The 101537-nt window shown below is 41.8% G+C and overlaps 3 protein-coding genes across 3 annotated transcripts; 2 read left to right on the top strand and 1 right to left on the bottom strand.

Annotated features, from left to right (window-relative positions):
* Window positions 1–27890: 27890 nt before the first annotated feature.
* LOC104353928 (fructose-1,6-bisphosphatase 1) lies at window positions 27891–37568 on the top strand. Its single transcript, XM_009960679.2, has 7 exons — window positions 27891–28060; window positions 30574–30736; window positions 32426–32518; window positions 33561–33704; window positions 34904–35041; window positions 36261–36380; window positions 37377–37568. Exons 1-7 carry the CDS (start codon window positions 27891–27893, stop codon window positions 37566–37568), a joined length of 1020 nt encoding a protein of 339 aa, XP_009958981.2.
* Window positions 37569–43627: 6059 nt separating this feature from the next.
* Window positions 43628–64459, top strand: LOC104353911 (fructose-1,6-bisphosphatase isozyme 2). The gene is made up of 7 exons (XM_009960656.2): window positions 43628–43800; window positions 46426–46588; window positions 47501–47593; window positions 53504–53644; window positions 54675–54812; window positions 60945–61064; window positions 64265–64459. Exons 1-7 carry the CDS (start codon window positions 43628–43630, stop codon window positions 64457–64459), a joined length of 1023 nt encoding a protein of 340 aa, XP_009958958.1.
* A 16423-nt stretch (window positions 64460–80882) lies between these two features.
* CTSL (cathepsin L) lies at window positions 80883–86404 on the bottom strand. The gene is made up of 8 exons (XM_086479312.1): window positions 86366–86404; window positions 85748–85883; window positions 85274–85396; window positions 85037–85192; window positions 84461–84685; window positions 82422–82590; window positions 81959–82076; window positions 80883–81189 (listed from the first exon to the last, which is right to left on the bottom strand). The coding sequence occupies exons 2-8, from the start codon at window positions 85871–85873 to the stop codon at window positions 81090–81092; spliced, it is 1017 nt and encodes a 338-aa protein (XP_086335438.1). The 5' UTR covers window positions 85874–85883; window positions 86366–86404; the 3' UTR covers window positions 80883–81089.
* Window positions 86405–101537: the final 15133 nt, after the last annotated feature.

The raw sequence follows: 101537 nt of genomic DNA, 5'->3' as shown, positions 1-101537 counted from the left end.
CTTGCTGTGTTTTTCCCCAGTGCCACACATCATTTAGGAAAAAGCGTTAACAGAAGTACCACCTGGTATGCTGCTTGGCACTAAAACTGGAGCTTTTTCCCAGACTGTTCAGAGTGATGGAGTGGCCTTGCTGCAGCTAAGCTTTATCTTCTTCCAAGGAAGTCCATTCTGCTTTGGTTTCTTCTGCAGCTACTGGCTGGAGCCACTGACCTACTTTGTCAGTATTTTGATTAAAATAAAGAGAGACTCATCTGCAACTGGTTTCTGAAATCTTAAAAATCAGTGTGTTAAGTATACCATGTGTGGCAGCCTGTAAAGGAAATCGGCTGTGGAGACGACCCTGAAGCTCCAGGAGAAGTAGGAGAAAAATTATACCTTGCCTGGTAATCTTTCCTTGGTTGCACATTTTAAAATAGTACAAAGGAATATTAAAATACACCAACTAAGATAAAAATTATCCTCAGATGCTGTGTTTTATCTTATCTAGACACATACAGCATTTCCACTTCTGAGTTTCTGAAGATCTTTCTCAGATAAAGTTACCTTTTGGAAGCAAATATAAAGATAAAAATGGACACTCGATCTTATAGTCAAATTTTATGTGGATTCAGAGGCTATTACTACTACCTTATCACTTTAAGAATTAGTTATGGATGTAATTGCTAAATATGAATGTTCTTCTATGGCTTTACTTTCACGTCAAAAATGTTGTGATCTAATTTAACCTGTATTTTCCTAAAAGGTTTATTTATTTTTTTGCAGTCTGTTGTTCCAGCTGCAGTGAACCTTACCATCCAGTACAGAAAAATACCCCAATCCACATGAACACCAATGGCTGTCTTAATTTGGCATCATGCTTTGATATCAATTTGGCCTGGTAAAATCCTAATACAGTCATTCAAATATGGGATAAAGAGATTTGAAAGTCATGCTTTCAGGAAACCTTTCTCAACCAACACAAGGAAATTATTTGTTCCTTCTGAAAGGGGTTTCATTATGCTCAGTGGAGAGACCAGCTCATTGTGAACTCTTCCAGCTAGTACACTAAAGGGAGGTTGAATGGAGTGAATCATCGTAAAAAACTCCTATTCATTCTCTGATCTCCAAATGTAATGTAAACAAAGCAGGTAAGTAAACATATGCATAATTTAATATTTTCCTGCAGGCCTGTGCCTGTTAATAATATGAAGTGTCTTGCCTCTAGCAAACTGAAAGAAAAGGTTCAGGAACACAAGAAATGCTGCAGGATAGGGCTAAATATAAGCAAATAAGGATCTAGAGAATATTTTATAATCTGACAGGCTGAAAAGCTTCTGACGCATAACTGGAGGAGAATGGCTGCAGGGAATGGCCTGTGATGCTGTGACTTCCCCAGCTCCGTGTCTGTCAGGAAGAAATACAATTGCAATCCTGAAGTATATGGGTTGCTCAGTGCCAAAATGAGTTTCATTCATTACCTGGAGATCTCTCAAGCACCCAGTATGTATCCTCCATTTTCTAAGCAAGAAGGTGGAGAAAGCTGGCAAAGTCCAGTTTTCGGAGCCAGCTGCCAGCTGTCAGCCTCTGGGGCCACCAGGGCACAGAGGGTGTCTGAGATGCTGCTGCTGGCCCTTCGTCTCTGCTGACAGCCTTCACCCTACTGCCAGCTGTGCCCCTGTGTGTCACCAGCTGCGTCTGTCACATCCACAAGAAGCCACAGAAGTACACTGAAATCTTTTTCTGCAGTGTGTGCGATTTTTCCAGACAACGCCAAAAATAATGATGAAAAGCTCACATCTGCAGAGATTCAGCTCCCTACATCGTTTGATTCAAAGTCCACAACAAACCTTATGTAGGGATGGGGAGGACACAAGTGGGAGACCCGGACAGAAAGATTTATATAAAACTGTCACTTTTATGCCAGTAAGCTCTATCTCCGTATTTAGGTGACAAATATGCCTGTCTAATAAGGCAGTAATTGAAACTGAATGTAAAGTAACTTAGCATGAAGGTGTGACAAAGTCATCTCCTCCATCCTCCAGTTACTGAATCTGGAAACCAAGAACTCAGAAATGGACTGAGAATATAATAAAAGGTCATTAATCTCAAAATCAAGGTGATTGCATTCAGAATTAATTAAAAAAAAAACCCACGCAATTCTTTGTCTTGGCTTTCTTCAGCACATTCACCAAATTTCGCACGGTTAGGAACTGACCTATGAACTAGTCAAGCTCTTTACTTTCACTAGTCAAGCTACTTACTCCGTGTTAATTAACATTTAATCTGAATTTTCTGCATGATACAAGCCAAAGAATTTCGAAACAAAAAATTATGCTGTGTGGAAGTATATAATGTGAAAAACAATTTCTTGAACAGGTGTTCAGATTATGTACTAATTGCGGTATTCACAAGAGCAATAAAATTATACTTTTGCCAAAAAATGTACATTGCAGCTTCCAGAAGAGGATGTACTGCTCAACACATAATTCCATAATATACGCATTACATGCCTTCAGTGACCTCACTGATTCTAAGTCTTACTACTAACAGCTATAAGTGTTGAAAGAAAAATTTCCTCGACTTATCAATGAATTATACGTTTTATTCTGATGAGGTACTCTTATGTATTCATCGTTTACAAAGAAGTAATACACACAAAACAAATATAGATGTTTATAATGTTATAGCACACATATATATAAATGTACAGCATTTAATTTTTGTATGTTGCAAGTTTGGAGACATTGTCTGGAATTACACTAAAATTATAAGCAGAACATCAATTAAGAGGAACTATTTGAGTTCTAAACCTCATTCACCATCTGCATTGACAATATGAAGTGTCTGAATATTTGAAAGAAAGAAAATTACAATATCCTTAGTGAACATGCTTTGGGAACAGTATTGACTAAAGTAATTCAGCCCTCACTAATAAAATTTAATTCATTCTGGTATAGTTTATCAGATTCTTTACGAATATTTATTTTATCTTTGAGGACAGTAAGTGTAATTGGAATTATCACTCCCTGGCTCATGTTTTGCTTAGTTTACAAGCCTTGTGCTTCTTTGATACTAAGTTTTTGTGGCTAAGTTTGATGAGGCAAACAAAAGGCCTGGATCTCCGTCACAAAACTAATTTACAATTCACAGCCTCTCTGGTGTTAATAGTTGAGAAGAGACTGTCAATCATATGTGTCTATAGGATGGTGATAACTTGGAAACAGAAAATTTTGGCAAGGAAAATGTGGCCATAATGACTCTCTGAAACAATACATTAACAATAAAAGAATTATGTGTGTCGTCTCATTTACTTTGCAGGTGAAATATATGTTTGCCACCAATACCATATGATAATGCTTGCGAAGATATCTAGAAGTATCACTGAAGAGGCCTGTTTACTTCTGACAATCAGAAGAAAACAGTTCTTTAGTCACGGGACTCCTGGTAGCATTCCTGAGGCTGTTTTGGTGTATGCATGGCTGAAAAGCATGACTGGAGGATATGTATGATTATGGTGATATTGCAAGAGTTTGAGCTTTCAACAGCCTTACCAAAAGGAACGAAACTGGAAAGTGGGTGTCATTTGGTAAGTCTGCTTGACACACAGGCTTTTATTAGTTTATTAGTCTATTTTATTCTTTCAACAATATTTGTCAATTTGCCTTTTTGAGAGGGGACCTGGTTAACTCACTTCTCAAGGACAGCAGATATTTCCTGTTGGACTTCACTGCTTGTGTAGGGTGGTGACCAGCTTTATAGATGGTAGGTAAGACCCAGTGCCCCCAGGCTTTTGAATAGGTGAGCAGTCCCAGTGATATAATTTTACCTTGGGGAAAGTTTTCTGTTATTCCACAAGCTCCATTTTAAGGATTCAGTCAATGAAGTAGGCTACACAAGCAAATTTTATAGGGAACCTAGGATGCTTTGAGAAATCCCTGGAATGCCTCCGCTTAAGCAAATTGATGCTGTCATATTTGAATGGAATGCAGTAGATGCAGCTGTATTTAAGAGGGGTTTTTTAGCTTTTTCGTGATCTGAATGCATGTGAAAATGACCCTTGAGAATTTCATATTTGTCATAGACACCTTACTTAACAGACATGTCATTTGTCAGAGCTCATAGGAGAGCTTGCTGCTTGTGGGGATGATGTGATTGAGGAGGTGTTGGGAAGACAGACTCATCTTCACTGTGCGGTGGTTTGTTGCTGCCAGTTTGTGCTGTTGGATCCTGCTGGAATCAGGGTTTTCAAGGGAAGAGGTGACTTAGCTCACTATGTGGCAGTGATGGGTTGATTTTGAAGTTTGGCACTAGGAAATGTCATCACAGACTATATTTCTAGATAGCAGCCACATATGCAGTTGAATGTGTTCAGATTTGCAGCCATATCAGTAGCAACTGGTGAAAAACCTTCAGTGGGAAAGAAGGCGACTATTTTTGCATATGTATTATTTGTGGGGATGTTAAGTCTCTTGAGACAATGAATCTTGGTTAAGTCCTTGAGTTTTTGCTGTTCAGGAAATGCAAGCAAAATTCAATAAAGATTTCGGGCTATGTGTTTACAACACTAATACACTGCACAGGGTTAGAGATGCTGAGGTTGCCATATACTCGAGATTGTATAGAAAGATAGAGGCATTAGGTCATGTGTCACTAGCTTGAGGACCTTTGCACAGTATTGTGCGGAGTCAACATACTGAAAGGGAAGTCAGGTAGAGTTCCAGTACGCGAATTCACACAGTGAACCTGAAGACTCTTGCTCAGGTGCTGCTTAAATCCCAAAGGCCCCTTGCAGTCATTTGAAAGCTCCCAAGCTGCATGCCTGCTTACAGACAGGATATTTGCTTTGTAAGAGGGAGTCCTTGCTTCGCTCTCCCTCACCATTCAAGGCTGTTTCTGTGTTTTGCATTAAAAGAGTCACTGGATAAAATACTGGGCTAAAGACAAATGTGCACAACCTTTTAAGTAAAAGTTTACATTGGTATAATGGTTTATGCAGCTGCATGACCTCAAAGTTTATAGCACTTGTTCTTTCTGTAGTTAACCATGACAAACATTAACATGATGCAAATCTACCCTGATGTAAAAGGGTAGCATTTTGACTTGAAGCTGGCAGAGTAATCAAGTCGTTTTGATTTTATTAAACTGAGCTGCCCCAGGATCTAGACAAAAAATCTAATAAAAAGGCCAAAGGCACAGAAGGTAAGATTTTATTTGATGTAAATAAAATACACAATGAAGCAAAGCAATGCTGATAATTTAATTTACTGAGGACCACTGTGTAGGTCAGTCATGGTTTAATTGTCACGTACTAGTCATAAATTCACTGACATTGCTTCTGTGTCTCTCATTGTTATATTATAACATCTGCTAATTTCCCATCTTCCTCTATTTTGAAGCTAATCCCCTATCTGTAGAAACCATGTTTATATTACACACACACACACACAGTTCATAGCTCTTCTAAATATATAGCATGTATAGTTATAGTATGTACAATCAAGTAAAACTTAAGACTCGCAAATATTAAAATAACTCAAGCTGGTTTACAACTCAAGCTTTGCCTTAAGCTATCAGAACCGTACAGCAGAGGTTGTGCTAACTAATCGTGAGCTAACTAACATGCTCTAAAAGACTACCATTGAGAGAGCAAATTACCTTAATCTGTAATGCTTTAGTTCAGTGGTAATTTGAATAACAATCTGCACAAAGCTACAGGCAGTACTGTGTCCTGGGTACATGTTAATAGCGACAGATCCCATGTTTGCTGCTGGAAATGGGCAGCAGCTGTCATGGCAACTCTGTGACTTCTAATTTATTATTAAATGTTTATGCTGCAGTGGCATATGGAGACTCAGACAGAGGAAAGCCACTGCCTTTCCAGATGTCACTAGAAGTTTACCTTCCAAGGGGACAAAAGGCGCAAAAATGCTGTGTGAATATAATGCCAGTATTACACAAATTTTTAATTGCTATAAGAATAAAGATATAAGCAAATAGATTAAAATAAAATATATTTTGCATTAAAGCAGTATTATTGTACCAAAGGTATTGTAAGAAGGTAAGAGAGCAAAGCTTCAAAATCAGGTTTACCTTATGCAAAGTTTCTACATATTTATTCCAGCAAGAGTTATAATCACTTGATTGTGTCAAAATTAAGTCCCGATACAGTAAAGCACAGCTCTGGGAAATAGATTTATAGCTCAGAATGTCTGCTTACATCTGTGATGAATTTCTTCTGTTGCTCTTATGTTATCTTAGCAAATAACGACTGTTGCATCCTGAGATCTTGTCATTGTACCGTTAGTTCAGAATGGGAACACCCACATCCGCCATAACACAGAAATAGCGGCAAAATAAATGCTTGTCAGAATAATTCAAAACTGACATGTTTGCTGGGCTTTATTCCCACAATATATATTCACTTTTTCGTCTCTTCTCTTTCCATAAACAATAACACTATGATAATCTCTTCGTTTCCTCCTTTCGCTTATCTTTCCTGTACATTGGATTTTTTTATAAAATAAGCATAACAGATGTGTGTGGGACAATTCCTTCACTAACGGATGTGAATTGAATAAAGGGCTTTACAAAAAAAGGGTTTCAAAATTTTCGCCTGCAGACAAAATTACAAACTGGGTTTTATGAAGTCCTTCGTAACATTTCATGAATTTCCTTCTGTGTTTGAATTCACATCTCTCTGATGAGCAATCCCCTGTTTCTCTAGCACAAAAAGGATCTATCTCATCTAGAACTGGGCAATACTTTGAATTCAGAAGCAGGCTTTTGGAGGCTTGGTCTTTTCTCCCCTATGGAAAGAAGAAAAAGTCACTGGAAAAGGTATAAAGAGCTTTCCTGATGTGTTTCCTCTCATAGCTTTCTCTTGGTTTTGATGGGATGGGAACTTGAAGGACAGTAAAGAATGGCACTGATGTTTTCCAAGCAGCACAGGAACAGAGTGGGAGTTACTGACTTGGAAACTGCTTTGAGGGATGGAAGAAGATACTAGCAAGGTTAGCCAAATTTTCTGCTCTGATTGGACAAAAGAGCAGTAGAGGCTATGGATTTCACTCTTGGACTAAGAAGAAGGATACTCTGTACTGCTTGTCTCCTGAGGTCTAAGTGGCCATCCAACAGAAGGAGCTGGGGCTGAACAGGATAATTACGTGGAGTTTCTGAGTTCTCATGTTCTTCAGTCAGTAAAATTCCTATTATGATTCACGAGCTGAAGTCTATTTTTTCACTAAGCCTAGGGAATTGAATGCCTGCTTCAAAATTGGGTGTCACTATGATGTTTCCTCACATAGTAAACAGTTTCCTTCCTAACTACTTTTGTTATACCTCTGTCATGTCCCCACACCAGGTCTGCACATCACTGTCTCCAGAGCGAAGCAATGCTGTGGAAGGCAGATGGGTATGGGTCTGCCCTCTGCCACACTTTCCCTGCTTTTGGATGGTAGATGCAAACACAGGGCGTGGTGTATATGAAGCCCATATAGTACCTCTTCTCTGAACTCTGACAGGCCATTCCATTTCCTGCAACATTTTGAGTGGCCACTGTTGTCAGCAGCAAGTCGTTAAGGATGCTGAAGTTCATGGGTTGGATTCACACACAACGTTGACCTCTCATGCCCCTTTCTCCCCCTCTGTTTTTCCACTGTTTAGTGTCCTTCAAGAGACACTTTCTTCTGATATTTGAGGGAGTTAGTGAGGCTGACATCTCTGTTATATTTATGCTCATGAATTTTCCTTCTTCAGTCATGTGATGTTATGTTTAGATTTTTTACCTTTCTCTCATCCACTCCTTTCTCTGCTGTCCCTGTCTCTCAGTGGGAGTCAGACAGGCTGCCTTGTCTCCCTCTGCAGCACAGGGTATGGTGTGCACTGTGAGGAAAGGAGAGTGGTTTTGCCCTACCCAGACCTCTGCTGTTGCGTGCAGCACATCATCTGTGCCAATTGACAACATTAGTCACTCAAGGTAGAAATGAGTACATGGTGTAGGTTGGTGTCAGAGCAGGTATTTGTAAATGGTTCTGCATTTGATAACTATTATCTGTGGTGTGTAGCTATGAAGAAACTGAATTTGATCACTCAGGAAGAGTCCTTTCCAGTATTAAATTCTAGCTGGGGAACTACTTTATCCTGAGTTTTCATTTACACCTGAGGCCCATAATCTGAGACAAAGTAGTTGGTTTTTTAGATCCATGCACAGCCATGCTGACAGAATTTGAATGACACTTCTGTACAAAAATCAGTTCCTATGGATCTGACTGCAGGACAAGCGGCACAGACTGTAAACACTAAGGAAAAAGGAGCTGCCTTGTCACAGTTCTGTCATGTACCTATATAAAGATATATCACTAATGCAGGTGAGGGAGCTGTAACTCTTAAATAACCTGAGAAGTCAATGGAAGGCCAAGAAGAAACCTTCTTGTTATGCAATTGTATTTTTCTAATAGGAAAGAAAAAGTAAAAGCAGACAGCAATTGTGTGGCATTTCATTCATAAAAATTTATACTTGAAAGTTTAACCAGAAAGAGAGTGGAGCTTAAAAGGACTTTTTCAGTGGACAAACATCACTCAATCCTTTGCCTATTCTTGTAAATGTAATTGTTGGTTTGCATGCGAGATCTCTGTTGGTTATAATTCAGGGAGAAAATGGTTAAATTATTTCTCTTAGATTTCATTGCTGTGTTTCATGCCATATAGGAACTAGCTTTCTTGCTTAACACATAAGTATTGGTTTTGATCAACTGCAGAAGAGAGAGAGCTGAGTTTTAGAAAGAGGCTTCTGAACAATGTCAAACTGTCATGTTAAGCAGCTGTGCCAGAAAATTGCAGATAAGCATTTCGACAAGAAAACAATTAAATTACTCCTGCAATGGACAAAGCTGATGTGAACAAGACTTAGTTAATGGTTGACAATATCAATTCTTAACCCTCATGTATTTTTCTTTCAGAAATACCACTGGGAAGGCAAAAGGCATTGAGAGAGAGAAGTTAAAATAAGATGTACTATTATGGCCTGAATAGGTTCCTCAGTGGAGGTGAGTGACCTGTTTCTGTTTCTCTTAACTGCTTTACTGTAAAAATGAAGGCAGTATTTGCAGAGAGATTTACCGTAGCTCTTTAAAATTTTATGACTGCCCATGCAGTCCTTGTTATGCATTTCCAGAATTAACAGATCAGCCACGGGGATGTTCTTGGCATTTCGTAGCCTGACCTTTTGACTGTTATAATTGTGTAAGAATAAAGAAAAAATGTAACAGCATAGCAGATTGACATGTTTTGCCTAAGTGTTAATTCCATTATTCTTCATTTTTAATTCCACTTCAAGATTAAATATGAAACTGACGACTCAGGGGATATTCCTAGCAGTTAATCATGCAGTGGCCTTTGGCTTTTCAGTTACTGTAGAGTGTGGAGCTTTCTGCTGATAATTTATTGTTTTGACTTTCACTGAATACAGAGAAACAGTATAGCATTTGCAGATACCTGGCCACTAATTCATTCCAATATCCTAGTTCTTACACCACTACTAGTCACGGTAACTGTGAGTTCCTGATTTATGAAGCATTATAATACCTCATTTCAAAGCTTGTGGCTTTACATAAAACCTTATTTTTTTTTTTCATGTTCATACATAAAAATCCTGAAATTCCTCTAGGGTGGTACAACTTTAAATGTGCCACTATTTACCTTAGTTCATGTTTTGATTGTAGCCTCGAGATAGACATTACTCAGCTTGTTCAGTAAAGTATGTTTATCTTGACCGTAACTCTGCTCTGTTTCTTGAAAGCACCCAGTGTTTCCAACAGTCTTCTACTTTTACTTTGTTGCACAGACTGAAATTAGCAGCCTGAAAACAGAATTACAAGTTCCAAAAAAAGGAAAATGTGAAAGCAGTAACCACTCATTTGTCCAATGTTTTGCTTTCCTTTTTTCTGTAAGAGCCCACCTGCTTACTTTTGTAGGTAAAATGACCTTTCCCAGCTTTTTACTCTTAGACCTACAGAGCAGGTTGAGACCTAAGGGGAAGATCAAGCATCCTGTCTTGTTTCCCCAGTTTACACAGGTCTTAACAAAGTCTGAGCTGTGGAGTCTTCCTTATTAGTAGTGATGCAGACCCAGTAAGAACCCAGCTTAGGCAGCAGGCTGAGCTTGCAGGGCTGGCAGTGTCAGCAAAAACCCAAAAACCATCTGAAACATAACCCAAAGTAAAAACTGATTGGCAGCATACAGACTATGACAGTAGACACCTGAGGCAAATTTAACAGCAAGCTCTTCGCTGACCATACAAACTTAGAGCATGTCAAAGACAGTAGCCTACCAGATTGTCTTGGCAGAGAAGGGGGAGGGATTATGTATCACACAAGTGCGACTCCACTGGCAACACACTGAACCTTGTTCAAAAAATTAGTAAGAATCATCCCAAGGGTTGCAGTGCATGTTTTCCTGTCAAAACTCAGATCTAGAAAACAGAAAGTTACATTTCCAAAACAAGTGTCCAAAATCAGATTTCTAAATTCATTCTAGTATAGAGGTGTCTTGACATTCAGTGAGAGCGAGATTCCCAACGTTCCACCGAATTATGTTCTGGATTCAAATGCTGTCCTTATTTTAGAGAAACATGTTATTTTTGTTCTGCTCATGGATCCTACTTTTTTACTTCACGTCTCTTCAGATCTCTTTTTCTTCAGACCATCAGGCCGCCAAAAGCTTTGCCTTTTCCCTGTTGTGGTACTGTGCCAGCATGTCATAGAATCATAGAACCATAGAATAGTTTGGGTTGGAAGGGACCTTAAAGATCATCTAGTTCCAACTCCCCTGCCATGGGCAGGGACACCTTTGACTAGATCAGGTTGCTCAAAGCCCCATCCAGCCTGGCCTTGGTTGTAGTACTTTGTCAGTGCGTCGTTATTCGAATTCTATCTGCCTCTATGAACTATTCCAAGCATGGTTTCAAAAAGGAAAGGGCAGCTTGACTGGAGTCTGAAGATCAGTATCTCAGGGAACATGGGCTAAAGAAGTGTGCATGGTGTTGTGCAGAAACCCTGCATTCTTCTGCCACACTTTTGTCCATTGAGCATCAGTCAACTTTGTAAGACTGTTTTTGTTTTGTCTCCTTGAGACCGTCAAAGGTGGCATTAGAACTTGAAACACTGGAGTTTCAGTTCTTGCTTTACATTCCCCAATATATCTTTTCATTAAAAAGAACTCTGTAATGCCATACATTCCCCAAGCCATTTTAGATAGCAAAGCTTTTGTAAAAAGCGTTCAAACGAAAGGAGTTCAGTGGGAAGCAAGAATATACTTGCTAAATATTTGTGTAGTTACCATAAAATCAAGACACGCAAATTTGCTGACGAGCTGATTTAACTTCCAGTAGAGGATATAATCTCTACCAACAGGGTATACCTGCAGCAAAATTCATTTATGTGAAGCAAAATAACCCTAGCTCATACCCACTCAGAAATTTTATACTTATTCAAACAAGCCTTTTTGTACTGGACTTGCATTCTCTGGCACTGATGTTAATATTTAAAAGTGAATTAAATGCATGTTATTAGTTCAAAAAGAACAGATTATTGGTGAAATACAATGTGGAATAGCACAGACCTTCTCCACATCCAGAACGACTTGCTTTGGATTGTAGACAAGAAAAGGCTAAATTAGTGAAAGAAAAATTGTGCTAGAAGTGAAACACGTTTTGGGTTGATTTTGGGTTTGGTTTTTTTTTTAATTTTAAATATATTATTAAGCATTCATAGAATGTCAAGTTGCCAAAAAGACACTCAGTGGAGCTTTCCATTGCTACTGTAGTACATAACACTCTTGCAGCTTTTTTCCTTAAGAGGAATGCAGGAGGTCAAGAATTTTATCTGTCACTTAATGCTGTTTTCCTTTTTAGCTTCAAGTGTGATTCATCCAATCACATACCAAAAAAATTGCTCTGGATTAGTCCATATGGTCTTGAATAAGTTGGCTAAACTCATACTAACCTACTATACAAATGCATGTAACACTTGGCTATGAAGTTTCTGTAGCAAACAGTTCCTTGTTCAGGTTTATGCCTTTGCTTTCGTCCATAAAACCTAGAGTTTAATGTGACCTGTTGATATCTGAGGGAGTCGAATTCAGGCCTTTGAAAGATGACAAAGTGAGCTGGAGCTGCACAGAGGTGCAGCCACATGACAGCTCACACTGTAAGCTCAGGCAGACAGGGAAGGGAAACACTGACCCTATAAACTGCCACAGCAAGATTTGCCAAGTCCATCTATCGCATCCCCTGATGACGTTTACATTTCTTCAGCTAGCCCATGTTAATTAGTGCAATATTGACAAATACTTTTTAAGCCTATTCCAAGCCTCAAAGTATCATTGTTTTAAGCTTTGTGGAGACTTCAGGGAGGTGACTCCTTATATTCAGATCATGTTTTCAAACTTTTTTTGCAACTCTTATAATGATTTTTTTCCTTCCTTTGAAAGTCTGAATTTCTGCAGCATCACAGACCTGCTGCAAATTCAGAAAGTATCTGGAATAGGATGATCACATGTTTTAAAAACATATACGGGCCATGCAAAAGGGTAAGAGCCCTTCTGTTTCCAGGAGTGAGACAAGCTGCTGAGACCATACTGTGCTCCCACGCAGTGTGTGTGCAGCACTTGGGAGAAGCATCACGTTAGGTCAGCAGACCTAAGTATCTGTGCCACAAACAGTGTAATGACGGCCCAAATCCACACCTCGGTTTATGAATGTTGAAGCTGCCTTCCACTGGGAAGGAGAGGCTGTAAAACTGATATACTCAGCCTCTGAAGTTAGAACTACAGCTGGGGTTAAGGTACACATGGTCAATCATTGGCCAAAGGGCTGTAATTACTTCTGACAGCCGTAGGGACTGCTGGGCTAGATTGCAGTCTGGCATGGAAGCAGCAACGATCCAAGTTTCAGGAGAGTGCTGGAAAGTGGGTTGCACCTAGGATTGGACAGGAACAATCTGGTTAGCTAAGATTAGGTCTGAGCCTTGCAGGGTAAGCAGTGCTTAGAATAGTTCGGGGGATGGCAGAGATCACTAGGCAAAGTCTGGGATTTGGAATAGGGCTAATAGGTGACCTGCAAACCTCAATTACAGCTTAGTAAACAAAGGATCACTTGATCCTGGTTTAGGGGTAACGGTATTTGGATTTCTACCTGGAAGTAGCCGTTGGATGCCTGAGACTATGATTAATACTTGGTTTAGGATTTGGCCTTGAGAGAAGCTGGGTTTAAGGCTGACTAGATGGGGACGTTACTCTATGGTAAGACCTTCCACATGGTTAGAGGGTCTAGGGGCTCAAGTCATTACTGGCCTATGACTAAAATTGAGATTAGGTTTTAGATTAAGGTTTGTCATAAAGAACGCAAGTCTCTGGGTAGAGACAGAAGTGGCTGCTGGGGTAAATAAGGAGCTGGCTAAATTTAACTTTTAGTCTAAATTTGAGGCCCAAGGGGAATGATTAACTTTGAATAGTACTGGATCTGGAAGAGGGTCCTGAGGCTAATGTAAGGTTGGTGATAATAGGGCCAAGATGGCAATCCTTTATGCTTCTGTGTAAAGGGATCACTTAACACTGCATAAATGTCAGATTTGTGTTCTGAGACAAACTACTATGATATGACCTAGGCCATGCAGAGGCTATTGGCTGGGCTAAGATTTGGGTTAAGATCAGGTGCTCACTGCAGCCTTGAAGCTATGTTCGGAACTGGGATCAAAAAATCTTCAGACAAATGCTGATAAACTGGAGTTATTGCTAGAAAGTGGTGGGCTGCTTGGGTGGCCTTAGATTTGTAGTTGAAAAGCCTTAAGGCTTTAAAACCTGAAATGGGAGTAGTGTTACATCTCATACCAGTTCTAATTGTTCAGCTAGGCTTATGTGGTTGGACCAAAATAGTTCCTGTGTGATGCCGTGGCAGATGTCTCACAGCCAGTTTTAGATGTGGGGCTTGCAGGAGTCAGTGCGTAAATGTTAACAGGAGAATTAGGCTGAGTTGAAGTAGGTCTGGGATCTTGTAGTCCTTCACCTTCAATGCTCAAACGCCTGACTAAAAAGTCTGCCTATGATTTTTGTGAGTCAATTAGAATTTGACCCCAGGGAGATATTCTCTATGGAAAGTTCTTTCTGCATGACAGAAAAAATTGGGAAGAGTGGCGAGGACTTCTTAAATGGACTTAATCATTTCTGATTATCAGGAAGTCAAACAGTAAGAATGTCTCAGCAGTTTATCAGAAAGTGTATTTTTTGATTCTAATTGTATTTTATTTTACTAAGGTAATAATATAGTATAATTAGATAAATTACGGTTAAATATGAATGCTTTCAAGTTTAGGAGCTGAAGATTGTATTATATAAAAATGCTATTTAAAAGTTAGGAAAAATGTGGTTTCCATACAGGGTTGCAAAAAATATTTTAAAAGACTGTGTTAGCAGTGTAGAAAGTATCTGTATATCTCTGCCATGAGATTTTCACAGTTACTGTGAGCACTGACTGCCCAGGGATGTTGTGGAGTCTCCTTCTCTGGAGATGTCCAAAACCCATCTGGATGTGTTCCTGTGTGACCTGCTCTAAGGCTAACCTGCTTTGGCGGGGGAGTCGGACTAGATGATCTCCAGAGGTCACTTCCAACTCCTACCATTCTGTGATTCTGTGATCTGCTTTTGTAAAGCAGCACTGGTTCCTGTTCTAAAGTGCTGGCATAATGTTTTTCTTCCTTTCTTGTTCTTCTGTTTGCCTGTCCTCCTCCCTTCCATTTTCTCTTTTTCCCTTCTCAATATCTATTTTTATTTCATTTCATCTCATTCTTTGTTTCTAAAAGCACTTCCCCACTAAATTCCAGTTTGAAGCATTCCCCAAAATGCCATTAAAAACCACTTGCATGAAACTGTTATAATGCATAAGCACATCATAAACAAGTGGCCACACACTCTACATCTTTTTGTCCCTCAAAACCTTTACTGTTGGCTGTGTGAGATCCCAGGATCTTATTTCTTTAGGTGCCAGTATTGCAAGAGCACTTGAAGTCCTGTTGAGCTATGAACACCTTTTCTTGCAGCCATCCACATACGTAAAATAGGTTAAATGGATGACACAGGTTCCTGTCCTTTGGAACAGGGAGATACTTCACATCCTGTGTAAATCAGAACAGAAGCATCCTTTTGGCTGAATACAGGACAATGAATATCAGACCTTTTGTCTGTAGAGCAGTGATCCCTAAATTTGCGTTCCTGCACCCCAGGGGGTACACAGGACAATCCACTGGGGTGCAGGAAGAAAATTGGTTTTTATCATTAAAAATGAAATAAAATTTAAAAATAGTGGGGTTTTTTATCTTTATGTCATACTTTTCAACTTCTGTTTTCTATTCAATATTTTATTATGTACATAATGTTAGTACAGTAGTACATGTATATAATTTATAAATAAAAATACATATATTGGAGTGCATACTCAAACATTTTTTACTCATAGAGGTATGCAATGAGAAAAAGTTCAGAGACCGCTGCTCTAAAGCATCTAGTTCACCTTGAGTGCTATGTAGCTATCACATCTGTAATCAATAAAATTCATGTATAATCCTCTACTCAGGCCTATATCTGTGGCATGAAAGAGAAATCCTATCAACTTGAAAACAAGTATCTTCTTTCCCCTACAAAAATAGACTAGATCACCAGCTGTGGCTGGCCGTGCAGAGCTTGCTCATCCTTGGCAATTAAGACGCAGTGGAAGCTGAGGGCAGTATGTTTTGAATCCTGCTGTCTCATAAGGATTTCATGTCACAAAACACACACGGGGCCTATTTAATTGTTTTTGGTGATCTGGGCTTACAAACAGAAGGAGGCACTGTATGTGTGAGGACAATTTGCCATATTTTCATTATATAAGCTGGTAGAGTTAGGGATGTGTTACCTGGCAACCTCACCAAATTTGAGCATTGAAAATTATCTTTTCCAACTCAATATATGTTATTCGTACAGGTTACTTTGTTCTGTTTTGTTTTGTTTTTCAGTTCTCATTCATTATTTTTTTTTTCTTCTGGAGGTGATATGTTCAGCACACACTAGCAAAATGCTGTTCTCAGAATGACATGTAGACTGCAGAATGTAAAGAGAAAAAGGTGAATAACTGACAGTGAAGTTTTGAATGATAGTGGAAGTTTTGTCCCTACAAGCCTTGCAGCATCTCATCTGTAGAACTAGGCACGTACTTATATGCCTGGTTTTGTCTGTTTTCTCATATTGTCAGACTGTGGACTGCGTAGGGCAAGGACTGGTCTTGTTCTCTGTACTATTGCTATAACGTTATGCCCTTTGTAATAAACAACAACTGTACTAAAAATAGTAACCACAGCCATCATAACAGCAGTACCTAGGGATGTCAAATGCAGAAGTCTAACCCTGTACTGCTAAAACAGTTTCACTGACCACTGGAAACTGCCTGGAGGGATCCAGACTGAGACGATTGACACAGCTGTGGGACTGTGAGAAGTATTCAGTGAGCAGGAGCGGGGACCTCAGGGTAGTGAATACACCATTTCCAGTGGGATTTAAATTATAATTTTATATTAGCGGTAGGATGGAAACACAGTGTTAATCTCTTCTCTACAGGTATAGAGAGAGCCAGCCTTTCTGTTCCCCTCCGTTACTTAGTCACCATCAGTGCCAGAAGCTTCACAACCTCTTTTGAAGGGAGAGACACTGGAGACTGCCCAGCTCAGCCTCTGCACCTCCGGAGAGATGCCAGGCTCTAGTTTTGCAGTAGTTTGGCATGAATAAGCATTGCCATCTGATGGCGGAGCCTTGGTACTGCACAGCAGCTCCCTGCCAGTGGAAAGTTGACATTAAAGCAAGTGGCTTTTCCTCAAAGGAAGTGTCTATGACTAAACACCAGATTTCATTTTTTCCAACACCATTTTATGGTTATTTTCTCATGATGAAAATCTTGGTTTCCTGAACTAGGCAGGGTTTAAGCAGCAGTAAAGAGATCATTTTAATGTTTACAACATTAAAAACTCTTTTCATCCCTGATCACTGTGTTCCCAGCTTTTCCTTAGAGACAGGATGGTGGAAAAATTTGCTCTGCTCTTGCTTTTTCCTTCTCTGGGCTGTCTGTGTCCCTCACAGCCATTCAGACAAGCACAGGGAGGTAGGCAGTGAAACCTCTCTGAGTCCACCTACTGTGGTTGGCATTTATGGAGTGTCATGCTATTGTTTCAGGTGGCAGCGTGTCTTATGCTTGGACAGACACTCCTTATAAAGACCTTAGTAGTATATTTCAGCTGTCAAGGTGGGTGGTTTCATTCTCTGCTATGCACTTCTGACAGTGGTTTGTATAACTGTGTCTCAGCCTCACCAGTGTAAAGTTGCCGGGCTTCCTGCTTGGCAGGGGAAGCCTGCCCTTCTATTCAGAACCCTGCTGCCACTTACAGGTTCATTATCATCAAATGAAACATACTGATGGTCTTGGTGCGACTGCTAAACAAATCCAGGTTGAAGTAGCATTGGATTTGGGAACTGAAAAAGGGAAAAGATTGGTTACTACTGATTTGTTTTAGGAAGAGAAAAATAAGTAGCTTGCAATGCTACATCATAACCTGTGCTAGATTATCAAAGTGCTCTACTAACTGATTATCTTTACAGCCTGTCCTATGAGTGAGGCAACTCTGGTATAATGCGTTTCTCTCAAAGCAACAGCAAAGATCAGGCAAATAATTCAACTTTTGTGGCACACAGCTTTTCACTTCCTTGACTTGGAAGATGGCACTCATAACTTTGTAATTTACCAATTTCTTCCTGGGGACAAATGAGATATTGAGATTATTTCTCCAGTAGCCGGGAAAACACTGTTAATTAGCTGATGCAGAACTCCATGCTGCTAGCAAGATTTAACCAGGCAACTCTAAACCCAATGTATATGTATTTCTGTATGGTAGTGCAGACACACATATGCAAAACCCAGAGTTGTTCGAAAATTAGAACATCCTTCAATCACTTGACCCTTTTAAAACATGATCCTTGGGTTTCTATCCTTTGTCGTGCACAGACTTACTGTTATAAGAGCTCTCACTGTTTTATTTTGTCTCCTGGAAAGTACTGTCTCACCTTTGCAAAAAGATATTACATTTAGGTGGGAACAATGCTGTCTGTAAGTGCTGGATATCTGCTGATGTTTTACTCAGCATGCTGTAGCGTATTTTGTACTAATGGCTTTCCAGAAAGTGAGAAGAGGTGTAGGACTTCTGTTCTTATTCATACACAAAAACATGTGACTTAAGTGGAGATATTATCCAGATCTGTTCAACAAACCTTTTGCCTCAGCCTGCTCCAGCCTGCCCCAGCCTGCCCCTACGTATTGTACCTTGAGTTTATTCTCTGAAGCACGACAGCTCTACTAGATCACGGCTGTTCTCTTGCTTGGTTTTGTAAGTCGTTGCCCACTACTTATCTCATTTCATTAGTGCAATGTGTGACTTCCCCCCCAGGTTTTCTGAGGTGCTTCTGTTTCATGGAGACCAGACTGCAATCATTTTCATAGGCAATGAGCAGTGCAACTGAAATAATGCAAGACAGGGAAAACAGACTGAGCACCTACTGCCAAGACAGAGCTTTGAATACTGTGTTTCAGTGCATCCACCTCAGGCTTGCGCACAAAAAAAAAAATGCATCTTCATTATGGCCTGTACTTAAAATGCCAAAGTTTTCCTCCACCATTACTCTGTAACATACCTATGTGCAGTGTGTTGCGAATTTAACCTTCCTTTTACCAGAGGTTGTGCACAGCATGTCACATGAAGATGAGTACAAAAAAGGGAAGATGAGTATAAGATAGAAACAGTCAGCTGAATTTATAAGCAATCTCACTAATAAATTTTTAGCCTCAATTAATAACAAAGAACTCTGCCATTAAAATTAATGAAATTTCAGAGCCATTTATTTATTTGAAATTCCACATGCTTCTTTGTCTCCATAAGCACTAGGAACTTGAGCTTTAAATTTTTAGCCCTACTGATATGTAGTTATGCTCCTCTAATAACACTGCAGAAAAAGACTCCCTGTTGAGAATACAGTTAATTTTAATTTATTATTTTGTACCCTCCCAACAGAGGTTTCAGGCAAGGAAACTACACCTTGTAATTTATAAACTTCAAGCAGTATTACAGAAGAAAGAGAAAAAAATAGAGAATGTATCTTTTCTACCATACTGAATGATTTCATTGCTGTTACTCTTTCTGTCACTAGTAAAATGCCTGTGAGTGAAGCACAGTCTCGAATGATACAGATATGTATGAGTTACCTGCCTGAGCTGGTATCATCATCCATACCAGCATCATTATCCCATTTGTTGTAAGCTGTGAGTGTGAAATTTTCTCCCCCCCCCTGATTTTTTATCTTAGTCCCAACCTGTGTGAAAATAGAAAGCAGCATAATCTCTAACATGGCCAGGAAATGGTCACCTCACTGCAGTTTGCAGTGAGTTTTCTCAGCTAGTGTTATTCTAAAAAGAAATAAACAGTCTTTATGAATTGGGTCATCTTGATGTGCCCTAGACCTTAGGCCAGACCTAGCTGCAGGCACTTCATATGTGTGAGATGATCGGTTGCTAAACAGGATGAAATAAAGACATGAAACAACACTTTCTGTATGAAAACTGTTAACTTCTGGTCTACAAGGATGGCTTAAGCAGCTATGTGTTCTGCATGGTAAAGAAAAGCAGATGGGATTAACATGAAAGGTTGTTCCTAAAGTCAGCTTGCCATGTTGAAAGCAGTTCCAAATCTCTATGCTGGTTTGTATCCACAGGCATATACAGCAGGTGCTGTACTGTATCCCTATCCTGATCATCTTGGGCATGAACAGACCAAAGAATGTTCTGCACTGGAGTCTCAATTCTTCCCACATATTAAAAGGATTTTCCTCCTGGCAGGTGCATGAAGGCAGCAATCATCTGCCTCAATACTGAAAACACAGATATTGCTATCTGTATGTTACTCTGTCAAGGTGCCTTCACCCTGAAGGGACTTCTTTTCTCTCTTCCAGTGTTCATGAGGGTAGTTCATCATGCTAGCTGTTTTCACCTACGCTCCTTTGCAGACTTCCCACTGACCCAGGTGACACCTGCCATCATCTGGCAGCATCTTCTCAGACTTTGACCTTCTGAGCCACTTTCTGAGCTCCATCACCTTCGATCTCTCATCTGAGATCAGAGGTCAGGATTCCTTCACATGTCTTGTGATATAATACACTTTTCATGAGCTTCCAGATGCTCTGTGGCCAGGCAGACATCACATGTCGCTGCCTCAACAGGTCTTGTTCTCATCAACCCAGAAAAATGAATAGGCTACTAGTCGTACCAGCCCCGCTAGAAGTGTGTGTATATGTGTGCACATGTGTGCACATGTGCTTCTCCCATGCTTCAGTGTCAGCTCTGCAGTTGCACTGCCCTGGCCTCACTCACACAGTAGCAGCACCTGGCCCTAGTGGGAGACTTCCTTCAGTGCCACAGCACTTCTGATCTTTCCTAGTCTCTCTTTCTGATCATTCATACTTGCTCTTTTTAGAAAGAGCTTGGAGAAACCATTGCAACGATGTCATCAAAAGGGATATATTTTGCTGAGGTGGATGATAAAACAGCGAAATATCCGCTGTGGAGTTAACATGTGCTGGAAAAATGATGGCATGTCTGTGTTCTGAGGTAATGGGCTGTCATCCATTTTCACTCTTTCCAGCCAATGCTGAATCTCCCACGGGCAGCCCTGAGCAGTCTTGAATACCTCTTCCACCATGTATCCAGTGCTATGGACGCTACAAGCCTCACCCCATCATTACTTCAGATATTGACTTGAACAGTTGGCTAATTTTTGTAAGTTGTTTCTAGGGTCAGAACTGGAGGGAACTAAGTGTTTCTGTGATACCTACAAGGCCATGGTGTTTTGTTTGTACCAACACTTTTTCATCTAGAAAATAAGCATATCACAGCGAAAATGGCCTCCACATGTGGTGCCAAGGTCCTGCTGTACAATGAGGCAGTGTGTCTTGGGAACCACTGCCTCTCCCCTGATCATCAGCGTCTTGTCTCAGGGGAAAAGGGCACCTAACTCACTCCTCTCACTAACTCTGGAGCTTAAAAGGAGCAGGGAAACACTTGTACTCACAGAGGGAAGATACCACCTCCATAAAAAGGAAGAGATCGTGGCTAAGCACAAGTGCTGTTTTCCCAGCTCAGCTGGAGACATCTCCTGTGGAGGCTAGATCTTGGCTCTCTTGATGGCTCTCGCTGGGTGCCACAGGATCTGGGAGCCAGTCAAGACACCTGTGATACCCTCAGAGAAGTGAGGGCTTACAGCTCCTGCTGAGCTTGAGCTGCATCCATGAATTCTTATCTCTTCTTCAAGCACTCATTACTATCCTGTTTTCTTATAAAAAGCTTACAGTAACATTTTGTGTCCTGCAAGAACAGGAAAGAGACTGTGGGACAGTTTCTTTGCTTGTTGTTCAGATCTCTCTCAGCCAGCACACATATAATAACCTCTCTTACTGTTTCCTCAGAGCCACACTAAAGAAGTGCTTCTCCAGCTCTATCCTTGGTATCCTTGTTGCCATCTCTGTGTGTTTATGCTACTTTCCTGATACTCACAGAAATGAGACCAACCAGCAATGCCTGCCTTTGTTATCAGGCTCCTAGGATGGCAAGACCATACCTTGCAATGCGCTAGGGTTTGGATTATGGCTTCCTATTAGATTATCTATCAGAAAAATACCTGGACAGTGAAACTAACAGTGCAACTTCCAGCATCCCTAGTCCAGTTATGTATGGAGGGAGCAGCGGGAGAAAGGAGTGCAGGAACAGTCAGGCTTACAAGGTCTCCTAAACACCACCTCTACTTGCTACTGAAGGAGGTAGACCCTGGGCTAGATACACACCTCAGCTCTTACAATCACCTGGGAACCAGTATGTCTGCATACTAGAGGTTGTGCAGACTGAAATATATTTCCCAGTGATCAAAAGCCTGATTCTGCCATTGCCATTTACACTGGTTTCTCCCTGTCTTGACACATACTGTGGTTTGGATATGAGCCTTGTGTTGTGTGATGAACAGGCACTGGGAGCTGTAATAGCACATTTGCAAAGAAAGGGCTGGGGTTTAGCCCACACAACCCGTTCATACCTGCATAAACCATGAAACTAAATCCTCAAGCAGTCTTAAAAATTATGCTTTTCATTTTAACCCTACATGTGTACTTATGCGCAGGTGAATTTACTTTTACAACAGACTGTTTGGTCAGAACAAAAGCATGTAAGGTCAAGACAAAGCTGCTCAGCAAGCACCTCAAGCAAGACTGACAATAGTGCCTTTTCTGTATTGCACTACCACCTGCGAGATCCAGTTGCAGACTAGATCCCTTGCATGCTAGAGTCTGTTCAAAGAATGTACTAAATGGCCATACATTTGTGATACTGTTATTATCAAAGGAAGTGTTTTTGCTACTACTGCCATCAGTAAAGTGAGCCTGCTTGCAGAAATAATGGGAAGTTGTAAAACAAAGTCTGACTTTAGAACAGGATTTTATAGCTATTAATAACTGGTTAATGGAAAAGGATTTTGAGCTACTGCTTATTAATCCTATCACAATCAAATGGACTCTATAGCAATCTAAAGTACAGATGTCTTTCTACCCACCTCTCACTCCCATTTTTAAAGTCATATCATCTTGCAGTGGTGTCTTAGCTGTATGGGTTGTACTTTCTTGCTCGTTCTCCAGAGCTGACCCAGTATGTGCTTGGCATGTCCCTCCTCTACTGTCTTCTGCACTGTCTGCAATTGTATTGCCAAAGAAATATCAAGTTAGTAAAGCAAAAGGAAATACACAGAAATGCAATTCTTGTATTGTTGAGTTAAATGCTTCCTTTTCCCATTTTCTTTCACTCTCTCAAACTGTATGAATTCCCAAAGTAATCAGTCAGCTTTTCATCCTGACACAAATTTCCTTTGTGTCCCAGGTTAAAGTTTTTTCTTCAATTTTCTTTACTTGCCTACTACATCACAAGGCAATTATATTGATTAGCTAATGCTTATTCAGAACTTAGAAACTGTGGCAAACAATGCAAACTATGGATAAAAATTAATTTTAAAAATGTATTAGCTATCAGTCATTTTAAACAGTTTTATTGCCTGAACATTTGGCGTGGAATGGAATACATATGGTAAAGAACAGGGAATAACCGTATAAACAGTCACTCAGGCTCATTTTTTGGCCATGTTTTTCAGAAACTTACACTAAAGGAGTCTTTTGTGGATATTATGCTGCTTTTCTGCATCATACTCTATTGTACATAGCTCACTAACAGAAGAGTTTCAGGTCAGACCTTCCTCACACTGCCAGTAAAACTGGAAAAGCTAACCACTCTTTCTTCTGTACCTCTGTGGAAGAAAATACTTTTAATTAATGCTGATAAATATTTGAGATTATCTAGAAATTCTGAACTGAATCATGTAAAGTTAAAATTACCAGAGCTGAAACAATTCCTGTTAGACCTTCACAGCTGAAACTCTGTGACATGGTCCATTTAACTCATCCCAAACAACAGGATCTGAATAACCTGAACAGATTGTACTTTGAAATACAGCAATATAATTTGAGCCAGCAACTAAATCAGCAAAGACATTAATGGGAGATCTATCCCAGCAGTCTAATCTAGGATCATCGTCTGAGAACAGAATTTGGCCTTTTATACCAAATGTTCCTGTGGCAGTCTTGAATTTTGCAGGCTCCCAGTTTAAATGTGAAAAGCAATCTTTTTTTTTCCATTTGGTTGTTATATTGACAAATTGTATCATGTAATCACAACATGATGTCACTCAGTGTTGACATAGACTTGGAATGATTACTTAAAAGACTTTTAGTTTATATATTTTACAAGATAGGTAGTGATAGCAAATGCAAAATTCAGGTAGCATATTCTTTGTTCTGCTTACCTGGTAGAATCTCGTGGATATGTAAAAAATAAGAGATTTAAAAATTACAGTTCAATATTTGTATTTCAGAGGCATGTAGGCTTCCTTTCCAGGATCTACTGTCTGCACATTAAGTGCTTTGCCACTCTGCGGAAGACTGCAAAGGTACTTCCACAAGAGCCAGTCTCAAACTAAAATGCTGACAATGTTCATTCTCCCGCAAGAGGGCAGTAGGGAAGCACAGTACAGGAAGATCTCTTCGCACTGCATCTTGATTAATATCAACCTGCTTATTACTCATAGAGAAATCCGTACAAATTGTCCAAGTAAGTTAATGTATAATATCAAATTAATCCCATTTGACAGCTACTATACTGAGAAGTCAAGATTATATCTTCTGGTATCTTTCATATGTGTCCCGAGATGTGAAGTGCTTTGCTATTGAAGTCGTAAATAAATATTCAGGGATGCTGTCCCAGCATAGGAAATTCGTGTAGGTGAAATTCATTTCGCACTTTCTGAAGCAAAGAAGACAAAAGATTGATTGTCTAGCTAGAAATCAGCCTGGTAGTTTCCCATGTGGTACGCTCCTCTGTCGGAAGCTCTGCACATGCTACTGCAGTTCCTCCTGATCTATCTCCTGTGGCAGCCGGGAACATACACAGTCATCCCCTTCATGATGCTCCAGCCCTAAACAACATGGCATAACAAGATAGAGAGCATCTGCATTGGTGAAGTGACTTGCCTTGCAAGTGATCTCAGTGTGACTTGCTGGACCTTACCTGCCTCCACCCAGCCACCACAAACTTCCGCAGCTGTGAGACTTTTGCACAAAGAAAATTTTGCCTCAGCAAAAGTAGGATCTAAAGCTGCCACATAGTCACTCTTATTTCAGGAAAAAAAAAGCCTTTGTGGAGGAGTTTCATTCCCATTGTCTTTTTGGCTGTCATTTGAACGTACAAGAAGCAACTTGGGATTTCTCATCATCATGTGTCTTATTTTCAAAATAATTACACATTTGGGATTTTACAAGAATTAAACATTGGGAGAAAAGTTTGTTTCGAAGAAGTTATGTGGCTTTGATTGCTTATGGTTCTAAAATGTCTGTGAACCATGTCTATTTGAACATCATCCATTCTCAAACAAGACACTGTTTTCTTCTATACAGAAGTGAGTTGTTTCAGCAATGTTTAATCAACCAGCACTGACCTTTCTTCTCAAATGCCACAAACTGGTTTTCAATAAATGTTTAACTACTGATTTCTAAAGGGAAGAGGGTTCACAACTTGTAGAACATACTTCTAATCTTACACTGATTTTATAGTTACCACACAGCATGGTGGCTGTAGGGCTGCATATGTGTTTTAGGAGGTTAAATTTTTTTGTCTGTATTCCAAACATCTTTTGATGCTTCTGTTATCTCCTTTTTCATTTTGCTTCTGACACCTTTCTGTATTGTCCTAAAATATGTGAAAATACTGACAAAGAGGAAAAAATTAAGCCCATAGTATAACACTGGCTAAGCTGGTAACCTTTTCTCTTAACAAGTGCGTGTTGACAACGGACCACAATAATCTCAGGATATACCTATACTGCAGTCTCTGGGTAGTACATGCAAGCTTAGCTAAATAGCTGGCTAGCTAGTCAGTGGTCATAACAGGGAACTCACTGCAGGTTTCAGTTTCTGCCCAAAAATTTGCATAAGTATTAGGCAATTTATGGCACTAAGTTTTACATTCTTACAGCTTGTCTGCCATCAACAATTAGATCTTAATTATTTAACGTCAAGTCAACTTTCTACACTATAGTGGGATCCCAGAAATTACCGATGTATGCACATATTCTAAGGCTGGGGATGTGGAAATGGGTTCATCTATAGTGTATTGAGTTGCCTTGACTGCAGAAGATTACGAGCATGTTACATCCGCTAAAAATAATTACACTACTTCCCCACAGTGGAAAATGCACATCTGAATGGACGAGGGCAAACCCAGCAACCTTTCAAATGATTGCTATTTCAGTTCATGGCTTGGTTGTTTCTACCTGGCTTCCACGGTAGGAATGGAGGAGTAAAACTCTGGTCCCACTCACCTCACCAACTCCAAAAGGGCATGAGTTTCAGCTCAGAAATTGAAGAGAGTATGCATAGCCCTGTGAGTAAGGTGAAAGAGGTTAGTTATCCTCAGGAGTGGGTAACAAAACCTTAGGTTATGGCGATTTTGATCTCGTCTTGGCTATTTTACATTGAAGTGCAGCTCTTCCTGCAGGTTACTGATGTATTTATCAGGGTCTTCACAATTAAGGTAAATTGTCCCAAATCAGCAGCTCTGGGATTTGTTACCATAGCGCATATTCCCAGGCTGTTCTAGCGTATTCTTCCACCCAGTTTATATGCACTCATCCAAAGTTTTATGGGATCTCTGCTATTAATTTTTCTCAACTATTCAGACTGAGGTAGCTGCTATAGGTCATTGTAAAGCATTGTTTACCTTTAAAGAAAGAAGTTATTTCAATGTTTTGTAAATTTTCCAAAATCCACCTGCCGATCTAAGAATATTTTTGTCACGCTGGGCTGATAATCACTTGCCAAAGACTGAAATATCCCATTTGGAAAAGCATTACAGATACTTATATCTAATATCTTCAGGACTGTCTGAATATATGCAGAGAGATGCACATTTTAAAAGATTTTTGCCCTGCATTGGACACCACCAGGAATTATTTCAGTCTGTGGTTTTAATTTTAGGATTTGAGACTGTGCTTATCCAACTCACCGATGTAGTCTACTGAAAAGTAATCAAAATTTGTTGGATTTATTTCCTTAGATAGTGCAAACATAAAATGATGAGTAGTACAACAAATCTGCACTGTATGGGGTGGATCATTCATACCCAGATTTGTATTTGTCAAATTATTGTGTAGAAGGATCAAGTGTTGGGTGAACTTGGTTTTGCTTACTAGTGCCTGCAGTTTTCTGATCAAATATTTGCAGCAAAACATATAGCTTGACTCCTGCACAATCAGCAAGGCTGGAGCTAAAAGTAGCAAGATTCAGGAGGATCTACATTCCTAGGTGTGTCTTGCAGCAGTATTTGTGTGAGTTGCATTAATTTCTAGCTTTTGGAGTGGGACTTGACCTATATCTTTCTAGTGAACAGGTTTGGAAAGTTTGTTATAAAAATCTCGTTGGGTCCAGCTGCCAGTGGCTGTTTTCTTGCCGCTTTTTTATGGTATCAGACATGTTGGTGCACGTGGGGTTAGCATGATCTCTTCAAACAGGAGTTAACACTTGATGGAATAGGTTATTAAATGTGTGTTTTTCCTGTACCGCTAGGCCAGGATAAGAGAGTTCCCGTGAGGCAGAAGATACTAACCTTGCTCTGTAGGTTGTGTGCTGTTCACAATAACCCACATACCATAGTCAGAGTTTTGCAATCAAGCGGTGAAACGAAGCGGACTTCCGAATTTTGGGATGCTCTTTCAGGAGCACAAGTATTGCAATGCGGGCACTGCAAACACTCAGAGCTACCAGGACCCGTGGCTCGACTCACTTTCTGTGCCATCCACATACCAGATGCCTCAAATATCCGCTCCCCCCCAATGCACGTGAACGAGACACGCTTTGGTAAAAAAAATTAAAAAAATAAATTAAAAAAAAAAATTAAAAAAGGATGCTTGCAGAGTTTCCCCGGCGCGGTTATTTTAGAGGGGCCGGGGGGAAGGTGTGGTAGCGCCCCTCTCCCCGTCCCCGTCCCCGTCCCCGTCCCAGTCTCCGTCCATCCCCAGCCCGGAAGGATGCGGGGGTAGTGGGGCGGGGGGAGGCGGAGACAGCCCCGCCCCGGGCTCTCACCGCCCAGGCCACGCCCCACCCGAGGCTAGTGTTGGTGGCGGCTGCGGCGGCTCCATTCTGCCAGCGCCGCCACCATGACGGACCGCTCCGCCTTCGACACCAATGTCATCACCATGACCCGCTTCGTGATGGAGGAAGGCAGGCGGGCGAAAGGCACCGGGGAGTTCACGCAGCTCCTCAACTCCCTCTGCACGGCCATCAAAGCCATCTCCACCGCCGTCCGTAAAGCGGGCATCGCCAACCTGTGAGTCCCGGGATGCCGGGGGCGAGAGGAGCGCCGGTAGCAGCCCGCACCTCCCCGCGAGTCCAGGGGATCCTGCCGCCTTCGGGGTGGCGGGAATGGGGATGGGGACGGGGAGGTGTCACCCGGAAGGCGTGGGAGTGGGGTTGCATCCGCCCGCCCCCTTGCACAGAGCTGTAACTCACTCCTTTAGCATCCTGGATTTTCTCAAGTGAAATTGATCCCATGACTTTTAAATGATATAAGGCATGCAGCCTTTGAGAGATGTCTGCTGCTGATAGACGTTCATGCAAACCTTCAGCAGGTTTGGGTTCTTTGAACCAAAAGACCAAATGAACAGACTCAAAGACAAAGCCTGCCAAAATATGTCTGAATTATTGCTCATTGAGTCAGTAGCACCGTCTTATGCTATGAGGCATTGAATCAAATTCAGTAGGTTTTTTCCATATTGCATCATAGCAACTTGAGGTTCTCTACGAGGCTGTGGATGTCTAAGGCTTTTAGAAAGAGCACGGGTTAGGAACAGTAGTGTCTGTAGTCAGCCAGTCAGAAGGGAGTTGCTCTGGAAATGCATCAGAAGGAAATTAGAGCTCTTGAAATGTTAGATAACTGAAACTGGTTGTAGGTAACTAATCCCCCTAAGTGCTTTACGTACTGAAGATATATGCTGATCAGGACTTTAAACATTTAGGCCCCTTTGTTACTTAATGCAAAATGTAGTAGAGAAAAAATGAATTTGCCTGTACAAATCATGTAGTGGAAAATATAATAAGCAAAAGGCCTCTGGCAGCACAGAGTAACATTTATTACAAAATTATCACAAAGCTGAAAAATTTGGTGACTGAAGTTAATAAAACAGAAGCAGCTTCAAAGAGAATAAAGATCCTCGACTTTATGTACAATTTTTCTCTGTTTCAACTTCAGACTTTATATAACTGTGAGAGTTTTTTAATCACTATGCGTTAGCCTTTTCATGTGCCTCTTATGTCTATCAGTAAAGACCAGGGTTTCCCATCTGTGACCTGATTTGTAGCAGTCTAAGGTCCCATTCCTCATGTGTCCTACATGTGTGTCTGTTGACAGCTGCCCACAGGATCAATACCTGTGTTGACAGCCTTGCCTTACGATCCGGTATGGTGGATTTGACTCTCCACCAATGCTGGGGTAGCCAGCTTTGGACTTGTGAGCCTTCTTGGGCAATGCATCTCTCACTGTGGGGCTGTGTTCTATAACCAGTGGTGGGATTTTGCTTGGCTATCAGAGAATGTGAACAAATACGGATTGCTGGGTCCCATTTCTTTGGATTGTCCTCAGGCTCAGCTGTACACACAGTGCTGCCCAGCAGTGGAGGTGCAGTCCCTTCCCAGCTGCAGGCTCTGAGCAAGGCGTGCTGCCATCCCCTCCCAGGAGTCCCCAACAGGGGAGGTGTGAGAGCTGTGGCTTCTGGCTCTGTGGAGTTTTTACTCTGAGAATGCGGACTTGTCCCTCTGCTTGGTGTTCAAAGTACATTGTTTAATAAAAACACTTTCACACTTGCAGAAAAATGTTCAAGCTGCTGTAGCAGAGAGACAGAGAAAGACAGGATTATGCCAGGTCTTTTTGTTTGTCTCATGCATTAAACTGAAGAAATACAGTACATTCCTAAAGTAGTGTGTCCAGCATTATTACAAAATCCTGAAATACCAGTATTCAGCCTAATCAATTAATTGTAGCTCAAGTACGTAAGAGTCATCTGACTGTGCAGAGCTGGCTATTGTTTCTTCTCTTCTAAGAGCTAAACTTCCTGTCTCTCTGTTTGGCATGCTTTTGAAATCACCTGTCGCAAGGTCTCCTGGTACTTCCTGATGCCAGATGGTTTGATTCTGATTAGCTTACACAGTTTGTGTTTCGTATTTCTCAGTTGTATCCCCAAGGAAATCTTTACTTCTTCAAATCAAAACCAAAAACGTTGAACCGTAAAAATGTTTATTTATCTGTGAGCAAAGTGTTTCTACTGCCACTTGGACATCATGTTGTTAAACAGAAGCAAATTACATACAGAAGTTAGTGTAACTAGTGTTGCCAGATCTGTTGTTATTTTTTAAATACAGTTTTTCTAATGAAGTCTTAGATTTTAGGGCATGCAGCTATAATATCGGAGCCTAGGATTCAGGGGCAGTGTTTAGGTCTTAAAGTTAAAAGCCCATTAAATAACATTACAATTATTGTAATTCAGCCTTCACTGCCTGCTCTGGCTATGTTTGCCTATAGTTTATGGACTATTGAAAAGGTGATTCCTTTTTTTGTGTTCCTCACATTTATTGTCTTCTACATTTGCCACCACAGCTAATGTTAGCAGGTCTCAGCAAGAATCCACTGGAGAGAAAATAAAAAACAGGCTTAGAGAACTGAGATATCATCCAAAAGTGATGTTTGTTTTACGAGATTTTTACAAGCATAATGCTGCCAGAAGCAGGATGCTTTGGAAGATGTAGTGCCCCGTTGTCACAAAATGCTCTCTTTTTCCATTGTTCTAGTTATGGAATTGCTGGATCTACCAATGTGACAGGAGATCAAGTAAAGAAGCTGGACATCCTTTCCAATGACTTGGTGATTAATATGCTCAAGTCATCCTTCAGTACATGTGTTATTGTGTCAGAAGAAAATAAAGACGCTGTGATAGTGGAAACGGAAAAACGGGTTAGTAGCTTTGAAGGTTCTCCCTGCTTGGTTTCAAATCAGCCTTTACAGGTGTACTGCTTCAGATCGGAGAATCTGAAACAGAGCTAAAAATTTCAGAAAACATGTACTTTTCTATAGTGATGAATCAAGAGGGGAGCCAGGGGAGAGCATGTTAGTGAACATTTGTCTGTTCTGTAATTTCTGCTCTCAAGAGTGATGTTTGGTGGATTTTCTCCTGTGTTGTTCCTCCCCACTTTCTTTTTTCCCCATCTTCTAATTGTGGAGGAAACTTATTTCTTGTTTTCTCATCTGATTGCTGGGACTATGCTCTGAGACAGACAAGTCCTTTTGTAAAGTAGCTTTGTCAGTGGGACACTGAGGAGCTGTTCTGTGCAGGTCAAGTCTTGAGTTCTTTAATTCATGCAAATTCTCTTGAAAGACTTAGCAACAATGAAACAAAAATAATTTTTACTTCTTTGTTATTATTTGTAGTCACAAGTCTGCGTGCATTTGTTGAGTGATAGTTCCTTTTTCCTAGCTAATATTTTGGTGTGATCATGTAAAAATCTGCATAAAAATTTAGTGAAAACGAACAACTAAAACATGATTTAGAAAGTATAATAATGTTTGCTTTGTCGAAGCAGTTCTCTCTTTCTCTCCCTGTTGACTGATCTTCAAAATTGATTTTATAGGCATTGGATGAACAAAGATTGCTTTAGATCTGAACAAATATGATTTTAGATCCTCAAAGATCACGGAGGGAGGCACAGCGTTAATGCTTTTCTAAACTAAATGTGAGCTAATGTAGTGTTTTTATCAGAATTCTTACATATAATTCCCAGAGCAGAGCATTGCTGAACTTAAATAAATTTCTGGCATGCAAGGTGAAATAAAATGAAAAGCAAATAAACACTTAGTGTTGTTACATGTGATTATTAAAAAGACTGTGGATAAAATAAGGGGAAAACAAGCTATTTAAAAGGTACAGTTGATTCGGCTGCTTTCCCTGGCAATCTCCTGTAACTATAGGAATCCATAATACAGCAATAGGCAGGCAACATTCTTTTTGGGGGGGGCACCTTTCCCTCCCCAAAAAAGTATGAGCCCACAGACTGGCTAGGGTAATTTCTGACCATCTGTCCATTCAGAGCACAGATAAAGTGAAATGTGTAATTTGTGAATGGTGGGTATTAAGGGCATTTTTAATGTCTCTAATTTTATCTGTACAAGAAAAAGGCTAATCTTCTTCATTTGTTTTCTTCCTTATAATTGAGACAGCCCTTTTGTAAGAGATGAGAAAGTGTAGCCTAAGTGGCAGATAATACAGGATGTCTGTCAAAATGGATTGGCATTAATTAAATAGATGAAGCTAAAATAATCATTAAAAAGTATTCTCTTGGGGGGGTTGTTTGTTTATTTCTTTGTTTTTAAATTAAAAAATTGTGTAGGAAAACTTCACGTTTCCCATGTCATCATCTATTACTTACTTTAAAGATTTCCTAGTTTCTGCTGTGTCACAAATCACACAGTTGTAATCAAGAATGAAATCTGGGCCAAAGAATTTATAACATTAGAATTCAGTGCCTTCATAATCTATAAAAGCCTTTTAGTTTATATTGCTCTGAAAGCCTCTGAGAAAATCTACCTACTGAAATATTTTTATTTCAGGGAAGTGAGTAAATAGTGTCACTTTTTTGTATTTTCTAGGGTAAATATATAGTCTGCATAGACCCTCTAGATGGCTCATCGAACATTGACTGCCTTGTTTCCATTGGGACCATCTTTGCCATCTATAGAAAGGTAAAATGCTTTCATGTAGTACAGAAAAACTATTATTGTGCACCTTTTGATGAAAAATAATTGCATGTGAAGACTTAACAAAATCTAACCCAACTTGTTTGTGAAAGAGATTTTCAGGACCAACTTTACGTTAAATCTGCTACTTCACAGACACTTCTATAAAACATTTGTGAGGGATTGGCTTTAGTCTTGTAGAAGATGAGGTACCTGTATGTACATGGAAACCTGGCTGATAATTAGCCAGCTAAAGGAATTACCCCTTGTGAACAAATCACAAATCGAACAAATCGGGTCTTAGATTTCATGAATGTTTGTGTTGAAACAAAATACCACATGTTTATCATCTACTTGGGGAATGTGCTTTCAGGTTTTCTTGTTCTCTGCACTAATAGTATTCAGGTAGCCTGAGGACAGGCTTCAAACACAAACCTGAGCTGAAACATGGCATGTGCATTTGAAGTGTCTAATTCACTCTGAAAGGCAGAAACATTGCCTGAAGGAGCTTGAAATACCAGACTTACATGTCACAAGATGGGGGAACAAGTAAGTCAGATAAAACGCACCTGACTGTCCATTTTAATCATCTTTTGTATGTTGTCATACATTCCAAAGTAACTATTTTCAACTTCATTTTTGTATGAAGCAGAAGAAAACAAAAAAATCCCAAGTACTTTTGCTCATCTGTGAACTCCATGACTCATGTTTCGTTCCTTGCTTTTCAACTGTGCCTTGGAGTCTTCCTCCAAGCTGTGTTCATCATCACCTACAAGGCAGTACACAGTTCTATATTATGACCTTAATCCTTTCCTGCTTCCTGCATTCCAACTAGGCTTATACAACAGCATTTCTAAATCAATGTGTTTGTCTTCTCCATATAATTTGTATTAGTGCACCCAGTAGGCATTTCAATTGTGGATCATGGAAGCATTTGTGCCACCTCATGCGTGGATGTGGAGTAGAAGACAATCCCTACCCCAGAAAGTCCAGTTATGTACCAACTATGGAAATGAAGTAAAGTTGACTATGTTCCTTCTTATTCTAGGTGTCCCCTGATGAACCTTCTGGGAAAGATGCTTTACAACCTGGGCGTAATCTTGTGGCAGCTGGTTATGCTCTCTATGGGAGTGCCACAATGCTAGTACTGGCCACTTCGGCTGGAGGTGTCAACTGTTTCATGCTGGATCCGGTGAGTATGTCTTCTGTTTCTTTTATCTTTGTTAGGGATAACAAAGTACTGTCTATAAGAACCCTTTGTCCCCCTCAAAAATCAAACAAACAGCAATTTTCAAGCTAACGTGGAGAAATGAAGTACACTCAATAACCCATCAGCAATAAAGTCAAGAGATTTTTACAACATTCTGCCTGCCTGCTGCAGCAGTGCTACATGTAATTCAACAACAGGAAGACAGCAGAGTCAGTGAAGCAAATATACAGCATGTGCCAAATCATGTGTTTAAAATGAGCTGTTTTCTGCAATGCAGAATGCCCTTTAAGTCTTGTCTTTTCCTTAATGCTAGGGCCTTAGTAAACCAGAGAAGCAGAAATATTTAACCTTCTTCTGTGTTTTCAGATCCCACCATGATGTGTAGAAGAGTAAGTGATGTGTGTGGGTGTTTGACATTCTAGCATGTGTTGGCTGTGTGAGTTTTAAAATAAAAGCTATATTGATCACAGCAGAAAGTAGTTTGCTTTAGTGATCTTTTTTTTTGTAATCGGTTAATCAGGCTGTGCCACCTGCCCATATGAAATTTTTGGAACCTGCAGTGATCAAGCAGACAGAAATATAAGTTGCTGCTCCCTGTTAAGTAACAGCTTAAGTAGCTGCATGTATTTTTGTCTATATTCAGATAGCAGATTTAACTTTGAGCATGTGTGCATGTTATTTTGTTTATTTTTAGCCCTAACTTGGAAATTTACTTTAGTGAAAACTAAACAGACCAGCCCTTGGTTACAGAGATTGGCTCTCTTGACTCCAGGCTTCCAGTTAGCCCAAGCTAAGACAAACTGGAATTTATGAGTATCTACAGCTATCTGAAGATGTTTATGCATTGCTTCAACTGGCATTCTCAGTTTCCAAACCCTTCAGAGCTGTACTTTTACTATAAGTCTAGCAAAAGAGAGGAGAGCTAAATAGATTTAAGGCAACAGCATATTTCGGTGTAGAAAAGCTATAAAGAACTGGGAATGGTAATATGAAGGGCTTGCATGACCCCAGGTTTCATGCTTTGTCTGTGTTTTGTGGATAAACAGAACACTTCACATTATTAAAGAAAGTGGCAGTGATACTGAATTTTTCCTAAATTGTATGTATGATTCGTTTTTGCCTTGGTATGTAAATAAATGAACAATTAATATTAACAAATTGTTTTTCTTTCATATTGTTAGGCAATTGGAGAATTCATTTTGGTGGATAGGGATGTGAAAATCAAAAAGAAGGGAAATATCTATAGTCTAAATGAAGGCTATGCAAAGTACTTTGATCCTGCAGTCACAGAGTATCTCAAAAAGAAGAAATTCCCTGAGGTAAAAGATCCTGTTTCAGAGAAACTTTCTGTTGACAAGCAACACTCATAATTTCCAACTTTATGATCAATCACTCTCATGCACTGTTCAAAGCTCATTTTCCTTTCCTGTCTATTTAAAATGTATCTTCATGTAGGACTGATAATTAGAGCAGCAGTTGATGTGACCAGATATTTCACCATCCATCAGTACTGCACTGCACCTCTTTTGTATATTTTTTTGCTTTCTTTCTTTTTTTCTTTTTTTTTTTTTCTTTTCCTTAATGTTCCTTCCTGGCTAAGGACCTGAGTAACGGTGCTGGAGGCAAAACTGGGTATTTGCTAGTGAAGTAAAGAGGAAGTCTTGTGTGGCGAAGAAATTGGATTGACATGTGTGTTAGATTGCTGCTTCCTCACTGCAGCATTCAAGTAGACAGAGAGCCGAGTGGGGATGGCAGTGGGTCGTTGCTCAGTGGTAACACAAGCTGGGTCCTGAGGGGGTCTCTCACTTGAAAAGCTAGTGTAGTGTCAGGGTTTGCTTTGTGGTCGTGCGACTTCCTGGTGTCAGGAGGCCTGAAGCTCTGAGGAGTGCCTGTAAAAATCATGTCTGTTCTCATGCCTTATGTCTGTAGTCACTGGAGTTATTATGTCAACAAGGATGTGTAAACATTTAGTGTTGTTCAGTGTTCGTGTCCCCTCCTGATTTGCTGATCTTGCTGTGAACAAAGACTGGCATTTTCATCTGGCATCTTGCCAGGCTTAAGGTGTTGTTTATTTAAATATTAAAATATACTCTCTAGAGTATAAGGAAATAATATTAGTACTCAACTATTAACTTCTTCTTAACGAAAAAGTTATAGAAGCTAGCCAAAAATGGGTAGAAGTAGGAAAGATGACTTCTTTTGCTGCTTGATATTTTTTTCAGCTATGAAAGAAAACCCTGACATCAATTCCTAGCACTTGATCTTTTTGCTACTAGAAAAGCAGTATTTTCTAAGGGTTAGAGCACTGATAGAGAGCTGGGATGTATTTTCTGTTGTTGGCACTACTACTCATCTATCCTGAAACCTTCTGTCAGTCCTTTCCCAATTAGAAAATGAGGAGAAAACTGAAATGTTCTCTGACCTGACAATACAATGACAATATAGAGGAGTTAGAGGTTATGACCACTAAGAGAGGGGAAAAAAATATATTAAATTGATATGCTTGAAAGTTACATTTATTTAAATGTCTTTCTGTAGGATGGCAGTTCACCATATGGTGGGAGGTACATAGGATCTATGGTGGCTGATGTGCATCGCACGCTGGTGTATGGAGGAATCTTTCTGTATCCTGCTAACTCCAAAAGTCCCAAGGGAAAGGTACACTTGAATAAGCCCAGTTATAGAAAATGTTACATTATCTAGATATTTCACTATCACAGGTCAGTATTTTGATGGCAGAACATGTGCTTTATAACTTCGTAGCTTGCACCTCTGGTGTGTGGGTTTGACCACCCCTTGCACACTGTCACGAGTGACAGCAGCTTGTTGTCAGATACCCGTTTTAGGGAGGCTGCTAATCTGTTTCAACTGCACTAACTTCTCTTTATCCCCAAACATATTCAGGTTATGGAACATACCAGAGAATGTGCTGCTTAAACAGGCTTCTCTGTACCATCTCAGCCTAAATGTTGCTGGCCCCAACTGAGCAAAACATTACAAACCAAACAGCCCACATTACCCTGAGATTCCTATTACAAGCTAGTATGTAAGAAGCCTAAATGTAGTGCTCCACTTACAAGAAGCTCTGACAAAGAGAAAACCGTCTACATCTTGTACTTGGTAACACTGCCTCATCTGGAGGCACTGTGGCTGGCTGCCTCTGCCAGGACAACAGTCAGTCAGGGAAGATCACACACAGGCTGACAAGGGGAATGTTTATTCAGGAAAGACCTTTCATCTATTTTGAAATTGTCCGTAAATTATTGCTGCAGGTTGCAGATAAGATGCAGTTATTCATTAGAGAAACCTAATGGCACACTCAGGGCCAGTGTTTTTATTTCTTTTCACACAGTCCTACATGGTCTGCTGCCTCGTTAAAGGTTGGGTCTTACATATGAGCTTTATCTCTGTGTAAAGAGCACAATGCAAACATGAGCTATGAAGAAAGCACTCAAATTGGGCAAATCCAGCATTTACTGTGTTTTGTTTCAAAGAAAAATCCACACAATTTCATTCTTGGAGTCAAAGTTTATGTGACATATGGAGTACTTGGAGTGTTGACTGGTTTTCAATCAAGCGCCAAATATATTTACATTTCATGATTCTCAGTATTGCCTGGGCTGACCACTGTAATTTTGATTTTTTATCTTCTAGCTGAGACTGCTCTATGAATGTAATCCTATGGCTTTTGTTATTGAGAAGGCTGGGGGAATAGCAACAACTGGGCATCAAGCAATACTAGATATAGTGCCTGAGGATATCCACCAAAGAGTGCCTGTTGTCTTGGGATCTCCTGATGACGTGAAGGAGTACCTTGAGATAGTCAAGAAGCATTCAGCTAAGTAAAGAAAGCTTACTGAAGTCACTGTGCAGATGGGAAGAAACGCCTTACAGCTGAACCAAAGAACTCACTGCAGTACTGCAAGACTGAACTGTCTGACCTCTGTAGCAAAAAAAGCAAATGAGCCATATTTTCATAAGATTTTTTTTAAAGTGAAATCTTGGGCAATTGCATTGTGCAATGAAAGGCATTAAAAGATTGCATTAAAGGAAGCATTAAAAGTAAAAGCAAGGGAAAATATGTTTGCTTTTTCGTTTATCATTTGTGATTGCACAAAAGCCACTGTGCTACAAGGAAATACTCTGTTGCACTCAATAACTAGAGGAAGATTCAATTTTCTCGAACAAGCTACAGACTATCACTGGCATATCTGTCTGTGTCCTCTTCTAAAAATCTTGAGGGGACAACCCAGCAGCCTCTTACAGTGAGTGGTCAGTCTCTAGTTCTCTGGCAATAAATATAAATGCTAATGTGGACACCTTCAGACATTGCTTCTAGGCCCCAGAAGTTACTCACTGTACTTCAGTCTGGGCTTATTCTGATCAAGAGTTAACGTTTGTAAAGCACGTATGTTAGTGTATGTTACTTCTGACACATACTGCTAATATTGCCAGCTGATACTCTGTCAGATCAAGTTACACAAGGATAGAAAATGACATTTTGGAGGTGGATTTTTAATTTGATAAGGAGCATGTGTGGACAGCTTGGTACCATTCTGCTGTGACGAGACAGCTATCTTTACCAGAAATTAGCCTGCTTGCTTGATAAAAATTGAACCTGTGTGTTGTTAGCAACCCCTGCTCTGGCCGTTCTTTGTGTTATTTTGGGAGCATGCATTACCACAGAAAGGATTCTGCTGTGCAAGCAGAGGTAAGTTGTGGAGATCCCCACAAAGCATACTGACATTTAATATGCTGATTCAGAGCATGCTGCTGGGAACACGATGTTAGTGCTTGGAAGCTAGATGGGCTGTCCACCTCTCTGGGTATGGTTTATGGCTGTGGCTCACAAGCCTTTTGAATCAGTCCAAATCTGAAAATCTTTGACGTTTCTCACTGCCCACTTACTTTCACCAATCTCAGACTAAGGGACACACGGATGTTGCTGTTGGGTAGACTGCCACTGAACATTCACTCATACCATGGTCTGGGAGCCCCTGTCTATGGGTGCAATGAGCTATAAGCCTGCTTATCTGAAGATTTTGCATATATCAGTGCAGACAGTCTGTCGGAGCTTTGTTTTTCTTGTAAAAAAAGAAGAAAAGAGTGTGGGGAAACCTAGAGGCCATGGTGTGAAGGCATGCTCTGCAGGGGCTAACACACCAAAAAACCTGGTGGCTCTTGTTCTGACACAAGTTGCATTTGGGGCATTTGGAGGTGTACTGGCAAACCTTAGATGGGTGTATGTATGCACCTGTTCTCTAAAGTGATAAGGGACAAGGCAGGGACTGAATGGCCTAGTTTCTGCTGAAAGTGTTGTTTCTGATGAGGCTTTGTTAGTGAAGACAGGGCTTTCAGGGACCTGAACCCTTAAATGATTTGGACAGTCCTGGAAGTCTCCCCTGAGCTCTTGTTCAGTTTTCATGCTGTGAGGATCTAAGTTTGGCCCTGCACAGGATCACACTCCTCTATAGGCCAAACTCTGCTCTGGGAAGAGCAGACTAGAGCTTACGTACTTTGCCTGATATGTACCTGCAAAATCAGGCACCCCACAAGCAGTAACCATGTGGTGTGCTGTCTAATTTCTGATTAATTCTCCTCCGGGAGAATGCTCAAACCCACATTTCCCAGCAAGCTGCCGTTGTTGCCACTCTGGGGGCCAGCCTGCAAAGGGTGGGTTTATCACCCTGACCTGCGAATGCTGTGCCATGATGTGGGAGAGTACTTCATGTGACCAGACAGTGAATGGGACAACCATGCACTAGGAGACTCCTGTGGTCCAGGCTTTTCTTTGCAGGCTGCTGTTTCTTGTGCTAGGACCAATGCTGCTTTCTCTGCCTCTTCATGTGAGCAGCTGACCACTTGGATATGGCCATGCTCTCGCTTTTGTAAAAAAAAAACCCACAATCTATGCATCTGTTTTGTCTTTTGTTGTGATTTCTAAAGAAACAGCAAATCTCTCTGTTTTGACAAGGTGTGAAGGTACTAGTAGCAGCTGGAGATTGCTACCTTGCATGCTGAAACATTTACCAATGGAATTGCATATTTCTATCCTGAGCATTTCCTTACTTGCTGGCTCTGACACAAGCCCCGCAGCACTTTAAAGGGCTCCAAGCTGACTAAATCAGCTACAGCAGAGAGCATGCTGAGAAGGACTCTAAACCTCTCCCATGTTCTGGATGCTGCTGCTAGAGGAAAGTGCAAGATTGTTGTAACGCACAACTTTTTAAGACTGTTAAGTTTTTAATTCGGCCTGTCCCTAGAGCCATAGCTGGACGCAATTTTTTATTTAATGCACTAAGCAGAGAATAGTAAGAAGGCGTTACAGCTTTTTGTCTGTCTTTCCGTAAATCAATTTGGACTACAGTGCCTCACTAATCTGTTGGCACAACTTAATAGACGGTATCCACACCAGCCATTTTTGCCTAGTTATAGTAGTAATTCCTCAGCTGTATTCTACCCTCAACCTCTTCAGGAATCCCTGGGCTGCATGTATCTGTTTTTAAAAAACCATACTGGCAGCAGGTAAAGGTTATAGAAGGAAAGGCAATGTTCCCTGTGTTTGCTAGGTCAGTTTCCAGTGTTTCAGTTTTGCCTGTAGGCTGACATTTTATAGTTAGCATTTTTCACATTGTGAGCTGTGTTTCTCTTTCTATCTGTAATACATAAGCCCACGTTTGAATAGCAACCCCACATAGCCACCAGTGAGAACTATTAAGTAATCTCCTTCTACAGCCCCCTTTCAAGAGCTCAACCTGTTCGTGAACACGGGGTGGGAGGGTAGGTTTGTCACAAGTTCCGCCTTCAGCCCCCTATTGCAGTACTAGCCACTGCCCCCGACTCAGAGACTGAACTGTGGCATTTGGTGAAAGGTCACCAGCTCAAATTTCAGCCGGCATCATCCAAGCGACTAACATTTCAAATCAGTTAGAAAAGGTGTCACCTTTAAGGCACAGGACTAGCCTATATGCCAGTGGAAGTGTGAATCAACCCTGATAGCTCTTGTGTAACGTTTATATTAGAGGGCAAATCTCCCATGGTCTGTCCAATTGAGGTTTTTTTTTTTTAACCTTTCTATGCTGTTCCAACCCATCTTACTGAGCAGTTCTCAGGCTTATAAAGAGTTATCAGACACTTTTCAAACAATTTGATTTCTCTCCCCCTCTCCCCTCCTTAAATAGTTTATATAGCGTAATAATTCAGTTTAATCATTCAGCATTTTATCACTCAGTGGGATCACAATATTTATTAAACAGGGTAAAGTTTTTATGCAACCAGGTCTTGTGCCTTTACCCAAGTTCTATTTTTTTATTTCTCTTCTTGCTCCACTGTGGGCTGCAATATTTCTGGAAAGTTTGGGTGTAGAGTCTGTGTTGTTTACATATTAGTGTAAGTTAAGTGCTTATTGAAGGGGTGTTGAGCAGCACCTTAAAGCATTTTGCTTTATGCATACTAAAAAGTATCTCTTACTCGTAAAAAGCATTTGGGGATTTTTCAGTCTGAAAAAAAAAAAAAAGAAAAAACAAAGAGGCAAATAATGGACTTGGACCTTGTAGCTCTGAGGACACTCTTTGAACCACTAACTCCAAAACAAACTTTCTGTTGGAAGGTGATCTGAACTTTGTCTTTTTGACCAGTATAAAAGATCACTTGGAACGAACAGTGAAGAGGATTCGCGTGTGATGTTTTGACAAATGTTAGAAGCCATAGGCTAACCCCCACATCATTTCTTATTTGCTAAATTGATAGGGTATTCCGATAGTATTCTAGTAACACAGCAGAGAGATTTTGCCTTAAAAGAATTTTAGTACTGGTCAGGCTGACCACTGCCATGATGACGAAATAATGTGCAGAATGTAATGGCTGTGCCTTAAGCCAGCAGATCTGTTTGTGTGTATAATGTGAAAGCTGTCCCCTTCTTTTATTAATAGCACCATGTGCTACCCCAGAGCTCCCTAAATATGTTATATTTTGGTTTTATACAAAGTTTGTTTGAAGAAGGAAGGTCTCCTAACCTGGCAAAACTGCTCTGGAATATTTACCCTGTGACGTGAATCATATCATATACTTTAACTAGATCACAGCGGTAAAAAAAAGTCTTCAAGATCACTTTCTTCTTCCACCATTGCCTTACAGGACATTGTGTGAAAACTGCCTGTTGCTCCACCTGAGGAGCTCTGCTCACCAGTCCTTCCTCCGTGTTAGAATGAGACTTGAAAAACATTCCCAAAGCTAAGCATATGGGATGTCAGCAGCACTGAATGGTGTCTCTCTACCTGTTGCTACTATTCAGTGCTGTCAATCTCCAAGGCCTCTGCTTGAGGCTGGTTTCAAAGTAGAAAGCCTTAGCATTCAAATTCCTTTACAACTCTCTAAGTAATGTATTGTTCATAGGTGAAGAGACGCTTTTAGGAAAATCCAAATAAATGCTAAAGATTAAAAAAGATGTGCAAAGGGAAATCAAAACTCTTTGCCTACAGCTGCAGTTCCTATTGACAAAAGCAAAGCTAGGTATATGTTTTGTTATTGAATTTTGTTCTGTGTTCCTGGTATGATTTTACTGCAGTAATTTGGGTTAAATGAATTATAACAATGAAAGTCAACGAAAGTCTTCTTCTTTAACTCCAGGTTTTCTTGTTTTGCTTGTGGGCTTTCCAGATCTTCTGCTTAAAAATGAGAGAATGCTGCTAATAAGTAAAATGAAGGCTACAACAAATAATTTTTCTTACTGCCTTATCTCAGTGGGAAGATAGTATTGTAATTAAAATCCGTAATTGTCATGTTCCAGATAGCATGTACCTAGTTCACTGAGATTTCTGTCTACCTTCACATTAGCATCATGTGAACCAAGTGTATTGCTTGTAGGGGGTTACTGGCAGTATAATTGCGAATCTATATTTACATGGTGCAGTACAATGTCAAAGCTGACATAAAATTTAATTTTGTGAATTGTGACACAGACATACTTAAATCAGGTAAGCTTCAAGCTTCATTTGTAGGTTATTGAACACATAATTGCTTTGTAACCAGTCTAGCCACAGCTCACCGGTACTTCTCATTCATGCAAGCCCTGTAATATTACAAGTAGCCCAGACTAGGAATGAAGTCATTAAAATGAGATTGCATCAGACCAGCTAGCAACATAAAATATCTTTAATAAATGTATGCTTACATGCACCCTGCATCTCCTGGTTTTTCCCCCTGCATCTCTACAATAGCAGTCTTGCTAACGCTGAAACCCAGGTTCCACTGAACTGCCTTGCCAATGTGGTGTTCTTAGTCATGCCTGTGCTCCCATAGCGTTCACCTCTTCAAAACCTTTCTCTATAGAGAAGGCCAAAAGAGGATGGGTAAACAGGGATTAAGGTGATAGAGGAAGAGAACTCCACCATCAGAAGTCACAGCCGGATGGGTGCTCTGCTGTGGGGCACTATGGCATGTGTGGTTACTGATGCACTCTGCCTTCGTTCCTGGTGCCTTGTGAATTGTGCGCTTTGCCTTGGCTGTGCTGAGCTCGTTGCTGAGTGGCAGCTACAGGAAAGCAGTTTCCAGCTAAGAGGCCAGCAAGAGTTTCGCATTATAAGCAGTCTAACACACAATTAGAATATGTTGTTAGAGCTGCACATCACTGATTTCAGTGCATGGGGAGGGCAGTCGAGCAGTGGTTGCTCAGATGTAGTTCCACCTCAGGCTCCTTCCTTGCATCCTAGAGGCGCTGTGGAGCCAGACTGGAGTGCAGTTATCCTAGGCACTCAATCACATGGTCTCAGAAATATCTTAATAAACTCTGACCAGCAACGCAGCCAACAGCTTCGCCTCAAAATAAAACAGCTACCCAGGATCTCAACACAGCAAGAAAGCGTTTTGTCCAGCTGAGAAGGCAGGAACTCTGGTACCCAGCAAAAATGTCTGACAAAACCCCCTTTGAAACGGATATGCTGACGCTCACACGATTCGTTATGGAGAAAGGACGCCGTGTTAAAGGAGCAACAGGGGAACTGACACAGCTGCTCAACTCCATGCTGACTGCCATAAAGGCCATTTCGTCTGCAGTCAGAAAGGCAGGCCTTGCCCACATGTGAGTTGCCCTACCTAGCAATATGGGGAGGAAGAGGAGGTAGAGAGAGAGAGCTGCTTGCGCGGCAAAGCTGGGGAGTGGGCAGGGATGACTACTAAGTATGTTGGAAGTGTCTTTTTTAAGATGAGTGACTGAAGGCATGAGGTTAGAGCCTGGATTATCAAGAGTGGGAAGCGGGAGATCTCTCTTTCTGGAGCATTTTAATATTTGGTGCAAGATAAACATTTAAAGTAACTGCTGTTCTGTAATATGTTACTCTAAAAATGTAAGTCAGAACTTCGATGCACTGCTCACCTTGTTATCCCTTGTAAATGTTGATATTGATCTATTTTTAAATCTACTGAGAATTTGCAGAATATCACATGACAACATTTTTAGTGCAGAATATTGTGTCATGATATTTTCTGCCACATCCAAGCCCATTGCTGAGCTGTGCAAATTGAGGCTTGGCTTATCTTGGGAAGCTGATGTTCTGCCTGACTGCAGTGTAAGTAATGGTCTAAAGCAGCAGCCCTGTGAGAAATGACATATGCTGCCATGCGTGAGTGCGTTTCTCCTTCCTCAAGCAGTATCAAGATTATGGGGTGGGGGGTGGGGGGGTGCGGAAGTCTTAAAAAGCCCAATATGAAAAACAAACATAACAATTTGGCACCTAGTGGTTTAGCAAATGGAATAAAGAATTGCCTTAGCAAAGCCTGGAAGAATGAACCGAGCTGTTCCTCACACACCCAGGTGAAATAGACATCAGTGTTATTCTTTTAATGGCGACCTATCTGAAGCAGTTCAGAGAGCTGGAATGTCTTAATAAAATTGTACAGGTTTTGACATGTATTGAAAGATATGTTTCTGTGCATGCCTTTGTGTGTACATATGCATACATGCATAAAAAAGCCAGGGAATATAAGTGGTTCTTTTTTTTTTCTTTTTTTTTCTTTTTTTTTTCCCCATGGAACCACCAAAGTGCGCAACACTGGGGTTTTTGTGCTTCTGTTGACTATTTGGTTAAAGTCCTCAATGAACTTTGCAAACCATGTCTCAGTACTATCATCACCCCCACTTTACAGGCACGGACCATAATATGTAGAGAGGACATGAGACATACTCCAAGTTTAACAGCAGCGTCAGTCTCCTATGCCGTAACTGTACTTTGTCTCTGTACTTGCTAGGCAAAGCTCAGCTGTTTTGCCTCCCTGACTTAGAGGAACAGTTACTTTTATCTCACTTTTATCTTTCGATATGCAACCTCTGAAGTATTTAATAAGTGGGGCGAACTCTTATTTGATAGACTAGAGTTGGAATAGCCACCTAGCCTACAGCACACATGGCTACTGTGCCAGATGAATCTTCCCTTCAGAAAGAAAACATCTATCATGTTAAGAAGCAAATGCCGCTTTCTGTAAACAAAAGCTTCAGGTGATGACCCAGAAATAGCTACGTATCCAAACACAAAAAACAGGAACTTGCACCATACAAATTACTGGAACTTAAGGTGAAATTTTGGAAATTCCCAAGGCAAACTTTCAGCCACAGTCACTGGCTTGCATCTATCTGCATTTGTGATGTCAGACAGCACAGATTTTTCTTCTGCCTCAAAATAGTAGACTGTAAAGTGACTTCTTTATGTTAAAGAGCTCAGCATGAATTTTTAACAAATTTGCCATTTAAAGGAGGACTTTTTCCAAGCCACAGACTTGAGATGGAATGTGCCTGAAAACGCACTAACTGGACAATGGATCCTTTCCAGTATCTCAAGCTTGGCACTCCAAAATATAGTGCCCAAAATGCTCAATACTTCTGAAAAGCATAGGCAACTTTGAGCTTTGAGTAAGACAAAAGACCTACCCTCCCCTCAACTAAGGCCTGCTGATGACCAACATCCTAGAGATCAATTAGTTGCCCCTTTCCCATTCCCTTTTTTGTTTTCATAGTGAATAAACATGCTATATATATTCCCTGTACGACTCCTTATACTTCTATGTGCCCAGACCATCCACATTAGGTCTAAACAGTACTTCCTCAACTGGAAATCTCAGAAATATGTGTACTACTATATACTACATCATTAGTATATTGCTAAAATCAGGATAGGGAATGGAAGCATCGTCATAGCTCAGCTGAGCAACACCAAATAAAACAGACCTTGATCCTGAGATACAGTAGAGCATGGGGAATTATCTAGGGGTGTCTGATTTTGGGGTGGCTGAGTGGACGTGGGTTAAAGGACCACCACAGAGCTCTGAGCAGACAGTGACAGAAAATAATGCAGAAGTTAACTGCCCCTTCTCCTTCCGCAAAGCTGCGACCAGCTGCTTCACGGGGCTGCTAGGGAAGCCTGGCACCCACCAGCTGGGCTGTGGGCTCTGCTCCTGGCTTGGAGAACATCCAAGCAGCAGCAAAAAGACTCAGGTGAAGCCCCAAAATGATGCCATTGCCCTTTTGCTTTCTCATGCCTGCTTTTATTTTCTAGTAGCAGCTGCAACCACAGCCTAATGCACCTTAGCAATTTAATCCAAAGGTTAGAGGTGTGGGAATATGACAGGAAGGAGCCATCTTGACTTGTTTTTTTCCTAAAACCCTGTGACATTGGACTCCCTCAGTTTTCTTGATATTTTTACTTTTCTGTAGGTTTGGTATAGCTGGCACTGTGAACGTGACTGGTGATGAAGTGAAGAAGCTGGATGTATTATCCAACTCCCTGGTGATTAACATGCTCCAGTCCTCCTACAGCACCTGCGTCCTGGTCACGGAGGAGAACAAGGAGGCCATCGTCACCCCGAAAGACAAGCAGGTCTGTGTAGCTCCTGCCTTCAGGGGGGTCATCGGCTGAGGCAGCAGCAGGTGGCACTCTTGTTTCAAGTATGAAACCTGGGCTTGGAGCCAAACCAAACCCTTCCTGGGGGAATTTAGAAAATTTGCACCATTACTGCATTGTTTTGATTAACAATTGCGGTGGATGGCATGCTTTCAACAGCTAAAGGAGCTGTGGAGGGTAAAACTATTATTAAAGTTTTGTGAAGGGGGAAGAACAATTTTTTTGGAGCTTGTTAACAAACACCAGATCCCAAGTGTAAGTGTACTATTACATTCTCTGACCACTGATGTAATGGGTTTGAATTACGTTAATATTTAGGCAAGATAATATGAGATGAGAGGCTGGCAGAACTGGGTTTTATGTTACATGTCCAGAGGAAACACCTGACTGCTTCATCAGGCTTCCCCCAGGAGGGGATCCTGTTGCAGTGAGATACTGCTCATGCTAACATAACCTGCCCTATCCCCAAGATGTTTTCTTTCTGCCTTCTTACCCTCAAACCTCACATCACAGGCAAATCCTTTCATTTGGAATAAAATGTAATAAAACAAAACATTTACTTGAGGAAGATGCTTGTTTCCAGAACGGGTCGCTCCTTTTGCTTTCAAGTGATTTCTTGCATTGCTTGGCAGCAGAGGACTGCTCCCTTCTATCATCAGATTTTGTGCTGTCTGAGCAGAGATGTGCCCTCTCGTATTTCTCTGTCAGGCCCTGCAGGGAGTGGGTGTTGTTTTGCAGGGCCAGACGGCTTAGCCTTCTCTGACAAACCGTGTCAGGCGTGCTTGGAGGGCTAAACACAGTCCTAGAAACATGAGTTTTGTCAGGTAAAAGGAGAAACAGTGCAAGACTGCATATCATTTAGTGCTTCCTTTGCCATTTCTGTTTTAGGGTAAATATGTGGTGTGCTTTGACCCCCTTGATGGCTCATCCAATATAGACTGCTTGGCACCAATAGGAACAATATTTGCTATCTACAAAAAGGTAAGAGGATGAACAAAGCACACAGGGTGGTGAGAGCAAAATTTCTTGGGTATATCAACTAGCTTAGTTTCTTTCCTAGGTCCTGTAAGTGTCTTTGAGATCAACAGAACCTTAGAAAGAGTAGAAAAGGTAGCACTTGAGATTCACGTATGTTAAAATGCTGCCTGAATTCCCAGGAAGAGGACACTCAGCCCCATGAAATTGTTAGTGGCAGCACTTCCCTCTTCCAGACATACAGGTGCTTAAACAAAACCCTCTTGCCATCAAGCAGCTGGTTAGCTCCTTCAGTGTTGCTTTAGTCACTGCAGGAGAGATGAGGGGTGTCATGGCGCCTACAAATCACAGTATTTGTCTTCCTGGACAGTGACTGGGGAAGGCTGACAGTCACTGCATGGACTGTATCACGGTTAGCAAAGTGGAGGCCTCCTGCTGCGAGTTGCCAAGCCTGTTACGAATGGGAGTTCACAAGCATGCTAAGGATGGAGGCCACCTGAGGCTGAAGGAAGCAGTCATCTACAGCCACTTGGGGCCTGCCAGCATGTCTGCTCCCACGGGGCTGCACAGAACAGCAACTGCGCAGCCAATTAACAAACATTAATAGTTAGAGTCATGCCAAGTCTTGTGATTTGATTGCTAATCTCCCAGCAGTTGGTGTTTTTCCTAAAGCCTGAGCTCACAGTCATATGACTATGGGAGACCCTCAGCCATTACTATTGTGAAGTAGTGGTTACAATACTTGTGACTGAAGAAAAGTTTTTGCAGACTCAGACACTACACTTCAAACACACAAAGATACTTTTTAAAATCCGCTTTCAGGTTTTAACTCATAATTCTCAACTGGCTAGTCCACATTTTATACATTTCTGGTAGGCAATACATTAATCATCACTGTTAAGAATATTCATCTACTAGTAAACCAACTAGTTACAGTACAATCTCAACAGGGCCATGGCACAAGCCAAGTGCTGCCATACGGCTGTCCACACTGTCAATGGTTAGTGCAAACCCCCATCGCAGATGCAGCCCAGGTCAGACAACACTGAAATGATACCTGGGTATGTCTTGTGGAAAGAGCAGCCCAGGGACTACCTCCAGTTCCATCTACCACCTTGCTTTTTGCAGGGAAGAGAGCTTAGCTGTTTGGATGCAATCCGTGCCACCTGCCCTTACGGTAAGCAAAGGGTCCTCCACCCTTTTAATTTATCTCTCTAAAGATAGCCTAAAAGACTACAGGACCTCCCAACATTTACAGTAGGCAATAGGTGCATTGTTCACTATTCTTAAAGGTGGTAAGCACCACCTTACAAATACCAAACATTAGCTTTCTCTTTAGAAGTGTTGTGTTAAGTTACTCTGCTTAGCTATAAAGGCAAGTGCTCAGTGTAATTAATACAGCTTAGCAGGTTGAAATGCCCATCTTTAACTTAGCTGTTAATGTCTGTAAAGACTATGGAATGTGTAGTCTTCCCTAGGATTCTGCTGCAGAGTAGAAACATTTCCCAAAGAACTCATGTCTTTCCCAAATGCTCAATGTGGTTTCAATTTATTTTCTGATCCTTCCATAGTTGTTTTTGTTCTAACATACATTAACATATTTATTGTAAATACTGTTTCTGAGTTACTGGTTTTCACATGTGTGGATACCCTTCAGTGCTTCATAAAAAGAAAATTGCATTGCTTTGTACAGATGCTTCATATCCAAATGAAAGCCTTGCTGCTAGGATGAAGCACAGTTTGTCAATTACAAATACAACCATCAGTTTTCCCTGGGAAATTAGAAACAATTTTGAATTTCCAGACTTTCACTCGCATAATTCTTTCCATTAAAATGCTAATTCTAAAGTACATGTTAATTAATGCACCTTCCTCTCAGACAAGACAATTTCACAGCAACACTATTAACCTTAAACATTATTAACGCCAAACTCTTTGAAATAATAAAATAATAATAAATGCTTTATTGTTGTTACTGAAGGGTAGTGTGAAAGTAATGAAAGTGAGGTGTTTATCCCAGTGGATAAGAATCACTTAAGAAACAAATCATAATTTCAAGCAATTTAAGGTTCATTAACATAATTCTGGAAAACCTAGAACAATTGTAATTCCAAAGGATGAACTTTAGCACCTGTCTGATATTTGTTACCTTCCGATTCTCAGATGATTGCATGACTGATTTTCTCACCATGTCAGCATCTTAATTTCCAAAGGCACACACACCCTCTAGAACTGAAAAATTTGTCTCATAAAAAGATAAATCAGGACTTTTCTACAAAAGCCAGACTTGGCCAATCCATTTAATTTCAAATCTGAAAATGGTTCTCTGGCTGCTCCCCATTGAGAACCACCACCATGGTGGCAGGTACTGCTGCCTCCTGCCAGAAAAGCACTGCATCAGTTTCTTAGAGAAAAACACAGGGAAACAAACACCATCTGAAGTTTATTTAATTTTCCACCTGGCTTTTACTTTGTGAAGCATAGGTGGTATTGTTAAAAAGACCAGGAACATCAGAACAGTGGGGCTGACGGAGCAACATTGCTGAATCAGCAGGAGCCAGAGCAGGGGACAGAACCTTGGCAATCACTGCTGCTGAGGGGCTCGCAGCTGCTGGAGTGTCAGGATGTGGTGATAAAAAGTATTTTTTTGCTTGGATTCTTCCCAATTTTTCATGCCACTAAGCTGAACCTACTGTTCTCAATTCATATTGCTGGTTTGTTTCATTCTGGTTTAATTTGTAAGTTTGCCCAGTGCCTCAGATATATTTTATTTCCCTCCTTTTCATTGTCATCAAGACAATGTCCTCCCCTCCATGTAGGCCCTCACAGAGAAGGTGTAAGAATTCAGGGCAAACTCAAAAGACACTCGTGAAACATGGGATACAAATGGAGACTGGGAAATCAAGTCTGTCCAGAGCTGCTCCCAGTGCTGATGAGAACTCCCCTATTTGATGTGGGAAAATCATACATGCAAAAATTTTCAAACTCAGATATCACCTGAGGGTACCCTTATAGCCAGAATCTACAGACCTTGTTTCATCTGCTTCACACCAACATCAAGCCAAAGTGACTGTGTCAACACTTGTTGGAGCTTCTCTGCAGTCCCTCTGCCTATTGCAGTGCTTTGCATAAAGACACCTAAAGAGTTTTCACTACCAGCATCTCATAGTCAAAATATAATGGAAAGGAAACCCATCTGTGTATCAGAAAGAAGTGAAAATATTCAGCAGCTATCAGAGATGACTGGCCAGCTTAATTCCATGGTTTGTCTCACAGTACATGGTACTTGGCAGGACAAAACTCCTGCAGTCCTAACAGTGAGATATCAGCTGATCTCTAGATTTTTTACATTCTGACAAGCTTTGCAAAATGTTTGTTTGAGATTGAGCTCTTTTCCTTCCAAAACACAGTTGTGAATAATGATGGAAAAAAAAGTGATTTCTGCCCAACTATCCATCTCCCAAGGGAGAGTTTGTCTGTTTGTTCAGAATAGTCAACAAATATGTGGTTTCTCAGCCATATAAACATAGAAAATGCATTTAAGAGATGGGACTGAAAAACTCATCTCAGAAAAATACGTTTTAAATCGATATGATGTGTAACCAGCAGCCACATACACTGTATATACACCATACTCTAGAAAATGAACCTCTTTACTGTGTTTATCCAAAATTAATTCTTATTTAATGAGGAAAGCATACAAAAATCTAGGAAAATCATAATAAGTTTGCAACTATTTGTGTAAATGTATGTGTAATTCTTCATTTAGTGTTGCAAACAATCTGAACTAATTTTTTCTCCCCCAGAAGAACTTGGCAAAATAATAACAATAATTAAAAGTTTTTAGCAAAATGCAGCTAAAAACTGTAAAGTAACAAAAGAAACAAAATCTTTCAGCTGAAAATGAAAATATTTAGATGTGGAATTACTGTCTTCATATGCCAAGAAAGATGTAGTTTTGATGTCCCACATCTCAGATTTCCTCTAGACGTTGGCATACAAAAGGTGAACACAATCCCCAGGTTACCCTTAGCCTTCCACCTTGGTAGGACTTTGATGGGCACCCTGAGAGCTCTTTTCCATGGGGCACAGCAGAGAATTTCTCCATTTGCTGGAGGAGAGGTGTTCTCCTTTGGAAAATATCTGTGGAAGGCAGTCTTGATTTTTTAAAGAATTTACTCAATATTCATCAAATATTTTGTTTCCTACACTAAACAGTCTCCACTGATTTATTTTTTTTTTTTAACCAGATATTTTGGGCTAGACCTGCTATTTCTATTTAGCTGCTATTCAATCTAATTAGGCCCATGCAGTCACTGAGAAATTGTCTGAGTTTGTGTGTGCTGGTTTTGGCTGGGGTAGAATTAGTTTTCTTCACAGTAGCTAGCATGGGGCTATGTTTTGGATTTGTGCTGAAGGCACTGTTGATAACACGGGGATGCTTTTGTTACTGCTGAGCAGTGCTTGCACAGTGTCAGGGCCTTTTCTGCTTCTTACATCGCCCTGCCAGTGAGTGGGCTGGGTGTGGGCAAGAGTTGGGAGGGGACACAGCCAGGATAGCTGAGTCCAACTGACCAAGAGATATCGCATACCACATGATGTCATGCTCAGAAACAAACCGGGGGGGGGGGGGGGGGGGGCAGAAGAAGGAAGTGGGAGTGATGGTGTTTGTCTTCCCAAGTAACTGTTACTTCTGTACTTACATTATGCATGGACCCCCGTTGTCCTGGGGATGGCTGAACACCTGCCTGCCGATGGGAAGTGCTGAACGAATTCCTTGTTTTGTTTTGCTTGTGCATGGGAGTTTTGCTTTACCTGTTAAACTGTCTTTATCTCAATCCATGGGTCGTGTCACTTTTACCATTCTGCCTGTTTTCCCCATCCCATGGTGGTGGGGAGCTGGCGAGAGGCTGCCTGGTGCTTAGTTGCTGGCTGGGTTTAAACCATGGCAATAACATCCAAACAAACAATATAATGCTAAACCAGGGCCTGAAGAAAGGATCTCACTTTAATTTCTTGTGAACCACCATCAAAGCATCCACAGAAGACCCACCACAACTGACAAGCTTTTAAAGAAACATTAATACCAAGCATTCCCTTCCCATTTCATAGTCCCAGGCAGTGGTTCTCTTTCCTTACCCCTACAGTCAAACTCTTGTAAGCCGTGGCTGAGGCACACAGCCAGAGCTGACTGGAAATATTTGCACCAGATCTGCTTGGGTTGTGGTTGTTCAGTGATAACCAAAGTGCAAAACCAAAATGCAAGTGTTGGAAATTGATTAAAATCCCGAAGTAAAATGTCATGTGAATATTCTATGTAGAGTTATATATGCATACCTGCACACACACACACATTACATATGCAAATGCATTTGTTATTTCCTATATAATATGAACATTTCTATCACTTCAGTTGCCCATCTCTCCACGAGCAGAGACCAATGCACAATCTTGGTTACATCATGTTGCACCATCTACCCTTTTATTCTGCATTACTGGAAGAAATTTGTCTGTAATGCTAATCATCGTGTTCACCGCGCAGCTACTCCTTCTGAGGAGTGTCAGTATGACAGTTAATGTTTACATTTACAGAAAGTTAGTACCTCTGTTTTGTCTCAGATTTCTGATGATCTTGAGTTAATACACCGGGCTGTAATGCTAAGGTATCAGCTTTGTTGTAGGTATCGTATTGTTTGCATGATGCATACAAAATAAAAAACTCGCAACATCCTGTCCCAGTGTTCACACATACTTGCACCAAACTTGTCCTGAACTAGTGGGAACAAGCTCTATTTTGCTTATTTCAAAGGCATGTGTAGACACAAAAAGGAAATCTGCACCGCATTATTATTAAAGTGTTGTTTTTATTGTTCCCATAAGAATTTAACCTTCAGTCCAATGGTACTTTTTCCTCAGGAAACAGACGATGAGCCCTCTGAAAAAGATGCTTTACAGCCCGGACGCAATATTGTTGCTGCAGGCTATGCCTTGTATGGCAGTGCTACACTGGTTGCCCTCTCCACAGGGCAAGGAGTGGACTGCTTCATGCTTGATCCGGTACAGTCATGGTGTTAATCACATTGACACTGTGTTTTAAAGCTTTCCATGCTTGGGTTTACCCATTTTTGTTACTCTTTGTCTCTGTAATCTAGGCAAGCTACACAATTCTTTTTCTCGACTGTGTCCTGGAACATCCCACCTCCACCTTACAAGTGTTTAATAATACACGAGTATGTTCAATGAAGTTCTTCCACAGAGAGAAAAAGCAAGAACAAGAAAAAAGCAGGAGTCCTTTAAATTGAGGCAAAGACACTGTTCAGAGTAAATTTTCTTAAGTGTTTGTGCAAACCAGCGGTCTGGCTTGAGCGAACAGGATTTCAAATGCTATTTAAATTAAACTCTCTTTCACTGAGTAGAAAAAGCAGACAGAGGTATTGCAACCAAGGCCTAAGATATTACTGGAGGAATGCAGGAATGAGACCACTCACTTGAGAAACCAGCATTAGATGTGGGCAATAACATAGGAGGTTTTTTTGACAAAAGGATTCGTTATGGTCAAAACTCCTTTTAACCTTTATAAATAGGCTCATTCCAAGCTGGAAGAACAGGGAGATAAACTGCTCTGGCTAGAGATAGAGGAATTGAAGGTGAAAGTTGCACTCAAATGGCAGGCAGTAACACCTGGGGGTAGCTGGCAACATTCACTTTAAGACACTTAGACAAGACAGGCAAGAAGAGTTCAAAAATCAGAAGGCAGTGTAGTTTCTTAGTTTGTAACCTTATGGTTTGTGGTCAGAGATTCATGATCCATCTGCTTTCAGGGCTGACTGGTGTTCTTTTGATATGTTAACTATTAGAGTAGAATTGCTTTCTGTTTACAGTACCAATGTGGCAAGTCCTGATGAACTTAATGTAGATGTGGTGCTTTCTGCTCTGTTTGAAGTAGTGTGAAGCTATACACAAGACTGGAGCTGAAAGGACCAAGCTGTGCTAGTGTTTCTGCCATCTCTAGTGTGATAACTGTAACAGAAAGTCAACAGAATTTTCTGATGCTTGCTAATAGCTCGTCTATCCTGTTCTTCTGTAGGGTCTTGGTGAATTTATTTTGGTGGACAGAGATGTTAAAATCAAGAAGAAAGGGAAGGTATACAGTCTCAATGAAGGTTATGCGAAGTATTTTGATCCTGCAATGACAGAATATTTACAAAAGAAGAAATTCCCTGAGGTAAGAAAATATTAGCACTGTACCCAATGCACCTCCTGCTGGCAAGCGCTGCATTCCACAAAGTCCTGGCCAATGGGAAAGGGTTTGAAGGCCTTGCTAAGTTCAGCCCCATGTAACTCTTTCATGCCATCAGGTCTATTTTGGGTATTTATTTGATGTGTTTTTTTCTGATGCCCTTTCATCTTTTATATCCTAGAGCTCGGTAAGTAAGGTTCCTCCACTGTGCGGAGGAAAATATGCTGTGCATCTTCATGCACAACTTTTTCAAAAAAGCTCTGAAACTCTACCAGCAAAATGTAGGGGTACCCTTGTTTACTAGCTTATCTGAATATGCAGCTCAGTCATATGTGCATCTGGGCATTTGGGGCTGGATTCCACATACTTCCCAGAAGGTGCTTGCAGGGATTTGGGTGACATCTCCTCCCTGTACATGATTACATCTGAGAAATGCAGTATCACTCTTGCACTGTGTACTTGCATCATATGGAGCACAAACCAACCCACAGATTGAGAAAAATAAAGGCAAATAAAAACATTGTGAGGCACAATTTCACTATATTCAAGAGGATTATACTGTATTCCTCAGAGAGATAAAGCCGAGAACATCCTGTGTCTGATGAACTTCCTTGTCGGGACATAGAGCTCTGAATGGCCTCTAGTCAATGCTAGGGGGACACAATACAAACTCTCAATGTGGAAAGCTGGAAGATCTCTAGAAAGTGTGACTGTGAATAGTAAGTCATAATGAAATATGGTGATGTGCAATAGCTCAGGACTGAATTTGGCCAGGAATCCAGTTTTAATGCTCTTCCTGTTTAAAAAAAAAAAAAAAAAAAAAAAAAAAAAAAAGCCAAAAGCCATAGGATTATTTTTTAAGCTATTAGTTGTCGTTAATGCTTATACAGGGCTTATGTAAAAATCAGTGTACCCAGCAGAAAACTTCAGGGTGCTGTACAAGGGAAACGTAGCAAGTAAGAGTTTAAAAAACCGTCATATGAGAAGCTCCTTCTAAGCTGCAAATCTGAATTTACTACATTGGATATAGCTGCAATGCTGACCTCTTATCAAAACCTCTTTTCCATATTATCCAGATTGTAGCTACAGAGGGTGTCACATCACAGCATTTTAAAGATATTAATTTTGAATATTTGAGGTTCTTTTGAAACTTCAAAGTCTGCTTTCAGTCCCGCTGTGAGAGAAGCAGAAGACCACCACAGAAATTTCATGCTTCCTGAAAACTAATCCAGCTGGGAAAGAGAAAGAAGTCTGTCCTTATCATTCTGCTCATGTTATGCTGAGCTATGTTTTCAGTATAATGCACTAACACTGGATTTGTTAATTTGCGGTTTTGCAAACCACCCAAGTGTTGTTTAAAGTAAAACTCTTAAGCAAATAGTCAACCCCAAACAGCTATAGAGACAAGAGATTTCAAACTCAGTGGGAAGAGCAGATAGAAATATTTCACCACAGATTCAGTGGGGATAGCTCTATCATGTGATTTGCTAAATCCTTAGATTAGGACATACAGGAAAAAAAACCATTTGCAAACACTATTTTATCTCAAATCTGTGCTTCATTTGAGGAAAACCTATTGAAAGTGTTGTTGCACTAATGCCACAGAAGTTGGCAGAAGGTGTTTTTGTTACTTTAAGGCAAACAGCACAGTAGTGCATGGCTTATTTGGGGCAGGTGAAACCTCCTCAAGGGTGCTGAGCAGGCACATAGCTTTGCTGCTCTGAGACATAGAGTTGTCTGCATAAGCACCAAGGCACCAATGTTACAGCCACAAAGCACAAGGAAGTGTCCTGCCCATCTGAAAGCTTGTTATGAACCTGAGTTTTCAAAACAGCATAACTCAGCTCCTTGATTTAAAAAGGACATTGTATTTGCATTGTGGGAGGACAAGAGAGAAAAGGTGTTGCCACTTTTTCATAGCATGAAACCTGCTTCCTGGCATCATTTGTAAGTCTCAGCAGCTACAGCTACACTGGTGATGATCCTGCCTTCCCTACAGTGTCCAGATGGAGCACTGCACAGGTTTGGTCTTTGTCTTCCCCTCTTCCGCACGAAGAAGGGCAATGGCGGGGGGCTGGGGTGGAGTGGGTACCTGCTGGGTACCCCCTGCCTGTGACTTGAGGAGGAGCTGATGTGTAGGGCATGGGGGCATGGGGGACCCTCTCTTACTCAGGCAGACCACTCTTACCCTGTGGCCTTCTGGCCATCAGAAGCCAAGAGACTAGGCACTAATTTCAGCTACTTGTCACTTTCTTATCCCTTTTTTTCCTTTGATCCTACCTCTATTTCCTCCTTCCTGTGGTTCTTGGTAAACATGCTGTTCAGATGACTCTCTAACTTGCCACAGAAAAATGATAAGTTAAAATAAAACCAGAAAAGTTATCCACAACATGCCCCATGTTCTGTATTACTGTCATTGGCAACCAGATATTACAAATCAACCATTTATGTGGAGAGGAGAGATATTCCCTTACTGTCTAACAACAATGTCCCAGATCAGACAGTCTGGACTACAAAGCCACGTTGACCCTCAATGTAATTCTTACTGACCACCTTACGCCTAAGGCATCAATTCTGACTTAAAAGCACTGGAAAAGTGATGCTGTTCTGCAGGTCAGCTGTAAACCTACCATTCTCATGCAGATCTTAGTGGGAAATATTTGTCTAGACACATCTCTTCTGGAATGAGAATCTAGAGTAAAGCCGATTTTTTTGTTAATCATCACAAAATCTCCTGCTGCTTAACCAGCTTGAAGAGGAAACTGCTGTTTGCAAGGCTGCCTGTAATGCAACACTTTACTACAGTCTGCACTGTGTAATGGGGCCTGTTGGGCCAGAAACTATTTCTTCACAAATTTCACTCTAACTGCTTTGCCTAACCTCTAGCTGGCACTGGTTCGCTGACTGTAGAACTCAGAAACACGCTGTGGGCATTGTCATACCTCGTCACTCTGTCCATTTTTATCTTCTCTTCCTACAGCCATAAGAGGAGTCTCATCACACATTGTTGATTAGAGCCATGCAATGGAGGCTCCCTGGTCAAGGATTTGTCTTAGCAATGCCATCAAAAACTTATCATCAACAACACATTTCAGCATGAAGCATTCTTCTGCCAGTCAGCCCAGCTGTGCCTAAGCAACATAAAAATGCTAATAAAAACACTGTGCTTTTGTCACTGTATCTGCATGTGGAGTGAGGGATGCAGGGTGTTGCTGCTGTACTCTTTTCTAAAGACTTTTTTCATCCTACATTTTTAGTCATCATGGTTATGCAAGAAAAACATGGTCGTCTTCCGCTGTGGAGGAATATAACTATCAGAAATCAGTAGAATAAAGAAGTGAAAAAGTGACATCCATCATATTGTGAAGAAAAAAATCACAGGACCTATCTGCTATGAGCCATTTTTGTTCCTCTGTGTTAAGCAAAAAAATGCATTGGAAAAGGTGAAACTAAGAGCAATCACAAGTTTACCCAAACGCCATGGATGCTGACCAAAGGAACATCAGCATTCTCCAACTCTTTCACTAGCATCAGCCAAAGCAGTGCGAAGTGCTCACTGAGCAAACACACAGCTTGGCATTACTCAGAACTTGGGATGAATCTCCCTACCATTCATACTCTGTTACTTTGTTTGAGATGGAAGTCTGAGAGATATGCCAACACACATGCAACACCTATTAACTTTCTTATCTGTCAGAAAAATCATGAGTGACTGAACTAGAGAAACAAGAAGTAACGTTTCTAGTAACTCAAAGGACCATTCATTCCACCCATGGAGGTAGCTGGACACTAAGGGAAGTGAAAATTTTATTTCAGTCGGTGGTTCAGGTGATAACCGTACCAGAATGGAGGAATTTCTCTTCTGCATTTTTCTCAGCACTATCTCAGCACTGTATTTCTAGCAGTTGAATTTCTATCAGGGTAAGAAGTAACTAAAATTGTCAGTGGCATCTTATCAGCTTCACATAACACCGTCCATGTACACACAAATTGTGTAAATAAGCTGCACATGAATAGGAAATCCAGCACATCCCAAACATATCTGGTGACTTGTACATGAGTGGCTCAGCTGTGCAACTCATGGTCAGTAAGTTTTATACATGTGTGTTGCAGAATCCTTATTTGATAATGTCATAGAAGCAGTTCTTAGCAGCCTTTTCCAGGGCCTGCTTATGGTTGATACTCTAAGACTTTTCTTAACATTTACAAACTTTTCTTGAGACTTGCTTCATTAGCTTCTGAAACCATAAAAGAGAGCTCTTCCTTTGATTGTATTTTTAAAGGTAATTTTAGGTTGTAAACACATCCTTCCCTGAAAATTGTCTTTTCTTAAATTGCAAACTTGCTTTGGTCTCTCTTTAACAGCTCTCAAGGTGTTTCTTTCTGACCTCAGATTTTTGCAGTTGCAAAGTCAAAAATGCAAACAGCTATGAGATGGAGAAGCTGTCATTTGAAGTCTAAATAAGTAATTATTTGAGGGTAAGCCATGAAAAATAAGGGATCAAATACTTAGAAGTATTTTTCAGTTGTGCCTGGAAGTAGTAGGGCCAGATTTAAACAAATCTAAATATAAAAGCTCCAGGCTGTGTTTTATCCATCATATTTTTCACACTTTGTATTGTTATCCTCTGAATTTTCAACAGTTCTCCTAACATGTACAAGAAGAAACAATCATGGGAAACAGCGTAAGTGCAGTTGAACAAGGGTTGTTACCCAGACTGGAACAGTTCTCTGTTCCAATTTTACTACCAGCTGTATCAAATATCCAAGTCTTATATTTAGTGGCTTAGACTTAACTTGTGCCATGTTGCATTATACTGTGTGATTTCATGAGAATCTCTTCCCATTTTAAAAGAGAGTAAATATCAAAACTTCACAGTTGCATAGAACAGTTTGAAATTTTTATTTCAAAATAACATGATGTTTTTCTCTGTCTGTGTTTTTTCTTCCCACTTGTGGATATTTTTGTCCCACCTGACCTCATGATTTTGCTAGGAAGGGTGACTAACTTGTGATGTCTGAATGTCTTGGACCTGGCATTGCTGAACAAGTTCTCTATATATTTCTCTGGATCTAGTATCAGCACAAGGCAAGCTTTGTAGTAAGCGCTAAGATCTTTTATTAGACAACTGATCCAGACAGAAAAAACATGCAGAGGTCTTTTCAAACTTCTAGCATTGCAATACACAAATATGTATGTGTATTAATTGTGCATGAATTCCCAGTCTCCAGTAATTTTCTGGGGAGCCGCAAATTCCTCCTCTGCTTCATTGAAGACAGAATGAGAGACACCAGAAGACCAACAGACTTCTTGGCATAGCAGCTTTCAAAAAGTTTCAGTTTCCCTTTGTATTGTGTATCTCCCCTTCATAAAAATATGACTTGTCACTTTTCTCAGATTGAGCTTATTTGGTGTATATAAATTCTATTTGTGCAAGACACCTTGCTTGTATTCTATATTTCCTACCATACCACTTTTATGACCAGCAAACCTGAGGCTGATACGAATACTTCCCTGATTGCTCTCACTAAAGTGTCCTTTCCTTCCACAATGTTAATTTCTAAGCTGAGAGCAAGGAAAACTACATTCATTAATAAATTGCTGTCTCCCAAACTAAGCTGCAGAATGAATGCTATGTCCGATTTCACAACTTGACAAATAAGTTAGAAGGAAAAAGCTGGAGTCCTCTGGGAACCATTTGGACATGTAGTGAAAAGTGACATCCCTCCTGATGCTCTGGCTTAGGAACTAGTGAAGGATCAGCAATTAAATGGGTACCTTGTTCTGATAATACGAAGAAGCTTTCACTCACTCATTACAGCCGTTGCTTTTTCACAGGCTGAGGGCTGATACCAAATTGTGCAAACAAATTACAGGCACCCTGGTTTCTGTACTGTAAATGCAGCTCTTTAAAGTGCCTATTTTAGAACCCCATAGATGATCACTGCGTCTTACAAAAGGCTAAGTTTTAGCTGGTTTCAGACAATTACAGTGTCCCTAAGCAGCCATTAATTTAAGCAGCTTTGATTCCTTTTTTTTTTGTAACAAAATTACATTGTGCTCTGCTACTAGCTGTCTAGACTGGTAGATATAATGCTTTACTCTATGTTTTTCAGGATGGCAGTTCCCCATATGGTGCCAGGTACGTGGGCTCCATGGTAGCTGATGTTCACCGTACATTGATGTATGGTGGGATCTTCATGTACCCTGCTAATCAGAAGAGTCCTAAAGGAAAGGTAAATCATTTAGCTTACTCTCTGGTGAAAGCAGTCAACCTGATACCTCTGTTTTTCCCAGAGATGTAAAGGAATAGTTTAGATATATACACAGATAATAACTTTCCATCCCTGCAGAAAATTGTTAACGAATATGATGATCAGAAACTGAATTTAGGCAAGAAATTTAGGCAATTGCCAATTCAGGCCAGAAATCTTCCTGTGTGCTTTAATTTTACAGACTACTTAAATGGTCTTCACTGCAACCAAGGGCATTATTCTTTTTCTAAAGAGAAACATTTCAGTACCATAGAAACTTGTTGAGATACCTATGCACACCTGGCAGATACACCAGGGGCCTAAGGAAGACCTCTGCACTTTATACTGGCAACTAGATTCCATGTGGGATACACTGAACTCCAGACAGGGTCTTGCCTGATGTTAGACAACCGAGTTTGCCTACCTCATATTTCCAAAAGGTACTGAGCTTAGAATCACAAGCCCTGCAAACACAAGCTTCTACTAACTGATCTGAAAAACTCTGCCAGTGGAAGGTGAGTTTCATGCATGCTGAGATCAGTATTCTGGGAAAAGATGGTTTCCCGTTTGGAAACCTATACAAAACACACTGTGACTTAATGCAGTGCAATGCAGTGCAGTGACTCCCTGAATCTGCTGGGCCATGGACCACAGGCAACCTCAACTCTTCTCCTACTGCATCACATACCCTTATTATCAAAGTGTAGCTAACCAACTATGCTTTAAAAGAGGTCTGGTTATAAAGGTGATCTGTGGACCACCAGTAACCTGCAAGTCATCCTTAGGAAATCATTGGCTCAATGCATAATAGATTGGTAATGGTGCTCTGACTCCAAGACCACCTTCTTTCCTCGTCCATACCATACTTAAAACCTTCTATTCAAACCTTTTTGTATCATTGGCTGGTATGTGCAGGAATCTGTCCTCATAAAACTACTCGCCCCATGTCCCACACTGATATCAGAACATCCTGATGTCTACAGCTCTTTAGGGACAGAGGACTACTGGTTCCATCCTGATGAGCATGTATTTATCATAACACGAGATCCAAGTGGTCCGAGAAACAAAGAGAACAGGAAAGGAACTTTCTTCAGAATACATAACAGAAAACATCTACATGTCTGTCCAAGCAAATTTGATTTAAATATTTGATACAGCATCCCAGAAAAAACAAAACAATCAAAAGCAACAAACAAAAAAATAAACAGCCCCCCCCAACCCCTCAAAAACCCCCATTAAACAGTGTGGATCTGTTCACGTATCAGAGCAAGAGACAGAAAAGGACTTTGCTGTGTGTGAGAGAAGTGGTTTTGCTGACTGGCCTGTTCAAATCAAACTTTTTGTTTCTAAATCTGTGTAAACCACTGTTGAAGAGAAAAGATGAGAAACGGGACAAAAGAACAAATGTACGAATTATATATTAAGATTTCCGCACGAGTTAGCCTACATTGACTATTGGATTGATCTGGCTTGCACTGCCGTAGTAGAGAGAGTAATGAAAGAAGCAAAATTGTACTATCATTACAAATAAGTTTTCTTCTTTCCTTCTCAGAGTGCAGGTGTATACAGTTCTTTTCACATAAACTTCTTCTTGTTGTAGAGATAATGCCTTTGTGGCAGGTGCCCTGATCATCATTCCCCTGAAAGACAGTCTATGCACTTGGATAGAGAGCTAAGAGGAACCAAATGTCACTGGAATTGATCCAAAGGCTTTAGAACAAATGTAAATGACATGCGTGTAGGCCCTAGCACATAGAGCTCCTTCTTTAAGTTAGAGTGAGAACAAAATGCTCAATACGCAGGGCAAAACCAGCTGACAAATAGATCCTCTTTTCAAATCAGATACGGTTTTGTGACTTAAGCCTTATAGTTCTCTGTCAGGTGAGAAAAGTTAAACCTATCTGAAGACAGAGTCCATCTGAAGACCCCTAAGTATAACTGCACTACTACCTGAAGGAAAACTCCTTTCCTTGAGCCGTGTAGTCACAGTTAAGCAGCAAGAAATGCAACACGTGGTTTCACAGTGGTACCACTGCAGTTTTCTGGCTCATGATCTTCCAAAAGTTGGCCATGTGCTAAGAACAGTGAAGGCTATTGGTCCTATGCTGCCTGTCAGATGGAGTCCTTGTACTAGAAGCAGCACTTCATGGGCTTTAAAGATAAGAATGAAGGTAATACGCACTGTATAAATTTGTGATATATCATGGTTTAATTACAAACATTTTGTTAAAGAAATGACGGGTAGCGAAGTCTGGTGTCCAACCCATTTCTCTGTGTCTATATATGGTTGCATTCTGTCACACTTCCTTTTCCCCAGAAAACATTCTCTCTTTTGGAAATATGAAAAGCCCTTTAAATATAATATGTACGAACATTGTCATACATGAGCACTTGATAGACTGTCAAAGATTCAACTAAACCTACAGAAATAATGTCTGTTAAAAAATAACCAGCTATCATCTATGTCCTTTCAAACACAGAAACTTTTGGCATATGTTTGCATTCCACTGGAAAACAGGCACCCCAGAGATAACATTTTTAAAGATGTGAACACGTATCAGGGTCCAAACCAAAAGGACCTCCATAGCAAAAGGGAAAATTTGCTTCTAATAATTACTGCAGTTACTTCTGAAAACAGAGTCACTGTCTGGAGGAGTTCAGGCCACTAATATCTATTTACATTTCTGAAGAGCAGCAATCAAATCCTGAAATTTGAACCTGGGAACATCAAGTTTCAAACTCCAAAATATCCTGACCAAACACAATGTGATTACCCCAAGCTTTGAGGTAACACATAAAGCTGTACAGGAGAAGAGATTTTGGCTTTTCTTTCCCGGTACTGTTAACTTAGCTGGCTTAACAGTTTTGCTGATGTCTGTGGGCCTGACAGCTACTTTTGACGTTTTTGACAAAGTACAGCTTCACTGGAGCTGCACATCAGTCCGTCAGCTTGGAAATGATGGTGGTGACGCTTGGATGCAGGGCCAATACACTCTTTCTCGAAACAGAAGGTGTTAAGGGAGGTAAGAGGAGGAGAGGAAAGAAGAAGGGGCTGATTGAGAGACATTGCTACTTAGATCAATTGATGTTAACACAAAGTCTTCCAAAATCACAGAAGGAAGGTTAGATTCTGGTAAGTAATTTCCCCCAAAGGCAATCACATGTTCCCTCTTTCTTTCTAGCTCCGGCTTCTCTACGAGTGCAACCCTATGGCTTTCATCATTGAGCAGGCAGGTGGGATGGCAACTACAGGGACTGAGGCAGTGTTGGATGTGAAACCTGAGAGTATTCACCAGAGAGTACCTTTTATCCTCGGTTCTCCAGATGATGTGCAAGAATACCTTGCTTGTGTACAGAAACACCAGAAGAGCAGCTAAAGGCTTTTCCACATCAGACCTTGCTCACCCATCTTCAATCTAAAGGAAAAGCTGTATCTTTCAAGATGCTGTATTCTAACAATTAGCACCCATCTCTCAGTGAAAATCCCACTTTATGAGAACAAGAGAAATAATGAGAATGGCTGATGGAAAAACAAAAATTTCATTTCTCCTTGCAGACGAATGTAAAAATCCTTTAACTCTGATTTATGCAGTGCAAGTGTAGAGACAGAGGCCTGATTATTAAACAGAACAAACTTACGTTATATAATATTAACAAAAGAAACTGGATTGTGTCAGTACCCCCATTTGATCTGCAGCTTTACATCTGACATTACATGGATTTTCACATCAACATTCACAACGCGAATTTGGATTTTCTGTTAGAGGTTTTGTGGCACATGCTTTTTATGTTGACAGCCCTGAGAAGACCAAAAGTCTCGTGCTGTCTGAAACAGAGTTTTTAAGCTCCCAATTATATATGTCTTCGGTAATTAATAAAGATAAAAAGGCTGCAATGTTGCTAGGGTATTTCAGTTCTCATAAGAACAGGAAAATGCCTCATGTTATTCACAGACAGGTAACCTTCGATGGCATAAATTACAATAAACCGTTGCCATGGATATGACACTCAAATCATGCCTATTCATCCATTGTCCTCTGCAACAGAAGATAAGCTATTGCCACAAAGCGACAGTTACACTTCCATTTTCTTTGACTTTGAAAGGTTCTCATTTCAGACTGAAGCTTGCCCTTTTATACATATTATACTGCCATTCCTAGCCACCTCCAGCACACCCATCTTGCTGGTGTCCTATTGCCACTTCTCAGACTTCACACTCCCTAAGGAGATTGGGAATCAGCTCTGAAACTAGCAGGCATCCATGGAACAATTGACCTTGACAGGCCAAGGGTGCTCATCCTAAGGTCCCTGCACACCAAGCAAAGTCGAGCAAAGAGGGCGTGGCACATCTTCTGGGCATGGCCCAGCAGTCTGAGCAGTTGGTCCTGAGGGCAGAACCAGCTATGGTGGCAAACCGGGCGAAGGCTGCTGGGAGAACAAGTGTGGTGACCCAGACAGAGGTCCCATGAAAACATGCAGGTTGTCCAGGTCTCTGGCTGCAGAGAGCGGCGGAGCCTGGCACTTGTAACAGAGGGTGACAGTGGCAACACCTGTGTTCGATGCAGCCAGGTGAATGAACTGTTCAGCCTGGTGGCTGAGCTGAAGGAGGAAGTCGAAAGGCTGAGGGCTGAAAGGGAGTGTGAGAGGGAGATAGGTTGGTGGAGTCAGACCCTTCCATCCCTGAGGCAAAGGCAGCAGGCAGAGGCTCCACAAGAAGCAAAGGATCCCCTCTCCTCCTGCCACCAGGTACAAGGAGGGGACCTAAGAGAAAGGGGATAATGGAAACAGGTCCCTCCTTGGAAAGGCAGGTGAATCCTCCCGGCCTTCCACGCCTCCCCAGTTGCCATTGCGCAACAGGTATGGGGCTTTGGAAATAGAGGGCCAGGAGAATGAGAATGGAGATGAAGGGCCATCAAAGGAGTCGCCCAAGGTGAGTTGGTCACCCCCACACATCAGGACTGCTTCACATAAGAAGAAAAGGAGAGTGATTGTAGGAGGTGATTCTCTTCTGAGGGGAACAGAAGGCCCCACATGCCGATCAGATCCACACCGCAGAGAAGTCTGCTGCCTCCCTGGAGCCTGAGTTAGAGATATTGCTAGGGAACTCTCCGGTCTGGTACAGCCATCAGACTGTGTCCTGGTTTGGGCTAAACCAGAACTAATCCTGTTTTAGTGCTTTAACTTTTCAGTCAAGTCTCCTCTAACTAACGGCACTTTCTGAAACAGCAGCCTGTTTTTCCAGACAGTGACTGCTTCTAGCAGTGATAAGGAGTGGTGTTTATAGTTCGTACCAAGGAACGGTGTGCAGAGACGCCCTTGGTTATACTTGTTCTTATAGCGACCAATGTCACTGCTAAATCTCGCACTCCATGTTGGGGTGCCGGGAGTGAAAAGGGTCGCAAGCCCATAAAAGGTCGCACCTGCAGGGAGGAACGAACCAGACAGGTGACCCAAACCTGACCAACAGAGTATTCCATCTCATATACGTCATATTCAGTATAAAGCTGAGGGATCATGAGGGTCTCTCTCTCTTCTTCGATGGCCGACATCTGAGGAGGACTCTGTCTGTTCTTCTGTTGTCGACCCCAACCGGTGCATCCCTGAATCCAGTGTCTGAGTCGAGCTCCTGCGTCCCGTCCCTGTCTGCCACCAAGTCCAGCCTGGGACTGCCCCAGTGCCAGCCCTGCAGTGTGGTGGTGACGTATCGTCATCAGGGTGGGAGGAGTTGGGTTCGGTATTGGTTTTGTATATATTTGTACATATTGTATATATTTCATTATTCCCTTATTCTTAATATTATCTTTTCTCTTATTGTTATTGTTTCATTAAAGCTGTTTTAGTTTTCTTTTCCAAACTTTAAAGTCTCTTTCTCTTGTTCTCTCTCCTTTTCCCTTTTGGGAGTGGGAGAGGGGTTAATAGAGAGCGTCTGTCATTTGTTAGTGGCCAGTCCAGCCTCAATCCGTGAACGACTGCTACCCACTGTTGGTTAGCCAGGCTAGTAGCGATGAGAGAGAAGTCTGAAGCAATTAAAAAGGACTTCAGGGCACTGGGGAGATCGCTTGATGGCTCAGGAGCACAGGTAGTGTTCTCCTCAATCGCTCCAGTGATGGGGAAGAATTCTGAAAGAAGGAGGAGAACTCACCCAATTAACATGTGGCTTAGGGCTGGTGCCACCGGCAGAATTTGGAGTTTTTTGATCATGGGGAAGTTTACACTACACACGGTCTGCTGGCAACAGATGGAGTTTGTCTGTCTCAAAGGGGAAAAAGGACCCTTGCATATGAACTGGCTGGATTCACTGAAAGGGCCTTAAACTAGGTCTGAAGGGGGAAGGGGATAAAACCAGGCTTACTAGAGTTGAGCCTAAGGGTGGCAAACCATTGTTGGGAGTGAAATTGTTAGCCCGGCTCAAGTGCATCTACCCTAAAGCACACAGCATGGGCAACAAATAGGAGGAGCTGGAAGCCATTGTGCAGCACAACAGATGTGACATAGTTGCCATCACAGAAACATGGTGGGATGACTCACATGACTGGTGTGCTGCAATGGATGGCTATAAGCTCTTCAAAAGGAACAGGCAAGATAGAAAAGGCGGTGGTGTGGCTCTCTACGTTAGAGAGTGTTTTGACTGCGTAGAACTCAACAATTGTGATGGAGTGGTCGAATGTTTATGGGTAAGGATGAGGAGGAAGGCCAGCGAGGCAGACATCCTGTTGGGAGTCTGTTATAGACCACCCAACCACGATGAAGAGGCTGATGAAGTGTTCTTCAGACAGCTGGCAGAAGCCTCGAAATCACCAGCCCTTGTTCTCGTGGGGGCCTTCAACTTACCAGACATCTGCTGGAAACACAACACAGCAGAGAAGCAGCAATCCAGGAGGTTCCTGGAGTGTGTGGAAGATAACTTCCTGACACAGCTGGTGAGTGAGCCCACCAGGGGAGATGCCTCACTAGACCTCCTGTTTACTAACAGAGAAGGACTGGTGGGTGATGTGGTGGTTGGAGGCTGTCTTGGGCTTAGTGACCATGAAATGGTAAAGTTTTCAATTTTTGGCAAAGTAAGGAGGAGTGACAGCAAAACCACTATCATGGACTTCCAAAAGGCAGACTTTGAATTGTTCAGGACACTGGTTGAGAAAGTCCCTTGGGAGTCAGTCCTAAAGGGCAAAGGGGTCCAGGAAGGCCAGATATTTTTCAAAAAAGGAAGTCTTAAAGGCACAGGAACAGGCTGTCCTCATGTGCCATAAGACGAACTGGTGGGGAAAACGATGGCCTGGCTGAACAGGGAGCTTTTGCTGAGACTTAGGAGAAAGAGAAAGGTCTACCACCTTTGGGAGAAGGGGCAGGCTACTGAAGAAGAGTACACGGATTTAGTTAGGTCATGCAAAACGAACATTAGGAAGGCCAAAGCTCAGCTAGAACTCAGTCTGGCCACTGTTGCAAGAGATAATAAAAAGTGTTTTTACAAATACATTAGCAACAAAACAAAGAGGCAGGGAGAATCCATACATTATTGGATGTTGGCGGGAACATTGTCATCCAGGATGAGGAAAAGGCTGAGGTACTTAATGCCTTTTTTGCCTCAGTCTTTAATAGTCAGACTAGTTATCGTCAAAGTAATCAGCCCCCTGAACTGGAGGACAGGGATGGAGACCAGAAGGATTCCCTCATAACCCAGGAAGTAGTAGTTAATGACCTGCTATGTCAATTGGACACTCACAAGTCTATGGGGCCAGATGAGATCTGCCTGAGAATATTGAGGGAGTTGGCAGAGGAACTTGCCAAGCCACTCTCCATCATCTATCAGCAATCCTGGTTAATGGGAGAGGTCCCAGACAACTGGAGACTTGCCAATATGATGCCCACCTGCAAGAAGAGCTGGAAGGAGGATCCGGAGAACTACAGGCCTGTCAGCCTGACCTCGGTACTGGGCAAGATTATGGAGCGGTTCATCTTGAGGGCACTCACATAGCAGGTGCAGGACATCCAGGGAATCAGGCCCAGCCAGCATGGGTTCATGAAAGGCAGGTCCTGTTTGATCAACCTGATCTCCTTCTATGATCAGGTGACCTGCCTAGTGGATGAGGGAAAAGCTGTGGCTGTTGTCTACCTGGACTTCAGTAAGGCATTTGACATGTCTCCTGCAGCATCCTATTGGACAAGCTGGCTGCTCATGGATTAGACAGACGTACTCTTTGCTGGGCTAGAAACTGGCTGGACGGCCAAGCCCAGAGAGTTGTGGTAAATGGAGTTAAATCCCGTTGGCGACTGGTCAAAAGCGGTATTCCAAAGGGCTGTTTTGGGGCTGGTCTTGTTTAATATCTTTATCAATGACCTAGACGCGGGGATTTAGTGCACCTTCATTAAGTTTGCAGATGACATGATATTAAGTGGGAGTGTCGATCTGCTCGAGGGCAGGAAGTCTCTGCAGAGGGATCTGCACAGGCTGGATCAGTGGGCTGAGGCCAATGCTACGAAGTTCAACAAGGCCAAGTGCCGGGTCCTTCACTTGGGTCATGACAACCCCATGCAGCGCTACAGGCTTGGGGTTGAGTGGCTCGAAAGCTGCCCGGCAGAAAAGGACCTGGAGGTGCTGGTTGAAAGCTGGCTGAACATGAGCCAGCAGTGTGCCCAGGTGGCCAAGAAGGCCAACAGCATCCTGGCCTGTATCAAAAATAGTGTGGCCAGCAGGAGTAGGGAGGTGATCGTGCCCCTGTACTCAGTACTAGTGAGACCACACCTTGAGTACTTGTCCAATTTTGGGCGCCACAGTACAGGAAAGACATTGAGGTCCTGGAGCATGTCCAGAGAAGGGCAATGAAGCTGGTGAAGGGTCTGGAAAACAGGTCTTATGAGGAGCACCTGAGGGAACTGGGATTGTTTAGTCTAGTGAAGAGGAGGCTGAAAGGAGACCTTATTGCTCTCTACAGCTACCTAAAAGGAAGTTGTAGTGAGGCTGGTGTTGGTCTCTTCTCCCAAGTAACTAATGACAAGACAAGAGTTAATGGACTCAAGTTGCACCAGTGGAGATTTAGATTGGACATTAGGAAAAACTTCTTTACTGAAAGAGTGGTTAGGCATTGGAACAGTCTGCCCAGGGAGGTGGTGGAGTCACCATCCCTGGAGGTGTTCAAAAGACGTATAGATGTGGTGCTTAGGGACATGGTTTAGTGATGGGCTTGGTAGTGTCAGGATAATTGTTGGACCTGATGATCTTAAAGGTCTTTCCCAACCAAAATGATTCTGTGATTCTATGATTCAATGAGAGAAAAAAATTACTAATTAAAAGAAAGGTGTGATTATGTTAAGTAATACAGGTGAAAAAACTGGGCTTTAAGTCACTTTAATTATTAGACATCCTGATACCTTTATAAGTCTCCTGTCTTATTATATGGATGTTTCTTTTGGTAACCATCTTGCCACAAGCAACTCCTGCCCCATCATTTTCACCCATGCTCCATGCCCCCAGACATGCTGGTATAAGACCTAAATTAAGAACACTCTGTGAATTACATTGGGAGATAGACAGAATTTAAAAATACTCCTGATAAAAAACTCCAATGGTTACTTTTCAACTTACAACTATTATTCATAAAGAAGAGGCAGGCTGAATAAAAGGAGACAGAAAATTGTACAGGACAGGTATTTACCCTTCACAGAATCACAGAGTCACAGAATGTTACGGGTTGGAAGGTTCCTCCAAAGATCATCTAGTCCAACCCTCCTGCTCAAGCAGGTTCACCTACAGCAGGTCACACAGGACTGCATCCAGGTGGGTTTTGAATATCTCCAGGGAAGGAAACTCCACAACCTCCCTGGGCAGCCTGTTCCAGTGCTCTGTCAGCCTCAAAGGAAAGAAGTTTTTCCTCATGTTCAGATGGAACTTTCTGTGGTCCAGTTTGTGCCCGTTGCCCCTTGTCCTGTCCCTGGGCACCACTGAAAAGAGTCTGGCCCCATCCTCTTGACACCCACCCTTTAGATATTTATAAGTGTTGATACTCTTAGATATTGTTATCCCAGGGGAGAGGATGTGGTTTCAGTACTGCTTCAGGTATCAAAGCACTCTTTCTACAGGTCTTTATCTGGCACTCTTTAAAGCTGTAACAGTGACAACTGCCCAGGATCACTAAGTACAGCATGTATTTGTTTATTCTGTTCCTCATCATGTGCTTCTGGAATCTCTGCTATCAACAGCAAAACAGAAGCAATACTTAACTCTGGGAGAATGAAGAGGAAGCAGGAAAAACCTCAAGGGCATAGGTAATAGCCACTTTATACTGACGAATGCAGCTGTGCACTCCAACTATGAAAGCTAGTAAATCAGTCTTCCTGCAGACAAAATATGCACGCAGTGTATGTATGCATATATATGTCTGTATGTTTGTACCTATATTTTATACATATAGGTAACTCTTTTCCACAATCTCCATATAAGAACACAAATAGTTGTTGATGTCACCAACTTATTGAGAAACTCCATTGCATTTTTTACATCAGGAACCCAAACCCAGGCATAATTCAAGCTAGCCTAGTAAGCTAACAATACCTGCACGGCAACAGAAGAAAGGTCACTTGTAACCTGGTTCTGTTTCCAAGGGGCAAGAGGTATGTTTAAGGACAGAGCAAGACAGGGTCTTGGTACTCCCCAGTACAACCACAGGGCCTCTGAAAACCACCACTTTTTAGGGAAATGCTGAAAGAAAGTTTGTACAGCAGTGGGTATACACACTCTAGTGCCAAATATCTGCGTTCCTGTGCTAGCAGCTAAACTATGTATGTGTGTACTGCAACATGTCAGTTGTTCAGTGCCCTAGTGCCAGCATAAAAGCACCTGAGTTGCCTTCATTTAAGTATGATTTCACAGCAAAACCTGCATATAATCCCAGCTGATAGCGTTCCCATGACGATTTTTTTCTTCCTGAGTTTGCACCAGAAGCACCTGTTAGTGGAAGAGCGAGTGCTGGGTCAATCTGACAAACAACTGCAGCTTGGGTGGCTGCTGATGTTTAAATGAGAACACTCAGTTTGTGGGCTGGTATCTACAAAGAGATCTGTATCTTCCCTGTATAAACAACCCATGAAAACCCCAGCAGTGACTTTCTTTGGTGTCAACTGTGGATTTGTTTCGCCAGAGTCCCACTTTGACCTACCGTACCTATACTTTTCCTAAGTACTTACACATTTTCTGATACATCTAACATGACCCTGCAACCAGACTGCTCTACAGAGTCCTTCTTAAACCCCCAGGATGGGGTTTAAAGTTTCCCTTCCCAGTATGATACCAGTTGAGATACCATTTCTCCAGAGCTCTCTGACACAAACCATGGGGTGTCTGTGGTGGGGGGTCACCACCTACAAATCCCTTGTGATACTGGGCCACACCTTCCCTTCATGGTCAGCTGCTAGGGTGTCTGAGGGCATTTGGACAGCTGAGAAGAGATATAGCTTTTTTTTTTTTTTTTTTTTGGGACTCCAGAGACCGTGTTTAGTGTTTGGAGCAGTGAGAACAGGGGCGCACCATGAGCTGCCACCAACACCGCTGGGAGAAGCAGGGAAGCTGGCATGGACCAGCGTGCACGACAATGGTCCTCTGACTGCCTCCACGTACAGAAGAAGGCGACACCTGACACTATTCCTCAGACTCTCATCAGCATGATACAAAATTGCAAATACACAGAAACATCAAGTACATGAAGGAACAGACACGTGTTTAAACACTAGTTCATGTGTGCCTTGTGCATCAGTAGTTAATGGTTTCTTGACATAAAATTATATACAAACCAATGCCAGCTTGATTTCCTATTACTCTTGCAGGAGGCTGTGGAAAGGGAAGTATACTCATTGTATTGTACCAGGTACACAACAAACATGATTGTTCTTAAAGCACTGTTTTCCAACTTGTTGCCAAACCTAATTCTCATTTCAAATTTCAGAGCACCTCTGCACCTATTTCAGAAGTAAAATAGAACTGATGGTATCCAATAACACAAGAAAACACAGAAAACCACCAGTCTCTAATAAATGAGCAGTTGTTCGCTAATTACTTTGACTGGAAATTAAGTTAGTCTGAACAGCCAGTCACCGAGGGTTGGCCTTGTGACTGCAATCACAAGATGGGGGATCAGAGAACAGGCTGGGGCTGGCAGGCTTCCCACCAGCCTCGTGGCACCCTGCCTGCCTGTGCTGCAGCCTGGCCAGCCCAGCACTGCAGGGAGCTGATCCTGGACCCTCTGCAGCGGGAGATCACCCTTCCTTGAGAAAGCCAGGCAGCTGAAATGGAGATGCTGTTTGAAATGTTGGATTGAATGTCTTTGAGCATTTGTATCAAAAGTTGGTACTTTATTCCGTTTTCCACAAAATATACACACAGGGAGTTTTGTTGGGTTTTTAATAAAGCCAACTGATATTTCTGGAAAAATCAGGCAAGACTTTTCTTCTTTTATAAAATGGCAGCAGCGTACTTCAGGCTAATTATAGACACAGAACAAGAAAGAGCTCTTAGTTTACATAGCTTATATTACCCAGTTAGGCTCATTGTGAGAAAACAGTGGTTGGTACCTATGGAACAGAAGAGACAGATTAACAAGGGGAAAGATGATAAAATCATTAACTCCAAAGAGAAAAGTATCTTTTCCAGACATATCCAAGATCCAAATGTGGGCCTTGGATACACAGAGATAGAGGACCTGTACACAAACAGCTACCCAGATGTACCAAACCCAAGAATTTTTGAAGAGACAGTCCCTGCCATTCAGGCTTTATGTCATCATGGAAAATAGTAACAAACCTCATGCATGGCTACTGAAAATACTTTCAGGTTTTGTTCTTTGCTTTCTGCAAATACAGATGCAGTTTCAGAAAACAGAAAAACAAAAACCTTAAACCAAGCATGTGATCTGATTCCTCTAAACCGATTTCAATACTTCATGGAGATAGGGGACAGATAGGTTTTCCCAGAGATCTGCCCTGGGGGGTTGCTCTAACCCGATGCAATGATTTGCATTGTGGTTTTGCAGGATCCTGTTCACCAGGAGCTTAGGAGGTTTTTGGTAGCAGCTTTTGCAGTTCTGGCCATTACTGATGAAGGGAGTTTGGTGAGTCAGCTTGCAGAGGGTGTTGGCCAGGACAGCTATGTACTCATACATCAATAAATGGAGCTTGGCCTAAGCATTCTTGTCAGCTGCTGAGCAGGTCACCCAGTGAATATTTTATCACTTTTGAAGAGATGCCTCCACAAAGGAGATAATGCACCCACTTAATTACCTGGTCAGCTGTGCTCGGGCTGAATGTGCAAACCCAGCCTAATCCCAGCCTGGGGCACGGCAGCCATTCGAGATGTCTCATCGATTCAGCATTATGCTCAAATGCACTGTCAGCACATGTCTGGGAAAGAAAGAAGTCAACTTCTCCCCATGCCCAGCTGCTGCAGCACCGGCCTCGTGATCATGTGCTGCAAAAAGCATAACTCTGAGACACCAGGGTGCCCGGTGCTTACTTACCGGGTGACGCACTATCTGTGTTTTGCCCTTTTGATTGACTGGTTTCCTGTTTTTGTCCTGCATGGACAATTTTCTCCCTCTTTTAAAAAATCAGTGTGATTTTTTTTTTATTCCAGCACAGGAAGCAAAAAAGTAGACTGTTCAAATGAAAAGAAAGCAGGGAGGATAAATGGAAGAGAAAGGGCACATAGACAAATATAGATCTGAAATTTAAACTCAGTAAAAGAAAAACAATGGGGATGTTTACTTTTTAGCTTTGTTGAAGCTACACTGGGAGAATACAAAGAAAAAGGAGCAGCCTAGCCTTCTGTCAGATGTACACGCACAGCCGCTAATCAGCTGCACAGCCTCCGGCAGGCAGCCTCACTGCTTTCTGCCTTTTTCATCTCCCACTCCTCAGCTGTGTGTCAGTTGAGATTAAAAACTTGGTGGGGAGGGAGGTTCTCTTGCTTTTTGGTTTACAGAGCACCTATCAAAAATGGGACTATAATGTTTGTTGAAATGTCTGGAAATGCTACAACTGAAATAACGCTTCATAACAATTCCTGATGGGCTTTCTGTGACCATAAGCTTACTTCTGAAATGCTCTATTATATTGTGAGAGAAACACGATCAAACCTTTTAACAGCACTGAATAAGAAAACACAGGTCTCCTCCAATTCTTCCTGTGACTAGTGAGCAACTAATCGCAAAAAGGCAGCAGTATTTATTCTCAATGTTCGCACAAAGCACTGTAATTTCTTTATAAACACAAAGAGAAGTTTCTTTCAACTACAAGAGAGTATCATCATAAATCTCCAAAAGCCAATGCAATTTTATATCACAGCTGATGTTTTCAGTTTATATTTCCTACTCCAAAAAAACCCTGCTGTCAGACAGTGCTTCATGCTTGAATAACAAAAGCAAACTACAGTACTAGTAAACATGGCTGAGCAGAAGGAATGTTAAGAGGGCTATTGAGAAGAACTTGTGTTCACAATTCTTGCACTGCTCTGCTATTACGGTATAAGATTGTGGTGTGCGCTTGGCCGCACACCTGTCTAGCAAAACTGCACACCTACAGACACAGCAATGAACTGTTCTGAGAGTTCTGTGGGCAGCCCTATCTAGGTTTTTACCATGACTTGTTACCAGCCTCATAAACTGATATATGGGAGAGATACATTTAGAAGTGTACTTAATTTTGTAAGTGGGAAAAACCACCTGCGATTGGGCAGCTCTGGAGCCACCTTCATTTCAATTTGACTTTTGGATTTTAAGCAAAAGCAAGTGTGTCCCAAGACATGTGCTACAGCCTGAAGGAGTTCTCAAAATCCTGTTTCAGCATCAACTTCTGAGAGACCCTAAGCTGGTTTGAGTGTCTTAACAGCCCAGCATTTATTTTAAACAGTTTTATTTCACTGCATGCATGCTGTGTGGGAAGCTTTCACTAGTAATTAAATTAAAACCAGAGCTTAGAATATTTCCATAGTGGTTCCCGAGACTGTGATTTTCCCTAGTAGACACATAAATTAATAGCTGTAATAGCTTCAGAGAGCCCTTGGTGGCACCCCAGGAGAGCACACCTAAACCACTCTTGCCCTGGAGGAACACACATTAACAAAGAAATCTGAAACACAAAGTTAATTCCAGATATATGTCCAAATTGGATCAGATGTCACTGAGCATATGGACAACCCTTACCAGCCTGGAAAATCATCTCTTCCTTGCTCAGATCTCAGCCCAATAACGTTTCCCTTGAGGCCCTCACAAAGCCAGCTTTACCTGGAATCGTCTTCTGAAGGTGGATGGGGAGGAGAATAGCTCATTCCCTGACTTTGCTCCACGACTTCTTCCCAAACCAGAAGGACTGTAGAAGGTAAGGTAGCAGGTATCAGAACTGTAGCACCACACCCGACAAGCCACATTGATATTTTTAAAATGTGTTTCCCAGCACCACTTTGTGGGGACAAGCTATCAGGTTTCAGATCTCCTGGAGGTGGTGAGAACTGTAAGTGAACAAAACAAGAAGAAGCATTTTAAAAGGAACCCAGTATGTATTTTATAAATGCCTGTCTTCATGGTTTCTTACCCCTTTACACACACAGGTTGGTGGTAGTTCTTCAACAGACACTAGCATGATGGAAAGAAAAACTGCTGCAGAAATTAAACTTTTTAAGACCATTGGAAAATAAATCTTCATGCAACTTAGCATGAAACAAAAGAAAGCAAGCAGTCATGTTCTCTGTGAACACAAGCAGAGGTGGCTTCTGAGGCCCCTAATATATCTAATCAATCCATGGATCAGGTTTCCACCATGTGGCCAACCCCTTCTCCTCCCCAAAGTGAAGTTTCAGGTTGGGCTCCTTGTCTGTTTTCAGATGAGTCTTACTGAATGTCTTCTAGGTTCAGTTTTGTGAATTCAATCTTTGTGAATGAAATTTTGTGTCTGGTTATATCCTTTCTTCCGAATGCTTTAGGTGCCCCTGCACTTACCTGAAATTTCGCTAACGATTTGATATAGCCCTGATGACAGAAAACATCCCTATTAGTGATCTCATCTTAAAAACACATCTTTCTTCAAAATTGTGTGTTAGTTAAGTCTTAGTATTTCCTGCTATGACTTCCCAACAAAAAGAGTGAGGAGTATTGGGACAGACTGAATTAAAATTGAGCTTTCAATCTGTTGTATACCTTAAAGTGCAAAGAGAGCTAGAAAGCAGAAGCATGAGCCTACATTATCATAGACATCAGGGTACGCTCAGTTCCTTGTAATAGACAAACTGGAGTTAGTGTCCAATATGTAAAAACTCGTTAATTGGTATTAAACTTAAGAGACATATGGCAGGATTTTTTATTTCAAAGAGATTAATTAAAGAGCAAACACTGCATAACTGATGTTCTGAAGCTAGAGTTTCTGTCTTCTTGGTTTTTTGGAGTGGATATTCCCATTTTACTATACCTCCAGTTGTTTCAGAATGATATGTTTGCTGAGTGTCCTTATGCAGATCACCAATTAATCATTCATTATAGTAAAATTTCACTGATACAACTCATCACATATTTGGCTTCTCTGTAAGATTTCAGCACAGTAAGATGACTAGTATTTTGTCACTAAAGTCCTTCAAAATATTTTTAAAATTACTTTCCTGAATGAATTGTGTAGGGGGATAACAAGCTTATTTGTTTCACTGTTAATGTTTGGAAATTGATTTAACATTAGCACAGATGAAAAACCACACACATTAAAAAAAGAAAAAAACAAAATTCCATTCTACTTAGTCACAGATAGGATGAAAAAATTACTGTTTTCAAACTGAAAATAAATAGTTTCCTACACGACAGTTAAATTCATTTCTCACTCTAGTTTAAAGAGTAAGCACTTTGTAGGTAAGTGGAATAATTTCTTTTCACGGTTTTCCTTACCTCAAGAATACTTGTCTTTACAAACTCATGACCAACTACTGATAAACACAGTCATTTACCAGGCAGATAGGAGAAACTGTTCTCATGAGACCTTTAGGACAAGCAAGTTCTAAGAAGCACCGGCACATAGAAACCAAATGCAAGACCTTTTTTTCTTCCCAAATTTAAGTAAACAGTTCACTTTCACAATGAAGAGGAAAGCACGCAATGACTGCAGAGCTTTATCACTGTACAGAAGTGCCATCTACAACACGTCACACAGTCCCCAAATCACATATTTAGACATGCGTAAGACCCCATTAACAACAGTAGCTGTAATTTAGACAAGGCCTACACAGGGTAGTCTAGATACGAATGCACTAGTATATTTAAAAATAAGAAATCCTGTAGTAAATGCAACTTCAGCTATCAGCAGGAATACAAACTCAAAGAAAGCCTGGAAAAAAAATACTGGAAAAGTCTTCAAGAGCTTTAATTACCCACAGCTTTTCTGGGAACAACTGAGAAGCTTTCTGTGTGCATGCATAAACATGAAATTGCTGTGTCTTCACAAAGGAACAACTTTGAAGTGCAATGACATTTTCCCCCAACAGGGCATATACTGGAATGATTTGCTACTTTATAATAGTACTTCTGAAGTAAATGAAACAGCTTTACACAAGATTAGGCCACTGCAGTAGAATCACAAAACCAGATTTAATGTAATTCTTGAAACATAACAGGTTTTAAATGTCTACCGGTGTGCCTAACTGCCACTTACACAAATTTTTAGTTTACAGTGTCATGAAACGCAATTCTAGGTGAACCTGTTATTTAAGAAGACTGTGTAAATATTGAGTTATCTGCATGACCTGACTTACCCTGTCCCCTTGATTATTCAGCTCACGAGAGGATGTTCAGACAGAACAGTCAGCAAGTTTTAATCCATACAAATAGCTGTATTATCACACTTTATTTTTAAAAGAGTCAGGGGCTGATGCCTCTTTTGTGAGCTACATTCCTATTTATGTGCATACGCTTCGGAAAGCTATTTCCTTTTCACTTCCCATCTGTTCATAAAAAAAAAATCTTGTTTTCCCAGCAACTTTTATTACCTTGGCCTTTGTAACCAAACACCATTCCCTGCTGCCCATTTTTTGCAGCAGCTCACGTCCTAGAAGGCTTCGTAGTGGTCTCACCCTGCATGTTCTTACTGTCTTGTTTTAATCAATATAGAAAACCAGTAGCACCTTAAGTGCTTCTAGAGCTCACAGTAATGTCAGCTTCCTGGATTAAAAAGTATTCAGACAGACAGATGTCTCTCCATCCCCCAGTTCTGGGGCAGTAAGAATGAAAAGCAGCTACTGTGTAAGGAGCTTACAGTCACTTCCCTGGCAGCATTTTGATCTTGCTTCTCAGTTCAAATGTACAGACCATTGCCATTTCCTTCTGAACATAAGCCTTTAGAGGACCACCAGTTGAGCTCCATATTAATTCCTTCAATAGCTTCCACAAAATAGTGTGGATGTTCTCCATAATAGGCTTAGCAAGTCAACTTAATAGTTAAATTCTAACTGGTATTTCTGCTCTGTGGCTTGTTAAATAAGCACTGGGCTGAGCAAGGCTCTTCCAAAAAAAAAAAAAAGCCTTGTAGGGAGATTCAGGTTGAAAGAAGCTATCTACAAGCAGCACATGGACAGACATACAAGTGAACAGTAGTTTTGATTATTCTAGATACCTTACCTTGCTTTATCTCCAAAAAGTGTGCAAACTTAAAGACTTTTTATCTACAAGAAGGAAATTCAGTTTCACTAACTTGTAGTCCAAGTGTTCCCTTGTGTGCATGGCTATCAGACTCAGGAAAGATACTGTGCATAAAAACTCTAAACTAGTGCTGGTTAAGCTGCAGAACTAGCCTCCTTTCCTTCCAGCCCAAACACAAAAGGAGGCAAGTCAGCAGCCAAAAAACAAGGCAAGTCTTCTCCCTCAGCTATTTTTGGTATTACCAATTTATCCTCCTCTGCAGAAACTGCTGGTTCCCAAAAGACATCTAAGTAACAGCATACAACAGCTAGTAATAATGTTCCAGCAGCACAGACACCTGCAGAGGGGAAAAGTCCTCTCAGAAGAGGAGGTACAGGGCACAGTATAAGCCACCACAGTTCAGCTGGCCACTCAGTATCCAGTGATTAACAGAGTCGCCCAACTTCACCGTTCACAGGAACAGCACTCCTTCCCCCCCCAGCCCCAACCCTTCTTTCCCCAGACAAAGCTGGCATAGAGGGAAAACAGTACTAGGTGTCATACATAGCTCCAGACACAGTCCAGGTGCTTTGGGTGTTCCTGCTATATCCTACAATGCTCAAAAAGAGGTAACTGGTACTTTGAGATGGCGTAAGAAAACACTGATAGTATTAAAGCTAAGTGAAGATCAAATACCACATGCAGGACATGGAAAGACTGAAGATCTTTGTTATGATCACAAAGAACCAGAGACAGTATCACCTCTGGGTCACAGGACTAAGCCAAAATTCACTTACAGACACATTCTGAGGAGCAAGTAGTTTCAAAGAATGAGGCTCAGATTTTCAGTCACTTCTACTTAAGGTGATAAAGACACTTTTCCACTTCCCTCTTCAAATAAGTTTTGTCACAAATACTACTGTTAGCCATTGCCAAATAGGGTTGCATTCTAGTAACTGGTGGAATAAAAAAAAAAGGCATGCATATAGACTTAAGTTAGTAATATGATTTAGGATACCTGTCTGATAAGAGTCCTACATGGAAAAAAACACAGACCAAAAAGCCAAGCCATCTGTACACACTGGAATTTAAGTGTTTATTTAGAAAGTAAACCTTTAGGCACATTGCAATTCAAAAAAGAAAAAATACAAAGAAGAATATTAGATTAAGCAGTCAAAAGCTAGCAATATTACAAGCTGTTTACATACCAACATTTACATTAATTTAAAACAAGTGGCATGTCACCAACATGTAAAACATATTTCAAAAGTTTAAAAAAATCAAGTTGACTTTTAAAGGATACAAGACTACCACATGTGTGAACATGGGTTTGGTCATTCAGTTTAAATCCCCTCTTGCACTGAAATGTTCAGTCTTCAAATTAAACAAGTGGATAACTAGCAGCTGTTGCTATTCCACAGTGGTTCTTCCTGTCCTTGGCCATGTAGATATATCCTTTGTCACCCCATTTCTCACCCCAGCTGAAAACAGAAGTAAAGGGCTTGTTTTCATATTCAGAAGATACTTATTTACCACCCTCCCAACTGTTTAAGTTGAAAACCGCTGCGTTCCACATTTGTGGAGAAAAAAAAAATCAGAGAGAGCTGCAAACTAAAGTGCTTTCCAACAATTAAATGAATGTTACAGAAGAGGCACCCCAAGCTCACAGAAATATAGGGTGCAGCCATCCTCTCACTAGGTGAAGACCTTAGTGTGCAACCCTGGATTACAGATGCTTGAAGCTCAGACACTGCTCTAGCCAACTTGGAAGACCAAGACTGCAAGCAGCATTTGAGGGTGGTGCCCCAGTAATGCTGAGAACATGAGACAAGCTCATGTGATGTGTCCTTCAGCATTAATTTGTTGTTTTCCCTCCAACCTAGGGGACAACTCCATCTTTTAGTGTCTCCCTATTTCACACAAGTGAGCAGCCACAACCTGGTTTCTTCTTGCTCCCCTCTGCTCCACCACTAACATCTACTACCTTCATGGACTGTTCCAGTACCAAACTCCCTTGAATTAACTGCAAAAGCAAAGTGAGTTTGATACTTTCAGCCTGCTTTATCAGGCTGCCAGCAGCATGAGTCGGGTTTAGCTTTTGTCATACAATACAATCCAGTAAGCAAAGCACATCTAGATTTTCCACAAAGATTTTAATTACTGTTGTCTCCCCACCTCCCACTACAAGTGTCAAACTACCTTCCCTTCTCCCCTATCCCCCATAGGGTACAAGGCAGAGAGAGATCTTACCTGTTCTTAACAATCCAGTATTTCTTCCCATCTACATCTTCCCCCTCAAAGCCATAACCTACAACCAGAACACCATGGTCCAGGTCTTCACTGCTGCAGTCTGGTTCATAGTAGATACCTATGGAGGCATAAGTTCACATGTGAACAAGCTCATATTCAGGAAATGCTTCTCCCTCACCAGAAGCTTTGTGTATTTCAAATTTAATTATCACAAGGCCTGCTGAGAGTCACAGAAAGGAGTCATAAGTGAAGTGTATCATGGCAGAAACTGAAGGCCAAGTACACACATACACAAGAGAAGTACAAAGTGTGCAGAACCCGGATTAGAATTAAAAGTCCACCTGATTATGTCCTATGTCACAAGATCATGGTTCGTTTTTTTATTCACCTATTAAACCGAAGAGTAATGAATACAGAGTACTCAAAGAAGTTTTCAGCATGCAAGTTGCTAACAGATCCCCACCTGACTGATAGAACTGGAATGAAGAGTGGCCTGCATCAATAGCAACAGACACTGGACCCACAGCTGCTACTGCTTTCATGAGAGCTCTTTCATGTCCTTGAGGGATGTCAACAAAGCCAGTGTCATTAGCAGCATTATACTCTGCCTTGTAGCGACAGTCTTCATCATCCTAAATAAAGAAAGCCCTAGTTATTACATAGTTCTCCACTTAACACATAGGTGAGCACAGGAGCTACCAAACATTGTGATTTTGCTGCCTTGAAAATGAGGGACTGAAGATGATACAATTGCTTCAGCAGTGTTCTGAAAGGAGAACATAGGGAGAGGAAGTTTCTCAAAGGTACAGAAAAACCAGAGGACAGCAGGGCCCATAAGGAAAGCTTTACCAGGATGCAAAGGACCATCACATCCTTGAAACTTGCCTTCTTTGGTGGGCAGGACAAATCTCTTTTCAGGGAGGAAAGCTCGGAATGCATTAATGGGCAATGGAAGAGATCCAAGTATTCATTAATTACAAAGCAGTCCAGAAACTGCTCATTGAGCAAGCACTTAAAATCCACAGTTTTAGTCTGTCAGTTTGAAAAACTGTACAGAATTATTTGGAAGTTAATCATTTGTATTGTATGACCTTACATACAGCAGTCATGTGTTTTGTGCTTCTTCACTTTTTTTTTTTACAATGAAGCCTAAACTGTTCGTGCCACAGGCATTTACCTCAGGAGAGAGGTCTAGTTTGGAAGTCAGGCCATGTGAAGTTGAAACAGTTTGAAGTAAGCAAAGCACATCCTTTCCTTACTTGTGGGGTTAAGATCAGTAATAAAGTTGCCTCCCCCAACTAAGGGAACTCAGTTGCTTACTTTCTGTACCCAACAACTTAGGCACTTCCTACAACCAAGTGAGATCTCTGGAAGAGCCAAGATTACTGGGATGCAGGTGAACAGAAACCCAAATCCAAAGGCTTCTATGTTGCTGACAACAAACACATTGTTGTTGCCAGTTCAATCAATACAAAGTAAGGTACAAGAAAAGATACTCTATCATGAGCAGAACTCCAAGTGATGAAAACCCCAAACCACGGGCTCTCTCAAGAGATACCACAATTTACAACTGCTCTTTTGTCCTCGTGTCTGTTTAACTTTTGGTAGATCATTAGAGGTATTTTAGAAGTCTGCCCATTATCTGCATTTATGCACATTCCATCTAGAAGCAGAACTTAAGGCACTGCCAACAATTATTGTTAAAAACCAAATCATACTAGCTGCAGGAATTAGACGGTGTATGGGCAGCAACTCATAACAGCTTAGTTATGGGAAGCTGAATTTCACCCCTACAATTAACTAACACTGTTGACAAGGGCTGGGTCCTGGTTTGGTGTGTCAACCAAGATAAGGCATGACATCTGACAGAAAGGCAGCCATGAGGGGAGGAATAAAAGTCACAGAAACCTAAATAGTTTGGGATGGAAGGGACCTTTAGAGGTCATTAGTCCAATCCCTGGCAGTGAGCAGGGTGATCTCTAAGTAGATCAAGTTCCTCAGAGCCCCGTTCAACCTGACATTGAATGTTTCCAGCGACAGGGCATCCACCACCTCTCTGGGCAGCCTGTTCCAGTGTTTCACCACCCTCATTGCAAGTAAGTCCTTCCTTATATCTAGCCTGATCTGCCCTCTTCTAGTCTAAAACCATCACTCCTTGTCCGATTGCAGCAGGCCCTGTTAAAAAGATTGCCCCCATCTTTCTTATACGGCCCCTTTAAGTTCCAAATGGCCACAACATTTGTGGCAGAAAAAAAGAAAAAAGAAAAAATATTTGCTCTAGTTTTTCCAACTGGTCTAGTAAGATTTTTGAGGTCAAAGACCAGTGCAGTATGTCACTCTAACCAGGGTTAGCAGTCATTCTAGTTTTCTTAGGAAAGATGCAACAGGAAGAACAGAGGTACTGATTACTGCTTAGGCATCTTCCTTCCTAGGTATGAGCTTACCAACAGTTTATCCACACAAAAGACTGACACCTGCAACACAAGTTCTGCTATTACTTACCTTTGCAGTATATGGGTAGGATTCCTCTGAATCAATTCCCCCATTATCCTGCACATACTGGAAAGCCTGGTCCATGAGACCACCATTGCAGCCCTGATTCCCTTCAGGGCGAGAGCAGTCCACCAGATTCTGTTCACTCAGTGAAATAAGTTTGCCAGTCTTTCTGAAGTGCTGCCCTTCAAGAGCTCCCGTTGTGCTGAAAGCCCAGCAAGAGCCACATTGACCCTGACGCAAGAAATGAAATCACAAGTTACAAATCCAGGCAGATTAGGCAATTACAGTTCCCTTACCACTGATCTAAAAACATAAAAACAAAAGCCACAAGACCAACTTCAGTTCCACACTCCTAGCATGTACCACTGAACATACTACAGCCTTTTCAGTTCTTAGACATTTAGTACAGAACTTCTAAATAATCCTAAAGGGGTACAGCAATTTTATCAAAATGGCACTTAATTTAGTAAGCTTCCACTAGGCTTCATTAAACAAGTCCACAGCAGTTTTCCTCTATGGAAGCGGAGGTAGCATTCAGGAAATGGGCCCTGTAACTGGTTAAAAATCCACCATCGAGAATACCTGGTCTTTAACTGGAGTTACATATCCCTTCTCTCTCCAATCTACTGATCGTGGCACTTCCAGGAAGCTGGGCTCAAGAAACTGGGATCCTCTGTACTTCCTTTCTGACTTCTTGTGTGCATAGCCATTCATCAGCTGTCTGAATTCCTCAGTTGTCTGAATAAAATTCATGACATGCAGTCACCATCTATTAATCACCGCTGTTTAGAACTATACATTTCATGCCCCTATACATACCATGTCACCAAACTGATTCATTCCCAACTTGTAGCTGTGCTTTCCTAGAGTGTGATCCAGATTATGAAGTTCAATCCTTTTCAGATTCTTCTCCCACACCACTCTCCTCCAGCTTTCCTCTCTCTGAGGGTCCAGAAAACAGCATACTTCAAGGAGGCAGTTCAAACAAAGTTCAGCTGCATAATAATATGCTTTGTTGCAGCTTGTATACTTGGGCAAACGTAGACTACTCAAATGGGAAACGTGAACACTGATCACGAGGTGGTGGTCTTTTTTCCACCCTCGTAACAGAGTGCAGTACAGCTGAGTCGATGCAAAAACACAGGAATGGGACCTAGGAACAGGGGATCATCCTTCCCAAGCGCAGGCCGCAGCCAGCGTTAGAACAAAGCAGACATGACTCAGCTGGCAGGGCCCAGCTGAGCGCACTCGCTGTTTGCTGAGCTGAGCGCCTATCCCCGGGGGAGCGCTCACCTCATGGTAGTCCTTGTTGTGCCACGACTTCCACAGCTTCCAGCGGCCGTCCAGATCGGGATCGACCCTCGGAGCACCGAAGGCCAGTCCCACGCAGAGGCAGAGCGTGGTCAAACACAGATTCATGCTGGCAGTTCTGCCGGGAACGGAGGAACAGCGGTCAGACGGAGCAACGCGCAGGCAAGCCGCCCATGGCTTCACAGCCCTGCACACCGAGGGGGATGCCAGACCCGAAACGAGCCCGCTGGCCGACACGGAGCCTGTCCCCCTGCTCTTTCATAAACGAGAAAGAAAAGCAAACCGCGCACCCCAAACGAAGTCCTCCGGGGCGGACAGGCCGATGGCCCCCAGCCCCACCGAGCCTTTCTCGGAGACCCCATTGAACTGACCCGGCCTCTGCCCGCCCCCTCCAGGGAGCGGGGCCCTCGGCCGCGACTGTAAACAAGCTTGGGCGGCGTGGCCAAGACGCGGAGCTAGCGGCCGACAGCCTGCTGGGGAAACGGCCGGAATGGCGGCCCTTTCCCGATGGGAGCCACCCCGCCGAAGGACAAGGACAGAACCGAGGGCGGGAGGGCGGGCCGGCCGGCCGCCGCGGAGCCCCCGCCCAGCCCCGCTCACCGTTCTCGATCCCTTCCACACCTCTACCGCCGGTCCGGCCCGGCGGGCCGCGGGCCCCTCGGCCCATCTTATACCCGCCGCGGCCGTGCCCGCCCCGCAGCGCCGATTGGCGGCCGCGCCGGGCCTCGCCCCGCCGGGCCGCGCCTCCCGCCAGGGCCTGGGCCGCGGCCGAGGGCGGGGGTCTGCGCCGGGGCGGGGGGAGGCCTGGCCGGGGCTGCGCCGCGCCGCCCTGCCCGCTCTCACCTGAGGGACGCTGGCCCAGTGGCCGGAGCTCCTGACGACGATGCGGGGGCGCCCTGGGGGCATCCCGCACCGCCGAAGCCGTTAGTTTGGGCAATGTTTGTCTAAATATTTATTATGAGTGCCAGCAGCCTGAGTACAGTGGCAGCACAGTAAGACGGTTGGATTTAACCTAGGGGGGAACTTAAAGCTGGCGACTGCCAGACTAAAGAAAAACAACATCTGGAGAAAGAGGACAAAAATGGTGAGGCGTTTGCAGCTGCGGGCAGCCCTGTCCTCATGTTCCCATTGATGGCTCTCACACAGGTCAGGTCGGTGAGGTGGCTCCCATGCTGTGCCGATAGTCTCTGTCCCTGGGTGCCCAGTGGCCTACTGGAGGCCAGCCGGGTGGGGGTGGGTGCCTGGGCACCCTGTGCCTCCTCAGAAGGGCTGCAGCCAGCTCCTGCCCCGGACAGCTGCTACCACTGCAGATGTGCTGCAGGTTTTGTTAAACACACCGGGCAGGGCAGCCTCCCTGACACTGGCACCAGGTAGGTGTGAGGGAGCATCTCCCACTGGGCAGTGTCCCAGCGGCATGGTGGATACACTGGTACAAGTAACATCTCCAGGAAAGGCCTTTTTACTCCTCCATAATTTAATGCTGGAAACCTGCTTTTTCCTGCCTCTGGACTTGAGCCTGAGGAGAGTCAGGTATTTTACCACCGGTGCAGCTAGTGTATATATGCGTAGTATCCACCCTTGTCTACTAGAAAACTGTGACACCGAGGGTTGCAGCACAGGTGAGATATTAAAAGAGTTACACATGGATGAGGTCTTCATCTAACCAACCACTTTGCATGTTAACAGGGAACTTGCCTCTAATAGTAGAATAACTGCAAGTGCTATGCAGGGTTCCCCCTTAAACTCTTCTAAAGCCAGTGTTGCTGAAGGCTTTAGCCTTCAAACTTGAAAGCAGGTATTTAGATAAAAAACAGGGTTTATAGACTTGCACAACAGCAAAAACGAAGAAATCATATGATATGTGCTTTTCCCTTGTTTGATGTCTTAAGACACACAGTGTGTTGTTAAAATGAACAATACACGTTTCTTTGCCCAGATTATCCTGGGAGCAGTCTTTGGCTCAAGGAAGCCCGATAAAGCCAAATACATAAAGAGAAATTGAGAGGCGTTGTCTTGTCTTTTCAAAATACTTGTGCAAGTCTCCTGCCACTGAACTAGTGTACTGATTCCACAAAAAAATCTGTAAATACACCCAACAGTGTAGTTAGTAAATAATCATAAGCAAAGCCTTGTAAAACCTCTGAGAAAATAAGGTATTTTAAAGCTAAACTACTGACTTAAGTGAAAGCTTGCATATGAACACTCAGGACTGATCTATCAGGATGGTTTATACGTACACAGGCATGCCACTTTGAGCAGGAACGTAAAATATGGAAAGGACTTTTTCAAAATAAGACTGCAGCAAATGCATACTGTATGCACTACATTTTTTAGGAATTGCTCATTTTAATATTTACTTGCTTTGCAAAGCTGTGTTATCAAATTTGTAGTAGCCTTTGGGGCTGAAATTTCTGAAAGGTCCTGTTTTGTTGTAAGTTGTAATACTGCTGATTGACCACAAGACATCATGGAAACATCTTCTGAAAGGAAGAAAAAGAGTGTGACCCTGCTACAATCAACATTGCATGTTTGCACAAATTTGAATAATTAGTAGCGTGTAGGTTTGAAAAATTAAGCTAGATATCCTTCTGCTTTCTATTCAACCACTTGTATTTTCAGTTGTCAAACAACAGTTTCAAGACTGGCCTTTTCTAAGGAAAATGTCCCATTTCCTTATTTATAAAGGAAAATGAAAATGAATGCACTGGATAAGACTATGCGTTTGTATCTTTCCAGCATGAAACTTTTCACTAGCTAACCAATTCACATGTAAATTCCTCAGGAGGATTGGATGAATGTCATATAGTTTGACTAACTCATATTTAGGTTTTTTTTTTGTGGGATTTTTCTTGAGTTGTGCAGGATTTGTAGTTTTTTTACTCAACAGCTTTTTGCTGGTATTTTCTGTGCAATGGGACTTCTCAGTCCTATTTAGGTTAGCTTTTTTTCTGCAATTGTATCTGATACCAACTGAGCATTGAAAGGCTACAATTAAGTTCTCAATGAAGGACATCTTTTCTAAAAAGGCAAGATGTTTAGAGGACATGACAGGAGGTAAGGTCAAAATTACAGAAGGTCTTGCACAATAAATCACATGTCTGCTGCTCTGTAATGCACCCTGAGATGCGCTAAGTCAAACTGATGCTTTTCCAGATGCTACGAGGTCCTGACTCTTTGGGGAAGTTACCGTGTAGTCAGCTAGCATGTGATACCACTGTGCTACCTCTCCTCATGAATCTCTTAGTGCACGTACACACAGACACACAGATGCCAGGTACCATTTTTACTATCAAGACAAGTTCACCCTACAAGTTCATTTAACTACTGCACACAGGGAAATCTTAAGTGAGAATTTGTTGAAGTTCTTGAAGGAGACGGGGATACTTTCACCTTCAGTACATTGACTTTGGCTTGCACTTCGTCCTAACTGTTGTGTGGATGTATCAGTTCCCCAGGTGTTTTGGGAAGGAAGCCTGGGATCCCAGGTGCAGGAACATAAGCACATGCAAGGGAAATCAGCATGGCAACAGCTATGCTCAGAACCTGGTCATCACAAGAGTGCCATTTAGAAACCAGTAGTAGGAAGCTGGCCCAGGACTACCTCCAACTCCTGCGTGACCGTTTCCTCTCTGAGAGCTGTATTATATTGTCATCAGTGTGAAGACTGCCAGCCATGCTGGTTTCAGCCAAGGTAAAAACACCACACTGCACAGCTACTAGACATCCCGCTGTCCCAGCACTGTTTCCACTGCTCCTGTCTGCGCACCACGATGTGTTCACATGCCAAACTGCAAGCCCAGTGTGGTGGTGGTCTGCGGAAGTGAACAGAGGGTCAGTGGCAGCAGTTAGAGGTAATGACTGGGCAGATACTGCTAGAAATAATTTTCCATCAAACTGTGCAACCTTGTGACACTCTGCTGCAGTCACACCAGCCACAGCAGTCTTTGCTCTGTTGAAAACATCTCTGTGGGAACTAGCAAGAGTGTGGGGGTCTTATGTGCAAAGAACTCCTTCGAGGTCAGCAGAGAGAAGGGGTGAAATCAAGAGCTCCTTCAGTTCCTCTGCTTAAAAGCTCAACTAAAGCCATGCCATCCAGTCCAGGTGAGACTTAGATGGCCATGGTAATTGCAGCAGTCACAGTCCTTTCTGCGATAACCTAAAGATCACAACTTTGAAGGAAGAAGACCCATGTCCATTAATTTAAATCTCTCCTTTTTGGAAAGATTTTTACAAATTGCTTTGAAAAAAAGCAGCTTCTGAGGAACTCTATGTATGCAAAACTCCAACTATTTTGCCAAAGGCATACCACTCTTCTAAGATGCAGGAACACCACCTTTTAATAACTGGTCATGTTTCCATTGCGACAGCCAAAAGATTGCCAACTGCCCTGTAGCTATCTGGCCCTTCAAGTTATCAGATGACAGGCCATGCATTTCTCAATAGTCCCAAGAACTTGCATAGCGGTGTGCTGCCTCTGCAGTTGGGAGGGGTGAACTCAGCATTGATCTCAAGGGAAGCATCTCATCAACATGAAACCTACATCCAAGACACGCAGCACAGTCTTTCCGCTCTGGAATCATTCTACTTATTTGAAGCCAGGATTTCTGAAAATTGTTTTGTACTTTTAAATCATTTTTCTTCTTTTTTTCTCCTGGTACTAATGCGCAGAGGAAAGGATGAACCTGTATCTGCCAGAAAAAGACCCAGAAATCAGAAAGGCAAAGCTCCTTTGTAATGGCAGTTGACCTGCAAAGCTACGTCAGGCTGGCAATGTATCAAAAACATCTGTGCAATGTAACAGAATAAGCTATGTCACACTTAACTGTGACAAGGGTGTGTGCACAAGCAGCTCTCACAGACCGGCTATCTCAAGGAAACTCATGTGCCATGCATGATCCTTACTGAAGTAAAAACAAGTGGTTTGTTTGGATGCCATTTATCCAAACAGCAGAGTAAGGACATTTTATTTAGGCAAATGTTGATTTTTGTGTTACTATTCAGACTAAATTCAGGCTCTTTATTCCTGGAGTCAAAAAAGCTGAACTGGCTTCCTTTAAAAGCTATGTCTGTGAACATGTCTATTTATACCAAGTTAAAGTCCTCTGGCTTAAATCTGGTTTCTATCATTTTACCTTACTACACCATGACTTAAGAATGGACTTCTACAGCAGCATGGTCTTAGTCAAGGTGTATCTTAAAGTATCATTTACCCTCAAATGCAAATTACCATATGTCATAGCAATCTTTCACTAACAAAATTTTATTAGATGCTAAAAAAAAAAAAAATAAAATTGCAATCACATATGTACTTCTGTTCAGCCAAACATTAAGCCAGTTATCTTTCAGAGAGCATTGCACTGATTTTACATGACAGAGTCTGGTTTACATGGAAGAAAATGTCAGAGTCATATTTGTGTTTAGGAAAATGAAACTTTTAAAGAACAGGTCAACATTCTGTTCAGAAAAATAATCTTTTTTTTCTTCTATTTTACAGTAAAAATTCTTCTTACGGAAGAAAAGCACAGTAAGTTTCTAACACCAGAGGGACTGTTTCAGAAAGCTAGGAGGATGTGAGAAGACAATTATAGAATGGATACTCCTGTGCTATCTTAGGAAAAGCTACTCACTTTAATAATTATTTTTAGTGCCAGTTTCAGAAAAGTTTTAGGAACCGCAGATATTTTTTAGCCAACTTGATTTGAACATGGCTGGCAAAAAGCCTAGGAAAAAAGCATGAGCTTCTCTTCTTCCTTGCACCTCCATGAAAACTAACCAGTCTTTCTCCCCAACCTGGGCATTCCTGACCAAAGATCTGAGGTGGTTCTGGAGATTACAGTGTCCTTCTGGCATTAACGATGTTCATAAGTACACACTTAAGAATCTTTGTTTTAGATTCTCCCTAGTAAAAAGTGAGATTCAAACTGTGGTTCAGCTGCACCACCCATAATGAAGTTAGTTGCATCATTATTAGGTTAGAAAAAGGAAGCAGCATCTGCTTCAGGGGAACATAGATAGGGTTCTCTGAGTTTTCTGAAGACCTGGGAGATGGCTGGGGAGTGGTGACACAACCGTTCTGAAACACCTCTTTGTTTTCAGCAGTCTTGTGATCTCGCAGGACCATCATTTCCTCACGCAAGTGCCAGATAAGAAACTGCATTCGAGCTTCTCTCCTTGCCCACAAGGCAAAGGCGACTTTGTTTGCATCTGAATGTCTTACCTGGTCACAGGAGTTGGGGAATGACGCAAGGGATTGCTTTCCTTGCAAGAAAGACTGGGTGCGGGTCCTGGTACCGCCACTACTTCAGGGTTAGGGTTTCACAAAAGCAGTATTATTTTCCTGTGAGAATTTATGATGAAGTTATTTTTGTATGTGTGGAAAAAATTAGCTGTTTTGGTTTCTTTTTTCTTTTACGTTAACGTGTATTTTTTTAGAGAGGCTAAATACTGAGTCATACTTGAAGTCAGCTTTGAAGCTTTGACCATGGTGTAACTCAGTACTTAAAATTTCAAACCATTATGTGATTGATTCCTCATTCTTTACTCAGTGTCTCCTCCTGGTTTCTGGCAAATAGTAATTTCTGAGTTTTGGGAGATTTGTGATTTCAAAAGCTAACCTGGGAAAATAGTGGGAGGATGTGGGGAAGTAGCATATTAAATTGCAGATGTAGTTCACAAATATAGAATAATTTCCATCAGTGTTTTTTTCTCTCATGCTAAAAAGGATTTTTTTTTCAATTTTTACACAAAAGTAGTTACTATTTCTTGACTCTATTAGTTTAAAATTTTATTGTAACAAGTTGGAAGTTGCAAATCCTGCCTGTATTGTAAAGTTCCTCTGACCAAGACCAATTTTTTTTACTCTAGAGAGCACAGTGAAGGCATTTTAACAGAATTCAAAGAGGGCTTTGGGGAGTATTTCATATGCTGTTTAATGTTTGAAATCACATTTTGGTTTAAACAAATAATGATCCAACATTTCTGTTTTGAAACGGAAGCAGTAATGAAGTTCAGAGAAGTCTAAATCTTTAACTGCTTGAGTGCAATATTTGTGCTTCTGCAAGATGTTGTAAACCATTGCAGAGCATGAAAGAAAATTCTGTTTGTCTGTCTCCTGTTGTTCTTGGAGCAGTGGTGTCTAAAGGGCAAGCTGACATACTGGAAAGCACTTCCCATGATAAGGTTGGAGACTTCGAGTGAAGTGAGGAATTATTTTTAAACTTAAAAGTTACAGGCTAGTCTTCATTAACAGATCATGTGAGGGAAGGTTAAACAAAGGCTGATTGCAGAAGAGGAGAGAGGCAACTGAAACAATCAAATACTGCCTTAAAGTTTGTTTTCCTGAAAATCAGGCCAGAGGAAAAAAGAGACCAGTGCATGTGTTTTTTTTGGGTAAGAGCAGTGGTGACTCACAAGCCCTGTTATTCCCGCTTTCCAAACGGGAAGACTGAGGCAAAAAGAAGAAGTATCACGCTGCTGTGGCCACTGAAATCAAATAAATGACCCGTAGATAGATTGTTCTAGGCTCTTCAATACAGAGGTTAGCCGTGGTAAATCATAATGCATCTTTTTTCCCTCTTCTGCTAATCAACATAAATGCAAGGGTTAGCTCCTTTTGGGAATGCGAACAGATGTGACATAAATCAGTGCAATACACATTGCCTTGCCTGTCTCTGAGAGCCAGTTGAAGCATACTCAGCCAGTGGAACACCAGGGTGCTGGTAACTGCTGTCAGATTTACATAATAATTTCAAATATTTTAATAGCTGTGTAATCACTGTGGCAGACACACACTACACCAGGTCTTTTACAGCACCATTCTGTCCACCGTTCTGTCCACCGAGGACCTGCTTGATTGGAATCTTCTCACTATCAGTAGAGCAGAGTTTTTTTTGATCTCCCTCTTTGATCATCCTCAACACGTGGGGCATCTTAAATGTACAGCTGGAAGCTTCAGGACAGCACAGCGGAAGGAAAAGGACTTCTGTGGTGGTTCCTCATGGGGCACTGAAAGTGAGTGTGCACAAGGGGACATTCATCTGGATGTGAGATGAAGCTGGTTTAGTTACTGGCCAACATGAAACAAGATATTTTAAGAAACTGTTTCACATCACAGCGGTGTCTTGATGACTCCATGACAAGGCCAAACATAATGCAGCAGCCACAGAGCTGAGAGCTGAATGCTGCTTCTCTGACTTGTCTCATGACCAACTATAAGCTTTTGCAGTTTCCTTTTACTCCATACGGGAACATCCACGGGGATTTCGCTAGACCTTACCCTTAGGCTTGCAGAAGAGCACAGTGCATGACTGACACAACATTCATACGATCACTTCTCATCCCCGTCACCACAGTCTTCCTCTGTTCTTAGAGTAGGCCATCTCTTGGTGTGTGGTCATACAGTGCTAGGAAAGTGGGCTGGCATGGGGTGATCGCTGTGGTGCCTACGGTGGCATACAGCTGTGCTGGTGTGTGGCCCAGCTGCCTAATATTTGGGCCTGCTCAAGTCCAAGCCTTACCATTCACATGCCAGTGTCCTTTACTCACAGGTTCCTCCCTCCCCGAGCAGTATTGCTGGAGGTCAGAGACTCAGGTATCAGCCAAGTAAACTATTTTACACACTGGCTTGCAACCAACTCATTACCTACAATACCCATGATTTAATGCAAAAATTTGACCTTTGCCCATCGCTGGAAAGGTGGTGATGAAACCACTTTGCCCAGTGGCTGTCCTGATTCTCTGTGCCTGGGTTGCCTCCTGCTCCCTGCCCCCTGATAGTGGTCCCAAATGCCTCGCATTAGCATGAAGGGCAGACAGCTGAGCATACAGTGCAATCCAAACACAGCACTGTCTGTTTCCTCTCCCTCAGTTAACTTTTTTTAAGGATTTTGTGTTTGACTAACCAAATAACTGTTCAAAACACAGGCTGTGTCTAAGGGAGAAGAGTTTGGGCTCCTTTCAGCTTTTTTTAGTTGACAAAGACTGGGGTAGCTACACTGCAGGGGCATGGGAGCCACTGGTTGATGTGTCCCTGCTCTGCACCATGGGAATTAGTTTACGTGGGTGAACGCGTCCTGCTCCAGCTGCCATCTCTACTGGTGGAGGCTGTCCTTGCTGCAGTTTTCAACACAAATTGGTTTTGGGTGGGACTTTTTTGCATTACCAATAATTGTTACATGAAATAATACATCCATAAACATAATATCACACACATTGTTTTGTGTATTGTTCAATGGGCTGAATTTGTACTGTCCTAAACCACTCATGGAATGTACATGAAAACAACTAGAAAGAGGGGTAAACTATTAATAGAAAAGCGTGCTTTAATGAGGTTCTGCATTTGGTGTACTACGATAATTTAAATTAAAACGCTCCTTCATAGCAGTATTAAAACATTCTCCCCTTGAAGCAGTAGTTGAAACTAAAACTACAGAATTCTCTAATCAAATACCAGTTTAGACCTAGTTGACTTGGCTAGAAAGACTTCTAATTCCACACAGAAAGCTGTTTTCCCCTCCTCTTTATTTCTCACTGAAAGGCAAGCCAAGCAGACGTGGCAAAATCCAACTGAGACTAGCCCATACTTCTTTTTGTATTTGTCTGCATTTAAAAACTGTATATATAAAACATTGTCTATTGCCCAGTATTCGTCTTCAGTTACTTGGCTTGGCTGAAATGGGACTGAAAACATTAAGTCAGCTTCTAAAGAGCTATCAAAAAAAGGCTGGTAGGTCCAGATTTTCTTTAAAAAATAGTTTAGAAAATTCAGACTCAGACAACTGTCTGGCTTTCCCAGTTTACTTTTAAACAGGAGTCTATATGCACATGTTTTTAAATGATACTAGAATGGCTAGCATGGATATATCTGCATGTTTTAGCTCTGGCCGTAATGTGCCCTTTTCACCTGGTCTCGGGAAGAATTTTGTGCCTTGCAGATAATCCTGTACAAACCCAGTGCCACCGAGGTTGTTTGCTCCTCCTGCGGTAACCTCGGTGAGGTAGAAGTCCACTTCCTCAGCTGAGGGCCCCTCTGCCACCAGAGGTCTTTCTCTTAACCTTTCCTCATGTGACAAATGTTGTATGCTAAAGGCTCCTCACACAGAGTGAAAATGAAGACAAAGGACACAGTTGCCAGAAACGACTGATAGTTGGCTTAAGTAGAGTACATGGGATTTCTTAACATTCTCCCTGGCTTTTTCTCTTCCACGCATCAGGTCAGTTCATAGTCCTTTATAGTGCTCTTTTATGCCTCAACTTCTTCAAAGCAAAAAAGTGAAAAATAAGCTCTTCCTCCCTCCTGCCTACAACCTTTATCAGCAAGACCTTTGACTCTGTAAAATTCGGCTTCATTGAGTATCAGCCTTACCTTATCACTGTCCTTTGAGAGAAGCAGAAGGCAACAGCCACCCTAGATATCGTGTTAATGTACGTTGTATGTTTTCAGGTAAATCTTGATTGAAGATAATAATAACAAAATGAAAAGGAGATAATAAAATACCTCACTGTAATGGTATCACTGCTAAATGTAATGTTTTGCATTGATTGAATGCCTTCCTCTTCTGTGAACATTAACTAACAATGCTTTGTTAATTAAGTCCTGTGAGGGAGAGGGGGATCAGTCCTGAAAATAACTGATGTCTCTATGAAATCTCCACACAGCTGTCAGGATCTTTCCTACATATTTTTCTAGCTAAAGCCTGGCTGCAGAAAAAAATTCCTTGGGCTGACAAATTGGCATATGTGTCACTGCAGCATTGCCTAAACTTTAGGGGCAGAATATGAAAACAAATTCTCAAGCTGATTTTTCTTTTTTTTAAAAAAAATTTTTTGTCTTTTTTTTTTTTTTTCCCAGACAGAGTGTTAGTAAGTTCCTTGAAAAAGGCCCAGACCATTTGTTTCTTGCAAAACACTGGAAAGACTATAAGAATTTATCAACTGGGTTTGAAATTCATCATCTCAGATATAAGTCTGCATCCTGCATCCACTACAGGCCTGGAGGAGAAAAAAAACAGACCGGCAATATCACAGTCCAGTGAGGTCTTGGCTGAGTGGTTGGGTTGCTGTTCTCCTCCTCAAGAAAAAGAATTGAGGAGGGTGCTGGTTACTTGTTCTCACATACTACAGCAAAGATGCATTCATAGAAACCCAGCTGCAGTGTGCATTGTTTTTTTTTCTGATAAAAATGCAGATAATGGGGCCGTGGGTGGCTCTTTATGAATGCTAAGTAGGTGAGATATATCATAAAAGAACAGTTTTATCCTCAAGTCCCTGGACAACCTTCTCCTCACCTTCGGTGATGTACTTGCAGTTGTGAACCTGCGTAATTCACCTGCCTGTTGCCTGTTGTTTTGCCCTGTGTTTCCGTTTTGTTCCTCCCTCCCACTGGTTCTGGGAACAGCCAGGGTTACTTCACATTTCTCAAACAGCTTTTCGAAGTTACTAATCCCAGCATTTTTCTCACAAAATTGCTGAGTGTGCCACAAAGCAGGGGCTTCTTATAAACAGGGATTGCAAGCAGAAATTCAGCACAACCAGTTTTTTCCATTTTTCTGTTTTGAAAAAATAAGAACATACTCAGTTTCATGTGAATCATAGCGAAGTGCACAGCACCTTATCCTGCATCCTTACATAGGCTGAGCTCAAAATGTGGCAGTAATAGTTTGGCTAGGTAGGCAATGCAGAGTAAACGGTGAGATTCACACTTGCCCTGCTCCTGATCTCTTAGTCAGACTACCAGTACCTTCTGTTTTTTTCCTTCCCTAAGAATATGAGACCTAGGGCATCACATCATCCATGTGTCTATTTCCCTTCTCCTGTATCTTTTGAGCATGTTTGCCACCGCAAGTCAGGTATGAAAGGGAGGAGAAGCCTCCAACTTGTCTGGAAGGCAGCAGTTTGGTAGGAGAGAAGAAAACCAAACCAGAGCCTCCACTGCAGGAAAGCCAGACAGACCACAGCTGCCACAAAATAGTGCTGGGCAGCTGCCGATGCTACCCGGTCTGAGCATGAAGCTCTGGACTATCTGTGGCACAGCTCTCTTGCTCAGAGGGGGTGGGAAGTCTCTTCAGAGAGGAAAAGAGGAACAGGAGACCAAGGAGAGATCCAACAATAGTGAGAATTCATCAGTTCTGCCCTCCCACTACTTTTTCTGCCATCCATGTTGCCCAGCTGTCTCCACAGCTGGTTCTTTCATTTACTTGCAGAAGATCCTATAGCAACCTCTGTGTCACTACTGAAGACAGGCAGATTCTTGAAATAATGAATTGTAGCTATGTAGAGCAAGAGCACATTCCTACCTTTTGTAGAGAAACTGGAGTGTGTTGAAGAAAAAGTATCCTTGATTAGGAAAATCAAGTCTTTGCAGTGCAAGCAGACAGACTGCAGACAAAAGAGGAGGCAAAGGCAGGATGAGTTTTGTTTTTCTGTTTGACTGGTTTTGATTATGTGAAGTCTTCTGGGATAAGTGAAATCACTGTAAAGATTGAACACCATGAGACTGCCAAGTATGATGTGAAAATGTACTTCTCATCAGGAGCAGAAACCAACAATGATAATAAACATCAATAATTTTTCTGACCAAACATCTTAGAAAAGCAGTTAGATGGAAACGATCAGCAATAAAGCTCAACATATTGCATGAGGAATAAATTATTTAATATTAATTTTAAAAATAGAACACTTTCCCATTTCTATAGATGCCACTTCTAAAATACTTGGCAGGAACTTCCAGCTATCCCAGTTCTAAAGACAGTAAAATCCCATGCTCTGTAATATTATCCACGGAGGTGACTTCATATAATGCTGTGAATTCACTCACATGAATAAACTACACACACATTTACATGTTTGCAAGGCTGAGCCGTGAACACCTAAGCTGTCTGCTTCAGTGGGATGGCAGAAATAATTCTTTTTGCTCAGGGGATAGCTGATAACACTGAGTCTTTTATCCAGCTGTAATGCAGTGCCTCATTTTTTTCCCAGCAGTGTAGCACTAGATTTCATGAAGACTGTAAAATAAAAAGTAGTTATAGGGCACATGTATGCAGTCTTACTGAAGAAAGTGTGTTTTGAAGAATGTGTAATTTAAAATGGTATTTCTCAGAGGACTAAAGGGAGTGTAACCTGACATTTTTGTTGTGCAAACACCTAACTTGAGAAATTAGCAACTTTCTAAGAGTTGTGTAAGCATGAAGGCCAAATGGAGTGGAGAAGACATTTTCTCCCTGCCCCAAAGCTGCTGTGAAGCTCATGCAGCAGTTTTTGCAAATGCAGAGTATATGGATCATTAGTGTTTTGTTCCAACTCGTACAAGTGTTACAGCAATATTTCATGGTTGTATACACGCAGTGTCCAAAGAGACCAAACTGAGGGCTTGAATATGGTGGATCGATGTTGGTGGTGGTGCTGTTTGTACAAACGTGTTTCATATTGGAAGGATGCTTCTCATTCTCTTCCAAACCCTCCTGGTTTTCTTCCCTTAGAGGTTATTTGCACTAACATATTGGGAGGAGAAGGTTCTGAGCATCATGAGCTGGGCATTTTCTTTAGGCAGAATTCAAGCAACACCGCTCACAGATGAGATTAGCAGTCACTCACGTTACTTGTACATGGAAACTGGCAGGGTGAGGGCAGAAGATCAGAGCTCCTGTTTTACATAGACCTTGTTACAGCCCTTTTGTTCACCTGTCTTTGAGCCTTGCTTTATATGCTGTCTTATCCTACAGCCTCTGAAGAGTTTTCTTTTGTCACTTCAGAACTCGGTTTCTTCTGAGCTTCCTCAGGCTGGAATAGATGTGTTTGGGTTTTGGCTTTATTCCCCTCTTCGACTAAAAAAGCCATCCCCTGTGCTGTAAACATCCCTGCAAACTCTTGCTTTCCTTCTCCTCAAGTTGTTTATCCCGACAGAAAAGCCAAGCTATATAGCTACATGGAGAGAGTAACTGAAAGGACAGCATGAGGCAGAAAATGGCTTGCAGGATGATCTCGTCTATGGGACCTTCTTCATCATGGAGCCTGAGCAGAACAGGGTAAATTGACACCCACTGACATGGGTGGATGCGGCACCTAGAGCACTGGCCAAAGGCATTATGCTTTCCTTTTGAAAGATGAAACAACTCCCAGACTCTTTTTGCTGCTGCAGGAGTAGCATGTCCCTAGACACATTCTTGCCTAGCCAAGCATTTACAGTTTAAGTGTGTTGAGCAGGGGCCCTCCTAGCGTGGTGACTTCAAACACATGTGTCCACACATGACTTACTTGGCTAGCAGGTACAGCAATTAAACAAGTTTTGCCAGTAGCTTAGGTCGACATAGTCTTTTTCCCATTAAATAGGTCACAACATTGTTTTTTGATTTCTGCTCTTGTTTGCCGGATTCCTACCCTGGCTGAGAGATAGCCTGAAGGCACAATGTTGCAAAGGGGCAGTGGGATGGCTACAGGTCCTCTGATGAGAGGTACATCCCTCTCGTTCAGGCACAGAGCTGCCGCTGCAGTGCCCTCTGTGCTGCTGCAGAAGCCCCTGCACAGGCAGACGGGAGGTGAGTGAGGGGAGGAGATGGGGTCAGGGCATGTTGTGCTCTGCGGTTTGGTGACTGTGCAATGCAGCGTCCGCAGGGAGAGACTTTAGCCAGTGCAGCAGCGCATATGCGTGTCTCCCTGCACCAGACACCTCCCCTTGTTTTACCAGAATGCATTGCATACAGGCTGTGCAGGAAATAGGGTGTAATAGATACGTGGTTATGTTGCGAAAAAACCTGACCGTGTGAAATCACCACATTTGTTTATCTTACAGGCCAGATGAGAGACTCTTCACCTCCTTTCACAGGTGAATTGAACAGATTATGCCTCCAAGGGTGATGGGGGGGGGGGGGGGGGCAGGGGCGGGACGGGGCAAACCAAGACCATCTCTCTTGCCTCCCAATGGCAAGTGTGCTGTCAGGAGTCGAGGAAGGATTTTAAAACAGCCACACAAAGGAGGAATGTTGCAATGGTCATTTTGAAATAAACCTGTTTATGAGGAGCAGTGACTGTGGGGATAGTTACTCCATGATTCATACTGAAGCACAGCACCTGCAGTTTTAGTTTGGATGACTTTTAGGGTAGAAGCATCAGCAAATACTGTTCTAACATTTGAGAATGAGAAAGCAAGCATCAAAGCTGCTTTTATCTGGGACTGCATTAACCTAGAGTAGGGCTTGTTTAAGAGGTGGCTGGAGCATCTTTCCACTGCAAGGTGCAGCTTGCTTATAACTGACTAGTGACAAACAGGAGTTGGCATAGTTGTACATCCCTCTGTATTCACTTGCAGCCTCTTTTCTCTTTTATGTGGTAATTGCAATTACAATGGACTCTTAGCTGGCATGTATCATACCACATTAGAGCTCTTCGAGGATGCCCTCAGAAAGGCTCTTACACCACCTCCTGTTCCTCCTCGATGACACGTCTGAATGTTCTTATCTGTGTCTATGCTAGATTGCCAGCGACAGCGTCTGCCTCTGTCTGTAGGCCCCAGGCACCTACTGGCAGCCTCCTTACAGCAGTCCTTACAGAGGAAGATGGATGTTATTCTCTCAGCACTACTGATAAGCAAAATGCTACAGCCAGGATAAGGTCAGAGATGGTCACTGCTTTGTATGCCTGGGTTTTGATGCTATGGGGAAGGCACCTTGGGTATCTGTTTTTAGAAACTCATCAAATTCCCGTGGGCACCTGTGAGAGCTGCATGTGATAACACTGGAAAAACAGCTCTTGTGGGAGAATCACAAAGTCAGGCTCC

Source organism: Leptosomus discolor, chromosome Z, assembly GCF_034619465.1.
Source record: "Leptosomus discolor isolate bLepDis1 chromosome Z, bLepDis1.hap2, whole genome shotgun sequence".
Lineage (NCBI taxonomy): Eukaryota > Metazoa > Chordata > Aves > Leptosomiformes > Leptosomidae > Leptosomus > Leptosomus discolor.
This window is presented reverse-complemented; position numbering and strand designations above follow the sequence as displayed.

What these genes read in the sequence shown, in the direction of transcription:
- LOC104353928 (XM_009960679.2), top strand. Translation starts at nt 27,891, where the DNA reads ATGACGGACCGCTCCGCCTTCGACACCAATGTCATCACCATGACCCGC. An exon ending in ACTGTTTCATGCTGGATCCG is followed by an intron (nt 33,705 to 34,903) that starts GTGAGTATGTCT and finishes TCATATTGTTAG; the next exon opens with GCAATTGGAGAATTCATTTT. An exon ending in AAAAGAAGAAATTCCCTGAG is followed by an intron (nt 35,042 to 36,260) that starts GTAAAAGATCCT and finishes GTCTTTCTGTAG; the next exon opens with GATGGCAGTTCACCATATGG.
- CTSL (XM_086479312.1), bottom strand. Translation starts at nt 85,873, where the DNA reads ATGAATCTGTGTTTGACCACGCTCTGCCTCTGCGTGGGACTGGCCTTC. An exon ending in ACAACAAGGACTACCATGAG is followed by an intron (nt 85,397 to 85,747) that starts GTGAGCGCTCCC and finishes CTGGACCCTCAG; the next exon opens with AGAGAGGAAAGCTGGAGGAG. An exon ending in TGAATCAGTTTGGTGACATG is followed by an intron (nt 85,193 to 85,273) that starts GTATGTATAGGG and finishes AATTTTATTCAG; the next exon opens with ACAACTGAGGAATTCAGACA.
- LOC104353911 (XM_009960656.2), top strand. Translation starts at nt 43,628, where the DNA reads ATGTCTGACAAAACCCCCTTTGAAACGGATATGCTGACGCTCACACGA. An exon ending in AAGGCAGGCCTTGCCCACAT is followed by an intron (nt 43,801 to 46,425) that starts GTGAGTTGCCCT and finishes ACTTTTCTGTAG; the next exon opens with GTTTGGTATAGCTGGCACTG. An exon ending in AGAAGAGTCCTAAAGGAAAG is followed by an intron (nt 61,065 to 64,264) that starts GTAAATCATTTA and finishes CTTTCTTTCTAG; the next exon opens with CTCCGGCTTCTCTACGAGTG.